The sequence below is a fragment of the Euleptes europaea genome, chromosome 17 (assembly GCF_029931775.1).
Source record: "Euleptes europaea isolate rEulEur1 chromosome 17, rEulEur1.hap1, whole genome shotgun sequence".
Lineage (NCBI taxonomy): Eukaryota > Metazoa > Chordata > Lepidosauria > Squamata > Sphaerodactylidae > Euleptes > Euleptes europaea.
The window spans coordinates 28,890,570-29,002,001 of NC_079328.1; the positions used below are offsets into that span (position 1 = coordinate 28,890,570).

Sequence of the window (111,432 nt, forward strand, 5' to 3'; positions counted from 1 at the left end):
AGAATTCCCGGCGGAGCTAGGGATAGGCATCCCCAACCTTTTGGGGTGAGGGAGCCTGTTGACACCTTTAGAATTTTGAGAAGGGGGTGTGGTGGTGAGCTCCATCCCAAAAAGGCTTCTACTGGAGGCAAAGCAGAACACAATACCTCCTGCCTTGCACTGCAGAAGTATCACCCATGAGGAATGACAGGAAAGGAATGCTCATGGGGAGGGGGAAGCAGGAGACTGGGGATTAAAAAGAAAGGAAAGCCTGAGGGTGGAATGGAGCCACATACTGACAAAGGAAATTCCAGGTGCTTACCAGTGTGATGGAATGGCCTTTTGTTTGAATGAGGACAGCCAGTAACAAGCCTTGCTTTACAATGGCCCTGCCCACTTTCTGAAAAGCTCAGAACAGATGCGGGGGTGGGGGGATATGGGCAGACATTTGGAAATGTATGGGCAATTATCCATGGTACATGATTAGACCTCCACTTTATCTGGGAATCTGCTTGTGAATTGGAAAATTTGAGGGTTCTTTTAGCAGGGTGGACATTGGCAGTTGCCAAGTTTTTATCTCAGTCAACCAAGATAAAAAAAATACTAATGCTTTTATTGTTTATCTACATATCTGTATATATATAGATAGTTCCTTTTTAATTTTGATCTTAGTGTGACAATGTTCAGGGCCGAATTGGCCATGCGAACAGTGTCATTAAAGTAAATAAGGACTCCATTCCCTTGTAGCCTCCCTGTTTCAATTCCTGTGCTTTTCAACAAAAATTTAGTTCTTCCTTCCAGAAACTGGAACCGAATGCTTATGCATGCATGCAAAAGATAACAGTAAGTATCAGAAAGCCACCCTAGAAGGCATTTAGAAAAGGTAAAATGTTAGAAGTCAAAATGCCCCCCAAATCCTAAGAATCCTACTAACCATTAAGGAAGACAGGTGTGAGCTTCCTCCCCTCCCCTTGGGAAACTATGGAATAGATCTGAAAAGCCTATTACAACTAGTTGCCCAGCAACTGCAGAAAAGAAGATGATCACACTGACCTCTATCATCATTTGGAAAGCCAAGTACCACCCTAGGGAATCTGCACCTCTTCCTTCCAAGGGAAAGACAAGACCAGTCCCCAGCCCATTAGCCAGAGACAGAACAGAGTTCCTGCTGACTGTTCAAACTGCAAGCTGGCCTGAGGCTGCGGATGCAACAGGAAGGACAATAAAAGGCTGGTGGCAGAGGGCGTTAAGGCCAGAAAGAGGAGAAAGATTCGAGTAGTACCTTGTTGTACCTTGAGTAGTACAACAAGATTTCCAGAGTACAGATTGAGTATCCCTTATTTGGAATTCTGATATCCAAAATCCAAAACTTTCTGAGCGCCCACACAGGGTAATAAAATGGCATGTGTATGGCAGGTTCTCCACAATGCCCCACATGCACAGAATTATTTTAAAAATTGTATAAAATTATTTTTTATATACACCTTAGTCTGAATGGTAAACTAATTTCATGTTTAGACTTGGGTCCAATCCCCAAGATATCTCGTTATGTATATGCAAATATTCCCAAGTATGGAAAGATCTGAAATACAAATTCTGGTCCCAAGAATATCAGATAAGGGATACTCAACCGATATAAGCATTCAAGAGTCAAAGGTCCCTGTGATGGTCTGATTCAGTATAAGGAAGCTTTGACTGTTGAGAAATCTTGGAAATCTTGTTGGCCTTTACGGTGCTAGTGGACTTCACCTTGCTCTTCTACTGCCGACCAACACAGCTACCCACCTGAAACTATCTACCGGAAAGAACACTAGTAAGGATATTTTGCCAAGGGAATTTAAGTATTCCTACTCCGAATTCTAGTATAGCTACAAATAACAACCAGAAACCTGCCCCTTGTTGTAGATATATATATTTAATCTCTTAACAATTGTACAAATCCACTTATTTTTTGGTACTAGCCTACACACACACAAACACCATCTCTCTCACGTATTTACACATGCATGCATTTTAAAATAAATAAATTATCAGCCCTGTAAATCCAACAGGGATTTTACATCCCAGGTTGTACCACAAACACACACAAGAAAAAGGTTGTTTTCCTTCACAATCTGACATTCTTCATGCTGGGTTTTGTTGCTGCTTTTTTAAAGTAACCCTACGCAGCCCATAATATAATCTGACGGCGTATCTTCTCTTGCGAGCAAGGATGCGATTGCCAAGACCTTTTTAATCCTGGTAAGTTGTAGCTGAGGCATGAGGGTGTCACCCTTCTTCCAGATGTCCTTTGGGAAAGTATTAGCAGGTCCGCCTAGCAAAAGAAGCACAAGGAGGCTCGATCAAAGAACAAAGGCAGGTTTTCAATGGTATTTCAAAGGCTTCTTTCTTGGCATACTTGAGGGATAGCCGATAGGCTGTAGAGTGGGTCAAAGTAGCACAAGCATATTTGACACAGACATGACCGAGTTTAAGGTGATGTAGTGATGCAGCTGATCCATGCTTCTGAGAAAGGGGGCTCTAGGGCAGAGGGAGAACATCTGCTTGGCATACAGAAGGTCCCAAGTTCAATCCCTGGTATCTCTAGTTAAATGGACCAGGTCGTTGGTGATGTGAAAGACTTCCACCTGAGACGCTGGACAGCTGCTGCCAGTCTGAGCAGACAAAACTGACTTGTGACGGTCTGATTCAGAATAAGGCAGCTTCATGTGTTCATATAAAAGACAGTACATCTTCTGGGTTTTAAGAAGGTTCTAGGAATCGTCACTTGCAACAGACTGCTTATTATCCCTCTTTGCTTCCATTTTATTCTTTCCACAGCCTTGTGAGGTAAGTTAGACTGAGAGAGAGAATGACTCTTCCCTGGCAGCTCAGCGGGCACCTGAAGTTGAAATCTCCCTTGACCAACTCTCCCAACAGGAAGGTTTTATTTACTCTTGGTTAAGGATAAACTAGTTCTGGGTAAACGCTACACAAAATTAATGCATTCATTACTTTCCCACACCCCTACTCAGACCAGTAATATGGACAAGCAGATTTACTACACACAGACAAAAAACCAGCCTTTGTAGTGTGCTTGTTTTAGTATAAAAAATAAAAATTCTAAGAAAACACATTTTTCTACCTTGCACTATTATTAAAAACAGGCAAAACTTCTGTCCTATGTAGTGTATCTAGGATAAATTAACGTGATCTTACCAGGTGGCTTTATACAAATAAAGCTCCAACGGAAACTGGTTCTCTAGGAGTAGAATTTGCTGTTACTGACCCTTTTCTCCCGCAATCTGAAAGAGTGCAAAGACCCCCCCAAAAAAAGTCAGATATGCATTTGATATGTTAGCATTCCCCTCATCTCACAGCATTTTTATGTTAATTTAAACAAAACAGTTGCTTATTTTATTTAATTCATTTATACCTGCATTTATTCCCAGTGGGGACCTAAAACAAGCTTACATCATTCTCCTCTCCTCTGTGAGGTAGTTTAAGCTGAAAGTATGTGACTGGCCCCAAATCACCCAGCAAGAACTTAAGAGCTGGATCACATCTTTTGTTTGTTTGTTTCCCCCTGTTCTTAGACCGAGGTCTTGAACAATAAAACCATAAAACTTAAATAAGACCCATCTCTAAAAACACCTCCCTTTGTCTCTTCTCTGCAACTTCCAAAAAACGAGCTACAAAATAAGTACACTGAGGGTCAGAGTCCTCTAAGGGGAACTGAAGCTTTTGCTCTGAAGATGCTTGAGAAAACACGGACCTTTTGTAGTAGTAGTAGTAGTAGGAGGTTTTATATGCTGACTTTCTCTACCACTCAAGGAAGAATCAAACCGGCTTACAATCACCTTCCCTCCCCACAACAGACTCCTTGTGAGGTAGGTGGGGCTGAGAGAGCTGTGACTAGCCCAAGGTCACCCAGCTGGCTTCATGTGGAGTGGGGAAACCAACCCAATTTACCAGATTAGCATCCACCGCTCATGTGGGGGTCTGGGGAATCAAACCCGGTTCTCCAGATCAGAGTCCACAGCTCCAATCCACTGCTCTTAACCACTACACCACGCTCAGCCTCAGCTCCATTAACCAAGCTTTCCCCGCAATACCAACATAGTCAAAGGGCAGAAGGACCGTTTCTCTCTTTTTCACAACAGAGCATCTGTACAAAGAGTTTTGCCATCAACGTACTTCCTGTTGCATGTCTCTTGATACAATTGCAGCTGACCCTCATTCACATTGAACTCTTGCAGCAAAGCGTCTCGGTTAGAATTTCTTAGATTCCGACGTGTGGCGTACAACTGATTGTTCAGTTCGGCTTGGCGTTGCCGCAACTGCCGGAATGACGAATAGATTGCTTCTTCACCTTCCTCCAAGGGGAACAAGAAACAGAAAAACATTCATATAAAATGTTTATAAAAATTAAGCGGGGCATGATCCAACCAAAGCTAAGAATTTCTAAGGCAAATGAAAAGCCCACTGATACTTAGGGTTGGATCCAACACAGCGTTTCTGCAGGTTCAAGAGCTTCCACCCACATAATTTAACTTCCTTGGCTCCCCTGTCTCACAGTCGAAGAGTTTTGTTTACTAACTACGCTAAATCAGATCACACACAAATCGGAGAATTTTCCAATTCACATTCTTCAGGGAAATCTATGTGACTGAGCCTAATATACACAGAATCATAATATACACAGAATCATAGAGTTGGAAGGGGCCATAAAGGCCATGTAGTCCAACCCCCTGCTTAATCCAGGATCAGCCTACAGCATCCCTAACAAGTGTTTGTCCACTCTCTGCTTAAAGACTGCTGTGAGTTACTGATAGCTAAAAAACCCTACCCTGATCTCCTCAAAGGAAGGACCAAGCTGCTTCCACATGGGATTTTTCCCCACATGAAAAGCAGGAAGCCCCTCATAATGTCAGACTCATTCTAGGTATGATCCATGGTGCTCCTAGGGATTTTTAACAGGAGAAACACTGGTTGTTTTTCTCTAGCTTCAAGAGGGAACTGCAGGTGACTGGGTGGAGGGTCCGTCTGGACATCCCACTCCTAGTCAACATAGGGATGGCAGAGGCAAAGCCAAGCTCTAGTTCCAAAACAGTGCAAGGCAGCTTCCCCACTGCACTCCCAGCCCTTTAAGATGATGATGAAGAAGATTTGGTTTTTATATGCTGACTTTCTCTATCACTTAAGGGAGAATCAAACCTGCTCACAATCACCTTCCCTTCCCCTCCCCACAACAGACACCCTGTGAGGTAGGTGAGGCTGAGAGAGTTCTGAGAGAACAGTGACTAGCCCAAGGTTACCCAGCTGGCTTCATGTGTAAGAGCGGGGAAACCAACCCGGTTCACCAGATTAGCATCCGCCACTCATGTGGAGGAGTGGGGAATCAAACCCGGTTCTCCAGATCAGAGTCCACCACTCCAAACCACTGCTCTTAACCACTACACACACACTGGCTCTCAGGGCTTTTAAAGGGCTTTTATTTTATTAATTTTTTTGCTTTCCCTGCCACACCATTACAGCATGGCTCAGCAGGGAAGGGGGGGGCATTCTGGACAACAAAATGTTGCCTGCGCTTCTGTGTAGGTGTGATTGGGCAATGGGGGAGTCAACAGTGAGCAGCACAGGAACGGGTGTATCAAACTATTGCTGCTGTTGCCATGGCAGTGGAGTACTTCCATTGCCCCCACCCACGGATACAAAATCAGCATTCCGGATTCTTCAGAATAAACTGGATTAAGAGAAAGGCCATATCGTCAAACACAAGTGTCCGCTCTAACCGAAGTCACATGTGACTGCGACACTTACCTGCAGTTGCTGCACCTCGCAATACACCAGGAGCGAAGCCAGCTCTATATTCTCGCTGTATCCATTTTTAAGAGGGACTGACCGAAAGCCTGGAAGGGGAGGATCAGAAAGGCCTTCAAGCTTGAAGTTGCTAACCTTTCTCAGAAACACACACCGTGACGGAAGCTCACCTGGTCCAGTCTTGAAAGCAGAAGAGAGTCAGGAGATTTACTAAGAAGCAGCAGCAGGCAGAGCAGGACAGAACAGGGTGCCACGGAGAATCGCAAAGACAGCCACAAGCACCAGAGCTGGAAATAATCAGAAGCTTCCGCAAGGGATCTGCATTTCTGCAAGAGTTCAAAAAGCAAAAGGAGAATCCAAAGCTAGCCAGACTACCTTCAGGAGGGATATATAGGAGAGAACTCATTCCTGCCTCAGAGTGTGCAGCAGTAAGAGGGCTTCCGTCGCAAGGGTAAAAACGAGCAGCCTATAGCAGTACTAATAATGCCAGGAAAAGAAAAGAAAACAGCAGAACTGCTGGTCATTTGACTTTTATCTCTCTGATGACAACATAATTCCCACTCGACATTCAATTATTGCCTTTCCTGCTGGAAAAACATCACATTATACAGCATTTCCTTGGTCATTGTTTTATCGCTGATTCACTACATTCTACAATACAATACCTCTCTGTTTTAAAAAAAATCACAGGGAAAAACCCAGAAACTCATTGAGCATAGTAGCATGATATAATTTCGAGAGAAGAAAATGGAGTATTTTGTTGAGAGAAGATAAAGCAGTTGCTTCTTAGTCTGCCCAAGGATAACAGGCCTCTGACAAGTTCCAAACTAAGCAAAGCCTGAGGAAGGCCTTCAGTAGACCTAAGCTGTGCTTCAAGGAACTGGCTATCCAGGCACTGGGGGGAAGAAGGAGGCGGAGAAGAGTTGGTTTTTATATACTGACTTTCTCCACCACTTAAGGAAGAATCAAACCGACTTACAATCACCTTCCCTTCCCCTCCCCACAACAGACACCCTGTGAGGTAGGGGAGGCTGAGAGAGCTTGACTAGCCCAAGGTCACCCAGCTGGCTTCGGGTGTAGGAGGTGAGGAAACAAATCCAGTTCACCAGATTAGCCTCCGCCGCTCATGTGGAGGAGCGAGGAATCAAACCCGGTTCTCCAGATCAGAATCCACCAAACCGCCACTCTTAACCACTACACCACACTGGCAGTTGCTTCTTAGCCTGCCCAAGGACAACAGGCTTCTGACAAGTTTCAAACTAAGCACAGCCTGAGGAAGGCCTTCAGTAGACATAAGCAGTGCTTCAAGGGACCAGCGATCCAGGCACTGGGTAAAGCACTCCAAAGCAGGCGGCAGAGTATAGATGAGAAAGCTGGAAGAGCCGCATAGATAAATCTTTACAATGCTGAATGAAAAGCCTGCAACTACAAACAGACACTGTGCACTTGGGCCCTGCTCTACTAGGTTGATACCTGCACACATAGTTTATGAGAGACATATACTAACCAGTATTACAACTAGAATCAATCTGACCAGATGTTTGAGTAACTGGTAATAGATTTTACAACCTATACACATGCCTGGTTGGGTTTGAACTGTTTGTATTTGTATTTATTTATTTATTTCTGCAAATGTGTGCAGGCTTAACATGAGTTTTAATTAACCACTGATGAGGGCCCAATAGGCCGAAACGCGTTTGGTATGTGGTTACAGAGATCAACTCTAGGAAATGCCATTGTGCTGTTTTAATGTTTTTAAATATTTTTAAACTTTACTTAGCGCTTCCAATAAATTATATTTTGCGTGTGTATATGTATATGTATATATATTTCCTACCCAACCTTGGGTACACAGCAAGGTGTCACCTGAACAAAAAAAAAATGTAAATGTTTATGAGCGATGCTCAAAAACTGTGCAGCTCTGCACTCTTTTACAGTCTCTCAGTTGACAGAGAATGGGAGACCCTAAATGGGTCTCCTCGGCAGTAAACCCCATTTTATTTTATAGGGCCTGTTCCCAGGAAAGTGGCCTTAGGATGGCAGCCAACGCCTCGATTCTACTTCAGATGTACAGCAGTGTGCCACACTGGGTCCTGAGAGCAAAAGTAACGTGTCAATAATCATCATCGTGGTTGTCCTTGATATTTACCTGATTTTATTCCTTTGAGAGGGAAAGTGGCGTGGGCTAAGAAATTGGGGTCGCTGAACATGTCCTCCTCAAACACCACGAAGCGCAGAAAGGCTAAGCTGGGGTCATAAATCTCAAACTTCACCTGTTCCTGAGACGCCCAAACTGGGTTCAGGCCGTTGTCATCTGTAATGGAAGGGACATTTTGTAATACGCAGCAAACACTCCCCTCCCCCAACCATCAGTGAATTGTCTGGGAATATTCAACCCAGGTCTGTACAGATTGTGGCCAGCCAAGCCAAAGACAGCCTATAAGGTGTGGGCTTGCCAAGCGCTTGACATCCCCTCTGCCGTTTTGCAGATTTCTGTTATTGGTCATTTATCCATGGGTCCTTTCACTCATATTTGCCCCTGGTCTGTCTCGGTTGTTCCTTGGAGTTATGCATGAGTTTTCCATCCACTAGAGATGACTTCGCTGCCAGCCCTCAACAAATCCCAGGAATTTCCGTCTCTCTGTTAACACGATTCTTCCCTCTCCCGAGCTCAGCCTGGATGAAATCCCCAAGTGCGGGACACGCAAGCTGGGTTTCCCTCACAGCCAATTACAAAGCAGCGTGTAAAGAGGTAGGGATTCAAATGCTTCCTGCTTCCTGGGAGCTCTTTCTGAGCAGAAGAAAGGCTTTTTAAAACCGAGGCTTGTATTCCACACACCCCAACTTTCAGATTGCTCCTTTTTTGTTTTACAATGCTTTTTTATGCAGCAATTGGGTTTGGGGGGGATTTTCTCTCACAGTAAGCTCTACAAAGTACGCCAATTCCAAAGCAGCATTGAAAGGGGCAGGGACTTGATTTGAGTTTGGAGACTGCTGGTGCGTAGATTCCCAACAGCAAAGTGTGGGTCCAGCGAGAAACGAACCTCAGGTAAAACTCCCATGCATAAATGACCATTGTTTCCCAATCAAGCCAAACACAGCCCTGGTCTTGCTAAACCCTGAACAGTCTCTGTTTTGCCGACATGCCTTAATCCTATGGCCATTGGTTTTATCACTCCAATTGACCAGGGAGAGGCGGCCACTCCCTTGGGATGGTAGGAGGCAGGCGAGCAAGCATGGAGGGAGCAGACAGAGGATGGAGGACCAAGGGACAGAGCAGTGAGAAACAGTTGGATGTCTTGGTCAACAGGGAGGATTTGGCCAGAGGCAGGCTGCTGTGGGTGGGACTGTTGTGGTGCTAGGAAAAGTAAGCAGGATATTGAGAATTGGAGTTGGGTACTTCAAAGTGCTTAACTTCAGACAGTTTTTCAAGCACATTTTCAAGCAAATGTTCAGAATAGCTCTGTAGACATTAGAAGAAAACATCTCTCTTTAGGTTACTCAAGTTTAGATGCAACGAATTTGATCAATTATACTGCTACAGAATCCATATTTCCATTCAAAAAGTTGAGCACTACTTACTTACAACAGTCGTCTTGAATTTATTGTTGTCATACTCAACCCCACAAATCTCCACTTCTACAAAAGGGCAGGCAATACTCCTACCGGGCTTAGGAAGATGGCGAGCACCAATGACCTATGGCAACACAGCATGGCACGCTACTTGGTAACTGAATATAGTTAATCACTCAGCAGTTAAAGTGAAATAGTGTTATTTTCTTCAGCACAGAGAGAGCAATCCAACCAAAGCCAGGCATGTTCTATTCCTATTGATTTGAACAGGAGAGATTTAAGCACCTTCTTTACTCTCCCACTGAAACAACGAGAAGAAGAACATGCTATCAAGTCACAATCGAATAACAGCAACCCCATTTGTGGGGCGTTTCAGACAAGAGATGAGCAGCAGTGCCTGCCTTGGCGTCTTCTGTGTTGGTCCCCCATCCAAGTACTGACTGTGGCCGACTCGGATGAGCTCCCAAGCTCTGACGAGGCCAAGCTAAGCTAGGTCACTTGGGCTGCTCCATTTAAACAAAAGGACTTAAAGTGTGCTTAACTTTGGCTAAATATTCTCACAGCTCCTATTCGCTTTTTCGCTTCAAGGCTCTAGTGCTACTTTGCACAACATGAGGCTCACAGTGGGAAGGGGAATGGTTTTACCCGCCAATTTTGAATTAGGGCCACCATCTTGAAGTAAGACCATGTAATGCTACTTTCCTATGTCTGTCGATACCCCTGCCCCTGAAAAAACAGAATTCAGAAAAGAATAGTTCTTGTGGTTTTTTTTATAGCAGCTACTGGCCCAGTTCCTTAAAAGTTCTCTGTTCCAGCAATTCTGTGTTAACTATTTTATGGCCAGATAGAAATATCTCTTATATGACAAATACAGGGTAGTAGTAAAGGAAGGAGCCCCGTGGCACAGAATGGTAAGCTGCAGTACTGCAGTCAAAAGCTCTGCTCACGACCTGAGTTCGATCCCAACGGAAGTTGGTTTCAGATAGCCGGCTCAAGGTTGACTAAGCCTTCCATCCTTCCAAGGTCGGTCAAATGAGTACCCAGCTTGCTGGGGGTAAAGGGAAGATGACTCGGGAAGGCACTGGCAAACCACCCCGTAAACAAAGTCTGCCTAGGAAACGTCGGGATGTGACGTCTCCCCATGGGTCAGGAATGACCCGGTGCTTGCACAGGGGACCTTTACCTTACCTTTTAGTTAAGGAAGGACCACAAAGCTGGTCCACGCTGAGTGCCACCAATTTGGCCAGCACCCACATCCACCACGGGACTCAATGCTCAGCTATGGGCACTTGAGCATGGATGGTTAATTCTCGCCTCTGTATGACATTTAACTGATCTAAATCGCATTCAGAGCTGCTATTTGCACCACTGGGGAAAAGATACAAGAACACCCCCCTCCTCCGGCTGTTGTTCATATTCACTCTGGGGACCCATGGGTGCTTTTAAATCATCTTTATGATTTCCAGCTCCAATACCTCTACATATATCTAAGTAATTATGGTGATGCTATCTCTGGGGACAAAACAGCCTGGGAAAACCCTTTAGGAAATGCTCAGGCATTTTTCAACTCCAAACCCTCAGGATCTTGAAGACCAATGTATTATTTACACACACACACACACGTCACATTAACACTGTACCGTTATACCATCTCCAGGATGGGATGTGCCACCAAACTGGAGATGTTGTCAGATAACACCTTGCTACTTCTGAGATAAGTGATAAGAGTTGCCATCGAACAAGCCTGTCCAATATTATTGAAAGCAGGTGTTAGAAGGTTAGAACTGCTCTCACAAACCATATTTTTATTTTGAGAAAAAACGATCTGTGCAGGCCAGGTAGTAAGAAATGGATGGATGGATGGATGGATGGATGGATGGATGGATGGATGGATGGATGGATGGATATATATATATATATATATATATATATATATATATATATATATATATATATATATATATATTCATAATTTAGTTTAACATACAAAGGTTTAATAGAGTGCAGTAGAACAATTGATGTTAGAAGTCTAGAATCGACAAAAACTTGTTATTTCTATAAACTATATTTCGATGTTGGTTAAACTGTCTTGACTTATGTAGGCCATACAGCCATGTAACGTCTATGCATATAAGAAACTCTTTTATTTTTATTTATCTGAATTGTTCTATTTTTCGAATGTCCCTCCTTCCTGTATTTTCCCTACCCCTTTGCTCCATTAAAAAAAATTATAAAAATGAAAGCAGTGGCTCTTAATGATCCTAGTCTGCAAGAGAACATATTAGGGAAAAAAGGGGGAATATTTACCCTCACAGTCAAAATCATCTGTAGTTTCTTCTTGGATTCATTGGGCATTGGGTCATAACCCTCAGTCCTCATGCATTCTGGCTGGAGCACAAAACCGGTCCGACCATTAAGCAAAAACAAGGCGTGATTCATTTGCATATATTTATCTGGAGAGAGGAAACAAAAAAAAAACATGTTAACTGCAAGATCTTCTTTTTGAAAGATTGGGGAAAGGGGATTAGACAAACGTGAGTCAGATAAATCCTACTTAACCCTGTAATAATAAGACAAGATTTAACAGCCTTCATACAGACATACTCACTCTCTTCTCCCGCAATGTGATCTCACACTTCTCAGGATTGTTTATGAGATTAATGTAACCCTTCAGGCAGGTCACATATCGTTAAATTGTGGAACTCCCAGCCCCAGGATGTTGTGATAGCTGCCAACTTGGAAGGCTTTAAGAGGGGAGTGGACATGTGCATGGAGGAGAGGGTTATTCATGGCTACTAGTTAAAATGGATACTAGTCATGATGCATGCCTATAATATTAGGTGCTGTGGGACACAGGCATGATGGTGCTGCTGCAGTCATCTTGTTTGTGGGCTGGCTCCTGGTTGGCCACTGTGTGAACAGACTGCTGGACTTGATGGACCTTGGTCTGATCCAGCCTGGCTTTTCTTAATAATTATGTGGGTCTTCCTTGCATAAAAGGCACCTTCACTCCTGGTAAGTGATTGGGCAGGAAAGACCCCCATGACTACACCCGTTCACACAGCTGTGGCATTCACACCCAGAGCTTAGGCACGTGAGTTTACTTAACAGCTGCCAACCATTTCTTGTGGTGTTGCTTCACTGGCACCCAGCTGGCATGGAGACCAACAATGCCTGCTGAATCACGAGACCTGAACCATCCCCGGGCCATATTTTACACGCTCCTGGTGTAAAGCATCTGAAGATGGAGCCAGTGTAGTCCAAAAATCAGAGTATTTATTTATTAAAACATTTATACCCTGCTTCTCCTCATGGTTCAAGGTGGCTTACAATATAGCATGTTAGCAGGAGACCTGGGCAGATATCCCCGCTTAGCTATAGAGGATGGTCAGCCTTGGTTTTTTATCCATAACATGGAAGTAAACGGAAATGCATAACTCTTTGTAAAATACTTTGCACATTAAACATGTTATAAAAACAATACTTTTAACTAAAGGAGCCCACAAAAAAATGTTGGTTAAGATGACTCTTTGGGTTCCGTTGTTTATCCTGGAACTAACCCTACTCAGTACCTTTCTGGTGCATTTCCCCAAAATATTTCCACCAATTCAGAGATCATTACCATAAAGTTATGAGAAACAAATGGCAAAAGAAAATATTTTTTGGCTTTTAATTATTTTTCTATGTACTATTTATATCAGAGCCCGCGTAGTGTAATGGTTAAGAGCAACAGACTCCAATCTGGAGAGCTGGGTTCGATTCCCCACTCCTCCACATGAAGCCTGCTCGGTGACCTTGGGCCAGTTACAGTTCTCTCAGAACTCTCTCAGTGCATGCAGAGGCAGGCAATGGCAAACCACCTCCCAATGTCTCTTGCCTTGAAAACCCTACAGGGTCGCCATAAATCAGCATTGACTTGATGGCACTTTCCACCACCATTTGTAGTATATTAGTGGTTTATAAATAATGCTCTATTTATAGAACTCTAGTAGTAGTCTACAAATTCCAACAGATACCCACAATAAAAGATTTATGCACAGGGGATCTATGCAAACTGTCTACAACAGGGTTTTTCTTGTTTAAAACTGTTTCAATTTGCTAGTGAAATGGTAAAACAAAAAGGTCCACAAAGTAGACCATAATATGCAAAATAGAAATGTTTAGTCTGCAAAATGCATTGCAACAATTTTTAAAAATCTGCGCCATATAGATTTAAATTTACTAGCTGTAAGCCACAAAACCGCTTTCATTTTCAAGGAATAATCACTTAAATTGATTTGTGCTGAAAGCAGGCCCCCAAAAAAGTGCTCACATTAAGAGTTACGCCATTTAAATTGCACACTTGATTTCTCCTCCTTGTTTTATCTGGCAGCAAGACTACTCAGAAGTGGCACGAAAAGAACAGGAACGAACCAAGCGTATTTCTAGCATGGTGTGGAAAACATCTCAATCTTGCCATATTACACTACAGAAGGATACTGCAAAGGACCAGGGTGGTTATCCATAAAAAGAAAAGATGAGCAAATCACTACCATTAAGAAATTTTTACCTGGTGTCTGGAAGTTAAGAGCCACCATCTGCGAGCCACAAAACCAGAAACGAAAAGGATCGTAATTGGAGGAGTCCACTCTCTGCCCTTTCGGGTATGTCCGCGTCAGGCCCTTCTGGTTGTACTTTAGTAAATCCACAGGCTTCTGCCTGATCATGTTTTCTGCCTTAGTCTCCACAAAGGAACGGATTTCTCTGAAATCAGGATTTTCTACCCAAGTGGGAAAATAAAAAGGTGGGAAGGATTGATGATTAGTGCATATTTCCACTGAGTGCAGAGTCACACCGCGTAGGCAATAAATACTTCTCTCCAGGTAGCTGTCTTGACAGTTGCAACACGAAGCATCACATATGCAGGCTGGGGTACTCTGTGTGATTTTCCCTCTGGTCTAGTACATTTGAGGACAACCAGAAGTGATGTGTGGGTGAAGCGGGCAGGAGTCTAGCCCTCACTAATCTGTAACAAACCTGTGACCCTTCCTGTTCCTGGTCAGGAATGCTACAACTTTGCAGCTGCCTGTGCTACTTGAAGCAAGGGTGCCACAGAGGCATCCATCCATCCATCCATCCATCCATCTAAAACTGCTCATACAGCTATAACCTTGAGCAGAAAATAAAGGAATAAAAATGCCTTACTGACAGCCCATTCCTGAGCTCTGGAGCCAAAAGAGCTCAAGAGGTGCGCAAGTGGCCGTGCTGGTGTCCGGGCTGCTTGCGCCGGCACCAGGGCCACTTGTGCTGCCGAGAGAGGCAGGGATGCTGGCACTGGGACACTCCCGGAGCGTTCCAGGGGACGGAGCTGCCAGTAGGCAGCTTCCTGAGCCCTTTCAGGCTAGGAACGCCCCCTCCGAAACAGCATTGCTGCACCAGGTTTTTTGGAGGCCAGGTTTTTCCTGGCGCAGCCTTGCTGTTTTCAATGGGGCAAAATGCCCCATTTTCATGGGGAAATTTTTTTTAAGGCTTTTTAAATCCTTTTGGCGGCCAGGGAACAGCTTTGGAGGCACCTTGGCTACGCTGCCCCCGGCCACTGAAAGGCTCAGGAATGAGCTGTTAGTTTATTCTTTTGGTATTTAATTATTGCCCCTATAAATTTTGCGACAGAGTAACAGAGTAATTTGTATCTGATAGTAGCCACATCACCTGTGCCCTCATACCGCCAGATGCCTTGTTGGACATTTCCATATTTTAAAATAAAAGGAGTACTTAAATTGGCCCTAACTAAAACATGTAGATAAACAGAGTATTTCCCCCCCCTAAGACAAACTAGAGGACTTTACTAAGGCCAACGTCACAGGGAAGACTAGACTGCAAAAGCAGGCATATTTCTTAGAAATTTCATGGAAAGGCATTAGCAAGAAATAACATCCAGTTTTTATAGCTTGGACAGTTCCCAGGAAAAGGAATTTTGCAGAAAACAGATATTTATACCCAAAAAAATTATTTAAAAAAGGTTTGCAAAAACATGTAACCTATCAGAAGGGCGTGGGGGCAGCCATGGCTTGGTGTTCTATAAAGATTTCTCAAAAGATGTACAGCCCAAAGTTGTCCTACTTTCTGAGTATTGCATTAAATAAGGGATCCTGCAAGAAACCATGGGAGGGAGAACAATTTGAACCCTTCTCAACACCCAACCCCCCCCCCCCCGATTCTCTAAGCTCTCAATAGCTAGAGGAGACAAAGCCACCCTAGCCTGTCCTCGTCCCCCCAAATTGCGACTTAACCTTTCAGCCTGAACTACTTCCTTGGGTCCTTGAGAGTATACATTGGGAAAAGGGAGACATGCACACAACCCCCCAAGATCCTTGGGGAATTAATAAAAAATAAAAAAAATCTTCAAAGAAATAAATGGATGGTCCCTTTATGCAGGAACCAACCTTATCTGAAGCCAGAGTACTTGGGGCTCATGGAAGGGTTTTTTCAGCTACTGCCCACAAATTGTGGAACTGCTTCCTGCAGGTGACAGGATTGGTACTGGCCCTTCAAGCCTTCCAGAGCAATCCAAAACTCCTTTATTCCAGAACACCTTTACACTAGATTAAATTGCTGGGTTGGTGATTGGTGTTTCATTTCCCACAATCTTGTTTTTATCTCTCTTGGGGTTTTAGTCTGTTTTAATCCCAACCTGTTAGCTGCTTAAGGACTCACATCAGAGGAAAGGCAACATATAAATGTACTAAATAATTTTAAAAAGCTTTGGCTCTACATGTGCAATAAAATTCACAAATAATTTAAAACGTACATGCTCACCTATGGTGACAGATTCCCCATCCCGACGAAACGATACTTTGTGCATGTTTAAGCATACTAGCAAACGTTCAAATTCATGATTAAAATGAGATTACCTAAATTGTCCTTAGTTTTGCTTGTTGGTTTGCAGTAGATTACCAAATCAGATAATTCTATGGCAATCAACTGGTTCTTTTCCCAGTATTTTTTCTCATTTTCCTGTTTGAGGATTTAATAAAAAGAAACATTCTTATAGACATTTATTGCTGCAGAACATACACTTAAGAACATGTCAAAGGAACAGGCAGAGCTGGGAAATGCATCAGTATTATTCGGCATAAGACTCCCTGTGGCTACAAACAAATACTGAAAGAGGCAGTGCACCCATTTATTAATTTAACAATATTCCCAAAGTGTGCAATATTATGAATTTCAGGTCAAAAAATGGCACCAGCTTTCACAGGAGACACATTTTGGTGATGTCTTTCAGTCTCCAAATGACAAAAAGACAGACTGCTTAATTGTTTGTTCGTTTAGGGGGATTTCTTCCCTTCCTTTCAACTGAAACATGGACAAAACTGAGCACTACACCTGCACAGAACCATTCTGGAAATCTTCCAGAGCTTGGGGTATCTGTGTCTCTCTCTCTGCTTTTCTTTAAAACACACACACAAGAGAAAACACCTGGTGGGTTGATGAAAAAAACAGAGCTTAGAGAGGGGGAACAAAGTACATCCTTGCAGAGAAAGTTCTCAGAACTGCCCAGGGATGAGCTGGGAATTTAAAACAGTCTGGGAACAAGCCAGGCTCAGTGACTCCTATGAAGCTATGATTAGGGTTGCCAGCTCTGGGTTGGAAAATAACCTAAAGATTTTGGGGGTGGAGCTTGGGGAGAAAAGAGAGCTCAGCAGGGTATAATGCCATAGAGTCCACCCTCCAAAACAGCCATTTTCTCAAGGGGAACTGATCTTGGTTTTCTGGAGATTTACTGAAACAGCCAGAGATTTCCACGTGCCACCTGGAGGTTGGCAACCCTAGCTATGAGCCAGTGTTGCAAGGGCCACTTGGTTCACACCTGGCCAGGGACAGCAATGACAGGTGTCAGCTCACCTGCGGCCTCCTCCTCCTCCATTGCTGCTTTAGTTTCAGCTGAGCAGTTCCCTGCAAGGCTGGCAGAAGCACCAGGGCTTGGCTCCCTTTGCTGCTGGCTTAGAGTGGCCCTCCGGCTCAGTGGCCCACTGGGAACTTCCCGTGTCTATTAAACAGCCATTCTGGACCCATCTGCCCATTAGCACAAGCGAGAACTACATGAGAAGACGCCTCCCCAAACCACCAAAGCAGGCACAGTTCCTTGCTCAATGGGAAGAGTGCTATTGCCTCACCTGTGGCCAAAAAAACCTCTTGAAGATTGCACAATTGCTCTGCCCAAGTGCAGACCCCAATTGCTGGAACTGCACAGGCACCAGGCCGAGTAAGTGATGCATTACGGCTCCCTCCACAATAAGACATCAAACTTCGATTTTGTCACAAAGCTTGTTTGGGGATAAAAATCCCTGCATCCTCTTGCTTTCACTGCATTGTCTTCTACCTTTGTAACCCCCTTTTCTGCACTACAGGATGCCTTAGGGCAGGTTTATTTTTCCTTTGCATCATTTTCCTGTTCTGTAATCCTGGTCACATGAACACATGAAGCTGCCGTATACTGAATCAATCCCTTGTTCCATTGAAGTCGGTACTGTCTGCTCAGACTGGAAGCGGCTCTCCAGGGTCTCAGACAGAGGTCTTTCACATTACCTACTTGCCTGGTTCCTTTAACTGGAGATGCCGGGGATTGAACCTGGGACCTTCTGCATATCAAGCAGATGCTTTACCACTGAGCCACAGCCCTACCGTTCTACTGCATTGTTTCTTGGAAGCCTTTGCTAACTGATTTTGTTTAATATACATTTTGTAATCCACTTAAAATCTCTGCAAGAAAGGTGGGCCATCAATGAAGTGAATAACAATAATTCTTTAAAAAACAGAAGTTGCTGTAAGATATTGCCATGACCTTTCAAGCCCACACTCCGATAAAAGGCTACGATCCTGTTAAATGTTAGCAGCTGACCGGGGCTACAATATTGCCCATATTTGTACCTCTTCCACTGGCCTCCATGTGATTTCTCTAATGCTCTGATACCATTCAAACAGCTCTTCCACTTTGTCCATGGCAAACTCGATAGGAGGATCCTCAGGATTCTTGGGTTCTAGGACGAAGACGTAAGTCTTGCCGTATTTTCCTTGTGGCATTTTTGCTATTGGAAATAAAGCAGACGTTGAAGCAGAAGAAGAGTTGGCTTTTATATGCCAACTTTCTCTACCACTTAAGAGAGAATCAAACCACCTTCCCTTCCCCTCCTCACAACAGATACAGAACGGAGTTCAAAGAGAGCTGTGACTAGCCCAAGATCACCCAGCTGGCTTCACGTGTAGGAGTGGAGAAACCAACCCGGTTCACCAGATTAGCCTCCGCCACTCATGTGGAGGAGTGGGGAATCAAACCTGGTTCTCCAGATAAGAGTCCACCGCCCCAAACCACCGCTCTTAACCACTACACCATGCTGGCTCTCAGACAGCAGACAGATGTACTACTCACTTTTCATTATCTTTCTGTCATATTGCAAATGCCCACCCATAATTTATGCTTGGGGTCTACTGCCATCTTTTGGTTGTTGCTGTTGCTGAACAATAAAACATGCCACTGTTTCTTATCAATTGGGCACTTGCGTCCCTTTTAAGTGGTGCTTCTGCTGGGGCCCTACTGTAACTGTTCGTGTCTGGGAGAAACACTGATTCTTTTTCCAGACAGAACATAGATACAACTGCTGCGTAGATGATGGCTAAAAACATCACAGGCACGCACTGTGTTTATATATGTTCGCGGGTCAAGTCACAGCTGACGTATGGCGACCCTGTAGGGTTTTCAAGGCAAGAGACGTTCGGAGGTGGTTTGCTATTGCCTGCCTCCGTGTGGGCTGAAAGAGTTCTGAGAACTGTGACTGGGCCAAGGTAGCTTCATGTGGAAGAGTGGCGAATTGAATCCAGTTCTCCAGATTAGAGTCCACCACTCTTAACTACTACATCACTCTGGCTCTCGTTTATATATACATACACACACATTATTTATTTATGTTATTTGTAGTCCGCCTTTCTCCCAGAGACTCAAGGCAGATTACACACAATGAGTCAGCACAAACAACAACATAGGACATTAAATAACTAATGCATTAAGATTTTAGAAGTCTGGAGCCGCCAGAAACAACTGAAGCATAACATAAGTATCAACATAATGCATTAAGCGGGATAGGGATTACTTAGTAGGATCCTACTACAATAAGCTACACAAATCAGTTTAGACCACCGTCCCAATCATTTTATCCAGGTAAGTTTGTGAACCGGTTTGTGCAGAGCAACCCTACTACATGTGCAGAAAAGCCCTTTTGAATAGCTCAGTTTTGCATAGTTTACAAAAGGCCAGGACAGTGGGAGCTTTCCTGACCTCCTCTTGCAGGCCATTATATGCAGTACTAATCGAGAGGGCTTTTCTGCGCATGTAATAGGGTTGCATTGCATAAACTGGTTCACAAACTTAGCTGGATAAAATGATTGGGAGGGTGGTCTAAACTGCTACGTCTAGCTTATTGTAGTAGGATCCTACTAAGTAATCTCTTACTGATTTTTATCTTATCTTCTTAAAATGTTTATATCCCACCTTAACTGGTGGCTCAAGAAGAAGAGTTGGTTTTTATTCCCCGCTTTATCTTATCTTCTTAAAATGTTTATATCCCACCTTAACTGGTGGCTCAAGAAGAAGAGTTGGTTTTTATTCCCCGCTTTTCTCTACCTTTAAAGGAGTCTTAAACTGGCTCACAATCACCTTCCCCCCTCACAACAGACACCTTGTGAAGTAGGTGGAGTTGAGAGTTCAAAGAGAACTGTGACTAGCCCAAGGTCGCCCAGCAGGCTGCAGGGGGAGGAGTGGGGAAAGAAATCCGGTTCACCAGAGGAGGAGGAGGAGGAGGAGGAGAGTTGGTTTTTATATGCTGACTTTCTCTACCACTTAAGGCAGACACAAACCAACTTACAATCCTCTTCCCTTCCCCTCCCCACAACAGACACCCTGTGAGGTAGGCCGGGCTGAGAGTGTGTGACTAGCCCAAGGTCACCCAGCTGGCTTCATGTGTAGGAGTGGGGAAACAAATCCAGTTCACCAGATTAGCCTCCAGATTAGAGTCCGCTGCTCACACGGAGGAGTGGGGAATCAAACCTGGTTCTCCAGATTAGAGTCCACCGCTCCAAACCTCCTCCCTTAACTACTACACCACACTGGCTCTCAAGGCAGCTTACTTCCCTTCACACCAAAGGCTGAGTTAAAATAGACAACACATAAGGAGGAAAGGAAGTCAGAGAGCTACTTACCAACATTGTATCTAGTGAGATACAGAATGCCCCGGCACAAAGACCCTAAAGGATTGTCCTCAATTATCTGTAAAGGAAAACATGGGTTTATAGTTGAAATCAGGTCAATTTCTTTATGTGTACCCCACTTTTCTTCCAAATGGGACCCAAAGTGGCTTACGACATTTATTTAATTTTATTTTTTGCACTTTTATCCCACCCTCTCCAGCCCGAAGGCCGGGCTCAGGGCGGCTCACAAACAGAATTACACTAAAAAACAATAAAATATTAAAATACAATTTAAAATACACTTTAAAATAGCCCAAACCATTGCAAGTGCATTTCAAACTGAATCCCAAATTTATGCTATTGTGGATTATTCCCCCACAAGTGAGCCCAATTCAAAGAGAACTCTTTCAATATGCAACTGCTGTGGCCAGAATTTTGTACACTACATACTGGAAAAACTCTAGGATCCCAACAGTGAACGAGTGGACTTACAAACTATTTGGCTTTGCCTTGATGTCGAAATTAACATGTCTGTTAAAAAAAATCATTAGACGACTTCAGGTGTAAATGGCAGCCATTATATGATAAATATGATTCAACAATGAACCTTGCTAACTGGAATTAGTATATTAACTTGATGTATAAAATAAGCAACTGACGTATTTAGACTTAGCCTTTAACAGAGGATGTTTAAATTACTATTACACACGATATTGTCTAATAATTACAGGGTGTATTTTAAGCTAAATTGATTTGAGATTTTTTTTAGGGTATTGATAAAATTTGGAATTTTATCAAGCAAGCAACATATATGAAAAACATGGACTGTTAATTTTGGAAGTAGGGTCGTAATTAAAACTTGGTCTTCTCACCTGGTTTTCGTGTTCGTCAACGTTCTCAGATGACATTTCCTCAACATAATTGGCTGGAAAGTAGTGTTGGACTTTGTCTCCATAATCTCCCTTCCACCTGAATGATTAAGAACTAAAGTGATCTTTTTCAGAACACAAAAAACCAGCAGCTTCAATCAATTATTGCCTGTCAGCAACCTTTTATGCCGCCTTCTCCAAGCTTCCTTTTATAATGTTTTAAGCCCTCGATAGAATCAATAAGTCAGCCTCATCATAATGCTGAAAACAGTATGAGCTGTCTATAAAAGTATCACAAATTCTCCCCAATTGACAAGTTTGTCAGATATGTCAAAGTAAAAACAGGTACAGCAGCCTGAACTACAGCTTTTATCAAAATGATAATTATTGTTTGCCACTACTTGCGTTAAATAGTCAAACAATCAGGTTGATTTCAAAACATGCCTGCTGCATAACCACTACGCTGCAAACACAAGAGATTCTCCATGAAGTTCTTCACAAAAATGGAAAGAAATTTATATGTTCCCCTCAAGTGTATTGTTTATGGCAGTGGTCAAGACAGCGCTGACAAGTTGCAGCTGACTTATGGTGACCTCATAGAGTTTTCAAGGCAAGAGCCATTCAGAAGTGGTTTGCTGTTGCCTTCCTCTGCATAACAATTCTGGATTTCCTTGGTGGTCTCCCATCCAAATACTAACCAGGGCCGACCCTGCTTAGCTTCTGAGATCTGACAAGATCAGGCTAGCTTGGGCTACACAGATCAGGGCATATTGTTCATAGTCCAGAGGATTTACATGTGGTGAATATTTGGGGGGGGGGGGACTTTCTTTCTGAGAATCACCTAAGAGAAGGCAGAAGTCCAACAGACCCCACAATGGATATCAAGCAAACACAACAGTGGATATGTTAAAAATAACTTTTTCAAAGGCTTTTCCATGGAACATTATTATTATTTAGTAATATGGCATTTTGGAACAGACAGTATCATTCTTCAGAAATCTCATTCGTTCAAGTGACTTTTTATTCACCCCCCACAAACATCTTCGAGAAATTCCCTTTCTAAAGAAGAACAACTTGCACAAAGCCATGAGTCTACATTTGAGACAGAGCTTCAACGTAGGACTATACAAAACAATCTAAACAGATGTATCAAAATATCTCCGTTCTTACCAGCCTCCGCTTTCTTTCGAGACGTTATGAATCAAGGCCCCTCTGCAAAATGTCAGCTCATCAGGTCTCTTAGCTTGGTAATCATACAGGGCTTTCACGGTTCTCTGGGGCTTCAAAAGAAAGAGTTACAGGACAAAGTGATTGATGGATGTTAGGAACATGTGGATATATGAAGCTAAGTTACACCGAATCAGTCCAATGGTCTATCTAGAACAATACTGTCCAGTATGAGAGGCAGTAGCTCTCCAGGGGCTCAAGCAGGGAAGGATCTTCCCTAATACAATACAATAAAGTTTACTGCTCGCAGCCAAAGGCCATTTACAATCTGTGATATAAAGCCAAATCATAAATGGTAACATTAAAACAGTCAGGACAAAAAATTCTGGTCATTAAATACATTGCCCTCATTAAATACAGCTGTAGCCAAGAATTTTCTTGGCTGCTAAGGCAAAGAGTATAGAAAATAAATGGATTGACATCTGAGAGAGGAGAATGAGCAGCTTCTCTGAATCTGAAAAGATATTTAAGTCCTTTAAAAGCATTGTAAGTAATTTAGTTCTGGGCTCTGTATAAAGAGGACAGAATTAAATATAGTGCAATAGGTCATCTGGAACTGTGGCTCCACAAATATATAGAAGAGAGACCCATGGTGTTTGGAAGTAACGTCCAGCTAGCAAAGCCGTTGGCATGGTTTGAAACCGGATTGAGGTGAAAGCTATTCTGAGATTGTGGAAAGGGGATACTGACCACATGCGAGGCTCTGACAAGATCCCTTTTAAATAGTTTAACCCATGGGGCGAATTTGGACTGGGAAATTGTTTGCCTGTCTGATGCACCATCACACTTAAACACCCAATCGCAACTGTTGGTACCTGGCCATGGGGACACCCTGGGCGTCAGCCAATATGGAGCAGCAATGCAGGTTGTTATAGCAGGCTAACTGGGCAGCATCATTTTGCATCATCATGTCAAGACATTGTCTGCAGTGTAGACTGGTGACGTCATTGCTTTGCTTTCTCCAAAATCTTAACAAGGCTACTTGTACATGGACCCTAGGTGAGGGCAAGCAGAGCTACTCGAATCAAGGCTGCAGGGGTGCCTCTGGGTAAAGCTAGAGTTCTCTTTAAAAAAATATATTGTGGATAGATTCCAATTTTGTGACCAGTCATTTCAACCCCAAACCTCTACACCATATAAGAGTTGGGGAACTGCCTTTCCCAATACATAAGATCCTTTAACTGGAACCACCAGGGACTGAATCTAGGATCTCCAGTATGCAAGGCCACGAACACATAAATTTGACTTATACCGAATCAGAACTTTGGTCCATCAATGTCAGTACTGTCTACTCAGACTGACAGGGGTTCTCCAGGGTCTTGGGTAGAGGTCTTTCTCATCTCCTGCTGCCTGGTCCTTTTAATTGGAGATGCCAGGGATTGAACCTGGGACCTTCTGCATGCCAAGCAGATGCTCCACCACTGAGCCACTGGATCCACCCACCACCTTCCCTAACGGTAACAAACAGGTACGCAACTATGAGGTACCAGTTAAATTTCTCCTTGACACTTCTCTGATCCTGCCACCGTACAGTTTTTACTCGCAAACATCATTCTCAGTTTTCAGACAAGAAGTTACAAAAGCAGGAGCACTGTTCTGTCAGGTAAACTTTAATCTGAGCAAACATTTGAGAGTAATAGTACCACGGAAGGTGTTATTTCAGTGGGCTCCACATACTTGACGTCATATAACGAACTGGGATCTTTCTCCTAAGATTGAAAAAGAAAAAAACATATTTTAATTTCTTTGCTGGGGAGGGGAGTCATAGATAAGTTTTGGTTGGCATAAAAATGTTACATCGCCCAAATAAAAACAAAAGTTCTTGTGGGTTATCCGGGCTCTGTAACCGTGGTCTTGGTATTTTCTTTCCTGACGTTTTGCCAGCAGCTGTGGCAGGCATCTTCAGAGGAGTAACACTGAAGGACAGAAAAGGAAAGAAAATACCACGGTTACACAGCCCGGATAACCCACAAGAACCAATGAACTCTGACCATGAAAGCCTACGACAAAAACAAAAGTGTTTGGGGAAATTTGCCCACCCAAAAGTATTTTGGCAGAGTTTTCTTTTTTGTACTTCATTTTCCTAAACAAACATGAAAGTTTCACAGTGACTGATAACTTTAGTAATTTGTTCCAAAAGAACTTGTTCATTTATTGTGCAAATCTAGTAAAGAATTTAAATTACTTATGGCGCTGTCTGCTCTATAGAGAGAACTTAAGGAGAATGGTGAAATAGTTCATCATGCATGAACACATGAAGGTGCTTTATACTGAATCAGACCCTGGACCCATTAAGGTCAGCATTGTATATTCAGACTGGCAGCGGGTCTCCAGGGTCTCAGGCTGAGGTCTTTCACATCACCTACTACCTGGTCCTTTTAACTGGAGTTGCTGGGGATTGAACCTGGGGTCTTCTGAATGCCAAGCAGACACTATGCCATTGAGCTGTGGCCCCTCCCCTTATATGAATGATTAAGCTATGACTTAAACATACAGAGCACTATCAGCTCCAATTTTACTACAGTTACCTTCCCTTCCAGAACAAAACCATAGCTTGTAAGAAGCCATCTGGAATCATCATAGAACCATGACAAAGAATAAGAAGTTGGTTTTTATACCCCAATTTTCTCTATCTTTAAGCCAGGGCGGTTGAACTCATTTGTTACGAGAGCCAGTTATGACATAAATGTCACTTGGTTGGGCCAGGCCATGCCTCACTAACCCTGATTGAGACTGGGGGTGGGGGCTAGCTTGTAGGCCAGATAAGAGCTCTCAAGGGGCTGGATCCAGCTCCTGGGTTGTATGTTTGACACCCCTGCTTTAAGGAGTCTCAAACCGGCTTACAATCACCTTCTCTTCCTCTCCCCACAACCTTGTAAGGTAGGTGGGGCTGAGAGAATTCTGAGAAAACCATGACTAGCCCAAGGTCACCCAGCACGCTTCACGTGGAGTGGAGAATCAAACCCGGTTCACCAGATTAGAGTCCACAGCTCATGTGGAGGAGCGGGGAATCAAACCCAGTTCTCCAGGTTAGAGTCCACTGCTCTAAACCACTACACCATGCTGGCAAGAGGCCAAAATACAGTCCTGGAAGGACCATTTAATTACCAGACCTGCCCTTGCCACAACCTGTCAACTATTATAAGGAAAGATTTTGTGCCTTGCATATTTTATCCACTTAAGTCTGGTGCAGACGTACTTGTATTGGGACCCCCTAATCAGTTGGAGAGGGTTTCAGCTCCTCATTCATTAGAATCTACCGTTAGTGATTTCCTTGTTGGGATTTTACTCCCCACTTTTGGCTACTAGCATTCAACAACCTGTGTGGCACTGTGCTCAGAGTGCTGGACTAAGAGACCAAAACTCAAATTGCCACTTAACCTTGAAGCTTGATGGGTGACCTTGGGCCAGTCATTCTTGCAGCCTGAACTACATCCTTGGGTCCTTGAGAGTACACATTAGGGAGAGAAGACATGCTCACAACCCCCAAGATCCTTGGGGAATTAATAATGTACTCGACAGAGAGAAGACAATTTGCCCAGCAACCTTTGGCTGGAGTTAAGACTGATGGGAAAGAGGCAGGCAACGGAAAAATCAGTGCTCTAGAAGCCAGGGCACAGGCATTCCTCTGGCCAGCTTGAAATCTCAGAATAACAGTTAAGGGATCGCCTCTACTATGGCAGAACAAGTTCTGTGTGTTCCTACCTTAGCTCCCAGGAGGAAATCAAAACGGCAACATAAAATGAAACATTAACATGAGACCACAAATGATCTAAATGTAGAACTGGCCCTGTAAGCTGTCAGGAAGGTAAACTGTCCGTATGGAAAGTTCTCTGAGGTTTTTTTGGAAGAAGAACATAGTATAAGGAGGTAATAAATAAATATTCATATTCATAACACTTTCAGCAACCAAGAATTGCTCGGAGGGTGATCTCTTGGAAAAGAATACGCAAGAGCAAAATAAATCCCTGGACACTGTCCAGCTTTCTAGATTTATAAGGGTCTTTAAAAAGTGACACGTACTACGCTGTAGCGGTCCAACAACTCCTCCGTCACAGGGTATCGCAATTTCATTTTCCTGTACAACGGGTGCTTTTCATAGTAGTTCACCAATTCCACCAAACTTTCAAAGTACGCAGATGTGCCCAGGACAAAGAGGCGGCCTTCCTGCATGATTCGGCAGTGCTTGATTTTCCCCTCGGCTCTGTGGAATTAGCAGTCATCCGTTAATTGACATTTGTCTTTTGGTAATGTCAAGTGATCAGAGTTAAAGGGGGTGGAGGGTGTCTAAATTATTTTCCCCTCCCACAATTCCTTGCGGGCTTCCATCTTCTTTTTTTATATTACGTATTTTATATTACAGATTTTACATGGCATGTTACCTTCTGTGTGCGATATCGCCATGGCCACCAATGCGGAAAGGTAGTTTTAAATGCCATTTTGGTTTTTTTTAAAAATCACTATATTTAAATCCCATCCTCCACAAGAAAGTAACTAATTTCTTAATTGATGCTATGGTTATGTTTCAGAATGGAAATATGAGTAGAACACTCACACACAAAAAACTGCATGTTTATATGAAATGTGGCGTATGCATATTCGCTCTCCACTGTTCCTTCCGTAATAGACAGTGGATTGGATCCAGTCCGCATTTTCACAGGCAGCCCGTTCCTGAGCCTTTTGGCAACCAGAGACAGCATGGCCGAGGCGCCGCCGCCGCACCTCCAAAGGCTTAAAAAAGCCTTTTTAAATTTAAAAAGTCAAAAATGGGACATTCCCCCGCCCCCATTGAGAACAGCGAGGCTATGCCAGGAAAAACCTAGCACAGCAACGCTGTTGCTGGAGGGGGCATTCCCGGCCTGGAGGGGCTTTGGGAGCTGACTAATGTAAGCTCCGCCCCTGGGAACGCCCCAGGAACGCTGGGGGAGTGGTGTGCAGCTCTGCGGTGCCCAGGCGCCAAAGGAACTGCCCCCGTCGCCTGTATAAGTGCCTCTTATCCTAGAATATGAATATTACGTTGGCAGCAGGGTCATTCCGCCTCCTAAGCTGCCTCAGCCCTCCACCTCAGGAATGGGCTGTCAGTCTCACCTAATTCCCCTCCTTACTACACCCCCAAATTACTTCTGTCCATGCAGCTCCCTTGATTCCCCATCATGGCCTTTTTTGGTGGTCAAGGGAGAACTTCTCCCTTCTTCACCACTGGAAAAGCTGGTTGGATCCAACCTGGAAAGCTGAAAATTGATACAAAAGCAGTCCAAAGCAGTCGGGTGCTCAGGTTCTCTGGTCAGGATGTGGCATTTATGTTATTACAGCAGCCAGCAATCCATCAGAGAGAAGGCTAAAGAAAGCACATGACTGAACGCAAAGGTGGAAGAATTCACATACTTGAGCCAGTCTCAGATAGTGGGAAGGCAGGACTAGCAGAAGCACCCAGAAATACATCTACGTTTACAGTATACACGCCAGAATTTAAAAAAAAAAAAAAAAGTTCTCTTTCTCCATCTCATCCCTTAGAATCCTCATGATCACATGCATCGAAGAGGTGGTTTTTATGAGGAGCCCCGTGGCGCAGAGTGTTAAGCTGCAGTACTGCAGTCAAAAGCTCTGCTCACGACCTGAGTTCGATCCCGATGGAAGTGGGTTTCAGGTAGCCGGCTCAAGGTCGACTCAGCCTTCCATCCTTCAAAGGTCGGTCAAATGAGTACCCAGCTTGCTGGGGGTAAAGGGAAGATGACTGGGGAAGGCACTGGCAAACCACCCCGCAAACAAAGTCTGCCTAGAAAACGTCGGGATGTGACGTCTCCCCATGGGTCAGGAATGACCCGGTGCTTGCACAGGGGACCTTTACCTTTACCTTTTTTTTCTTTACCTTTCAGGAGTCTCAAAGCAGCTTACAATCACCTTCCCTTCTCCCCCTCTCCACAACAGACACCTTGTGAGGTAGGTGGGGCTGAGAGAGTGACAAGAGAACTGTGACTGTGCCAAGGTCACCCAGCAGGCTTCATGTGGAGGAGTGGGGAATCAAGCCCAGTTCTCCAGATTAGAGTCCGCTGCTCTTAACCACTACACCACACTGGCTCTCAGCGTGGTAGACTTCTGGCCCTTTGCGTCACTGCCATGTTCATAAAGCAAATGTCTCACCTGAAAGTCATGGCGTATGAATTGGATTCATCTCTCTTCCTTATCAGAAAGGCTCCATCCCGAGGAATTCGCATCAGCATATCTTCGGCTTCCCCTCGGCTCAGGTTACTGTAGTACCACCTACCGAACCAGAAAGGCAGATGTAGGCAGATTTTTCAGGTCACGGCCTGCAACACTTGGAAACCTGATTCTACACCTCCAGGAAGACCCACCATGTACTGGCATGACAAAACCTGAAAAATCTCCTTTTTTCCTTCCCCATGTCCCTGTTCCCCAATACCCAGCCAGTTGCAGGCCAGCCCTGAATACGTTGAAAGGCCCTGCTTTTGTTCCAATAATGTTCTGAACTGCTTTGGTACTGGGTGCTGTGGAATTATTACAAAGGTAACTTCTGGTTGCAGTTTAAAAGCAAATAATAAGGAAAGGACTCTGAGTTGAGCACTAAAATCTCTTTTTTTGTATGTTGGGCAGCATCCTCTAGGTTTCCCAGAAGCTGTCCAATTCCACCCTCCATACAGTATATACAGAACCCATACAAAACAACTAAATTTGTAGTTGGTTCATGTTGCTGGGTGGTTGTTTTTTTCTTCTTCTTCCCAAACAAAATTTTCCCCATAATCCACAGTAGCTGTGACCAAAAGTAAACCTCAGCACCAAAAATAGCATTTAACCCCACCCTAGAATTTCCTTTTGGCTGTACATACGGCTTTGATTCATGAGGTATGGGAATAGGAACGGCATCGGTCAGACGCAGCTCGAACTCGGCGCATCGCAAATGTGCTTCCCGGTAATGCTGGACGAGATCATAGATGCTATCAAAGGTGAGGTTGTCAGTCAGAAAATAGTTGACAGCATCTCCGTTGGTTGAGGATCGGATGCGGCAGTGTTGGACTCTACCCGATCTCCTAGCAGAGGGGACCACAGAAAAGAACAAACAAGTTAGCCTTCTAAATCACATCCACACACTTGCCCACAGTTCCCTGTTTGTGGTTCATGCTGTTACAGTGCAATGAACTACACTGCCAGAGAAGGGAGGGAGACAGTGGCAAACTGGTATTTTTCAGCTCAACAGGCGCAACAGTCCTGGAAAACGTGGCATGGTGAAATCTAGGTCATAGTGTGTCAGAAACTGAAATTGTGGTCTACAAAATACATAAAAAACATAAGAGTCAGCAGAAAACAACATGAAAGATGGTTTTGTTTTAAAGCAGTAAAGCCAAACCAACTTACCCACCACCAAAGGCTCTTTGAAAGAAAACCGATTCACATGCCTTCCTGAAAGCAGTGAAAGAGCCCCCTTCTGGTAAACCATTCCAAAGGATTGGTCCTAGCACAGGAAAAGCCTGCAACTTGAAAGTTACCAGATGGACAATCCGCCACAATGAGAACACAGCTGGCAGGTGGGCATACAGCAGATGATGGGGTTCGACAATGGCCCTGGGGCATGAATGTCCCTAAAGGTAATAACCCGCACTTTGAATTGAACTAGGAAACAAACTGATACCAAGTAGGGGTGTGCACCGCTTTTTTCCTGGTATTTTTTGGGTTCGGGTTTATTAAATCTGAAATTTTTTTGAAAAATCCAGATTTAATAAAGCCGAACCTGAAAAATGCCAAAATAAATTCAGTAAGGGGGGGGGGGGTTCCTAGCTCTGCTGACTGTCAGCTTCAAATCCATATTGCAGGCAGACAGCGGGACTAGTAGGAAGCCCCATCTGGCATACAGCTTGGAGAAGGAAGCGGGAGTGTTCCTAGCCCTGCTACCTGCCAGCTCTGTGGAGTTGGAGCTGGCAGGCAGCAGAGCTAGAAACGGCCCCACCTTGCTGAATTTCCCCCCCGGCATTTTTCAGGTTCGGGTTAATTAAACCTCATTTAAAAAAAAAAAATCTGGGTTTTCCGGATTTTTCAAAAAATTTCAGGTTTAATAAACTTGAACCTGAAAAATACCAGGAAAAAAATCAGTGTGCACCCCTAGTTGTTATAAATTTGTTACCAGTGGAGTTGGAGCCAGCAGGCAGCGGGGCAGAAACAGCCCAAATAATGCCGAATGAATTCAGCACTATTTGGTGCTGAAATTCAGCCGCCATTTTTCAGCCGCCATTTTTTTGGGCTGCCATTTTTGCCAAATTAAAAAAAAATACCAAAAAGGTATTTTCGGGAGGAGGCATATCAATATGCACAGCCCTAGTATATCGATATGCCCTAACATATCGATAGGCATATCGATATGCACAGCCCTGGTAACCAGAGCAGTCGATACAGAACAGATGGAATATGCAGCAACCAGCTGACCAAGACATGAATTTTGCTGCCATATTCTATACCAAATGAAGCTTCTGAGACGCCTTCCAATTCACATGGCAGATTGGGAGGGGGGCGGGAGCCCAGAAACTCACATTACACTCTTGACCTAACATGGTTACAGGGATAGGGAATGCTACATCTGCGCTGGCCAGCATGTGATATACGTGTGAAACGAAGCACGCAGAAGACACATTTCCCTCTTTTAAAAGGTTTCCGTAAAGATCCCTACATTGATTAAAACAAAACTGCCCATTCTTGAGAACAAACTCAGGAAAACAGCGAACAAAGTTCAAGAATGAGTCACACCACTTGGGGACACTCTTTTTTTCACTTGTAAGAGAGTGCTATGGTAATACAGCATCAGAACAATGGGGGAAAATATTAAAGCACTGTTCGGATGTATCGTTAATGGTATCAAGCCAGACCCAGATACAATGGATTCAGTCACAGCGTGGAGCGTTTTTATTATTACAGTAATTTTTTTGTATCAGATGATTTCACTGAATATAGTTGCAGGGTGGGTAGCCATGTTGATCTGCAGTAGAACAGCTAGATTCGAGTCCAGTTGCATCTTAGAAGCCAACAAGGAGAAGAACAGTTGGATTTTATATCCCACTTTTCTCTACCTTTAAGGCGCCTCAAAGGGGCTTACAATCTCCTTACTGTTGTGCGGAGGGAAAGGGAAGGCAAGTGGGGCTGGGAGAGTTTGGAGAGAACTGTGACTGGCCCAAGGTCACCCAGCAGGTTTTATGTGTAGGAGCGGGGGAATCAAACCCGGTTCTCCAGATTAGATCCACTGCTCTTAACCCACTACACCAAGCTGGCTTAAGGGTATAAGCTTTCAAGAGCTAAAGCTCCCTTTGTCAGATACGAGTTGGAACGGAGACCTCCAAGTCCTTATATCCAGGTTAGAAGGTGGGAGCAGTGTTGCAAAGAAGGAACTCAGCATGCAAAGGTATGATGCAAAATACAAACCACTTGATTAGACCAGGAGGGAAATGCTTAGGGGCAGAAAATTAGCATGTGGAAGTGAGATCACTGAAGATAGCTTTCCTCAATACCCAATTCGTTGTGCTGCTGCGTACATCAAAATGTTTTTTCCAACAGAAGAACAAAAAACAGATACATCCTAAAGTAAAAGGAAAAAAATCCATCCACTTCGTATTACCAGAATGACAGAGTGTACTCATTAGGGAAAGTTTCGCTCTCCCGAACCAAGAAAGTTCCATCCTTGCCACCCATTTCAGCACAATACTCCTGCAACAGCTTCTCAGCAGCAGTTCTTCCTTCCTTCATTTTCCCATGAAACCATTTCTCATGGCAGTGGAGATCTGTACGCTTCACCTCCTAGATCACAAAAGGAAAAATAAGTTCAGGGTCAAGGCCTATTTCGCCATAAGCATTTATCTTTCCAATTAAAAAATAATATTACTATAAGCTGGAGACAACCCCTATAGCATTAATCTATTGCTCTGACATTTCTGCTTCCCACTAAACTGGGGAAAAGGCAAAACACCTTTGAAGATCAATGTAAAATTTTATTTCTTGGTAACTGCCCGGAGAAAACGCAAAAGGGTTTCAATTTTTAGAATAGCAGCTAGGAGATTGAAATAGAAACCAACAGTGAAATCCTGAAGGGGGGGTTGTTACGGCAGGCTCGGGGACAGAACAGCCGCCCCACCTCCTGAGTGGTTTGGTGGCCCAACGCAGAAGGGGTAAATGAATTTTCCTACCGAAACCCGGTGTAAGAGTCTCATTGTATTACACGGGGCTGCACCTTCCCTTTTGGAAGTGCAAATTCACAGGGCGTTCCCAGAGCAAGATGGCTTAGGAAGCTGACTGAAGTCAGCCCCGCCCCCAGGAACACCGCCCCCATTTGGCACCAGCAGGAGCCCCTGCACTGGAGAAACACTGCAGGCGAGGCTCCACCAGCGCCCCTGCCTCACACTTCCCCGCCTCTCCCTGGCGCCGGAGAGGATTGCTCTGTCCATCTTCCCTGATTCAAACCTCAGGATTACCGAGGGCCGATTCACAAATTACAAAGTTCATATGGTAGACAAGCAGCCCCCATGGAATCACTGGATAAGATGTGCACCTGGAGTTCGGTGCTAAAAACTTAATTCCAAGGTGTACAGGGGCCTGGTTTGGATCGGGACTACAGAGCAAGGGGAGCAGGGTCTAAATCCTTCTCATCCTGCTCTACTCTTGACCTAAAATGGCCCTGGGGAGCTGCTATTTGTCCCTTCGGGGATACATACATATACTGCATGAAAATGTAGGCACACATCTGTTGACAGTCCACTTACAGGACTTGTAACATTTAAATCGGACATGAGAATATACGTGAAGTGTTCTGAACACTGAACGTAAAATAAATGCCTATTCTTCATATTATGGCACCCATATCCTACGTATTTGCCTCATTATATTTTCCTGAACTAACAGGTCACTTTCAGGAGCATTTACCCTAACATTAATAGCAAGGAAAAGCAAACAAAAATACAAAAAGAAGTCAAGTAACTATTAAAGTTCTGTACCTTTAATGGTTCTTCTTCAGCATTCTGCTCTAAATCATCACTGAATGAAAGTATTTCATTCGCTATGGCACAATAATGACGGGTCCATTTCTGGAATGCAGAACAACAGTCGGAAGAAAGTAGACGACAAAAATCACAACCAGAAAAACGGAACATGGTAATGACATCCTCCCAGCATCTCTTCCCTCTTCAGAAGAAATTCATTACTCTCAACCATACTGGGTTTTAGTAACTTACTCAAAATATTTACTTTCTGCCTCCAAGGCTACTAACAATCAAATTAGAACAATATTAAAAACCAAATCACAGTACAGTATAAACAGAAACCAGTGAACCAAAATCACTGTAACCAGTAATCTAACCAGCACAGCTGAACAGGAGCATCAGAGGAAGAGATTAGAATCAACACATCCAGAAGTCTTCATACACAGCCATGCAGTCACCACTAAATAAAAGTTTGTTAAAATTGCCAGAAGGCAGGCTACCCCGGGAGGACATTATGTAACTGTGGGGCCACAGCTAAAAAGGCCCTGTTTTACACCTCAACCTGTCACACTTTAGAATGCAAAGGAGCACACAGCAAGGTCTCAGAAGTTGCCATAGTACTTCAGGTGTCCTGGTCCTAAACATTCAGGACTGCATTCACACAAAGCCAAAATTTGCTATGTTGAACCCTTTCCAGAATGTTCCCCACATTACTTTCCAGAATGTTCCCCAAGTTCCTCACCCTCCCTTTTTGTGCAGATTGTGATTAGGAATTCGGGGTATGAAAAAACTCTAGTTCGCTGTGATGTCCGAGTGCAGGCGGCTCAGATGATGTCTGGAATTTTAAGCTGAGTACCCAAGGTTGGGTGAAAAGAAAATATATATAAGTCTATGTATAAATACTGAAAGTATAATTTATTGGAAGCGCTATGTAAGTTAAAATTATTTAAAAGCATTAAAATAGCACAATGGCATTTCCTGAGGTTGACAACTGTAACCACATACCAGTGGAATTTTATGTCAGGAATGAACAGTGGTTTAGAGCAGTGGTTCTCAATCTGGGCCCCCAGGATATTCTAAGGGGGCCACAGGTGAAAACTGCATAAATGGGGGGCCACGGCATGAGACTAGGGGGCAACAGAGGGAAGTGAGAAGTGAAGAAAACAGAAACACATGAAAACCTAACACATGACTTGCTTCACTGCACTTCTATGCATCGTTCGCAACTGTGGAATTTGTATCGCTGTAATCTTGTGCAATGGTGGTAGAGGCTTTGTACTTCCATGTATGTGAACATTGTTGTTTATTAGTGTGTTGTATTTCCTTTTTGTGGGGTATTTTTTGTAAATTTCAGTTTCCCAATAAGAACTGCATGTGTGCATTTTGTGTGGCTGTTTATACTTCTTTGTTCCTTGACTATTTATAAACAAAACATTTAAATAGCTAGGTAGGACAGAGGGGCCACAGGAAGGAAACAAGGTCCGAAGGGGGCCATGGTCAGAAAAAGGTTGAGAACCACTGGTTTAGAGTACCAGTTTGTGGGGAGTAAATAAATTCCAATTCACCTGGGAACCAACACAGGGAACCAAATTTCGTTTTGCAGCAGGAATCCTTAGTGAGCATGGAGAGGGACGAGAGAGGGGAGAAATCAGACACGAGAAACAAAAAGTGTTGATCATGAGCATGATGCCAGCCCAATACTAGCACTCTGAATTGGTCCAGCAGCCAATTAAACTGGTACGATATCAGAGTTTTGTTTTGCAGCCAAAATTCTGTATTAAGTGCCATTTCCAAACATTGTTCCAAGTAATAGAGCACAGTGACAATCCAATCTGGATGTCACCGGAGGGAGCACAAACAACCAGAGTTTGGTTACCCTTGTGCCAAACAACGGAAGACAAAAAGTGTTTACCTGATCTATGGCGTCCCACATGTAGAGTTCTCCTTGTTGCTTTTTTTCCTCTTTCTTGTCTTCTGTGTTCACATCTACGTCACCTTTGGGCCCCAATTTTTTATGCTAATAACATAACATTAACAACACAGTCATTAAAACAACAACAACACAGGTGATTTCTCAGCTATCTCTGCACTGAGCTTGATTTAGGAATGCTGTTCTTAGAGAACAATCCTAAGAAAGTCTAGTCAGAATCCTGTGTGTATGTGTTAAGTGCCGTCAAGTCGCTTCCGACTCATGGCGACCCTATGAATGAAAGTCCTCCAAAATGTCCTATCTTTGACAGCCTTGCTCAGATCTTGCAAATTGAAGGCTGTGGCTTCCTTTATTGAGTCAGTCCATCTCTTGTTGGGTCTTCCTCTTTTCCTGCTACCCTCAACTTTTCCTAGCATGACTGTCTTTTCCAGTGACTCTTGTCGTCTCATGACGAGACCAAAATACGATAGCCGCATTTAGTCATTTTAGCTTCTAGGGTCAGTTCAGGCTTAATTTGATCTATAACCCACTGATTTATTTTTTTGGCAGTCCGCAGAATCCTACTCATTTCTATTTTTCATGGCTTGTGTGTGTGTTAAGTGCCGTCAAGTTGCTTCCAACCCATGACGACCCTATGAATCAATGTCCTCCTAAGTGTCCTATCATTAGCAGCCTTGCTCAGGTCTTACTTGGCAAGATTCTTAGAACTGCACTGTTAATCTTGGAACAGCACGCCCATACAAACTAATAGTGCTTTCCCAGTGTACTAAAACTAAAACCGATCAAGGCTTAAAAAGCAACACAGACTACCTAACATGCTTGTAAAAGATATATCCTATGGCAATTGTGAGCACAGTAACCAAGAATGTTTGATCCAACAGCTATCAAGGCAGCCGCCATGCCAAATGCTACAGCTAGGCTGAACAATAATTATGGGGGGAGTACTAAATGTGCAGCCCTGACCTGGATGGCCCAGGCTAGCCTGATCTCGTCAGATCTCAGCAGCTAAGCAGGGTCAGCCCTGGTTAGTATCTGGATGGGAGACCACCAAGGAATACCAGGGTTGCTGTGCAGAGGAAGGCACTGGCAAACTACCTCTGTTAGTCTCTTGCCATGAAAACCCCAAAAAGGGGGCGCCATAAGTTGGCTGCAACTTGACAGCATTTTACACACACACACACACACACACACACTAAATGTGCAAGACAAACAATATATCAACTGGTACCCAACCTTTGGTATAGAATTATACTGAAGACTCACAATGGATTCATGAATATTAATATATTCATAAATGTATTTGTATACACATGAATATCAATTCAATAGTAACAAAGGTACATATTACATTTGTAATACAAGTCTTATAAATTAACACCTTTTAATACAGACTAAATACAAAATAAATGGAGACTATCGCTTTTTCTTTCTTTTATACAACGCTTCTTAGAGTATTATGTGTAGCAGGTTGCCTCCTTTGTGTAGAGTGCTACAGCTACACAGATGCAGAACTGTTCATTTTGAATTGCCACCAGACTCCTCTTGGGAGATAACGACCCAAGCAGCCAAATTTTGTCTTTGGTCTTGTGGGATTCATAAATGGCTGACTGAAAATCTCACCCCATAGATGATTTTTTTCCTCCCCCTTTACAAACCATTTTTCCCAGAATCATCAACATTTTTTATTATTTTAACTTTTTAATTTTTATTCAAAGCTGATCTTGTATCAAAATAAAGATTTGAATTGCCACCAAATCCTTCATGTGATCAAAACAAGGGCTCGGATGGATAAAACAGAACAAAGGCATTTTGAACAAGGTAAGTTTGAATAGCTGTATCAGTTTTTGGTGAAGTTCTCTTGTCTCCTTGAGTATAACTGATATTCCTGGTTATTACAGAATGGCTGCAGCCTGAGTAGCCCGAACTTGACAAAGCTTAAAAGCTTGAAAGCTAAGCTGGGTCAGCCATGGTTAGCACTTGGCTGGGAGACCACCAAGGAAGACGAAAGTTGCCAGTGCAGAAAAAGGCAAATTGCAAACCACTTCTGCTCATCTCTTGCCTTGAAAACCCCATGATGGGGTCACCGTGAGTCAGGCTGCTTAATGAAAGGGTCCTAAAAAGGTAAAGGTAGTCCCCTGTGCAAGCACTGGGTCATAACTAACCCATGGGGTGACGTCACATCACGACATTTACTAGGCAGAATATGTGTATGGGGTCGTTTGCCATTGCTTTCCTACACTTTATGTAGTATGGGTACTCATTTTACTGACCTCGGAAGGATGGAAGGCTGAGTCAACCTTGAGCCAGCTACCTGAAACTGACTTCCGTCAGGATCGAACTCAGGTCGTGAGCAGAACTTTTGACTGCAGTGCTGAAGCTTACCACTCTGCGCCATGGGACCTGCTTGCTAATTAATAAACTTCAGTCTTGCCATTAGAACCTATCCCTACACACACACACACACACACACACACACTACATCAGTGTAAAATTTTCTGATGAATCAAGGCCTCTGGCTGAAAACTAAGAAAATCATTTGTGATTGGAAGCATTTGATTTGTTTTTGCCATTCGCAGTCACTATGACCTTAAGGATAAAGGCAATCTAGGTTGGTTGCAACTGCAGTGTTTGACTCACACTTTTCCCTACACAGGGGCTCTATTTATTAAAGCAAAGCAACTCACGCCTAAAAGGGCACATTTAAGAAGCAGAGTCTCTTTCATGCCTTCCAGATAAACACCCTGACATTTCCAGGGTTTGTTCAGCCCCGTGTTCCTGTCAATAAGTACACCAGCTGTTTTGATTGGAACCATTTAACACAGACAAACTGTTCACAGTAGCAGTATAAAACGCTCTTCCTAACAGACGTTCATTCTTGCTGCTCTGGCCAAATGCAATTTTCTGTATTTCCTAAAGTTTTAAGTAGCGGCATTACGTCTGCATAGTCCAACAGGATGTGCTGGACACTGATAATTTAAAAGGACAGTTCTGTGCTTAAAATGGATTTTTTAATAAAGGCCCTGCAGGATGCTGCAATCCTGGCTGGCCCCTACCAATTCACGTAACTATCAAGAACCATTGTATCATTATTTATTCTTCAGATATTTCACACAAATAAGTCTAAAACCCATGGATCTATTCCACTGGCACAGACATTTTGCTACAGCAGAAGAAGCCTTTCTTGGATGCAGAGAAGTTCAGACTCCTGCATTAGGGGAAGGGTCCTTCCATCACAACTAAGGGCGTCTGCTAGCAGAATGGATCCATGGGTTGGATCCAGGCTCAGCTTTTACTAACAGAAGGGAAGGTGTAATCCTCCCCTCTTTTACAGATCCATCCCCAACCTCTTGGCAGTCTTGAGGGTCCCCTGTCTCCCAGAAGCAGCATTTCAGGGAGATGGATGGGATGCAGTGGCAGGGGGAGGCAGGAAAGTCCTGTTCTTCTGAGGAAAATGTCTTCTGTTACAGGAATGTTTAGCCTGGATCCAACCCTATATGTGTACCATGACAAGTGTAGGCGTAGACTGGGATTGGAGGCTGCCAACCCACATCAAAACCCAACAAATGGTCCATTCACCTATACTGAAGAAGAGTTGGTTTTTATACATTGTATTATTCACATGACGACAGCCCATGTCGTATACCTGTATGAAGTTGCTCTGTATTGAGGCAGGTCACTCTCTAGTCTTATGGCAAAACCATGTCCCAGAGTATGCCACAGAGACATGGCACCATTTTAAAGTGGTTTTTTATTTTTCAAAATGCCACAAGGGCATTTTGCCCTGTTGTAATCCGCCTTGAGACTCAGCGAGAAAGGTGGAAGAAGACGACAATGAAGACGAGTTGGTTTTTATATGCAGACTTTCTCTACCACTTAAGGCAGAATCAAATTGGCTTACAATCACCTTCCCTTCCCCTCCCCACGACAGGCATCTTGTGAAGGAGGTGGGGCTGAGAGCGCTGGGAATAGCCCAAGGTCACCCAGCTGGCTTCATGTGTAGGAGTGGGGAAACCAACCTGGTTTACCAGATTAGCCTCCACTGCTCATGTGGAGGAATGGGGAATCAAACCCGGTTCTCCAGATCAGAGTCCACCATTCTTAACCAATACACCCCAAAAAGACACTGTTTCAATCCCCCTCAAAAGACAGGGGGAGTGTCCAGAATGGACAGTGCCTTCGAAGTGGCTAGCTCCTCCCAGCATGCCCTGGCTTGGGAGGTGGAAATGCCTGTCCAGACACTTCCTAAGTTCCTTATTGAGTACTATGGAGCCCAGCCAGAAGTGCAGAATGCCACCACCTCAACTTGCCCCGAGAGGAGAAAGAAAAGGCACAGACGAGGAATTCTAAAACCTGAAAAGTCGAATATACCTTGATGATGAACTTTTCTTTCAATTGAGTCGGGGATGGTAGCTGATCAGCGCTAGCTTCGATGGGCTTGGTGAGAAGCTGGTCCCCGAACACCTCCTTGAACACTTTGGACATGTAGCGCTGCTGCTCTACGCTGCAATGCTCCTCGATTGACAAAATCACTGGGAACCTTAGACAAAGGAAAACAAAGCGAACAAAAAGGTACATTGTTTACTCACCGAGAAGGTCCTTTCCGCTCTGAAGTAGAAGGTCATCTTGTAAGCATTGGGTGTTTCTCGTTCCCATTGCTTGGAGAGGCAGGACGAAGTTTAAATTAACTTCCTGTCTTGGGGCGAGGAACGCCCACAGCTCCAGTTTTCTACTAAGAGCTCACGAGAGACAATCAACAGGTAACAGATAAACAAAGAACAGGAAAAAACACAACACTGACTGTATGATGCCTACTGAATGCAATAAACTTCTATAAATTTCTATAAACCCGTAAGTGTGAATGTATACTGATGTGATATAGTTGGCTAACCAGGAGATAGCCACCCGTGGAAGATGAGTTACATCTCCGGGTGGGCAAGATGACCTTCTACTTCAGAGCGGAAAGGACCTTCTCGGTGAGTAAACAATGTATCTTTCCCGCTCTGAAGGAAGGTCATCTTGTAAGCATTGGGATGTCCAAGAGCCCTTATTTTGGGTGGGAACCTGAGTCCTTATCTTCCACTACGTGTTGTAGAATGCGCCTACCAAATGCCGCCTCTGCGGAAGCTAATGTGTTTATACGGTAGTGTCTAATGAACGTGGAAGGGTTGGACCTCGTGGCGGCCCTGCAAATCTCTTCAGTTGATGCCTGTTTGAATAAGGCGGCTGAGGTGGCGGTACTGCGTAAGGAATGAGCCGTGATACCATGAGGAACCGGAATGCCACTTGCTAAGTAGGCTTCCTTGATACAGTCTCTGAGGGTTGAACTGATTGATTGGCGAGTCATAGGGAGGCCCTTGTTGGGAGCATTGAGGCAGATGAAGAGATATTCGGTTTTTCTAAATGAGGTGGTTCTGGAGATGTATACGTGTAATGCCCATCGCAGGTCCAGTGTATGCCAGGCTGCTTCTCTGGGATTGGAAGGGTTGGGGCAGAAAGAAGGAAGATTAATGTCCTGTGTTCGATGAAATCTTGATTGAACTTTTGGGGTAAAGGAAGGGTCAGTCCGGAGAACGACTCTGTCTTTGTGGAAAATGCATAAGTCACTGCGAACGGAGAGGGCTTTCAGCTCCGAGACCCGTCTGGCAGAGGTGATGGCTGTTAAGAATAGGGTCTTCATTCTAAGGAATTTTAGAGGAACTTCTTTCAGTGGTTCAAAGGGTTTGGAAGTCAGAGCCGATAGGACCGTATTGAGTCTCCAGGTGGGAAAGCGATGTGCCACTGGAGGAGTAGACTGTTCCACTCCCTTTATGAAGGCCTTGATCTGGGGATGTGATGAAAGAGGAATCCCATCAATAGAGGGACAAACTGATGCGATGGCTGCAATTTGTTTGCGAAGAGTGGCGGCCCTGAGTTTTTGGTGGACGCCATCCTGTAGAAATTGGAGAAGCTGCGGTAGGGAGGGGGAGGTAGGGTCAGTGTGTTTGCGAATGCACCATCTAGCAAAGGTTTTCCACGTGTAGTTGTAAATTCTGTTGGTGGAAGGGCGCCTAGCCTGTAGGATGGTAGATATAACTTCTTGAGATAGGCCGAGGGCTAAAAGCCTGTTCCTTTCAATCTCCAAGCGGTTAATTGAAACCAACTTGGATCCGGATGGCAAATGGGACCCTGCCTGAGAAGAGTGTGTGATGTTGGTAGATGCCATGGAGGATGGAGTGACATTTCCATCAGAGCCGGAAACCAAGGTCGGCGTGGCCAGTTGGGAGCTATTAGGATGATCTCCGCCCTCTCTTGTCGAATTTTCCGAATCACTTTTGGGAGGATGGGAAGAGGTGGGAAGCCGTAGAGGAGGCCCTTTGGCCATGGGGACAGCAGGGCATCCACTTGCTCCGCTTCCCTGTGGAAGAATCTGGAGAAAAAGCGAGGGACCTGGCGGTTCTGGGCTGTGGCAAACAGGTCTAGGACTGGGGATCAGAAATGTTCCGTTACTTGCCGGAAGATCTGGGGATCCAAGGACCATTCTCCCTCGATGATCGGTTGACGACTCAGCCAATCTGCCTTGAGGTTGTGTGAACCCTGAATGTGTTCCGCTTTTAATGAAAGAAGATGCTTCTCCGCCCAAGAAAGGATGGCGATGGCTTCCTTGTTCAGTGCCTTGGATCTCGAGCTGCCCTGCCTGTTGATATGGGCCTTGGAGGCCACGTTGTCTGTCCTGATGAGGACATGCTGATGGTGCAGAATGGACTGGAACTTTAGGAAGGCCAGGTGGATTGCCCTCAGCTCTAGAAGATTGATGTGTTTTCTGGACTCCGAGGGGGACCAGATGCCCTGGGTGAAGGTGCCCAAGACGGTTGCTCCCCAGCCCACGAGGCTGGCGTCTGTGAATACCTGGATTGGTGGTGGATGAAGATACTGTTGTCCGCCTGTGAGGTTGTTGGTGTTGGACCACCAATTTAGGCTCTTTCTGGCATCTGTGGTGAGGTTTATCTGCTTGTCTATCTTGTGGGCGATAAGGAGCTGGAAGGGCTGAAGAGCGTTCTGCAGGGGTCTGGAATGGAAGCGGATCCATGGTTCCAAGTCGATGCAGGAAATCATCGAACCAAGGAATTTTGCGAGCGTCATGAGACGATGATGCGGGGCTCTGGCCAACGCTCTTGCAGTCAAGGCCAATTTGGTCGCCTTGTCCTGGGGAAGAAATACCTTGTTAAGGCTGGAGTCAATGACAGCTCCTAGGTGTCGGATGCGTTGAGACGGGATGAGAGCGCTTTTGGATTTGTTGATGATGAACCCGTGTAGTTGAAGTGATTGGACTACTCGATTTGTATGGTCTGATGCTAAAGTGGCAGAAGGGGCACAAATTAAGATGTCATCGAGATATGGATGCAATTGAATCCCTTCTCTTCGAAGTGAGGCTATGATGGTGATTAAGATTTTGGAAAAAACACGTGGTGCGGAAGCCAAACCAAAAGGTAAAGCCCTAAACTGAAGGTGTAAGTCCATATAATTGAATCGGAGGAATCTCCTATGAGAAAGGTGAATAGGTATGTGAAGGTATGCTTCGGTTAAATCTACAGAAGACATGTAGGAGCCAGGGCGAAGGGCCTCGAGGATGGACCAGAGGGTTTCCATACGGAATTTTTTCTTTTGGACAAAGCGGTTTAGGTATTTGAGGTCAAGAATCGCCCGCCAGTCACCGTTCTTCTTAGGGACAGTAAAAAATATAGAATATACTCCCGTAGACCTTTCCGGAAGGGGAACCTCTTCAATTGCCCCTATGGATAGGAGGTGTGAGATGGCGCTCAAGGTAATTCTATGTTTGTCTGTTTTTTTGTAAACTGGGGAAGTTTGGAACCTATCTCTGGGTGGAGACCGAAATTCTATAAGGTAGCCAGATTGAATGGATTGAAGTACCCAGGCATCAGCCTGAGAGGTGATCCACTGTGGGAGGAAATCCTGAATCCTGCCTCCCACCACGGAATGTTTACTGTTTGTTGGTTCTGGGGAACTTGTCAAATTTGTCGAATTTGTCCCCTTTGAATGGCTGGGAGGGAGGAGGTCTTCCGAATCGATTGAATCTGCGAAAGGATCCACGCTGGGAGGACCAGGAGGAGCGTCTTTGGTCCTGTCTAAACCTTGAAAGGGTATGGGAAGAACGAAAAGTTTGAGGGTAATGAGTGGGTCTGGAATCCTTTCGCTGGTACTTTAACATGTACCTATTCTTATCTTTAGTGTCGACTAACATTTTGTCCAGCCTTTCTCCAAAAAGCTTGCCTCCCTTGAAGGGGTGAGCTAAGAGAATGGCTTTGGATCGATAATCAACCTGCCAAGGTCTGAGCCATAGAGCACGACGTAAAGCAGTGTTAGAAGCTATTGCTCTGGAGGCAAGGATGAGTGCATCCAGGGATGCATCCGCCATGAAGGCGGAAGCCTGCAAAACTCTAGACAAGCCCTCGGCTACTCTTTTATCTGCAGAAGGAAGAAGTTTAATTAGTTTCTTAGTCCAAGCATTGGTTGCGCGAGCTATCAGGGCGGTGGTGGTGTTGGCCTGTATAGCGAGGGCGGATGCTTCATGGACTCTCCTAGAAAGAGAATCCATCTTTCTGTCTAGCATGTCCTTGATAAACCTGCCCCCATCCTCTGAAGAAATCTGAGGTTTGGAGCGCAGTTACTGCAGCGTCCACCACAGGGAGCTCTAACAATTCCATAGCATATGGAGCCAGGTCATACAGTTTCTTAGCAGAGCCTGAAAACTGTTTGTTGTGTAGTGGTTTATCCCATTCTGCTCTTATAAGATTTTCAAAATGTACAGGAAGGGGAACCTTAATTACATGAGAGTCTCCCTGGGGAAAATAGTCCTTGCACCCCCTGAGTTTAACCTTAGATTGAGGTTCTTCTGAGGTTTCAGGCTCGCTCAGGAGGTCTAGGGCAAATAATGCCTTGGCCAGAAGAGACTGATAGTCCTCATGGTGGAAAAGCCTGGGCTGCTGCTCTTGGGTGGAGGGGAGCTCTTCATCTGAAATGAATTCTCCTTCCTCCAAATCCCCAGCTATAATTTCCCGGCTGGTCACAGAATCGTCATCCCTAATGGGCAGTTCAGGCCTCCTGGGATTGGCTTTAAGGGCAGCCTTAGTTAACCACTGAGTGTTGTTTTGGCTGCAGCCTGGTTCCTCTTGTGAGGGGGAGGAGGCTGAAGATGAATGAGAGGATGAATGGGAGGGTGATTCCAAAACATGAGGATCCCCCTGCTGGGTGCCAACCCCTCCCTTCTGGGCCGTCAGGATAAGATTCTGTAGTCTGAGGAAATGGTCCTCAAAGGTATTTTTAATCAGTGTCTGGACCCGATCCTCGGTCAAAGGGACATTAGCAGGGGCCCCACCCTCAGCCGAGGGGGGGGTACTTTACCCTTAGAAGAATCTGCCCGCTTGTTGGAGGAGGAGCCGGCATGGACCTTAGAGGTCGAGGCGGCACTCCTCTTAAGATGGCGGCGGCGGGTCGTCTTTTTCCCGCTTTTTTTCCTTCTCCTTCCCGGCCGCGCCAGCAGCAGCGCCACTCTTTTCGGGCTTGGGGGGGGCCGGAGCGTCTTCCCCTGATTCCCGAGCCGCGAGTCCGCCCAGGCGGCTGGCGGTGGGAATCGTTTTGAGGGCTGCGTCCCGATCGGTGTCGGAAAGAAGCTCGACTTCTTCCGAATGGGCCGCGGAGGCGGCCATCTTGGCTTCTCTCCCCTGCCTGCTCTGCCCTACCACCGGAGCAATGCAGCCGTAGCCACTAGGGTCCGGGCGGGCACGAAAAAACAGACGGGGGAAACGCGGACAAGGAGACGACAGAGGGAGGAAGGGAGGGGAAAGAACAAAGTTGGAGGAACAAAGGGGTAAGAAAATCTCAAATTCCAGCAATGCTAGTTCCCAGCTAAGGCTGGGACGTCCTCTCTCTGCAAAGGCAGGAGAAAAACTGGAGCTGTGGGCGTTCCTCGCCCCGAGACAGGAAGTTAATTTAAACTTCGTCCTGCCTCTCCAAGCAATGGGAACGAGAAACACCCAATGCTTACAAGATGACCTTCCTTCAGAGCGGGAAACATATTGCAATTTTCTTTTCCCAGGTAAAAAAGAGAGTCTAAGGCTGTATGCATACGTGCAAGTGCGTGTGTAAGAGCACCACTTAGATGACCTCTGGATGAGCTACACTGTTTTGCTTTGTATCATTAGGGCTATTAAGGTCTAAAACCCATGGATCTATTCCACTTCCACAGACATTTTGCTACAGCAGAAGAAGCCTTTCCTGGATGCAGAGAAGTTCAGACTTCTGCATCAGGGGAAGGGTCCTTCCATCACAACCAAGGGCTGCTGCTAGCAGAATGGGTCTAAAGGGTTGGATCTAGACTCAGCTTCAGCTAACAGAAGGGAAGGTGCAATCCCCCCCTCTTTTGCAGATCCATCCCCAATGTGCCCCTCTTGGCATTCTTGAGGGTCCCGTCTCCCAGAAGCAGCATTTCAGGGAGATCGATGGGATGCGGTAGGAGGGGGAGGCAGGAAAGTTCTGTTCCGCTGAGGAAAATGTCTTCTGTTACAGGAAAATTTAGCCTGAATCCAACCCTATATGTGTACCATGACCAGTGTAAGCGTAGACTGGGATTGGAGGCTGCCAACCCACATCAAAACCCAACAAATGGTCCATTCACCTATACTGAAGAAGAGGAAGAGTTGGTTTTTATACCCCACTTTTCTCTACCTTTAAAGAGTCTCAAAGCAGTTTATAATCTCCTTCCTCTCCCCACAACAGACACCTTCTAAGGTAGGTGGGGCTGAGAGAGTTTTGAGACAACTGTGACTGGCCCAAGATCACTCAGCAGGTTTCGTGTGCAGGAGTGGGGAATCAAACCCGGTTCTCCAGATCAGAGTTCGCCACTCATGTGGAGTGGGGAATCAAACCAGGTTCTCCAGATCAGAGTCCGCCACTCTTTACCACTACATCACGTTGGCTCATCTAACTTAAAGCTTTATATGCCCACATCTTTCTTTTCAAATTCCCTCTCCCCCCTCCAGCACTGTCCAATACATAAAGCATTTCTAATCAGCAACATAACCATACTCAACATGAGCTCATATAAAAGTTCCAGCAGGATCCTTATGGGAAAAGGCAACATGGTATAATTGTCCTTATAGCAGAAAACCATACATTTTGTTTTATTCACAGGGGGAATGTCCTCATTAAAAAATATACCGAATACCTACTCAGATGTTACAAATGCATGCTCCTTGATTGCCTGCACAACATCATCAAATTTAATTTTCGTGGTCCGGGTCCATCCATGATAAATTATGGGCTTCCCGTCAGGACCGTCCCAGCAGTCCACTAGTGCAGGCAATGGAGGAAAGAGAAGTGCAATATTTAAGTCACAACATATCGTTTCCAATGCTTCAAGACTGCTTGAGCTAAAACCAACAGGAGCATTTCTAGGCCTGTATGGCCCAGGCTAGCCTAATCTCGTCAGATCTCAGGAGCTAAGCAGGGTCAGCCCTGGTTAGTTCTTGGATGGGAGACCACCGAGGAATTCTTGGGTTACCCTGCACGGGCAGGCAATGGCCAACCACCTCTGAACATTCTCTTCCCTGGAAAACCCTGCAGGGTCACCATAAGTCAGCTGCAGCTTGAAAGCAAAAAAAAAAAAAGTGTAAGGCCTACTATAAATGTTTCTCTTCTGCCTCTATGTACCACAAATATATTGTGCTAAGAAATGTGTTGGTACTTGCGGATGTAGTGCTTTGGAAACCATTTTTAGAATTGGCGGGGGGGGGGGGGGAGACCGATTTCTCATTAGGCAAAATGAGGAACATCACAGAAACTTTCCTGGTATACCGGGAGAAAGGCCAGCACTGCTACTTGGACATTTATGCTCACCCTCTTTGCATGCTCAGAGTTTATTGAGAAAGATGAAACAAGAGGGTACAAGGAGAAGAAGGAAGTCACCAGCCCACAATATGTACAGTATAGCCCCAATTCTCCAAGCCATGTCTGGATGAATGGAAACCATTAGGTCCAAACCAACAGACCATCTCATGAGGCATTCTCCAGTGACAGCACTGAATACCAAAGCCCCTAGAAAAGTTCCACTAAAATAACTAGGAAAATGAAAAGTGAAATTGGAGAGGGTCCCTGGCTCAGTAGCAGAGAATCTGCCTTGTTTGCAGAATGTTCCAGGTTCGAACTCCAGTTAAAAGGATCAGGGAGTATGTCATGTGAAAGACCTTGACCTGAGACCCTTGGAGAGCTGCTGCCAGTCTGAGTAGACAATACTGACCTTGATGGGCAAATGGCAGATTCATGCGCGTTCATGCAATTAAACTATGTTGCAAAAAGTCTAACTAGTAAGTAGTTTCATTTCTTCTCACAACTATAGTACAAATGCTTATACTATATGGACATTCACAAACAAACAGGTAACTCACACTCAATACACCGGCATCCCATTCGAAGGCACCTGATATAAGCTTCTGGTGAAGATTCACTACGAAGCTGGTCTCCCGTGAGGTACCTAAACCATGAAGTAAAGCATTAGAAGGAAGAAGGCAGCCCTGCAATTTATTCAGGGAAGGAGATTTCTAGCAACTTACGTATTATGTGAAGAAGAAATCCAGTAGTGAGACAAAGGGTTATTCATATCCTGAGGATCTATTGAATCATACTTATCATCCCAGATACTGTTTTCTTTTGAAAAAAGGTAAGTAAGAAACTGAAATTCAAAGAGAGAGAGATGTAAATACATTTTGATTTTTTTTAAAAGACAAAGAAAAAACACCAGACTTTCACAACTGAAATTATAACATCGCAAAACAAAAATATTCTAAGTGGTTATAAAAAGCCTTCTTATCTTACCTCATCAACATAAAGAAAAGGTTCATCCGTTTCTCTCATAGTGTCATCTATAAATTTAGACATCCGTTCTCTTACTTTATTTAGATCTCGTGCCCAAGTTTCCTAAAATATTTCAAAAAAATGAAATTGATATCATTTTTATTTTTCTTTAAAACTCATGCCCCCATGTTTCCAATGGTGATAAAATGCAATAACATTTTGCAACACCCCCCCAAGTTTGCTTTTAACAAGACTTCATTGTATACTCTCATTATAGAGATTCATTTGCTCCTTCAAATTTAAAAAACACAGGCCATAACTTTGGACGACCTCATGAGTAAATAGGAGAGAAGAAGTCCAACATGAAACAATGCGTTCTAAAAGCTTTCATGATCACTGAGATCAGTGGTTCCCAAAGTGGACAGTACCATCCCCTGGGGGGCGGTGGGATTACCTAGGGAGGCACTAAGAAGCAAGGGGGCAGAAGGGGGGGCACTAGAGGTGGGCCCCTTCAACTGTGTTGCTGGATAGGGTAGGAGGTGCTGGGGTTGAGTTTGTGGAACCAAGGGGGCGGGGCCCCAAAAAGTTTGGGAACCACTGACCTAGAGCAGGGGTCGGCAAACTCATTAGTCAAAAGAGCCAAATATCAACAGTACAACGATTGAGATTTCTTTTGAGAGCCAAATTTCTTAAACTTAAACTATATAGGTAGGTACACTGTTTATTAACTTAATAAACTTTAATTAAAGTTTTAAGTCTTAATTAAACTATAGGGGCACTGAATAAAACTTGATATCATACTGAATAGTGATCTTATTTATTGCTAAAAATTAAATTGTAAGTCCCTGCCATTTCCCCCTCCCCATCCGGAGTCCTCGTCTGGAGGCCTGGTCTACCGCCATAAAAGCCTATTGGTAGACTTGGCCTCCGGCTGAGTCCCATTGGGAGGCCAGGTCTACCCACTGGCTTTCTTGGCAGTAGATTTGGCCTCCGGAGGCCCATAGAAGCCAATTGGTAGACCTGGTCTCTGAAGGGGGACTTTTCCCCCTCTTCGGAGTCCAGGTGTACTGCCAAGAAAGCCAGTGGGTAGACATGGCCTCCTAATGGGACTCAGCCGGAGGCCAGGTCTACCAAAGGAAGCCAGCCCCGCCCAACAGCTGATAGGCGGGGGGGGCAGGAACCGCCGAGCCGCCCGCCCAGCAATCGCACGGCTAGAGGGGAGGGGAGGCTTTAGCCTCCAAACCATTGAGGGAAAGGGAAAGGGGGACCCGGCCATTCTCCACGGTGTGTGGGGGAGGAGACAGCACACCCGCTCTCTCTCTCAGGCGTGCCGGCTCCGCAGCCCGGCTGCCGGCACAAGCGGGCGTGAAAGCAGGGGCTCCGAACCAAGTTCGGAGAGCCGCACTCAACGGGCCAAAGAGCCGCATGTGGCTCTGGAGCTGCAGTTTTGAGACCCCTGACCTAGAGGAAGGGACATGCTGCTTTTCCATTTAAAGACATTTTACTTATTCAACTGGGCAATCTGCTGCAGTAAAACCTTACAAAATCCCCTGTGTACATTTCCCCAAAGTGCATCATGCATATGACTGTCCAGGCCTGCAGTGACTGTGGTTTAATGGATTCAAAATGAAACAAAAGTCAAAAGCAACATTTAACAGAAGACACCATCTTCATGTCATACAACAATTGTTTTCTAATTCTGTAATCCTAAACCCATTGCATTGTTCCTTGGATGTCCTATGCTGTCTGATTGAATTGGTATTTATATTTTTTAATCTTCCTTGATTTTCAGCAAGAGAGACAGGCTATAAATGATGTAAACAAATAAATGATTCACCCTGAACTGATAACACTAATAGGACCACAGATGATTTTCAACAGGTCTGTTAAGCCAGACATGCAAACCTAACATTTAACAGCACCTTCTGAACAACATAAAATATGACTGATACAAGAAAGGTATTCAACATCTATCAGAGCAGTATTCAACATCTATCTAAGCCCTTCCTCAGATTATGGAAAATGAATTAAATACAAAATATATAAAGAATTATTTTTAAACCCCCAATGCCATCAATGAATTCCTCTCTTATCCAAAATTGAAAGATAAATAGAAAAATGTGTTAAATACTAAGCCCTCTGTCAATAATTTGATTCAACTTTATGTATTTTTTGTGTGTGTTTGTTATATTGTTTCTATGTTTGAAATTTTAAAGGATTCTTTTGTTATTGTTGTTTGTTCGGGTGGTGTTGTTTGAAAAGTTTAATTTACAAAAAAAAAACTAATAGGAACACAGAAGATTTTCAACAAGTCTATTAAACCAGACATGCAAACCTAATGTTCAAGAGCACCTTTTGAACATAAAATATGACCGATACAAGAAGTTGGTCTAATGCTTAATTTAGGATCAAGTCATAAAGGTATGAGGTCTGAACTTCAAACTATGCTTCCTACATAATATACAACAGCAGCAACTAGAGAAGGTTCGCATAAATCCAGCACCTTCTTACGTACACAAGCGGGGGGAACATTCTTCAGGCAAAGTTATTGCACTGTATCATACATACAGTGAGCTGTGGTGAACACAAGTTCCACAATCATTTTACCTGCTGCTCATGTAGCAAAAATCTCTGGAAGTCATGCAAATGTACTGCAGAAGCATCAGGGCGATCTGTGTTTCTACAACAGAAAGGAGAATACTGTTAAAACAACATCAGTGAAACAACCCACAAAGAAATCAGTACACATTATGGTTAATTCTATTATAGTTTTGTTATTCTGGAAAAATACAACGAAAAAGAGTATTTTGGTACTTCTCAGAGTGGGGGGGCTAGAGCAAGCATAAAATTCCCTTAGTTATTGGAAATACAGCTTTCCCAAGGTGTCTTGTATTGCTTTGAGAGTTGTGTAATTTGTCTTGACCTATTGGGGGATGGCCGGATAAAAATAAATGAATAAGAAGTTGAAAATCCCTGTGGAAATTCTTCCTCCCCTTTCTTTTCACCATTACCGTATTTTTCGCTCCATAACACGCACCTGACCATAAGACGCACCTAGTTTTTAGAGGAGGAAAACAAGAAAAAATCTGAGTCGCTCTCCTCCTCCGTGGAAGCCAGGGTCTCTCACTCTGACTGATGTCAGCTAGAGGACTCCTGACCGCGCTCCTCCTCAGCCTCCGCTCTGTTGTTCCGGCGCGCCCAGCCGGCTCTGTGCGGCCCCACCCGCCTCCCAGCTGGCCATCTGGGCGGGGAATGCCTGCTCGCGTTGTTCCGGAGCGCCCAGCCAGCTTTGTGTGGCCCCGCCCACCTCCCAGCTGGCCGTCGGGGCGGAGAACGCCTGCTCCCGTCATTCCGGCATGCTCAGCCAGCTCTGTGAGGCCCCGCCAGCCTCCCAGCTGGCCGTCGGGGCAGGGAACGCCTGCTCGCATCGTTCCGGTGCGCCCAGCCGGTTGGTCTTCCCCAGCTTCTGCGGGCCGTCCAGGCTGCTCAGCTCCTGCCCCGGATGGACCAGGCTAGGGTCCGTCTCGGGACACGCATTCACTCCATAAGAAGCACAGACATTTCCCCTCACTTTTGAGGAGGAAAAAAGTGCGTCTTATGGAGCGAAAAATATGGTAACTAGGCCATTTTATTACAACTGCATGCTAACCATGGTGGTTGTTTTTTTCATCTAACTTTATATGCTTACTTCTAACCATGGCTAGAAGCAAACAATGACTACATGTAAACCACAGTCCACATATCATGTTATAAAATCCAGAAAGAGGAAGGCAGGGGAAAATGCACACTGTGGTTAAGATATCAGAAAGCATTACCCTTGTACTGGGACAGCATCAAATGAGAAAGTTACAAAGTCTCTGTGATCTGATCTAAGATTTTGTACCTGAAGACTGGAAGCTGCAGATTCAATAATCTAGAAGGCCAAATGACCCAGAATGACAAATACTAGAGGTGAAAAGCAGACAGGCTGAAGATCACGCATCTCTCTCCATCTGAAGAAGGAAAACTGCAGGCTGTCCTGCAGCCTCAGTTTGCCTCAGGACATGTGCAGAACAAAGTGGATTCTCCACTTTGTTATTAGTGTTTGAAAGGGGAAAATACACATTTTAAAAGACATGTATTTTTTCCTTTACAATATTAGATGGCAATTTTTTTCCATGTCTGCTTTTACAAAAAGTTAAAGGCAGTCCCCAGTGCAAGCAACAGGTTATTAATAACCTATGGAGTGATGTCACATCCCAACGTTTACTTGGCAGACTATCAGTGCATTCCTAAGGAGAGTTACTCCAGTCTAAGCCCATTCGTTTCAATGGGCTTAGACTGGAGTAACTCTCCTTAGGAATGAACTGTATGTTTTACAGGGTGGTTTGCCATTGCCTTCCCCAGTCATCTACACTTTACCCCCAGCAAGCTGGGTAATCATTTTACCAAACTTGGAAGGATAAAAGGGATGAGTCAACCTTGAGCAGGCTGCCTGAAACCGACTTCCATTGGGGTCGAACGCAAGTCACGAGCAAAGTTGTGACTGCAGTAGTGCAGCTTACCACTCTGTGCCACGCGGCTCCTTTTGGAGTATTTAAGAACAAAACACCAAGTCAGTTGTTTAAGACTGAGGGTTACCGCACTTGTATTCCCAGCGATGTATTAACAGTTTGAAAATGTTATAAAAAATACTGTTCACGTTTTGTTTGGCTCTTTAGCTGTGAAGACGTCTTCCAACCATTTATTAGCCGTATAGTATCCAAAAACCCTTTTATAACATTTTCAAACTCTTAATACATCGCTGGGAATACAAAGTGTGGTAACCCCCACTGTGTTCTAACAGATGTATGGAAACATGTACACCCCATCAAAAAATGAGAATATTTTTAAAAGATTGCTAGGAAATGTTTCCCTATGTTACATGCAACTGAACTCTAGCTGCTAATGGTCACAAACTCCTGTTTTCACAGAATATCTCCAAATGAAATCAAAATGTCGAACTCTGCCCAGGAGATATTCTTCCATTTGCCAGCTGGGTAAACATTCATGTTCCTGATCATAAGTTGTGTGTCATAAGATACAACCCCACACCACCACACAAATCTTGCCTCACTCGTCAGTGTAGGCAAACAACAGGGTTCCAGAAGATCACATCTCAAAAAGCTTCGCATTCAATAAAATTCAAAAACTGAAATGGGTATAAAATTGTATGTTGTCTCACCCTAGAAGGAACATCGTGGAATCCTTCTTGAATTCATCAAGAATCTGGGAAACGACAAATAAAACTTGTCAGTGTTGAGCTGCAGAGGAAAGTATGATGTAAGGCCAATTCACAGTAAAAACTCTCTTATTCCAGCCCTTCCTTATTCTGTGAATACACTCAACCTTTCCTATTCCTTCAAAGTATTGCAGATATTTCATAACAGAGATATTCATTCTTCTGAACCTTCAAAAATGAAAGAAGGAACTAAACCCATGCTTGTATGCAACACAGGGTGGAAGGCTTGCATTCCAGGAAAATGCTGCATTATTTTAAAGTACCTAACGCTCACATTACGATGTCACCTGCCCTCAAAAATGTGGGAAAAAGAGTTCCATATTTACCATTTTCTGTTGCTCAAACATAATCTTCTTATAGAACAGATGAAACTGCTCAAAGCTAAGTTCTTCTTTCACAGCCTTTAGTTCCTGTGAAAATACAGTATTTCTTTAGATATTTTATACCCTGCTTTTCTCCCCAACGGGGACCCAAAGTGGCTTACAACAACATTCTTCCCTCCTCCATTTTATCCTCACAACACCCCTGCGAGGTAGGTGTTGCTTCCTCGCCCCAGGACTCAGCATCCCCTTCACAGAAGGTTAGGCCAAGAGACAGTGACTGGCCCAGTGAACTTTCATGGCAGAGAGGGGATTCAAACTTAATTCACCCAGATCTTTATCCAAATTTCAATTTCAAATTTCAAATACCTTTATTGGCATAGTACAATCTGCAGTATATAAAAGGATAAAAGTTAGAGTAAAATAAAATTAAAATAAATAATTCCTTAATGTTGTGATTCTACTTCTGACTAGGTTCCCATCGGTTGACTACTATTGTCAAACATTTTGCCACGTTTTTGGTTATCTCAGGATCCTTATCAGCTAATAGTCTGTAAAGTATTTTCGTATTATTTGGTGAGAAGTTCAAAACTATGGGTTTTATTAGGTTTCCTCTTGGGGAATCATAAAGATGGCAGTCCAAAAGAATATGAGACAGGTAGTCAGGACATCCTGCACCACATCCGCAGAACCTTTCAGCATAACGCGTTTTCAGGAATCTGCCACGAAGGATCGCTGAAGGCAATGAATTAGTCCTAGCCTGCATAAAGACTTTCCTGAGCTTAGGATTGTTAAGACGGTCCAGGTAGTTTAAATGGAAATTAGGTGGAAGTCCAAGGTATTGAGGTGAGCAAATTGGCGGTGTGAGCAAATTATCTTCCCTTCCCCACAACAGACAGCCTGTGAGGTAGGTGAGGCTGAGTGTGACTAGCCCAAGGTCACCCAGCTGGCTTCATGTGGGAATCAAACCCAGTTCTCCAGATCAGAGTCCACCGCTCCAAACTACAGCTCTTAACCACTACACCACACAGGCCCTTTTTCTAATTTGAGTTCAAATTACCTCGAAAAGATGTAACTATATAAGCCTTTTTAGAAAACAAAACGCTGTTTTAAACTGATTTGATTGCCACAGCTTTCAACATGAGAAACCAACACTGCAATTCCATGCAGAGTTACTCCGGTCTAAATTCAGCTGATTTCAGTGGGCTTTGACTGGAGTAACTCAGCACAGGAATTCACTGCAAGGGACTTAGAACCATACAGAAGTTTTGAGACTCCCCTTACAAGTCTATCAGAAAGTCTGTATTACACCAGTCCGATGCAACAGTCGGAGCATCAGGCTAAAACCAGGGAGACTGAGTTCAAATTCCCCATACAGCTACAGGGCATGATGAAAGGCCTTGGGCCAGTCACTCTCTCTTAGTCACAGTAACACCCACCCCCCCATACCACTTCCAAATCCACAGTGGGAAGGGTGCAGGTGTGAATATGCACACTTCTCTCATTGTCACTGGGGAGGACCCTTAGCACCAGAAAACAATCTACAGATGCTAGCTCTCATCCGCTGGGGTATGGAAGCAAGCATTGATGGTGCTGGAAAGTACAGTCGAGTCACAGCCAGTTTATGGCAACCCTGTAGGGTTTTCAAGGCAAGAGACCTTCAGAGGTGGTTTGCCATGGCCTGCCTCTGCGTAACAACCCTGGACTTCTTAGGTGGTCTCCCATGCAAGTACTAACCGGGTCCAACCCTACGTAGCTTCCAAGGTCTCACAAGATCGAACAAGCCTGGGCCATCCAAGTCAGGGCATGAAAGCAATGGAGGAAGAGAAATTTGCATTCTGAGGACAATGAAACCCAGGTAGATGGCCTCAAAGCACAATTTTCCTGCAAATGTTCCTTTTAGAGGTGGGCTTGAAGACTGCCAAAAAGTAATATCCCTGGTCTCCCCATTTGTATTCTATACACTGCAATATGAAGGAATGTTAGTTTGCGAGAAGTCATCTATATGCAGCATTACTAATGAGGACAATTAAATTTATCTTAGCCAAATGACTTCATCTGCTATTTTAATCTTGAGATGTTGCCACACGTTAAAATTCTTTTGGAGTCATGTCATTTCTAAGACAGTTGGTGACACTGCACAAATCAGAGCCTAAGATGTGGTCAACACATACTTACTGTACACTTATCCTTCAAGAACTTTACACTGCTCACTTTGAAGTTTACTAAGGGAAGGACAGTCTTCAGTTCCCTAAGGCTGATGCTGAAAACAGGAGAATAAGGAGAAGGATGAACAGCAAAAAGTTGTTCCAGCAACACAATAAAGCAGCATGGATCAGCATCGATCACGCTTCACAAGAAGATGTGGCAAACACCAGATGAGTCCAGTACTTCTCAATATACATATGGGGAGACTGGACAAGAAATGCCATCACTTAATTGCAGAATGACTGTTTTGGGTGCACAAAACCCCAGGCTGAATCTTTGGTACCTCCAGCTAAAATGATGATAGGTGGACTTTGGAGAGCAGCTGCCATTCAGAGCAGACAATACTGAGCTATATGGTCCAATTGCTTGACTCAACAGAATGGATCTGTCTCCGGGAAAAAAAACTAGACAAAGACACAAGAAAGGCACAGCCTCTCAACAGATGGTTTTTCAATGAAAAGTCACAGTGTGGGAGGTAAGGGGACAGCAAAACTGAGTGGAATACCAGCGGTGCATGCATACGCTTTACTTGTTCCTTTTTCTGACCTGAATGCACCCTCCTAGCTGTTTTCCCATCTACAGAAGTATAAAGATACCATTCCGTCTTTTGAGCGGGAAAGCAACTGGGGGAGGAAGCCTCTGACAAGACAGCCCCCAGAAAATAAAGATAAAGCATTCATAGGAGCCGCAGCAGCCACACCAATCAACTTTGCATTCCCCTTATTATCCATTCAATAAAAGCAAAACAAACAAAAACCTCTTCCCCTCAGAAAACTATTCTCACACCTCCTCTGGTTTTGGCCCATAGATTGGGACAGCTCTCTCTCTCTCTCAAAGAAAGGAAAGGTGACGAACTAAAGGCGTAGGCCTCATGTTCAAAGGTCAGGCTGAACTGCTATAGTTTTAATACCCTATGTGTTGATGTAAACTGCCTAGAATTCACACTGCTAAAACTGTAGCAGAGTTTAGCACACACACTAATAGACACCCAATCAAGAAAAGTGTTCTCCACTCCCTTACCAATCTCTCTCTGCCAGCAGTCCTCCCGTTCTTATGCCAGGTTTTAACCAACATTCATTCCTTCTTTCCAACTCTGGACATCCTGGAGATGCAGCTTTAAGCCAACTGCCTTCCCAAGTCTCCATGATATAAAACACTTACAGAATACTCGAGGCACCAGGCTAACGCCCAAAATGATCAGTGTCATAGCGAGAGTACCAAAAGGTACTATGACACCCACCTTGCCAAGTACACCTAAAACAGGACAAAATCAGACCATACCCAGTTTAGCCTCTTTACCCATTTTTCCACTGATGTAGGAGGCCCCTATCCTATAATGTAAGCACATGGAATGTTCGTCAGTGTTGGTTAGTTAGTTAAAAGAATTGGCTACTAGTTTTCATGACTGCAGAGAAAAGTTTTCGCTGCATCTCAGAAACACAATCTTCCCAGCCATTACCACAGTGGGCATTCCTACACCATAGCTATCGGCATAATTCTAGTAGCACTACGGTTTAACTTCTCTTCAGCTCCACTTTCAGATGGTCTCCTGCAATTTAGCCTGTTAGGTGAGACTGGGTGGTGGAAAGCGCAATCAAGTTGCAGCCGACTTATGGCGACCCCTTAGGGTTTTCAAGGCAAGAGTCAAGAAGAAATGGCTTTGCCATTGCCTGCCTCTGCGTAGCAATCCTTGGACTTCCTTGCTGGTCTCCCATCCAAATACTAACCAGGGCCAACCCTGCTTAGCTTCCAAGGTTCAATGAGATTAGGCTAACCTGAGCCATACAGGTCAGGGCAGCTGAGCTCTAACACACATTAAATCTAGACAGACTACATCTCAAATGCTAGGAGTGGCCCTTTTCCCTTATAGAAACTGCCAATCTGCCAGGGCTCCACTGACCCAGTCACCTTCACCTGACAACACTTAATCTCCTGCCAAGTTGACTAATGGAAATCAAACACCACTCTGCCTTACAAGCACATGAAGCCTGAACAGCCAAAATAATCTGGAGGAATCAAGCTACTGTATCACTTACGCATACATACGCATAACTGAGGCTATCTTGATTTTATTATTACAGCGATAGCCAGATAAACTACAAACTTTATCAATTAAAATCGATTACAAATTTAAATAGTTAAATTAAATTAAAACCTCTCAACTGAGGCTATCATATTTTGGTCACGTCATGAGACGACAAGAGTCACTGGAAAAGACAGTCATGCTAGGAAAAGTTGAGGGCAGCAGGAAAAGAGGAAGACCCAACAAGAGATGGATTGACTCAATAAAGGAAGCCACAGCCTTCAATTTGCAAGATCTGAGCAAGGCTGTCAAAGATAGGACATTTTGGAGGACTTTCATTCATAGGGTCGCCATGAGTCGGAAGCGACTTGACGGCACTTAACGCACACATACATACGCATACATACGCAAACGTACTTACGATGGGTCAGACTATTGGCCTATGTAGCCCCCTACCATCTACTCTGAGCAGCATCAAATCTCCCAAACTGAGAGGTTTCAGGACTCTACTAGATGACAGGTGATGACCCCTGATTCCACTCACGCAACACATAAGATCAGGGAACTAACATGTGCAAGTGCCACAGGACCGGATTCGGCTCACAAGTACAGAGTTAGGAGGGGCTTCAGCCTTCCCTCCCATGCCATCTCCTTGATCCAAAATGGCTGTGTGCGTGGGAGCCTGTTTGCCCCACCGTGGGACTCCGCGTGCGCTGGCTATAGCACACGGAGCCCTAGAGCAGGCCTCACAGAGCCCTCCTCGCAGTGATTCTGGATGAGGAAAACGGCACAGGAACACTGTTAGTAGACAGTTACATCGAATAGCATTGTTGATACAACTATCTAATTAACTGTTTGGCGGGCTTTTAAAACAAACTTTAAAAACTGTGCCACCATCTCCAATATTTGAAGTGAACAGTTGTTCAATAAATAGGTGACATTAAAAGACTCCAGGACATTCTGTCTCTCAATCAACAAGGGGCTTAATAATTCATTGCGATATTCTGTATAGTAACTACAATAAAATAGGACATGAGCAACTGTTTCAAGGTATATGATACGGCAAGAGACCTGTGGATCAGGTTGGGAGTTTTAAAATTTAAAAGCAGCTGGGTTATTGAATCAAGGAATCAGCACCAGGGGACATAGTGATGGTAACCCTTTCCCTCCCCAATAACATTTCTTGATCCATTCCACCCACACCCACCTCTTTGCCATGCAGGGGGGAAACATGAAGACCTATAAATCAAGAAAATGGTATGGGGAATTTTTTTAAAAAAACAAACACAATCCAGTGCCAACTTTATCCTCCCATTTAAAAAATGCAGGGGATCCTGATCAAAGATGTTCCACGTCACTCCTATTTTGGCATGCTCTTTCGCAGCCATGATAACTGTGACCCTTTTAACTGGAACTATCGGGAGCAGAACCCAGAACATACTGCCCGCAAAGCACGAGTTATCAGGATTTTGTGCATTTACAAAAGTCACACTCTTCTTCCTGGTTCTACTTGGAAAGCAAGCGGGGCCTGCCTCAATTTTAACTTCCCTAATCTTGGGGTTATATCAGCTGTGCTGCTGTTTGGTGGTGCAAACACAACACAGCAAAAATTATTACGGTCAGATAAGGCACACTTTATGGCAGCTGCAAAGGCTTTTCTGTCCCACGGATCCCCCATGCGTCACAACTGTTCTTTGTTGTGCTGTTTCTTATCTAAACACAGATGCAAGCGCAGAGGTGTGTGGTGCCATAAACTAAAAACGTGCTAAAACTGGCACTTTGCCATTCCTTCCCGTCTGTGAAAAACTCACTTGGTTAAACAAAATCTCTTGCTTCAGAGCCTGAAACTAAGTCCTGAATCAATGTCTCCCTAGCTAGCGACACAACCAAATGCCCAGAACTAGGGATTGTTTGAAGAGTTGTGTTGTTTCCTGCAAAAGAAATAAAACCTCTGCCACAATAAGACCGTGTTTTCTGCCTTCCCTAGGAAACAGATAAATTAGAGGAAATGCTTGCTATTATATGCTCTGAACCAAAGCAACAAGGATTAAAACTGATATAAAGAATAGATGAAAATGCTCTACAAGGGCTAAAGTTTCCATATGAAGCAGCATCCTGCTCCCTTGCATTCTATGAAGAAATCTAAAAATGGATCTTTGTGGGAATACAGTAGCACCCAAATAGTTCAATTCTAAACAGAGTTACACCCTTCTTGGAAGAAGAATGGTCTTAGAATGGTGTACATTGTTTAGCGTTGTTCTGAAAACTGATGCAGTAGGTCAGGAGTCCCCAACTTTTCTGAGCCTGAGGGCACATTTGGAATTTTGACCTGGCATGGTGGCCGCAGCAACAAAATGACTGCCACAGGAGGCGGAACCAGGCACAAGATTGCCACTGCTTAATTTCAGTAACACAGTATAGATCCTTGTGCTGTGGTGGCAGTTGCTGCCAAAGCAACATTTTTTAAAAAAAATCTGCACAGCCAATCAAATCTCCAATAGTCAATCAGAAGCCTTGCTGGGCAAAAGCCCTTCCTGGCCCCATCCACTTCCTAAAAGCACCTGGCGGGCTCCAGAAAAGGTGTGAGGGGTTGCCATGATGCCCATAGGCACCATGGCTGTAGGTGAACCAGTGAAGACATTATTCCTGAGATGGTGTAAATATCATAACTGCATATATTGCAGTTTTATTGCGCATAAAGGTTGAATACTAGATGCAGCATCAACCTAAGATTTTTTGTTCAAGTGCAAAATACAGCCCTACACAGGCTAGATTTCCAGAAGTGTTTCCCCCCCCCCCAAGCTCTGTCTAACAAAATTAAAGTAAGAGCCAAGACAGAGCATGCACGTCTAATAGAGGTACTGGACAGAAGACAGCATCTTTACCTGTTTCTTCTTGACTGGTCGACAGAGTATATCTGCTTCCTCAGCCAGCTTTAAAGAACAAACATAGCAATGATAAATTTTGTGAAGAACTGACCCAACTCCCACAGATATTTCAACCAATGCTGTTATAAAGCAGCAGAAAGGGTTCTACTTCCATTTGAAATCAGTTCTCATTAAAAGAGAGAGGGGCCAACTAGCAGTTTAAAATACCAAATGGTCTTTCCTCGTTTCCACAGCTCTTCGGTCTTCTTCTTTTTGTCCGATGGTTTTATAAATAAGAGGTGGTAATGCGGCTGGCTAACTCATCACATAAAGCAGCAGCAGAATGGTAAATATTTACACACAGAATGAATGGGAAGCTTGATTCAAATCAACATAAATCTATTATGCGAGCTTTAACTGTAGGCAAGGTCTCCTATTCCAAATGTGTTTAAGGCTGAAGGCGGTGTGGGGGGGGAAGCATTCAGTAAAGCATATCTTAAGGAGATGACCCTGTATAGTGTACTTGGAAGACTGAATGGGTAATGCCAGCCAAAAAATAAAGTAAAAGGAATTCTAATTATTTCAGTGGTTCCTCAGTGGAACAGGCTTCCTCGGGAAGTGGTAAGCTCTCCTTCCCTGGAGGTTTTTAAGCAGAGGCTAGATGGCCATCTGTCAGCAATGCTGATTCTATGACCTTAAGCGGAAGATGAGAGGGAGGGCATCTTGGCCATCTTCTGGGCATGGAGTAGGGGTCACTGGGGGTGTGGGGGGAGGTACTTGTGCATTTCCTGCATTGTGCAGGGGGTTGGACTAGGTGACCCTGGTGGTCCCTTCCAACTCTGATTCTATGAATGTAACAACTCTTAATGTGAAAAATACATGTTTGCAGACCCCAAACTTATACAAATACATTCTTCAAGCAGCAGTGACTGGGTGCAGCTACCTACTGAGAGTACCATTGGTGGAAAACCCAAGTTTACATTTGCATAGTGTGTGAAATGGCATTCTCCACTTAACGTTTGCCACAAGAACCAAGCCATTCCCACTGTTCAGCATGTGCATTCAAAGGTTGTGTGTGTAAAGTGCCATCAAGTCCCAGCCGACTTATGGCAACCCAGTAGGGTTTTCAAGGCAAGAGACATTCAGAGGTGGTTTGCCATTGCCTTCCTCTGCAACACAACCCTGGACTTCCTTGGCGGTCTCCCATCCAAATACTAACCAGGGCCAACCCTGCTTAACTGCCGAGATCTGATGAGATCGGGCTAGCCTGGGCCATCCATGTTAGGGTATCCACAGGTTAGAGTTATTAAAATATAGCAATAGCAACGTAAACAGTCTTATTTTACTGAGTGCTGCACGCTTGGGTAGAGCAAAAATCTGAAGGAAGCATCCTCTTTTTTTTACGGTACAGCATGCATTAACCTTACATAGTAAACAGTATATTTTTTCACCCACATGAATCCCAAAACTCTTAAGATGTCTCTCGTCAGAAAAAGGTTATGAATTCTTCAACATACCTTTCTGTAATGGCAAGGGTGGAAGCATTCATAGCTTCTTCGTGCAAGATATGCAAGCCACACAGCCATTTGTCAGCATCATCCTCTGAATCGGCTGCAAAAATTAAATGCAATGAGAAAAGGAGTGCCTTAAATTGAAGGACTCCTTACCTGCAGCATTAATCAAGGAAGACGAGTTAAAAGTTCTTCAATAGTCTTTTACACCACTTAACAATCCCAGTCATCATGTTGAAAGAAATTGTATGTATTGGAAAGTTATCCGAAAGACTCTGCCTAAAAATTATGCCTAAAGGCTATTCCTTTTTAAATTGTGGCTACTGAAAATACAGTTATTCCAAAGCTTTAGGAGTAGTGATGAAGACAACTTTTCATGAATTTGAAGATCTGCATAAAAAGTCCCCCCCCCATGTAGTCAAGTATAGTGTGCGCGCACATAATCTATACATCATATAGCTCATGTTCGATTCCACCAAAGCACTGATCAGTCTGTAATTTACAGGGCCAACCAAAACAGAGTTTGGTGGTGATGTCATGTCACAGCTGATTTATGGCGACTTCGTAAAGTTTTCAAGGCAAGAGGCGTTCAGAGGTAGCTTGCTATGGCCTGCCTCCACGTGGGCTGAGCGAGTTCTGAGAGAACTGTGACTGGCCCAAGGTCACTCAGCAGGCTTCATGTGAAGGAGTGGGGAATCGAACCCGACTCTCGAGATTTAGAGTCCACCGCTCTTAATCACTGCACAACTCTTCTAAACCCATTGACTTCAGTGGGTTTACAAGGATTGCAATGATACAAAATTGTTCCTCATTTTTGTAGTCACAGACTTAACTTGGCACCACCTCTGGAATTCTCAGCTTGGAACAGTAAGGCTACTGCATCTTTGCTTTCTCCTTCCAGGATATTTTACATATTCCCTCTAAAGAACACTTTGCAAGAAGAGAGTATGCAGAGTACATGTTCTTATAACATGGCATGGTTCAAATGCAACAAGCCTTTCATGAACAAGACTGGACAGTCCTTGCGTCCACAACCTGCTCCCTCCCCACTATGTAAACCATACTTGTGACTGTCCTCCAAACCGAAATTTGGAAATCCATTTCATGCCGAGGTTTCCAATTCTGGTTTCAAGGCAAACTGTAATTTGCTGGTTTGGAAATCTTGGCAAACTACAAGTAAACTGAAAGGTGCATGTGAGGGGGGAGAAGCCTACTCCTTCAAAGCATGGTTTAGACTGGATGATTTAACCCAAGTCTAGCCTTCCCTCCACAACCTACCCATATCTTGAAAAGTATATGTTCTTGACAGCAACTTAAGCCAGACGGCCAACTATGACCAAAAAAACACAGAAGTCCAAGGACCAACTTTACTATTTTTGAACCTATCTTACACTGACCAAAACATGTTCCGTACTTATCACTATGTAACTTTGTGATAAAGAATACATTTGGTGTACCAACTTGGAAGGCTTTAAGAGGGGAGTGGACATGCTCATGGAGGATAGGGTTATCCTACTAGTCAAAATGAATATTAGTCATGAAGCATACCTATTCTCTACAGGATCAGAGGAGCATGCCCATTATATTAGGTGCTTTGGTACACCGGCAGGATAATGCTGCTGCAGTTGTCTTGTTTGGGGGCTTCCTAGAGGCACCTAGTTGGCCACTGTGGGAACAGACTGCTGGACTTGATGGGCCTTGGTCTGATCCAGCAGGGCTTTTTCTTACATTCTGATATTTCTTTTCCTAACAGCCACTAGCTTTTAATTCAGCCTTGCAGTTAATCATAGCTTTTTTTTTTTCTGGGCTGGAAACTTGTCAGAGTTCCTACTCCTGTGGCCCATTTGTACACCCAGACAGGAGATCTTTTTCTGGGTTATAAGACTTTTGTAATCCACAAGGCTGTTTTCATCATCTATTGCTACGTTTTCATGAGAAAGAGACAGCACAGCACATCAGAGAGCTAAAATTAGGCACAATGCTACCGATCACCAGTGAAAGCATCTTTCTTCTTCCAAACTTTAGCTGATTTTTTCTTCTCTCTTCTTCCTCCTTGAAGTGACCTTTGGATATTAACTTTCCTTGGAATGATTTTAAGACCAGTTTTTACTGAGTTTATGGAGTTATAGCTCCCCTCCCCGCCGCTTGGCTACCCATTTGATGATGCATTTTGTTTTTGAATACAAGATTTGTTAGTTTTAATTAAAAACTGGAAGACAGTTTAGGTGTGTCTACTTTTGGGAGTGCAAGATATTCAGTAAAACACAGCTGGATTATATTTATTTGTTTATAATCCAGCTGTGTTTTACTGAAATCAGTGAATGGCTCCATATGTTTAAGCTGTGGTTTATAGCCTCAGGACAAGAAAAAAGGGAGAAATTAAAACAAAACACAGTACCTGCTAAGCTTAAGGTGTTGAGAACAAACTGAGTACCATAGAATACAGTGAAACAAACATCATCTTTCTGTCGAGATGCTTTTCCCCGTTCAAAATCCTTTGAATTTTTCCCTGGTCGGATTTCTTTTATTTCCATCAAATCCACTGTAAGGAAAAAGGGAAAAAAATAGAAATGCCTATTGAATATAAACTCATTGCTAGAAGCTGAATAAGTTACCTTACTCAATTAAACAGGTACATAAAATGTCAAAGACCACAACCGCAAGCATATTCAATGACTTTAATATATATTTTTCTATACTGTTCCCCCACAGAAAATGGGCTCAAAGCAATTTACATAGAAAAAGGACCACATTATAATAGACTGCAGACACATTATTAAAAACACAAAATACACATTAAAACAGCTAATAAACATTTTTTTAAAAAAATCTAAAATATACAACCAGTAATCTAAACCAGGATTACAGCTGAACATCAAGAAAAAAGTAATGACTACAGAGGAACTACACATTTTTAAGGTTTACAATGAAGAAATTGAAATTGTTAAAGATTTTCTGTTCCTTAGCTTAATCATCAACCAAAAGGAAGGCTGCAACCAAGAAATCACAAGGAGATTGAGACTTTGGAAGGGCAGCCATGAAGGAACTAGAAAATATCCTTAAGTGAAAAGGTCGCTGGAGACCAAAATAATTCATATAGTGGTATTCCCTATTACTATGTATGGATGCTAAAGTTGGACAGTGAAGAAAGCTGATGGGAAGAAAATTGATTCATTTGAATTGTGGTGTTGGAGGAGATTTCTAGGATACCACAGACCGCCAACACAGACAAATCCAAGTCTGAATCCTCCGAAGAAGCTAAAATAACTAAACTGAGACTATGGTACTTCAGCCATATCATGAGAAGACAAGACATTGGAAAAGACAATCATGCTAGTAAAAGTTGAAGGCAGTAGAAGTGGAAGACCCAACCCAACAATAGATGAATTGACTCAATAAAGGCAGCCACAGCCTTCAGTCTGCAAGACCTGAGCAAGGCTGTCAACAATAGGACCGTTTTTGGAGATAATTCATAGGGTCGCCAGAAGTCAGAAGCGACTTGACATCATATAACACAGACTAAAACCAACATCAGCTAAGCTAACTAAAAAAATCTTCTGAACTAGATTGTCCCACAGAAGACACGAAGGAAGGGTGAGATTCAAACTTCAGGTTGCAGCCTGTTCCAGAGCAACTACCGAGAAAGCCCTGGATCAGGCCCACTACGATCCTAACCCCCCCATAAGAAGGGACAAAGAGGAAGAACTGACTCAATGAGTACAGCTTTTGCACAAGTTCATACTGGAAAAGCTTGTCCTCTATTACAATTTAGTTTCCTTTTAAATTATTGTGAGATTCTCTTCCTACTACATTGAAGCAGTTTTGAAAGCTGTTCATCATAACCATGAGACAGAAACTTATTTCCTTAGTGAAAGTTGACATGACATCCCTCCCTCCCTATGAGTTCACCATATCTGCCGAAAGATTCTACCCACATAAATGGTGCATATGACTGGGGACCCTGTCCTTTGAAGAGTCCCCAATCATGTAGATGATTTGTACATGTGGAGGCACTTTCACAACTTATGCTCAACTTGTATAGGTGGAAACGTTAGGCCAGGGAGCACATCTCGGCTCCCTCCATATATGACTCTGGTATGCACACAGGATAAAAGGAGCCCCGTGGCACAGAGTGGTAAGCTGCAGAACTGAAGTCCAAGCTCTGCTCATGACCTGAGTTCGATCCTAACGGAAGTTGGTTTCAAGTAGCTGGCTCAAGGTTGACTCAGCCTTCCAACCTTCCAAGATGGGTAAAATGAGTACCCAGCTTGCTGGGAGTAAAGAAGATGACTGGGGAAGGCACTGGCAATCCACTCCGTAAAAGAAGTCTGCCTGGAAAACGTCGGGATGTGACATTACCCCATGGGTCAGGAATGATCCAGTGCTTGCACAGGGGACCTTTACCTTTTTATGCACACAGGATACATATTCTTACATCTTCATTAAGGTTCCCGAAAATATTCAGAATGCCTGTAAAATTTAGAGAATTGGTGTTCCTGGCCCAACCATTTTCCAGACTTCTTAAAGGTGTTTTTGTTTTAAAGATTGGGTTTTTTTTAAAAAAAAAATTATCTTCCAGTAAGACCCAACTGTTCATCAAATTCTGACAGAGCAACCTTTCCTTCTCACCAAACATGATCAGAGCAAACATGCAAGGATACGTTTCCTTAGGCTCTGGTTTTGCTTACCAAACAATGTGGACTGCATCAAGGGAAAAAATGGTTCCTAAACTGTTGAAACACACAAGTAATGTGCATTCTTCTGATAAAACACTTATTCGAGAACTAAGGAAGTGGTTTTGCTCTAATGTGCAGAGTGGATGCAAGAACAAATAGCTCTTCCTACTTTTTGATGGGTCAAGGGTTATGATGAAATTTACAGTGTGGTCAGCAAAGAAGAAAAACGATGTGGCTGTTTCTCAAATGTGTTGATTAGATAACCAATAATACAGTTTCATAGTACAAACTGAATGAACAAAGTTGTTAATGACTTCCACAATGACTTCCAGATACAAATACTTGTTTAATTTCTCCTCTGTACTACAGAGTACTTCTTTTTGCAGCTAGAACCCTGGCATCTATGTATTTAAAAAGGAGAGATTTTGCCTTGGGGACTAAATCAAATGCATTTCAGAATGCGCCCAACTACAAAGGGGAGTCAGATGGTTAAACGTCTCTCTGGTTACACCATTTTCTTCTGGGAACAAATAACTGAAAAGTTAAATATTAAGCCAAAAAATCTGAAGGTAGGTAGGCATAGTCAGCACAGGATTGAAAGCTACCCATCAGCTATTTCCTAATTTTCAAGAAACTGGCCTAAACAATCTCTTTTCGTGTAGCAATCTGGATGCTTATAACTTGGTCATAAACTAGTATCTAAAATAAAGTAAAGACTTGCCAAGAGAGGTAAAAGAATTAGTCCATAAGCAACCCTTGAAGAAATTTGGCAAAGTATAAGCCACATCCACTGACTAAACTACTACTAAAATGCATAGACTGAGATAATATGAACAGATTTGGGTTATGTGAGGAAGAAGGTTTGAAACTGCTTTATCATTTATTCAGATTTTACTGAACCTCTGTCAAAATTATGTACTTGTGGTTCACAGGAGCATGGTAACATCTCATTGTGTACAAGGGAAAAAATCACTTCTGCACATGCCAGCATACAGCCAAAGTTGGCACACATCTGCTCAACTTTCAATTGACTATGAAAGTCTGGTTGAGAGAATCAGTCCCACCCAGAGAGGTAATTCTATGCATATAACAGAAAAAGGCAAACGGCTCTTAGGCTTAGATCTTATGACTCTTTTTAGTAAAGTCTCCATTCAAGGGAGCAGGAGGAAGAAGAGTTGGGTTTTACATGCCAGCTTTCTCTACCTTATAAGGAGAATCAAATTGGCTTACAATATCCTTTCTTTCCTCTCCCCACAACAGACACCATGTGAAGTAGGTGAGGCTGAGAGAGTCCTGAGAGAACTCTGACTAGCCCAAGGTCACCCAGCTGGCTTCATGTAGGAGTGGGGAATCAAACCCAGTTCTCCAGATTAGAGACCACTGCTTTTAACCACTACGATGGATAATTTGTCCGATGGAGAAAGGCTTTCTCTGATGGGGGAAAGTCTTTCTTTGCTGAAAGAAGACTCTTTTGGGTTGGAAGAAGACTTCATGAAAGGGAGTCATAGCCAAAGGATACAACCCCTATAGATGTAAACTGAAGTGTTCAGACACCTACTGGGAGAAATCACTTTAAATTCTCCCCGTATTTAAAAAGCACCCAGCAAATGTAAAGCTAGCACAATAAGGAATGCGCTGGAGCACCACATTTCTCTGTTGAACTAATCTTTTACTCACAGGAACTTCTTGCTTGTTTTTTTTTTAATGAACTGGCGCACCCTAAAAACAGTACCCTATAACTGCCCTTTGCAGTGGCATAAACCATTCTACCGCCTCAGTATTCAAGCATCTAATACAGCTGCATGTGGAGGATGGGCCACAGTAACAACACTGAAGATGGAAGAGAGTGTTAAAAGAAGGTAAGCAAGGAACAGAGAACATCATGAGAGTTATACCAGCACAATTAGAAAGGCGTCAAGCTAGAATATTAGAGCCAGCGTGGTGTAGTGGTTAAGAGCAGTGGACTCTAATCTGGAGAATCAGGTTCGATTCCCCACTCCTCCACATGAAGCCTGCTGGGTGACCTTGGGCCAGTCACAGTTCTCTCAGAACTCTCTCAGCCAGCATGGTGTAGTGGTTAAGAGAGCCAGCGTGGTGTGATTGGTTAAGAGCGGTGGTTTGGAGCAGTGGACTCTGATCTGGAGAACTAGGTTTGATTTCCCCACTCCTCCACATGAGCAGCGGAGGCTGAATCTGGTGAACTGGATTTGTTTCCCCACTCCTACACATGAAGCCAGCTGGGTGACCTCGGGCTAGTCATACTCCCTCAGCCCCACCTACCTCACAAGGTGTCTGTTGTGGGGAGGGGAAGGGAAGGTGATTGTAAGCTGGTTTGATTCTTCCTTAAGTGGTAGAGGAAGACGGCATATAAAAACCAACTCCTCTTCTTCTCAGCCCACACAGATGCAGGCAATGGCAAACCACCTACGAACATCTACCTCAGGCAGCTCCTTCCATCTAGGGTTGCCAATTTGTAGGTGGGGCCTGGTGTCTACCTGGAATAACAACTGATCTTCAGCCTACAAAGATCAGGAAATGGCAGATTTGGAGGGTGGACTCTGTGGCACCACAAACCTGCTAAGCTCCACTGGAAATTCCCAACCTAGAATTGGGAAATTCCTAACCTCCAGGAAATTCCCTATCTGGAGTTGGCAATCCTACTTGCATCTCACACTAAGAGCCATCAAAGTGCCCCAGCCTTCAAGAACCTGCCAAAACAGCACGGTAAGAGGTAGCCACAGCTGAGCCCGCGTGGTGTGAGAGCCAGCATGGTGTAGTGGTTAAGAGTGGTGGACTCAAACCGGGTTTGATTCCCCACCCCTCCGTATGAAGCCTGTTGGGTCACCTTGGGCCAGTCATGGTTTTCTCAGAACTCTCTCACCCCCACCTACTTCACAGGGTGCCTCTTGTAGGGCGGGGAAGGGAAGGTGATTGTAAGCCACTTTGAGACTCTTTAAAGGTAGAGGAAACCGGGATATAAAAACCAACTCTTGTTCTTCTGTTAGTAGAAGCAAGCAAACTAACTAAAACTGGGAAACTCTGGTTCTAACAAACACAAACACCTGTCCCCCAATAGTACTGCAGGCTCCATCAGAATCCCAGTATTGAAAGCACTAACACAAGATGTGTTCACAGTTTACACTGCAGATATTCTAAAGAATGGAGGTTTTTGTTTTTTCAAAGGGTCAACCTGATCATTATTTCCATTAGTCAACCCTTAAAACACTGGAAAGCGTGCAAACCAGAAGCACAAGATTAAGAATCCATTGTTCCCTGTTGCAAATGTGCTTCACTGTCCTTAGATAGAAGGGGGTGGGAAGACAATAGCCTTATTCTTGCATCATCCTAATCAGTATTTGAATATCAAATATCTCTCCAAGATTGAAAACCTGTGGTGTTATCTTTGAAACAGCCTAGAGATCATAGAATCATAGAGTTGGAAGGGACCACCAGGGTCATCTAGTCCAACCCCCTGCACAAATGCAGGAAATTCACAAATACCTTCCCCCATACACCCTAGTGACCCCCTACTTTACGCCCAGAAGATGGCCAAGATGCTCTCCCTCTCATCATCTGCCTAAAGTCATAGAATCAGCATTGCTGACAGATGGCCATCTAGCCTCTGCTTAAAAACCTCCAGGGAAGGAGAGCTTACCACCTCCTGAAGAAGCCTCTTCCACTGAGGATAAGCTCTGTTAGAAAATTCTTCCTAATGTGGACATGGGATGTGGGCTTCAATGGTGGAGTGCAATTATCGTCTTCAGAGATCAAAATACTCTCCTCAGCACAGCAAATTAAAAACCATTCTCTTCCCCCCCCCCCCCCAGGGAACACATTTTTAAAAAAGATTTAATTGCCAGAGCTTCAAATGAAGATTGATAGCGTAACCAGAAGGCTACATGTCCAAGTACATTTGGCTGGTAAACCTGCAAGAAAAGCCACAGAGCTCAGAAAAATCTAAACCCCACGTCTATAAATGCTTCTAGCCACAGCTACCCTTTAGAATTGAAAGCTTCTTGGTCTACATTTTTAAATTGAAAACTTCTTGTCTTACTGTGATCGTCAGCACAGAATCTTTCTGACCAAAATCCAGCAGAACTGCTAAAGCAAAACTACATTCCCATTCCCAACTTCACCTGAAATAGGAACCTGCTTTCCTTCTCTCCTCCCCACCCCCCATCAAAAAAAGTAATCAACTGCTGCAGGCAAAGCAGTTCATTTCTACAATTCTACTCTGAACAGAGGCTGGTTATCTGTTACAGAAACCTCAGAAGCTCAGCTATCAATATAGTCACCTATCGCATGTTGGCCACAGTTAATGCAACCAAGATATAGGCTGGGCTATGAAGATGGAGAGAGAGCCAACGTGGTGTGGTGGTTAAGAGCGGAGTCCAACAAGCGTCCAATATGATGTATGTTCCTCCTGAATTACCTCCAGCCATTCGACCCCATTTATATAGGCAGATTACCAACTCATTCAGGCTATTTCTGTCAGATATAAAACTTCGCTGTTATCGCACTTCCTGTAAAGACTACGATATCTGGTTCAGCTTAAAGCACGCATACAAAGCAACTTTAAGTCCATGTTTCATGAACATTATGCATTTGCTTAAGTTATTTTGAACGCACAGTTTGGATTTCCCTAGCACCAAATGTGGTACTAATTGCAAGACTTTTACTATATAAGCTGATTCTGTTTTCCCTTTGTTGTCTTTCCACGGTTTCTTCATGCTGTCTCAGACTGGATCAAAAGTGATTTAAGAAAGCCCAGAGAAAAAAGGAGAAAACAGAAAGACAATGAAGGGAAAATGAGGACACTGAGAAACTCAGAGAAAATTTGCAACAGGTCGGCATCCAAATTGCAGGAAACCCTCCATGTGAAAAGGCACTCAGTTAAGCGACTGGGAACAGGCAGTGGAATCAGTACGCTTTCTTTCCTCTCCCTTACCCTTTCAAGTTCAGATTCTCCCATGGTCTTGACCTAATCATGTTAAGGACTACTGGCTTTCAACTGCTGATCAAGAGAAGAAACCTACATTAGCACTAAGGTCATCACAGACATGAACCTTAACCACAGAATTAGAGCCACCAAGCAAAGGGTAGGGGGGAAATTTCCCTAGAGAGGAAGGAGGGGGTAAACCTTCAGCCTTTTGCCCATCTCTTAACCCCAGCTAAGTGAGCCATTTTCTGGGCATTGGGTAGGGGTCACCAGGGATGGGAGGGGAGGTAGTTGTGAATTTCCTGCATTGTGCAGGGGGTTGGGCTAGATGACCCTGGTGATCCCTTCCAACTCTATGATTCTACGATCCTCAGTGGAATCCTAAGTCAACCGACTTAGAAGAGTGTCACTCTGCTTAGAATTGCATTGCAAGTCCCGGCCCCACAAAGTATGTGAAATAAAAAAAAATACAAGAGCAGTGTAAATTTTCATTTTGGGAAAATGAAACAAGTCAAAAGAAGACATGGCTGCTGGGAACGTGTCAGGAGAAAGAGCCTTGGTTCACTTACTGTGAAGGCTTCTTCTGCTCGTAGGTACGAAGGGCGTCTTCAATCTGGGTTATTTTCCTTCATTTGCTAGGGAAGGCAGGATTCAACAAAAATGTAGGCCTTCCGGTTCCCCGGGGGAAATGACCCCCTCCCTTCGGAAAGCCTCAGTAGTTGAAAAGCTTAGATACCAAAACTCTTATAATTTAACTTTGTAAACAACATTTTTCCCCGATAGACAACGTAACAAAAGGAACAAACAGGTGGTAGTGTAAACACCTTGAAGATAACATGAACAATTTCACTCAAGACACCCTCCCCGTTTTTTTGTGTGTGTGTGTGTGTGTGTGTGTGTGTGTGTGCTTCTGGCAGGAAGTAGGGAGGGGAAGACGCCCTTCTTACCTACGAGCAGAAGAAGCCTTCACGGTAAGTGAACCAAGGCTCTTTCTCGCTCTAGGTAAGAAGGGCGTCTTCAATCTGGGACTTACCAGAGCTGCTAAAGAAATAGGGTGGGGAGCTAGTCCTCGTGCACTGCCTGAAGCACACCCAGGCCAAAGGCAGAGGAATCTCTGGAGAAAGTATCCATCTTATAATGTCTAGTAAAGGTCGACAAGGAAGACCAAGTAGCAGCATTGCATATTTGCTCCAGCGACACCTGTTAAAGGCAGCAGTGGTGGCTGCACTCCTCACAGAATGCGCCGTAATACTTGACGGGATCCCTATACCGGAATTTTTATAGGCTAGGGAAATGCAGGCCTTTATGGTACTGCTAATAGCAGCCCGTGACATAGCCCCACCCTTGTTAGGTGCTGTCAAGGAAATAAAAAGGCGCTCTGACTTCCTAAACTGTTGAGTTCTTCTGATGTAAATGCGTAGTGCTCGTTTAACATCCAGCGAGTGCCAATCCCTTTCCCTTTGGTTAGAAGGGTGTGGGAAAAAGGTGGGGAGAACAATCTCTTGTTCGAGGTGAAAACGTGTGTGGATCTTTGGGATGAAAGAAGGATCTGTCCGAAGAACCACTCTGTTTTTATGAAAAACGCAAAGCTCCGGTCTAACTGAAAGAGCCCCTAGCTCTGACACCCTCCTGGCTGAGGTCACTGCGGTAAGGAAAAGAGCCTTCATGCGGACCCACTTGAGGTCAACCGTTCTGAGGGGCTCAAACGGTGACTTGGTTAAGGCTAGCAATACAGTGCGCAAATTCCAGGAGGGGAATCTATGAACCACTGCCGGCGAGGACAGTTTAACCCCTCTCAGAAAAGCTCTGATGTGAGGGTGTTTGGACAAAGGGTACTTGGCTACTCAAGGTACCAAGGTGGCTATAGCAGCCAATTGACGTCTCATGGTGGAAACTTTAAGGCCAAGCTTTCTTCCCTCTTGGAGAAAGGCTAAAATGTCCCTCACTCTGGGTTTCAGGGGATTTTTGGAGTTACGGTGGCACCACGTGGCAAAAACCTTCCAAGTGGCTCCGTATATACGTTGAGTGGCCGGTTTTCTAGAGGCTAAGATAGTATTGACAATGTCAGAATTGTAACCCTGATCTAATAGGTTTCTCCTCTCAAGAGCCATACGGTTAGTCGATACCACCCGGGGTCCGGGTGGCAAATTGGTCCTTGGATTAAGAGGTCTTGTCTGGGAGGAAGACGCCAGGGAGGTTGGATGGACATCTGTTGTAAGGCCGGATACCATGGCCGTCTTGGCCAGTCTGGAGTTACTAATAGTACCGTGGCCTGGAGAGCCCGTATTCGTCTGATCACCCTGGGAATAAGAGGAAGAGGAGGAAATGCGTATAATAGGCCGGTCGGCCATGGGGATAAGAGGGCATCTGTTCTTTCCGCCCCTATTTGGTGATACCTGGAGTAGAACCTCTTGAGCTGGGAGTTGGCTGGAGTGGCAAACAGATCCACCTGCGGGTTCCCGAATCTGATGGTGATCTGATGGAAGACCTCCGGGTGTAGGGACCACTCGGCCTTGTCGAGGTGTTGTCTGCTGAGCCAGTCGGCCTGAGTGTTCTGAACTCCCTGGATGTGTTCGGCAGATATTGATGCTAGATGTACTTCCGCCCACTCCAATATCTTGGAGGCCTGCTTGTGTAGTGAGGACGACTTGGAGCCCCCCTGCTTGTTTATATGCGCCTTCGCGGAGATGTTGTCTGTCCTGATGAGAAGGTGCATCCCCTCTAACTGAGGGGCAAAATGCAGGAGGGCCTTCCATATAGCAGTAATCTCTAGGAAGTTGATGCTTTTCTTGAGATGTTCGGGTTCCCAGAGACCCTGGGCTGGTTGATCGAGTAGGGTCGCACCCCATCCCTCCAGGCTGGTGTCCGTGAATAATTGGACAGGTGCCTCGTGAATGTACTGCAGTCCCCGAGCTAGATTCTCGTGAACCGTCCACCAGGATAGACTCGATCTGGCAGAGACCGAGAGGCTGAGTAGTTTGTGTCGTTTCTTGGCAATGTCCTTCTGGAACGGGCGAAGGAACCATTGCAATGGTCTTGCCCGAAAACGAGCCCATGGTACCGACGGGATGCACGAGATCATGTGGCCCTGTAGCTTGGCCAGTGCCATAAGTTGAAAAGTTGGGGCGGATGCTGCCTGATTGGCCAGAGAGGAAATGGACTTCACTTTCTCGTCCGTGAGAATGAAGGAGTTCGTCGTGGTGTCGATGACTACACCCAGATGAGTCAGTCTCTGTGAAGGTGTCAGTTGACTTTTGCTCCAATTGATCATGAAGCCATGATCCTGTAAGATCTTGAGTACAATGTTGGTGTGAACCCGACTGAGCTCCTGCGAGGGAGAGCATATGAGTATGTCGTCCAGGTACGGGTGTACCTGGACCCCTTGCTTGCGGGCCTCTACCATGAGGGTCACCAGAATCTTGGTGAAGACCCTCGGCGCAGATGTTAAGCCGAATGGCAGGGCCCAGAACTGATAATGCTCGTTCTGACAGGTAAATCGCAGGAATCTCCTGTGACTCTGGTGGATGGGGACATGGAGATATGCTTCGGTGAGGTCCACCGAGGTCAGGTAGGCTTGAGGTGTTAAGGACTCTGAGATGGACTTCAGGGTTTCCATCCTGAACCTTTTGTAGATGACGAACTTGTTCACCCACTTGAGGTTCAGGATGGCTCTCCAGTCCCCGTTTTTCTTTGGAACCGTGAAAAACACGGAATACACTCCCAAGCATCGCTCTGAGAACTCGACGGGCTCTATGGCTTGTATGTCTAATAGATGACGTATAGCCTCTTGAGTGCGGAGCAACTTTTCTTGGCCTAGAGGCTGAATTTTGGAGATGAATCTCGAAGGTGGGGTTTTTCGAAACTCTATCAAGTATCCGTGATTGATGATGGAGGACACCCAGTGATCCGTGTGGGATAACTGCCATGCTTCCGCAAAGCGGGTGAGACGGCCCCCCACCGGGCCGACGGAGGAGTCATTGTTTAGACTGCTGAGATCCGTAGCCAGCTCTGTCTGAGGGCTGGGTGGAACGTGGGGGTCTTGCATAGCGGCCTCCTCTTCGAAAGGAACCCTTAAATGAGTTCCAAGAGCCTCTTCGCTGGTCACCACGAAATCTTTGGAGAGTGTGGGAAGAGCGAAAGGAGCGGGAGTAGGTTTTTTGATCCCGCTTGTAGCTCTTTGGAAGTGCCTTTTTCTTGTCCCTAGTCTCAACTAAGATAGGGTCCAGCTGATCTCCAAAGAGTCTCCTTCCCTGGTATGGAAATCCCATTAGATCTGCCTTAGAATGGTGGTCCACTTGCCAAGGTCTAATCCACAGAGCTCTCCTCGAAACTAGTTGAGTGGCAATGGCAATGGCTGAAAAGGAAAGGGTATCCAAGGAAGAGTCGGCCAAAAAGGTGACCGCCCTTAAAATCCTCGACACCCCCTCCTGGGCTTTCTTATTTCGTTCAGGAATAAGTTGACGCAACTTGCATGCCCAGACTATAGCTGCCCTGGACACCAAAGCCGATGTAACTGAGGCGCTAATAGCTAAGGAAGATGCTTCATGGGCCCATTTGAGGGAGACTTCCACTTTCCTGTCAAGAGGATCTCTAATAGACCCCATGCCATCCCTGGCTACCACATCATTGGAATGTAATGCACAGACAGGAGCTTCCACCACTGGGGGCTGAAGCAACTGAGCCGAAGCAGGAGCTAGGTCATAGAATTTTTTAGCTATAGCCGGTACCTGCCTACCTGCCAATGGTTTGTCCCACTCTGCCGTAATCAGAGAAGTGAAATAGTCTGGGACTGGGATGGCTCGAGAAGGGTTAGTATGTCTGTGGAAAAATTCCTTTGAACCCTTAAGATTGACAGAGGCTTGGGGGTCCTGTGGCTCAGACAAGTCCAAAGCCTCTAGGGTCTTAGCCAGGAGGGAAGGGAAATCCTCCTGAGGAAACAGTCTAAGCTGCTTATCCTCTGGTTTTGGAGGGTCCTCCTATGTGGAGGAGACCTCCTCTTCCTCCTCCCCTTCGTCTTCAGAGGAACCTGGGGAGGATTGGGGCTGCATAACAACTGGCCGTCTGGATTGACCAGAGGACTGGCCAACAGTAGTCTTTTCACTTCCAGGCCTCTTGGGTCTATGGAGTGTACTGGGGCCCTCTAAAGGATCCTGATAATCCTCTGAGCCTCTAATGGAGGGAGTAGGGGACGCTTGAGCCACCTTCAGGCCATCCACGAAAACGCTCCTAATGAGCTCAGTAAGCTCCGCTCTTAAAGCGGCCAGCCCCCCGCTATCCGAAGCCCCCGCGAGCGATGGTACAGTACCAGGTGCTGGAACGTGGCTAGGAGCCTCAGCAGCCGCAAGGGGTCCAGCCGCCTCCAAGGTACCCGCGGAGCATTCTGCAGCCTCCAAATCTTCTGGCGTCCGGCTAGCATCCGCGCCAGCCGCCCGGCCCGCGGCCGCGACAGCCTCTGAGTCCTTTGGCGTCCGGCTAGGAGCCGCGCCCAGCATTCGTCCAGAAGCTCCAAGCTTCACCCGCTCCGCCACGGACGTAGCAGTGGGTGTAGACGGCGTCCGGCTAGCAGCCGCGCCTGCGCCGTCCTTCTTCATCCCGGAGGGACGAATTTTCCTTTTTACCCCTTCTTTAGGGTCCAGTTTCCTCTTTCTTTTGGGATTGTCCCCTTTGGAGGGGTTAGAGGAATCCCCGCGGCTTGGCGCAGCCGCTACCAGGAGACCCGGGTCTAAATCCACGGGTGAGGTAAAATCGTCCTGGTTGGACTCCGCCATCTTTTTTAGGCGGGAAAGGAACCCCAACCCTCTGGGCCCCAACACAGACACAACAAGGGACAAACAAGGGAACAGACGATACAGGAGGTAAAGGGGGTAACCGGGAAAGGCAACCGGGTGGGGAAAAATGGGAACTATAACTAACTACACTAAGTCTTGCAAGAAATATAATCGAAAAAATGGCGGAGCACCGCCACAAACCTGCTTCCCTGACAAAGGCAGGAAACAAAACTGAGGCTTTCCGAAGGGAGGGGGTCATTTCCCCTGGGGAACCGGAAGGCCTACATTTTTGTTGAATCCTGCCTTCCCTAGCAAATGAAGGAAAATAACCCAGATTGAAGACGCCCTTCTTACCTAGAGCGAGAAAGCCTCAGAGCAGAGCACATTTTACAATTATAAGCTCAATTCACTCCATCCTCCCTCCACCGACTGGCCATAACAGGAAGTCTGGCCTAGGTAGGTTAGCATTACATGCAGAGGAAATGAACAGCTGAACTGGAGAACAGACCTCCGAGCAGCTCTGCGGCCACACATGTTGATCCTCTTGCGTGACCACAGAAACCAAACTCTAAATACCCAGCTGAAGAGACACACCATGGCGCACCTAAGTCGTCCCATGGGTCAGAACTGAAACAGTTCTATTTTAGAACCTCCCTCCAGAAAGTGTACTCTTTGCAAGGTTATTCAAATTAACCTTCTCAAAGAGTGTAGCTGTCACTGAGCATGCCTGAACATGAGATTCTAGTGCAGGGATCCACAACTTTGTCGAGCCAGTGGGCAGTTTGGAAATTAAGAGACGAGGGCAACGCAACGAAATGGCTGCCATCAGGGCTGGGTCCAATCACAACACTGAGAACTTCCACAAAATGTTAGGAGGTTGAAAGAATGGCGTCCTGCTATGGTGAAGGCAACTGCTTCTGAATAGGTGGTCCCCATAGACCCAAAGATCTCTTAGGCTTTTCTGAGATACTGTCTGTCGGCTCCATTAAGATGAAGGAAAGCCAGAACTGATTCTTTATTTTAGGAAAGATGCTAGTGAGCGATAGGTAGCATATCAGTAGGCTCCATGGCACCCTCAAACCCCACATTGGGGATCGTTGTTCCAGTGACTTAAGGTTGCCAGGTGACTCCAGGAGGCCAGAGTGAACATGTTATGCCACACCCTGTTTTGGTACAGCTGAGCTTCTGCGTCTTGGCAAACAGTTTATCGATAAAATGCATGAGAATAGGGGCTATAGGAGAACTTAGAACCTCAGTAACAAAATTGTATGGTCGCAATAGGTGGACAGCGGTAGTGGGAAAGTGAAAAAAACTATCTGGAAAAAAATAACATAAAATATTTTATTTTGTGGCCAAGAGATCACCCAGCCTTTTGGCTAAACATCACACAGGATTTCCACCCTTTCTCTCTCAATGAATGCTGGGTGAATATCTTCTCAGTTTTTTAAAAAAGTAATTTTATTGTGTTTAATAAGATATCATAAGCCACCTTGTGGATCTGCCTTGACAGAAAGGCAAGCTAAAAACTTCGTAATACAATAATGTTCGTAATTCAACAGTCTCAGCCACCTATTGCCCTCCTTAAAATAGGCTTGGTTCTGCCAGGTCAGATTTCTTTAACTTGTCAGATAAACTAAAAAGGACAGTGGCAGTTCCAGCAAGACCTACAGTGGAAATGTAGAAGGAAAAGAGGCAGAACCCACATTTGAAAGCAGATAGGCTGCACAGGTGAGGTTAGTTCACAACTTTGACCAGCCAGCTGTTTGTTGAACATAGGCTTTTCAAATCACACACACTCCCGTTTCAATATGATCGAGAAAGTTTCATGTTTAACCCTTTGTCCAGCTGCGAAGATGCAAAATATAGTTTCAAGAGCACATGGACTCATGAAGCTGCCTTATACTGAATCAGACCCTTGGTCCATCAAAGTCAGTATTGTCTACTCAGACCAGCAGCGGCTCTCCAGGGTCTCAGGCAGAGGTCTTTCATATCACCTACTTGCCTAGTCCCTTTATCTGGAGATGCCCTAGTTCCTAGTTGCCTAGACCCTTTAACTGGAGATGCCAGGGATTGAACCTGGGACCTTCTGAATGCCAAGTTAATGCTCTATCACTGAGCCACAGCCCCTCCCCAAGAGGGGCAGGATTTGATCCGGCCAGCGTTTTACTCAATCACAGCCAGTTCTTCTCCTTACTATAGCCCTCATTCTCCATGGCTTTTACCCATATGGACCCCATGATCCTTTCTGATGGTCAAAGGGGAACCTGCCCCCATCTCCTCCACTGTTCACCAGGAGAAAAGCTGGCTGAATCCAACCCTGGGTCTATTTGCAGGATGCACTTTGTATGGGATTTAACAGATATAGGCACATGAATTAATATCCCAGGATGGCTTGCCTACTCTTTGAGCAACCTGTGCTCCATGCCCATCAGGAAGGGTGGGGAAGGGTACAACTGGAATCAAAAGCACTCCTTAGGTAGTATTGTGCATGTAGGCCAACTGTAGTTTGTTAGAGTAATGGCATGCCAATAATCCAAGAAGTCTGGCCAATGACCCAGCTTTCTCCCAGGTAACTGGGAACCTACAAATGGACCTTGAGCTTGTTTGGAGGTTCTAGCAAGGGAGCGCAGCTATCGTATACCCTTGACCGAAGATTGGTGCACTCCCTCTATCTGGGATGGTCATCTTCCACTGAGCACGCAACTTCGGGAGGGACGCCCATGGAGTGGTGAGGGAGGTAGGGGACACCCACCTAGCCAGCCAGATCAGCCGAATAAACCCTAGCGATCAATGGGGTGACAGATGTCACAACCAGATTGCCCTCACATCCTAACTGGGAACCAAGGTAGTTAGCAACAATCAAATGAATGTGTTGTAAGTAATTTCTCCCCAAAAAAACATTAAAGTAGCCAGCTATTATTTTTTTTCAGGTTCCAAGCAGTGGTTTCTCAAAGCCAGTGTGTTAAAGCCACTCATCTTATGATCCAAAAGCCCTTCTAAAAAGTTCAGTCTTACATCCCTTCAAAAGTGCAGAAAGGATGCAGATCTAACTTCCTCTGAAAGACCGCTCCACAACACAGGAGAGGCTACCCAAAAAGCCTGCAATGGCCTGTCGTTGTTCATACTCACACAGGGTTGGAACCCCTAGCAGGCACTGCTGTGCTAAGTGAAGAAATACACAAGTTCATACAGAGAGGCACAATCCTTTAAATGTGTGAGAAGGACTTTTTAAAGGTAAGCACCAGCACACTGAATTGTACAAGGAAACGAACAGGGCAGGCATGTCATCATCCTTGCAGCCAGCCCCAACAACCAGCAGGTAGCTGTATTTCGCACTAATTGCAGTTTCCTAATCAAAGTGAGCTAGAAAAGATGCTGAAGTGTAAGGATGTGTCACTGGCCACCAAGATTAGATTAATTCATGCCATTGTATTCCCTGTTACTAGGTATGGGTGTGAAAGCTGGACACTGAAGAAAGCTGATAGGAAGAAAATAGATTCCTTTGAAATGTGGTGTTGGAGGAGAGTGTTATGGATACCGTGGACTGCCAAAAAAACAAATCAGTGGGTTCTAGATCAAATCAAGCCTGAACTGACCCTAGAAGCTAAAATGACTAAACTGAGGCTATCGTATTTTGGTCACATCATGAGACGACAAGAGTCACTGGAAAAGACAGTCATGCTAGGAAAAGTTGAGGGCAGCAGGAAAAGAAGAAGACCCAACAAGAGATGGATGGACTCAATAAAGGAAGCCAGAGCCCTCAATTTGCAAGATCTGAACAAGGCTGTCAAAGATGGGATGTTTTGGAGGACTTTCATTCATAGGGCCGCCATGAGTCGGAAGCGACTTGACAGCACTTAACACACACAATCAAAGTGAACGTGGGCAATTACACACCCACTTAAAGTATGGTTTGGAAAGTGGGAGTGTTTGACTCACAATGACCACACGGAAAATTAGACCACTTATAATGTCCACATTGTCAGCAAAGAAAGAGTAAAGATCAGAGTCTGGGAGGCGATACCTCTAGCGAGTGGCAGGAGTTGAGAAACAGCCTGGGACATGTTTTGCATTTCTAAATTTGGAAAATGTGGGAGAACTGCAAGTTTTGTTCTAAAGCTGTTTGCAACTGGAGTGCAGCCTTATGTTGGGGGGGGGCGGGGAGCTGCCCACCTTGCTTTCTGGAAACCTGACGCAGGATTAATGGTTGTGCTGCCTTGCTGCAGGAAGGTCAATTTATTTCCAATATGCTCTGCCTGTACATTTGGAAATAAAACAAGTATTACAAAAAGACTAGAAATCTCTAGCACTCTCTCTTGTTCAAAGATATACTACAATGCAATCCTAAACAGAGTTACACCCTTCTAAACCCAGTGACTTCATTGGATTTAGAAGTGTGTAGCTTGGTTAGGACTGCACTGTTGAACAGTGTTGTCCTGAACCCTGAAACTTTACACCGCGTGGAGAAGTCTGTGGCAGCGTTTTATGAATGGAAGAGTAGGACTGTAATTTCTGGGCCAGACTCATGAGCACAAAATACTCAACTGTCCAGGAGTAGAACTCCACCATGAGAAGATAGCAATGATGCCATAAATAAGGGACTTAGCAGGGGGTGGGGGGGAATGTTAAAGAGCTACAGACACTAAAATTGCTCTAAGCTTTCCTTTGCTCTGGATTAAAGGGAGAATTTGGATCATAGGGTGAGAGAAATCCTCTGCTTGAAGACAATGGAGCAGTCCAGTACACTTTCATTGGCTTTCCCTTTCACGGGAAGGCGTTAATAGCAGGCTGCAAGTTTGTCCCCAGAGAGTAACATCTGAATAAGGCCTAAATTAGTCCATTTGGTTGGTTCTAATAAAAGGTATCACATGGATTTCGTTGTTTTTAATTAGATGGTCAGGGACCGACAAATTATTGGTGAAGCTGGGTTCCATCAGCATGAGAATCAGGTGACCTTGTAGACGCACCTGAGACCTGGTGCTGCATCATGCAAAACAAACATGCAAATGTTCATCTCTTTTTCCATAAGGTTTAAAGTAATTAATTTTAGTCTTTAGCAGCCAAGAGGTGGAGACAGAAACAAGAGTTTGCAACAACACAGCAACTCAACTTTTCCTCTGAAAGTTGAAGAGTTTGCAAGATTTGCAAACTGCAGTTAACAAAAAAAACTGAACGCTTGCTGAGATAAATTACTAAAGCCACAATCACATGCACACTTATTTGAGATTACTCAAATCATACAGAAGCACGGCTGAAATTATTTGCACACTTATTATTTGCAAGTCTCAATGAAGTCAGCAAGACTTACTTCGGGGTAAACAGGACAAGGATTGTTCATAAGTCCAAGCTGCTAGAAATGCCAACAAGATTTATAAATTGGGACAATGTTTGTTATGTCACCATTGCCTTAGAACATCTCATGTATTATAAACATGACCCCCTAATCCTGTTACAGAACAGGTGCCACAGACATGGAAGGAATGTGCAGCAGCCTGAAAGCTGGCTGGAATTTGGCACTGCACTGCCTTATTATTAGTGACAAATCTTCACTACTACTAGCAAAAGAGGGAGCAGAAACCCTGGTACATTTGTGGAGCAAAAGAAAGAGGAAATGGTTGCTTTGTTCTGTATTAAAACCAGCACACAATTCAATGCAATACAAAACAACTATATTAAAAGTGTAAAGTGCATTGTGAATACTTATCTAAACACACAACAAAATATACAATATGTACAGTTGCAAATCCAAGATGTCATATGATGAATGAAAAGGGTTCTTCTATTAAGGTAAGTATTCTTAAGGTTCTTATAAATGTCTTAATGTCTTCAAAAGTATTGCAGAGAGTGGAATGGTCCACATATAAGACAGCCTAAGAAGATATGCACGGACGTGTCGTCTAGATCATCATCCACGTTTCGCCAGAGGCTTCATCAGCCATAGGAATGAAGTCACAATTAACACGGGATGAACTCCTCCAGATAATAATTTCTAAAGGCCAGTTGGCTCTTGCTCAAATCAAAAAGTTCATGATTTTTCTCAAGGGCAGGGAACTGGGGCTGAGGGTAGTGGTTTACCAGCCTCCAGCAGGCAAATGGAAAACCTACCTATCCCAAACGCTCTTGGCAAATACCTTTTACCGTATATACCCGTGTATAAGCCGACCCGCGTATAAGCCGAGGTGCCTAATTTCCCCCCCAAAATGGGGAAAATTAGGCACCCGCCTATAAGCCGAGGGTCGGCTTATAACCCCTCCCCCCCCCGCAGGCTTACCTGGGCTCCCGGCGCAGGAGCAAGCGGCGCGGTCCTGGCGGCGGCGGCGGCACGACCGGGCGAGGGCCGGGGCAGCCTCCCTGGAGCTGCAGAAGGCCGCCCCAGGCCGCCCTCGGCCGGCAGAAGCGGCAGCGCGGCCGGGCGAGGGCCGGGGCCGCCACCCCAGGCTGCCCTCGGCCAGCAGAAGCGGCGGCGCGGCCGGGCGAGGGCCGGGGACGCCGCCCCAGGCCGCCCTCGGCCGGCAGAAGCGGTGGCGCGGCCGGGCAAGGGCCGGGGCCGCCGCCCCAGGCCGCCCCAGGCCGCCCCAGGCCGCCCTCGGCCGGCAGAAGCGGCGGCGCGGCCGGGCGAGAGCCGGGGCCACCGCCCCAGGCCGCCCTCGGCCGGCAGAAGCGGCGGCGCGGCCGGGCGAGGGCCGGGGCCGCTGCCCCAGGCCGCCCTCGGCCGGCAGAAGCGGCGGCGTGGCCGGGCGAGGGCCGGGGCCGCCGCCCCAGGCCGCCCTCAACCGGCAGAAGCGGCGGTGCGGCCGGGCGAGGGCCGGGGCCGCCGCCCCAGGCCGCCCTCGGCCGGCAGAAGCGGCGGCGCGGCCGGGCGAGGGCCGGGGCAGCCTCCCTGCAGCTGCAGGAGGCTGCCCCAGGCCGCTCTTGGCACCAGGAAGCGGCGTGGGCCCGGCGGCGGCGGCAGTAAATTCCCCCTCCCTCCTCCCCCCTCCCCTACCCTACCGTATTGACCCGCGTATAAGCCGAGTTCGGCTTTTTCAGCCCTTTTTGGGGGCTGAAAAACTTGGCTTATACGCGAGTATATACGGTATATGAAAAAGATGAGCTATATTCCTAAACTATTTATTCTAAAATGGAGCTAGCATGTGGTGTAGTGGTTAAGAGTGGTGGTTGGGAGTGGTGGACTCCAATCTGGAAAACCAGGTTTGATTCCCCACTCCTCCACATGAGCGGCAGAGGCTAATCTGCTGAACTGGATTTGTTTTCCCACTCCTACACATGAAGCCAGCTGGGTGACCTTGGGCCAGTCACAGCTCTCTTAGGGCTCTCTCAGCCCCACCTACCTCACAGGGTGTCTGTTGTGGGGAGGGGAAGGGAAGGTGATTGTAAGCCAGTGTGATTCTAGAGAATATTGGCATATCTCTTCTTCTTCTTCTTAAGCACTTTTAAATTTAAAAGCCACTGCTGTGATTTAAAAAATGGTACCTCCCCCAGACTAATCTATCGAAAAAGGTTTTACTGAATAGATCGATCACCTAGGGGAGGCAGCCCTGATTCTAACAGAATGGATAAAAGGACTTTGTGTAACAAAAACACTGTTTTCCATGTCCTGGGCAGAAGCACCAGTGAATCAAACAAATGCAAGTTTGCACTGTCATGAATCATCCATTAAGGCAGAAGTAAAGAAATGACAGTTCAGGAAAAACAAAAACACCACCAGAAAAAAAAAATGGCTGGAAGGTTTTCTCCCTCTTTTCAATTATTTAATTGATAAAATTAACTATGATAGTTTATGCAATTTGAAGAAGCAATTTGAGAAGGTGCAGAGAAGAGTAACCAAAATGATCTGGGGGCTAGAGCAACTGCACTAGGAAGAGCAGTTGAAACACTTAGGGCTGTTTAGCTCGGAAAGAAGGCGGTTAAGGGGAGATATGATAGCGTAAAATGATGCATATACCAGGGAGAGAGTGGACAGGAAGACGCTTTTCTCCCTCTCTCATAATACTAGAACTTGGGTCATCTGCTGAAGCTGGAGGGTGAGAGATTCAAAACTGTTAAAAGGAAGTATTTCTTCACACATCGCATAGTTAAATTGAGGAACTCCCTGCCCCAGGATGTAGTGATGGCTGCCAACCTGGAAGGCTTTAAGAGGGAAGTGGACATGTTCGCTGGAGGATAGGGCTGTTCATGGCTACTAGTCAAAATGAATACTTTCCTTTATCCCTTAGAAGCTCCATGATCCATTGATCTTGAGCAGCATAAATCTAATGTTTGAGGGATATAAGGACTGAAATAAATCTTGCCACTGACAATGTAGCCTTGGGATCCCTGTCACTTAATAAAAAAAAGCATTATGTCAGAGATAGAGCATTAGATTTATATGTTAAAAGGGGAGAGATATAACGTGATCAAAGTTCCTCATAAAAGCGGCATTCCAAGAGGGCATGAGCTAATGAATCAATAGAGCCAGAAGAGCAAGGACAGGTCTAGCTAAACAGAAGGCTCTAGAAAGACGAGGTGTTGTCAGATAGTAAGTATAAGTGGGCTAAAATGAATACTAGTCATGATGCATACCAATTCTCTCCAGTATCAGAGGAGCATGCCCATTACATTAGGTGCTGGGGGACACAGGCAGGATAATGCTGCTGCAGTCGTCTTGTTTGTGGGCTTCCTAGAAGCACTTGGTTGGCCACTATAAGAACAGACTGTTGGACTTGATGGGGCTTAGTCTGATCCAGCATGGCTTTTCTTATGTTCTTATTAATTTCAGGCCACATTCGCTGCAGCACAAACAGGTGTGAGCTTACTGTCAGCTGCCTGGCAGCAATGCCTCTTTTCCTTCTGTTATAGAGACGCATATAGCAGTAAGATTCTAAATGTGTATTGTAATATATGCAGCTTCTCCCCCCACCCTTTTTTTTGGTTGTTGAGTAAAATGAGAGAAAGGCAGTATAAGGAACTTCTCCAGTGAGGCTCCTTTGCACGGTCCATTCACATATCAGATGCAAGAAATTAAAAAAGGAAAAGGAAACAAATGTAAAATGTAAGATCCCTCAAGGATCTGTGTTGGGACCGGTGCTTTTCAACCTGTTCATCAGTGACCTAGAGTTGGGACTGAACAGTGAAGTAGCCAAGTTTGCAGATGACACCAAATTATTTAGGGTGGTAAAACAAAATTGGACTGTGAAGAGCTCCAAAAGGATCTCTACAAACTGGAAGAATGGGCATTAAAATGGCAAATGAGATTCAATGCGAGCCAGTGTAAAGTGATGCATATTGGGGCAAAAAATCCCAACTTCACATATACACTGATGGGATCTGTGCTGGCAGCGACAGACCAAGAAAAGGATCTTAGTGTGGTAATGGATAGCTCGATAAAGATGTCAACCCAGTGTGCGGCTGCTGTAAAAAAGGCAAATTCCATGCTGGCCATAATTAGACGAGGAACTGAGAATAAAACTGCTGATATCATACTGCCTTTGTACAAATCTATGGTGAGACCACACTTGGAATACTGTGTACAGTTCTGGTCACTACATCTAAAAAAAGGATATTACCGAGCTTGAGAAGGTGCAGAAAAGAGCAACCAAAATGATTAGGGGACTACAGCAACTGCCCTATGAGGAGCGGTTAAAACGCTTAGGGCTGTTTAGCTTGGAAAGAAGGCGGCTGAGGGGAGACATGATAGAGGTCTATAAAATTATGCATGGTTTGGAGAGAGTGGACAGGGAGAAGTTTTTCTCCCTCTCCCATAATACTAGAACGCAGGGTCATCTGCTGAAGCTGGAGGGTGAGAGATTCAAAACAGATAAAAGTATTTTTTCACACATCGCATAGTTAAATTGTGGAACTCCCTGCCCCAAAATATAGTGATGGCTGCCAACTTGGAAGGCTTTAAGAGGGGAGTAGACATGTTCATGGAGGAAAGGCATATTCAGGGCTACTAGTTAAAATGGATACTAGCCATGATGCATACCTATTCTCTCAGGATCAGAGGAGCATGCCTATTATCTTGGGTGCTGTGGAACAAAGGCAGGATGGTGCTGCTGAAGTCGTCTTGTTTGGGGGCTTCCTAGAGGCACCTGGTTGGCCACTGTGTGAACAGACCGCTGGACTTCATGGGCCTTGGTCTGATCCAGCAGGGCTTTTCTTATGTTCTTAATATATCTTTCATTCTCTTGACAGTTCCTGATTAAGCTGCATGTCCTATAACCACACTGTAGAAATGTGGAATTTGAGCCCGGTTGCAGAATTTGACCTCTGAGAATATCAGTTCTCTTTTATGATAGACAGAGGATGGACAGATGGATAAAGGTGGTAGCTTTTAATGAAAACGTACCGCTTCCCAGACTAACCAGGGTGGTTTTATTACAAGGCACCCCCACATTTAGGCTCTACAGGGAAGATTTTGTTCTTCCTTGAACAAACAAGCATTATTCCTTCAAGACCGAAGGAACAGCCAATCTTCCTCTGCTGTGGCAATATACAGAACACAAAGCTAAAGTTAGTTCCACTGAAGTCAAGAAAATTGTAGTGATTTACTTAATACAGAACGTGGTCTAGTGATCTTGTGTTTACACATCAACATTTAATTTTTTTCATATAAATAGAAGAAGCTATGAACAACTCGGATTCAAAGTAAAAGTGGAAAGTACTTTTCCAGATACTTTGAGTAGAGAGGGGGGGGGAAATCCTTCCTTGTGTAAACAATTTAAACTTTAGTTCAGATTCAAGAGAAATGTGTGTCCAAGTCATGGGGGAAAGGCCTGAAATGGAAAGTCCATTTCTATTTATTTACTAGCTCCTTTGACCAAAGGTCTTGAGCTTAACCATAACAATAATACAAATGGAAAGAGTGTGAAATGGAGAATTATTTAGCTTTTGCACTCCCATCTGGTTCATCTGCAAGAAAACGTTTATATCAAAGAGCCATGAAATAAATACTACAAAGACAAACTCTGTATTTCGAAGTTGCTCCATTAAAATAGCTTCAATGAGCTACCAAGATTTTGGAAGTAGGCTCCGAGCGTCTACAAAACTGCCTAACCAAGTGTCAGTTTCCCGAAGGTGTAAAAATCAAAAGTAAAACAGAGAAGTCACAGTATACATAGGTATTGCACGTCTCTCTGAGCAAATGTGTAAGCTGGTCACCCAAGCTTAAAACTCATATGTAAAGCCAAACTGTAAAAAAAAAAAAGAAAGAAAGAAAGAAACCTGCAAATAACCACCGAGTGTGTAGCACACTAAATTCTAAACCAAACATTTTTTTTTAAATGGAAAGGCAGCATGCAAACATATCAAATAAAATAAACAAATATGAAAGGATTACAAAGCAGTAGCAATTTACTATTAGCCAGCCTGAAAGGAAGCCAGGCCATACATAAATCTAAGAGAAAAATGATAATGATTTCCACAGGCTTATTTTGAGTTGCCCAAGTCGAGCAACCGTCTACAGCAATTGTGGCTATTCTAATTCATTTGTGTCGTCATCTCCCATCACAAGCAGCGGCTGCTTTGCAAAAGCAAATGTGTTAACTGTAACCGGCATTTTTGTCCTGGCTGGGGGGAGGGGAGGGACGTAAGGTAAAATTTGCACTGAAATGTCTGGCTGCATAAAAACTGCAGGATTCAACCTAGTAGTTGTGGCAGGAAGGGGACCCACACACATAAACTCTATACCTGAAACAGCACACAAGCAGCACATTTTTTCACTGCAAGACAACCAGACTGCTGGTCAACTACAGATCACTTCTGTGAACATTCTAACATGATTCAATAAAATACTTTGGCGGGTGATTAACCATGAAGGAGCTTCAGTGTCTGCAGCCGGATTCACCTACTTGGGCCCAAGATTATTTCACAAACTGAGGGGAGGGGCTGTGGCTCAGTGATAAAGCATCTGATTGGCATGCAGAAGGTCCCAGGTTCAATCCCTGGCATCTCCAGTTAAAAGGACTAGGCAAGTAGGTGATGTGAAAGACCCCTGCCTGAGACCCTGGAGAGCCACTGCCTGTCTGAGTAGACAATACTGACTTTGATGGACCAAGGGTCTGATTCAGTATAAGGCAGATTCATGTGTTCATGTGAGGTTGAAGGATCACTATGGCCCATGCGGATACACCAGAGGGTCTCTGGGTCCTTTGGAGTGACAGAGGGTGAGCATCTCTCATGCTAGCCAGCCCATGTGAAAACACAGCCCACTCAGTTCTCTAATAGGAGAAGACACTCTCCTCCTCAGAAGAAGGAGAATTGGATTCCCCCTCTTTCAAAGGGTAGGAGCTCAGAGTTTGCCAGAAACCACACAGTGCAATCCTATGTAGGGTTACACCCTCCTAAACCCATTGACTGTAACTCTGCTTAGGTTGCCACAAAAAGTCACCTAAATTGGAGATCTCCTTAGGAGGATGTGCAGAAAATGCACTGATTGGTCACTGGGGACCAACAAAACTAACACTAAGTGGTAGAGTGGCACTGAGGAGATACATTCCCTAATGTGGTCATAGTTACTTCCAGTATAAAACTAAACTGGATTTCACTCTGTTTTTCAATGCAAAGGATTTCAGCTTAGAGACTGGGGGTGGGGGGGTCTCGCTGTCCACAGATTATAATAGCAAATGGCAGTTCTCAACTGAAGATTGATTCAGCAGGGTAGCCATGTTGGTTTGCAGTAGAAGAGCTAGATTCGGGTCCAGTAGCACCTTAGAGACCACCGAGATTTTTGGCATATAAGCTTTCAAGAGTCAGAGCTTTGACTCTCTAAAGCAGGGCTGTCGAACTCAATTGTTACGAGGGTTTGATATGGCATAAGTGTCACTTGGTCGGGCTGGGCCATGCCTCGCTGGCCCAGATTGAGAACGGGGGGCGGAGGAGAGAGGTTGCTGCCTCAGCTGGATCGCAGGCCGGATAAGAGCTCCCACGGGGCCGGATCTGGCCCTCGGGCCTTATGTTTGACACTCCTGCTCTAAAGCTTATACTCCCAAAATCTTGTTGGCCTCTAAGGTGCTAATAGGCTCAAATCTAGTTGAAGAAGACTGAAGCTTTACATTTTGTGTAATGTTGGTCTTCTTCTTTAAGCAACTCTGAACCTTTTTCCAGGCCCCTTCCCACCGATATTCAGCCGACCTCTAGCTAGCAGTTATTATTGAATAAGGAAGTTTCCGGCTATCTCTGATGCAAAATCCCTTCCAATCAAGAGGTGTCACTGATTAAAAGTGGGCCAGGAGTTCTGACATGTGGCACTACACAATCAGCTCCAAGAACTGACAATAAAAACACTTTTCTTAAAGAGGGAAGGGCTTGGGGGTCCACCGAAAATATTTTCTAATAGGGGACCCTAGGTTGCTAGACTTTGAGATGTTCTAGCATCCAACTATGAAACTAACAGTTAGTTTGGGGGTACTTCCATGCAAATGCTGAATTGTGTGTGTTTTAAGTGCCATAAAGTCGCTTCTTATGGCAACCCTATGACTTAATGACCTCCAAAATGTCCTATGGTTAACAGCTTTGCTCAGGTTTTGCAAACTGAGGGCTGTGGCTTCCTTCATTGAGTCACTCCATTTCATGTTGGGTCTTCCTCTTTTCCTGCTGCCTTCAGTGTTCCCTAGCATGGTTGTCTTTTCTAGTGACTCTTGTCTTCTCAAAACGCTGAATTATGAAGGCCAAATCCACTTTCCCCCACATGCCTCTGTTCAACCATGTTTTGACAAGCTCACACACTGGACAGCTATACAACCTAAGCCTTTCAAACTTGGTTTCTTGCAAAATGTGTTAAGTCCATGCTGTTTTCACAACGAATGTTGCAATAGCTTAGAAACAGAAAGCTTTCAAACTAAAACATCTACTTTTAAAATGGTAGTTGGACTCTTCATTTCTCATGACTTAGAGAGCAATCCTGGGGTGGGGGGGAATCGGCATAGGAATCGGCATCCGCATAAGTACCCATTTATCTCAGGATAAGGGGCACTTACGCCAGCACGGGGGGGGGGGATCCACGCCCCAGGACACCACGCCACTGTGTGGGGCTGTGCTGCCGGCGCTGCCTCTTGGCAGCGTTCTAGCAGTGCAAATCCCTGTGCCAGCGTCCTGGGAGGCATTCCTGGGGTGTTCCAGGGGGCGGAACTGCCTGTAGGCAGCATCCTAATCCCTTTCACCCCGGGAACACCCGGACAACTTGCAGTGTTGCTATGCCACCATTTTTGGTGGTGTAGCCTCACTGTTTTCTATGGGGGCATTTTCCCCATTTTACATTTTAAATTGTTTTTATTTTACTTTCGACGGCTGAGAAGCCTCTGTGGAGGCGCCACGGCTGCATCACTCCTGGTCAACGCACATCCATTCCCCCTTCAGAAAAGGGCTGTTGGAGTGGGGGACAGATATAAACTGAAAGGGTATGTGGAAAAAATCTATGGATTTAGTGCAAGCCTAACTTGATAAAAATAGAATAATGCCACAGAAATAACGACTAAATCTTTCAGCAACCAAACATTCAGCAAGTTTTGCTAAGTCTGATTCATCTCACATGCACAGAAAGTCAGCATAGAAAATGCACAATAAAACATTTCAAAGGCAACAAAGACATTTATCAGACAATGTGAACAATAACCCTAGTATCAAGGTAGCAATTAGCATAAAAAGAAAGCTCACATTTTAAAACGTTCATTAAACAACATTTTTATCAGCATTTTATTTTTAATAGTCTATTTTAATCTGCTGCTGAACAGACTGAACCTAAAGCAAGAAATTTCCCCTTTAGTATTTGTTGCTACAAAAGCTCAACCTTATCATACTTTGGGGGGGATCTGATTCAACTAGCAATGTTTTCTGCAGGATCCACACATGGAAGTGGATGCTGTCTGTTTTCTCAGAACTGAAAACTACTCTCAAAAACCTGTAACTCGTACAATTCTTCAGTCATCAATTTAACAAAGACACACTTTCCAAAGTCTCTGTTGGGATTTTGTCTGAAACAACTTTTAATTTTCTATGTCTATTGGGACCTCTTGTAGGGACATTTAAGGAAGCTTGACAGTGTTACACAAATCAACATGCATGTCATTTTGCAAACTAACATGCACAAGATAACAAGTTCCTGTCCTAAGGAGCTAACAGTAAATGTGGATAGCCAAATAAGATAACAGAGAGAGGGGAGGGGAGAATCAAGGCTAAGAGCAATCAGAAAGCATACATACAGTTAATTATGTACATATGAACACATACACATGAAGCTGCCTTGTACTGAACCAGACCCTTGGTCCATCAAACTCAGTATTGTCTACTCAGACCGGCAGCGGCTCTCCAGGGTCTCAGGCAGAGAAAGGTCTTTCACATCACCTACTTGCCTAGTCCCTTTAACCGGAGATGCCGGGGATTGAACCTGGGAATGCCAAGCAGATGCTCTACAAACTGAGCCACAGCCCCTCCCCTATGTAAAGGGGACCCTCCCCTATGTAAAGCTGAGTTGTCCCCTTTGCATAGCCCCTCCCCTATGTAAAGCCCCTCCCCTATGTAAAGCTGAGTTGTGCCCTTTGCAGCAAAATATAACAGATTAAGCCAGAGGGCTTCACTATACAGACTCTAGAGTCTATCTTCATACTAATAGTGCAACCACATTCAACTAAAAGGACTGAATTAACACAGCCCCCGAATGAATGTGGAAAACTTGAGAGAGGAACAAAATTGGGTAGAAGGAACCTTAACCACCTTCCTGTGAGTTTTTCCTACAAAATTCACTTCCCAATTCATACATTTATTCCATTCTAGAACTTTCTCCATAGACAGAAAAAAGATGACTATGTCAGAAACAGTCGTGGGTAACTCCTTTTCAATAAAGGGATCAATTGGTTATTCAAATTAACAGACCTAATTAGATGAAAAGGTTTTTTAACGCTCATAAGCTTAAATAAATGTGTATCTTCTGTAAAAAAGGAACTGTCACTTTTTAAACAGTTAATTTCTTCTTCTGAAAGAGAAACACTGCTAGCTAAGGAAAGATTTAATTCAGTAAGATGTACTCAGAGACAGAGAAAGTCAACATTTTGCAATAATGCCTCTAAGCAAATACTCACAGAATCCTTCTATCTTGTCAGCCGTCTTACTCCAGGCCACCTGCCTGGTTTCCATTATGACTTGGATTGTCCTTCTCTCTGGACTACTCTTCTTCAGGCTGAAAATGGTCATGACGGTGCCCAGCTCCAGGGTCCTTTTGATTTGACTCTTCTCATATTCAGGCAGCGCTCCATAGTCGTTGCTTTTCTTGGACATTTTGAACGCAAGCAACAAGCGTTCAGCAGGCTGGAAGAACAGAAAAGAGAGAGATGGAGACAACAGAAGAATGAATCATTTCAATCAAAAGTTTTGTCAGAAGAGAAAAAAAGTGTTTCCTTTAAAAAAACACACACACAGAATTACAAGAAGTGAAATTAAGCTGCCATGAGCAAAATTTGAGTCCTGTAACACCTTAAAGACCAACAAGATTTCCACGGTATTGATCTTTAAGGTACTACTGGCCTCGAATCTTGCTCCTCTACTGCAGACTAATGCAGCCACCCATCTGAAACTAAGCTGGCATGAATAACCAGTCCTGAGGTTAAGGTATGCAGACCTTCATTCATATCTGGTAGACTATCACAAATATCTTAACTAGATTGGTGGTGGAAAGTGCCGTCAAATCACAGCTGACTTATGGTGACCCTGTAGGGTTTTCAAGGCAAGAGATGTTTGGAGGTGGTTTGCCATTGCCTGCCTCCGCATGTGCTGAGAGAGTTCTGAGAGAACTGTGACTGGCCCAAGGACACCCAGCAGGCTTCCTGTGAGGAGTGGGGAATCGAACCCGGTTCTCCAGATTGGAGTCCCCCACTCCTAACCACTACTCTCTAACTCAGTGGTTCCCAACCTTTTTTTGCCCAGGGACCACTAGGACTTTTTTGTTCGGTGCAGGGACCCCAAGGTTCAAAATAAAAATTCCGAGAATTTGAAAATAAACTTTAATCATAACTTGTTAGTTAAACATTAAACTTAGAATAATATTTGAATATATTTTTATAATAGAGAACTTTTAATTGAAAATATTAATTTATTATGGGTTTATAACTTTGTTTCGCGGACTTTAATTTAGTTCTCGCAGAGAATATTTAGTTCTCTGCCAGGGAAACACTACCAGCGAGGCTGCGCTGGCGCCCATGGCTTGTACTGCGGCGCTACTCTCCAGAGACAACGTAAATGTCTCTGCGGCGGCTTAAGTTCCAGTTTCGCCAGCGCAAGTGGCACTTAAGCCGCAGCAGGGGTCACGCCAGCTCGTAAGAGTGTTTGCCCCTCCCCCCCTTCAGGATTGCTTTGCCCATCTGTGCTTTTTAAAAAATTCCTTATGTTTTTATCTGTGCAATTTTAAAATCTTGTTAATTACACTGTTATGTTTTGTGTCCTTGCAAGCAACCTGGTGTTGCAACTGTTAGCTGCCTTGATTCTGAAGAGGTAAGGCAGGATAGAAGTGTTTTAAATAAACAAAAACAAACCAACGTGCTCTGTACACTCATAAGCATTACCTAATGGCTTATTATCCTTATGCAAATCCAAGTTTCCTTTCACCCACCTCACACAGAACCACTCATCAATTTCAATCCCTACATCTCTTATATAAAATTATAGACTCGATTTCTGCTTTCAAAATTGCTGCTCTTCTTCGCTACCACACTCAGTGAGGGGAGCACAATGTAAGCAAAGCAGGGTCCCAAGCAGACCCAGAAAACACCTTCTGATTGTGAAAAGTAAGCACGGCTAGCCACCCTACAGGGGACCTTCCTAAAGTTACAAAACTTGCAAAGGCACAGTCAGATACAATTGTTTCTTTTTAAAGCATCTGTGGTTCTCATAGCTGTGGAGAGAGTTTTGAACACATAACTAACTTTCTACAAGTCCAGTCCCACCCCCACCCCCCAGTAATCTCATAAAACGGGAAGACCTCACTATTTTTTGTAATGCTTCTACTTACCAGTAATAATTATTCCCAACCATACACTTTCGCCTGCCCCAAGGGGGTCATGCAACTCAAGCAAACTTCACAAGGGAAATTTTTGTTACATGTCATTAATATGTGTTGGGGAATGTACATGATGAACTCTTTTTTTCTCATGTGTGGGAGAGAATTCACTTGCCTCCATAGAACATTATATTAGCTTTTCAATAAAATCTTAATGAATTACTCTTATAACAGAATAAGTATACATATAACAGGTTTCAATTAACTTAGTAGGGCGTAATTCTACTTAGGACTGCCCTGTCAAACTGTTTCAGCTCAATCAACAAATTTCAACAGTGCGATTAGTTTTTTGAGCAAATCTCTTTCAGCAAAAGAAGATAAACACAAGTACTTTGCCTAGCAATCCATGGGCAGGATCATAGCCTTCATCCATAGCTAAATAACAATAATTGTGTGCTGTCAAGTCACAAATGGACTCATTGCAACCCCAGGACCCTGGGGTTTTTAAAGCAAGAGACTAACAGAGATGGTTTGCCATTGCCTTCCTCTGCATAGAAGCTCCAAGGCATCTTGGTGGTCTCCCATCCAAGCACTAAACAGGGCCGGCCCTGCTTAGCTTCCCAGACTCTAAAAAGAGAGGGCTAGTCAAGGTTAGTTGGACCACTCCAACCAAAACTACATCCTGTCAATAGTTTTCTTCAATAGGAAAGAGACAGGCTGCAGAGCATACCTGCAACTGAAATACATGAAGAAAATGTGAAGAGGCTTTTACTACGATAACCTGCTGACCAACTAGTTAATCCAGAAGATTTAGGGGTTATTACTCTGAATCAAGCTGGATCGGACCGCTGGGCAAGAGGGGAGATCAGTTTAAAGCAGAGCTTCATCGCATTACTGATTTGTGGGTAAGACTATAAATATGAAAGATCGCTGAAAGGAATATTATAATAAATATTAGACTGCTTCTTTACAGTGAGGGGGGAAAGTATTTGATCCCCTGCTAAATTTGCCCATTTGCCCTCTGACAAAGAAATGACCAGTCCATAATTTTAATGGTAGGTTTATTGTAGCTGTGAGAGACAGAACAACAACAGGAAACCCCCCAGAAACCCAGAAGACAAAAGTCAGAAATTAATGTGCATTATAATGAGTGAAATAAGTATTTGATCCCCTATCAACCAGCCAGGTTAGGGTTAGGGTTCTGCTGTCGACAGAAGCAATCCATCCATCAGATTCCAAACTAGCCACCATGACCAAGACCAAAGAGCTGTCCAAGGATGTCAGGGACAAGATTGTAGACCTGGACAAGGCTGGACTGGGCTACAAGACTATTGCCAAGCAGCTTGGTAAGAAGGTGACAACCCTAACCCTAACTGTCAACCTCCCTCGGTCTGGGGCTCCATGCAAGATCTCATCTCGTGGAGTTGAAATGATCATGAGAACAGTGATGAAGCAGCCCAGAACTACCCAGGGGGAACTTGTCAATGATCTCAGGGCAGCTGGGACCATAGTCACCATGAAAACAGTTGGTAACACACTACGCCGTGAAGGACAGAGATCTTGCAGAGCCCGCAAGGTCCCCTTGCTCAAGACAGCACATGTACAGGCCCGTCTGCAGGCCCGACAGCACATGTACAGGCCCGTTTGCCAATGCACATCTGAATGACCCAGAGAAGAACTGGGTGAAAGTGTTGTGGTCAGATGAGACCAAAATCGAGCTCTTTGGCATCAACTCAATTCGCCGTGTTTGGAGGAGGAGGAATGCTGCCTACGACCCCAAGAACACCATCCCCACCGTCAAACATAGAGGGGGACATATTATGCTTTGGGGGTGTTTTTCTGCTAAGGGGACAGGAAACCTTCACCGCATCGAAGGGACGAGGGACAGGACCATGTATCGCCAAATCTTGGGTGAGCACCTCCTTCCCTCAGCCAGGGCATTGAAAATGGGTTGAGGATGGGTATTCCAGCATGACAATGACCCAAAACACACGGCCAAGGCAACAAAGGAGTGGCTCAAGAAGAAGCACATTAAGGTCCTGGAGTGGCCTAGCCAGTCTCCAGACCTTAATCCCATCGAAAATATGTGGAGGGAGCTGAAGGTTCAAGTAGCTATACATCAGCCTCGAAATCTTACTGATTTGGAAAGGGTCTGCAAAGAGGAGTGGGACAAAATACCTCCTGAGATGTGTGCAAACCTGGTGGCCAACTACAAGAAACGTCTGACCTTTGTAACTGCCAACAAGGGTTTTGCCACCAAGTACTAAGTCATCTTTTGCAAAGGGATCAAATACTTATTTCACTCATTATAATGCACATCAATCTCTGACTTTTGTCTTCTGGGTTTCTGGGGGTTTTCCTGTTGTTATTCTCTCTCACAGCTACAATAAACCTACCATTAAAATTATGGACTGGTCATTTCTTCGTCAGAGGGCAAACGGGCAAATTCAGCAGGGGATCAAATACTTTTCCCCCTCACTGTATTAGTTCCTAAAGCTTCAAACACTGAAAACCACTCTCTTCTCTTCTTTTTTTTTTGTTCAGCTGTGCACTTTAACCAAGGGGGAGTTGTTGTTTTTTTTAAGAGGAATGATAGTGTAATATTGAAACAAGCCATTTGTGAAACAACAACCCTGAGAGGTTTTTTTAATATAATGAGAAACTGAGCAGCAATGTGACATTTCATGGCTGAACTGGTCTAACCTTACACTTCAACCTGGCTTCTGATTAAAAGAGTATATTTTTAGAATATACTCATGTCCACGTTAACATCCTGAAGATGCATCACACTCTAGCAAGGTGTTTATGGAACAGATAGCTCAAAAAAAAAATCTGAGCTCAACAACGCTAGTAGTTTTAGTTGGCAGTATCATTTAATTTGACATGTTCAACAGACGCTGCAAAATGCTGGACAGTCAGCACACTTCACAACCTGCTTTACAACATATGTCAAAATTCACTGGTTTTCAAAAACTTATTTATTGTACCACACAACACACACCAGCGAGGATCAACATCAAATGTCAAGCCTTACAAACTTTTCTTTCCCTTAAGTCAGTTCTACATCCCTAGACATGAAACTGCCCTATGTCAAGTCAGTAAGATTTATCAGGTCAGACCACAAGACCAGCATGGCCTTCTCTGATTAGCAGGGGCTCTCCAAGGTTTCAAGCACAGGTCTTTCCTAGCCCTGGGACCTTTCTGTTTTGTACAAAAGCTGCTGCTGTGATTTAAGGAGCAAGACTAAACAGGGGGAAAGGGGAGTGATTTAACCCTTGGCACTTTCATGCTGAAAATTAGCCTCATCAAGATGGTTTTGGCCCTGCTGGAAAAATCCTTACAAGGACCCACAAAGTTTTCCTAAACAGGAGGTAAAAGCACTTTGCGAGGGTTGAAAATGGAGACAGGGTTAAACGGTCCTCTCCCACCATACCCGTCTGCCCCAGTTGCAGCAGCAGGATAGTATAAACAAACAAGCAGAACTAAAAGGATCATAAAACTACAAATAACAGGTAGTTTGGTCTAAGCTATGGCATTTCCCCCACATCTTCCAGTTGGCTCTCATACAGCACATGATCACTCATGAAAAAGGTAACAGGAAGAAGTCATTATTGTCTACTGGAATCCTCCCCCTCCACTTAACATGACAGGTGAGCAGAAATAACTGGAAGAAGTCAAATGTTACTCCAACCACAAACTGCAGCTTCTCCCTTCCTTCTTCTCTTCATCCTTTCTTGCCCACTATCTTCATTATCAGCAACTCCTTTCAGTTCCCTTGTTAAGAACCTGACTCCCATGTCACTCCTTTCTTTTCCATAACCCTCTTTTTCAGCCTAATTCCCACCCCCATTTCTGTGGTTAACACAATTGGCCAGATATTTAAAGACATTTTGGAAATATATCGTTTTCTTGGAAATATTTTGGTATTTGAATTCCCACCTTCCTGTCTGGTGTGCAGCTTAGCAATAGGAATCATGAATGAAACCACAACCCTGCTCTCTGCAGCCATAATTCTATATTACCAGTAAGAATGTCTATAATACTGCATTCCCAAAATGCGAAGGGCATAACTATATGTTTTCCTTGATTCATTCCAAGGTCCTTCATGAGGACTTTCCATCAGACAGGTTTTGCAAGTTCTACACTCAGAACTGAACTCTCAAGAGTTCAAGAGCCCAATTTGGATTGGGACCATGGTGAATGAGGAGAAGAGGCTTCAGTTTTCATTCTAACACCGTTTTCTCAACCCGAAACAGCCCCAGGGAACCCATATTTGCCCTGTTGAGGAAACTTACACATATTAATGCAAATTTCCCCGAAGGGGCAATCAGTTCTCCCAGGCTGTTTAAGATATGGAAAACAGGCATGGGGGAAAGGAATCAAGCCTCCTCTCCCAGTACACCATGGTCCCAATCCAAATAAGGGGGTTACCGCACTTTGTATTCCCAGCGATGTTTTTCACAACATTTTCAAACTCTTAATACATCGCTTTAAAAGGGTTTTTGGATACCACGGCTTATAAATGGTTGGAAGACATCTTCACAGCTAAAGGGGCCAAACAAAGTGCGAACAGTATTTTTTATAACATTTTCAAACTCTTAATACATCACTGGGAATACAAGTGCAGTAACCCCCCCCCCCAAGTCTCCTGTGCACCAGGGAACAAAGCCCTGTTAACTGAACTCGCAAGCCAAGATCAAAAGTCATTGTGGTAAACCCAGACAGGACACAAGGATAATGCAACTTGCAGTGAGGCCCTGAAGCAGACATCATCATAACACAAATCAAGACTGCAACAGAAGTATCAGCCTGGTGGGCCAAAATGTACATATTCTTTTCCATACAAGCTTACTACACAGTAAATGCTACCCTTCAAAGTTGCAGCTTTCACGTCATCTTGTTTGAATGTTACACCCAAAAAATCTACCCAACACATGAGGGGAGTGATGACTATGCTCTAGACCAGTGTTTCCCAACCTGGGGTACGTGTACGAATCAGGACATTTAGGGATACATGAAAAAAACTGAATAATGGCGGGGAAAGGCACATACATCAACAGTGTAAGACAAGATACAAGTCAAAAGTTGTGAAATTAAATGAACGTTATGACGAGTGGCAGAGCAAGTTTTCTTCATTATTTAACCTTGAGGAAAAACCCCATTCCCTCGCTTTGTTATTTTGGCCAATGGTGGGGAGTCCCTCCCTAAACAATGTGTTGTGAACACGCCAATACAGCGCACATACTCGACGGCACACCCCTCACAGGCTCAGCTTTCATTCTCCTCCGCTTCACAAATATTTGAGTTCTGTCACACTGGTACCAGTGTATATATAAGCATTTTGGTAATATGAAGGGTACGATTTATGCGAATGGGCAGCCAAGGGGTACACAAGTGAAAAAAGATTGGGAACCTCTGCTCTAGACAGCAGACTCAGAATAAACATAACGGCAGAAGAGAGAATCTGGCATAAACCAATAGTCCAAACAGCCGCTGGAATAGAGGCAGCAACACGAAGGAATAGAGCTTGAAAGAGAGGAGCTATAAGGCTTCCAAACCACGAGAGAAGCACAGTGCTCAGTTAGGATAGAAGAAGAGTTGGTTTTTATATGCTGACTTTCTCTACCACTTAAGGGAGACTCAAAACGGCTTACAATCACCTTCCCTTCCCCTCCCCACAACAGACACCATGTGAGGTAGGTGGGGCTGAGAGAGCTCTGAGAGAGCTGTAACTTGCCCAAGGTCACCCAGCTGGCTTCATGTGTAGGAGTGGGGAAACAAATCCAGTTCACCAGATTAGCCTTCGCCGCTCATTTGGAGGAGTGGGGAATCAAACCTGGTTCTCCAGATCAGAGTCCATTGCTGCAAACCACCGCTCTTAACCACTACACCACGCTGGTTCTGAATAGGACAGAGGCAGAAGAAAAACAGGCAAGAAGCCCGCTACTTGTGTACCTCTGATGACCTGGCCAATATTGCCTCTCTCCCACTTCTTCAAAACCCTTCACTGTTTAGTACAAAGGTGGCAAATCGAATGGGAACTAATCTAATGGGCCCAGACTTGGCACAGCACCGGTTTTGACTACTACACCCCACTGATTTGCATTGGAACCTGGAAAGACAGGGATACCAGAGAGAGCATTGCCTAGATAATGACAGAAAGGGTTTTGAGAAACCATCGACTGAGTCATCCAACCATCTCTTTTGCCCTAGTCTGTCAAAGTTAACAAAACAGCTTTCATACGTGTGCCTGCTTACACACAGAGGAAGATGGTTTAGCTGAACACATGATAAATATTCAAAGCATGGATAAATTTAGCTCAGACAAATAAAAAGGGTGAAGTTCTTTAGCGCAGGTTTTTTTAATGTTTTTGGAGGGAAGCCACGGTGTAACATGCAGTTCCTACAGACAAAAAAAACAAACAAAAACAACTTGAGATAAAAGAATCTCTCAGGTCATGTTGCCCAACACAGAACACTGTGAGATGCTGCCCAGCCTGCCTCTTAATAAGCATCCACTCAAAGAGTGCCAAACTTTTATGCCAATTTCAAGGCCCAGGTATTCTAGTTGCTCCAGGTCAGGATTCCATCACAAGCCCACAAGGTACAGTAAATGCATGTACGATCTGTTGATAGTTCTTTGCATGTGCATTGAGTAGTTCTCACGATACAGTCAATAAGCGTACAGCTGAAATGTGTTACAAACCCCACACTTATTCTGGTATTCGTCCCCAGCTTCATTCATAAAGTGACACGCATTGGCTGTTTCCAGATGTACACACATACAGGCAGTGTGTATGTGCGTTCACTCTAACATGAAAACGGGGCTAGTGCTTAGAAAGGGGATCCTGTGGGACAACTCCCTCTTCCAAGCAGACCTCTTCCTCCCTGCAACATTCCCTAAATGCTTCTGCTTAATGCAATGGTGATGAATTAAATTATCTCAGAAGTTCCCAAACTGTGCCCTAAGGAGCACTTAGTGCTCCGCGAAATATCTACTAGTGCTCCATGAAGACATTGGAAAGAAAAATACTACTGTCATTCGGTTTAGTATATAGGTGCTAGGTGAAAATTAGTGCTCCGTGACGAATTTCTCTCCTGAGAAGTGCTCCATGATTCAAAAAGTTTGGGAAACTCTGATCTATCTTATATACAAGAGGAACTAATCTAATAGGCTTTGAACCGCCATGGTAATACTGCGCTGGCTTTTATTATGGCACCATGCTAATTTGCATTGGAATCTGGAAATACAAGGATAGTTGGGAAGTTATTACTTATATAACGTCTTGTACAAAGAAGATATATATGAAGTCAAAGGAAACAATTTATATCCCCGTGGTCTATGTATATCCCTGTGGTCCTCTGACAGTTTTGATTCAATTCGAGAGTGGGGGCTCTTATAAAATCAGGCCTTGATGAATGGCCTAGAAAATCGAGGAACACACGGATTTTGTAATGGATAGGTTACTTAAACAGTAAAACAAACATACAAAGAAGAGATCTCAGCCAGAGAAGTTCATCCTCAAAAGGTTTCATTTAAAGCTACAACTTAAGGCCCTCTCCAAATTACAAATGAAAAAGATACAAACTTCATCACTTTGGGTCATCTCCCTGTCCTTTACATTCAATAAGACACTTTTGGTCAACAAAAGTGGTTTCCAGCCATACTGGTCCAAAATCAAAATCCAAAAACAAATCACAACCAACAAAATCCCTTTACTGGGTCCAGCTATGATACAAAATTGTCTGTGTCCAAGCATCTAGCCCAAGCAAGAGTTCTGGCAATCTCAAAAGCGAGCACACATTTTTGAGTCATTGTAGCTGGCCTGATAAAGGTATTAAATGGATTGCAGTTTGTTTTAGAGATCTTGGCTGTCATACATTTACATTTATTGTTCCGGCCATTAGCCAGCACAGTTTGTTATCATAATGTGTCCTTTCTAGTCAATATATTCAATAGCAAACAAAAAGGTTTTATGAATAAGCTACCTTTTATTTGTAAACTGAACAGTATGTATAACCAAAACAAAACAAGAGCCCAGTAGCATCTTAAAGACTAACCAAATTTATTCCAGCTAAGATTTGTTAGTCTTCAAAGTGAAACTGGACTCTTACTTTGTTGCAACAGATCAACGTGGCTACTGATTGAGTTACAGAAAACTCCAGTTTTACTTTAATTTGGAATTAGGTAACTGCTCTGCACAATAAAATTCTACATGTTTGTAAACACAGATGATCCCAAAACATGATGTGATCTATTTACCTGATCTGCTAATCAATCCTGACCATGAATTAGTCGCAGTGTGACCCACAATCTTATAAAAAGTATCAATTATAAAATACACATACCGTTTTAACTTTAAAAACGTACATACAGGTAAGATTTTTGCTTAAGCCTAGCTACTAAATATGCGTCCAAATGTTTTTAGGACGTCTTTCAGCATCTTCAGCAAACCAGACTCATAAGCCTGGTGTAATGGTTAAGAGCGGTGGTTTGGAGCAGTGGACTCTGATCTGGAGATCCAGGTTTGATTCCCTACTCCTCTACATGAGCGGCGGAGGCTAATCTGGTGAACTGGATTTGTTTCCCCACCCCTACACACGAAGCCAGCTGGGTGACCTCAGGCAAGTTACAGCTCTGTTAGAGCTCTCTCAGCCCCACCTACCTCTCAGGGTGTCTGTTGTGGGGAGGGGAAGGGAAAGCGACTGTAAGCTGGTTTGAGCCTCTCTTAAGTGGTAGCGAAAGTCGGCATATAAAAACCAACTCTTCTTCTTAACAGGAAGGGAATTCCCAAACTGGGGAGCACCCAGCAAGAATACTAAAAAAATTTCAAAAAATTGGAACACAGATGGTAAAAATGGACATCCTTAGCTAGCCAGAACTATCACAGCAGGATAGAATGTGCACAAGCTTTAGAAAGTTTTATTGCTCACTACTGCAACAGAACAGAACTAGGGAATCTCAACCTGTCAGAAAACGGGAAACTGGTCTTGCATCAAAGCATGCACATGCAGAACAACTGCAGCTGCTCCACACAGAGCTGGAAATATTTCTGAGTAGCAGCGCCACATTCTCAGCAGCTCAGGTCAGACAGCTGGGATTTGAAGAACTATGCAGCTTTTCTTCACAAAACAAATATGGCAATTACTGTAAACATTTGTGACCATTCCTTAATGTTTTCACCCAGGATCACTTCTGTAAAGATGACCAAATACTGGACAGGATGGCCTACAAACAAACAATACACAATCTCTTAACTGCGACAGCATTCTACTGTATAAGATTTTCATTGCTTCACAGAACGAGTCTTCTCCAAAACACACTCAAAAGCATCAAAAGAAGTTCCAACCGAGACAATATGTGCATGAATATGGCTTTTTGTCGTACCCATTTATTTACTTCATATATGCCCCTCCTTTCTCCTCAACTAGTATAAAGTATCTTACAACATCTTCCATTTTATCCTCCAACAACCCTGTGAAGTAAATTAGGCTAGGAGTGTGGTCCAAGGTCCCCCAGCAAGCTTCCATGGCAGAGTGGGGATTTGTACCGGGGACTCTCAGATCCTAGTCCAACATTAACCCCTACACCATGCTGGCTCTCATGCACGTGCCTCCCCTCCCTTCTCAGAGAAGAAGAAGAGCTGGTTTTTATATGCTAACTTTCTCTACCACTTAAGGGAGAATCAAACCGGCTTACAATCACCTTCCTTTCCCTCCCCACAACAGCCACGCTGTGAGGCAGGTGGGGCTGAGAGACCTCTAAGTGAGCTGTGACTAGGGCAAGGTCACCCAGCTGGCTTCCTGTGGAGGAGTGGGGAATTGAACCTGGTTCTCCAGATTAAAGTCCACTGCTCCAAACCACCGCTCTTAACCACTACACCAAGCTGGCTCTCAGAGCATGTTTCAAAGCAAACTGCAGCTTCCCAGGAAGTCTGAATAGAGGTGCTCAGTTTCATCATTGCAAACCGTGTTTTAATCCAAGTACTTAATCCCCGGTTTGTTTAAAAACAAAAAAAAACTAATGCAGCTGAATGCCTGCCTTTGTAGCTAATGGGCAACAACAGTCTGTTTCAGCCCAACAATTCTTCATTGTGCACCACATGAGGAAGGGAGGAGCAAGGTATGTACATGGCAGCCAGCTATTTTCATGCACATCACCGCTTAACTGGACTTCTGAATGAAACCAGAGAGTTTGGTCGGCTGGCACCCCTCATTTATGAGAGCTACCCAGACAGCCTAAGTTAGCCTGAGAAACTGGTAATACAGAGAAAATATTCATATACTAGAACACTGCAATTGTCTGTCTTGCACAAACACGGTTTTTACCGCTCACTAGAGAAAGGGCCAGCTTCTGTGTTCACACCATTCCACTTTTCCCTCCTTCACTCCTACATTTGCACTGTTAAAAGCCACCCCCACCCTACTGATGAAAAGGCTTAGGGGAAGATAGGGGCCGGCAGCCGGTTTCCTTCCCTCTTTTTCACAGCTACCAGCAGAGCACAGAGAAAGCCTTCGTCATTCTGCAAGGTCCAACAGGAGGCTTACAGGGAAGATTTATTTATTTGAAAACATATTTAGTGCCTTGCTGTTGAAGTACCCTGGAGGCAATTTACAACACGTTCAAACATTTAGAAATTGAAAATAACTAAGTTAAGTAGCAGCAAGATTCAAGTACTTGACTAAATAAAAAGTTTTGATCTAAGCAATGAGCTTGCTTGAAATGTAGAAGCAAGGTGGGCCTCCCTAGGAAAGCTATGGACTACACTGTGCTACCCCTAAAAGTGAAGGCACCTAAAAACAAGGCTGTATCAGATCGGTTGGGAGAGACTTGGGCTACTAGAAACTGGGGGACCCAGGTTCAAATCCCCACTCTGCATGCTGGGTGACCTTGGGCTGGCCAGTCAGTCAGTCTCTCTCTCAATGTAACATGCTTCGCAGGGTTGTTGTGACGACAGAAAGGAGGAAAAAAGGATGGTATAAGCTTTGGGTCCCCACTAGGAAGGAAAACGGGATATACATGTCTACTCATAAATAAGATCTCAAGGATTTTGTAATACAGAGATCATAGGCAAAGTGTTCATCTCCCTCGACCCCTTAGTAATCCATTTTCGGTTTTGGGAAGAAAATGGAGGGCGCTTCCATGCGTGTTAAAATGAGGACCTTTTTTCAAAAAAGTTAACTCACTATTGGGAAGGGAAGAAGGGAGCGAGAAAATAAGATGATTTGAAGCAACCACAATTTGCTTAGGGACGGATGGAGACATTAAAAAAGAATGCCCACAGAACACGTACTGAGCTGCAATTTCCTACATCCAAGAGATCATTAACTTCCCCCTAGGTAGGGAGAAGGGAAAAGATTTGCTCTCTGGCATTTTTTACAAACAACAACATTACTGTTGTAACTGGCAAAAGGAGCTTAGACTCTTGAAAGCTGAAAATCTTGCTGGTCTCTAAGGGGCTTCTGGACTCATATCTAAGCAACAGAAAAAGAACAAGATGTGATGTATTCACAATCTGCTTTTGGGATAAGGGGTTCCTTCTGTCCCTGACTGGGATTTGGTCCACGGGGAGGGATTTCCAGCCCCAATATCTTTTCTATTTAACTTAAACTCACTGACTACTGGGGCAAGTTGTAAAAAAGAGCAACAGTCATAACCACCTCTCTGGGAACGCAAGAGAAAGCAGAGAGGAGGCAGAGGGTATTATTTATTTACGGAAAAGCTCTGTGCTGCCAATCCAGGGAACCTGCCCGAGGCGGTTTCCAAAGTAAGACATCATAAAGACATAAAACATCAAAGTGATTAAAATGCAGCATTCAAAAACACAGCAAAGCATAAAACAATGACACAGAACACCAAGAAGTTTCAAATGGGTGTTAATCATTTCTCAGGGTAAAAAACGACTCTAAAATTATGTTTAAATTATCAGATTTTTTACTAACAAAAAAAAACCCTGGGTAACCAGAAACATTTTAGTCCCGTCCCCCACCCTGCACATTCCCCAAGGCAGGTCAACCAGATTCCTTAGCAGGTACAGGGCAGGGGGGTGGCACTTCCAGAAAAAAATTAACCTAGCACTTTGGTTTAGGTGTTTTTTAAAAAATGAGTTCTTGGATGTGCATCTGGAGGGAAACTATGGTGCCATATTAAAAAAGAGCACTTAGCCATGACAATTTGCTGAGAAAGACAGGAGTATTAAAATGTGCTCCAGAACACAGGCTCAATGACCATTTCTCCCTCTCCCTGAATGAAATGGGGGGGGGAGCAAAATCCAATCTCCACCCCCCTTTAAGAAATGAGTATCTTGGGGGGGGGAGATATTCGAAAAGAGCAACCGGCCAGTGTCATTCTACTGGGGTTGCACTAGAACGCGCTCCAGAGCATGTGCAGAGTGGCCACTCCCTCTCTCCCTAGCTCGAACCGGGGAGGAAGGATGCCACTCAGGAGATACCTGTTCCCCAGAAATTTCCCACCTACCCTTCTTCCCTGGGGGGTTTTAAGCAGAGGCTAGATGGCCATCTGTCAGCAATGCTGATTCTATGACCTTAGGCAGATGATGAGAGGGAGGGCATCTTGGCCAACCTCTGGGCGTAGAATAGGGGTCACTGGGGGCGTGGGGAGGGGAGGTAGTTGTGAATGTCCTGCATTTGTGCAGGGGACTAGATGACCCTGGCGGTCCCTTCTGCATTTGTCCTGCATTTGTACAGGGGACTAGATGACCCTGGTGGTCCCTTCCAACTCTATGAGTGCGTTCACACATGCTGAATAATCCACTTTCAATGCATTTTAAAGATTGCTTGCAAGTGGGTTTTGCCATTTTACACAGTAAAATCCACCGGCAAAGTGCTTTGAAAGTGGCTTGAAAGCACATTATTGGGCATGTGTGAAAGCGCCCTATGACTCCACCCCCTTCAGTTATGCCTCGGATGTGCAATCGGAGGGGAAAAGAAGACGCATTATTAGGAAAGGGGCAACGGGCCACCGATAGGGTTGCCAGGTCCCTCTTCGCCACCGGCAGGAGGTTTTGGGGGCGGAGCCAGAGGAGGGCGGGGTTTGGGGAGGGGAGGGGTTTCAACGCCCTGGAGTCCCGTTGCCCTTTTCTCCCGGGGAACCGATCTCTATCGGCTGGAGATCAGTGGTAACAGCAGGAGATCTCCAGCTCCAACTTGGAGGTAGGTGGAAGAAGAAAATACCTATGCTGGAAATAGTAGAAACTATAATAAATGGCAGCACGTGGCTTCAAAGATAATATAATGTGAAATCGACCAACTGGAAAAAAAAACAATATTATAGAATATAACAATTCTATTTTTTTGGAAAATCCAAAACACAACATATATTCATAAACTCTGGATTGAAAGCCACACAGAAACCTCACTGGGTCTGAAATAACAAAAAATGTTAAGGCCACAGAAATAATTGTTGAATTTATTCACAGTGGGTCACTGTGTTAGTCTGTCTGCAGTAGAGGAAAAGGGCAAGAGTCCAGTAGCACCCTAAAGACTAACAAAAATATGTTCTGGTAGGGTGTGAGCTTTCTTGAATTTATGTTGTTCATGTTTTGTTGTTAAAAGCAATCTGTATATATACATTTTTTGTTAAAAAATGTTAAGGCCACAGAAATAATATCTTGAATTTATGTTGTTCGTGTTTCGTTGTTAAAAACAATCTGTATAGATACATTTTTTGTTATTTCAGACCCAGTGAGGTTTCTGTGTGGCTTTCAACACAGCGCTTATGAATAGATGTTGTTTGGTTCTCGTAGGTTATCCGGGCTGTGTAACCGTGGTCTTGGTATTTTCTTTCCTGACATTTCGCCAGCAGCTGTGGCCGGCATCTTCAGAGGAGTGACACTGAAGGACAGTGTCTCTCAGTGTCAAGTGTGTAGGAAGAGTAATATATAGTCAGAAAGGGGTTGGGTTTGAGCTGAATCATTGTCCTGCAAAAAGTAACAAAGGTAATGTGCTAATCATTGTCCTGTAAGTATCAAGATAATGTGCTAATGAGGGTGTGTTAAGTTGATATGGAACCATTGTATCCTGAAGTGATCTGTTAATGTGTGAAATCCATATCAACATACCACACCCTCATTAGCACATTAGCTTGATACTTACAGGACAATGGTTAGCACATTACCTTTGTTACTTTTTGCAGAACAATGATTCAGTTCAAACCCAACCCCTTTCTGACTGTATATTACTCTTCCTACACACTTGACACTGAGAGACACTGTCCTTCAGTGTCACTCCTCTGAAGATGCCTGCCACAGCTGCTGGCGAAACGTCAGGAAAGAAAACACCAAGACCACGGTCACACAGCCCGGATCACCTACAAGAACCAATGAACTCTGACCGTGAAAGCCTTCGACAAAATAGATGCTGTGTTTTGGATTTTCCCAAAAAAAACTGAATTATTATATTCCACAATATTGTTTTCTTCTCCAGTGGGTATATTCCACATTAGATTCTCTTGGAAGCCGCGCGCTGCCGTTTATGACAGTTCCAACCGGGAGGTTGGCAACCCTAGCCCCCGACCGCCCGCAGGGGGCAAGCGCGGCGTTCACGGGGAGCCTCCAGAGCACGTGCAGAGGGCAGCGGCGCCCGCCCCCCGCCGCCGGCGCCACTTCCAAGCCCCTTTAAAGGAAGAATAGAGACTCGCCCTTGGGGAGGGGGGAGGTGAAGGGAGACCCGCCGGCCTCAAGGAAGGCGGCGGGGGGCTCCTGGGACCCCCCCCCCTCCGCGCCTCACGCCAGCCCTGCAGGGTCGGCCGCGCCCCCGCCTCACCTGCCGCGGCTGGGGTCTTGAAGGGTTGCGGCCTGCTCCTCTCCCGGCCCCGGGGGCGCCCACCCGACCCCTCCGTCCGCTCGCCTCAGGCAGCCGCCCGCTTCTGCTTCTCCAGCCCCGGCGGGGAGGCGAGGCGGGCCGGCCGGCGAGCCACGTGACGCGGCCCAGCCAACCGGCGGGCGGGAGGCCCGGCGGCGGGCGAGAGCGAGGCGCTGCTTCCCCCTGGCGCCTCCACGTGGTCGCTATGAAGGGTGAGCGTGGCCGGCGGAACTCGCGGCTGCGGGATGTGGACGGGGACGCCTGCCTTCTACCGAATCGGACCCCGGGTCCATCGAGGTGGGTATTGCCTGCTCAGACTGGCCGCAGCCCTCCGGGGTCTCAGGCGGAAGGAAACTAATCCCTTTTGCTTCAGACCAGAGTGCTTTCCAAAGGCCGCAGTATTACTGTGGAGTAAAAACGGGCACTACCCTGACCTGGATGGCCCAGGCTAGCCTGGTCTCGTCCGATCTCAGAAGCTAAGCAGGGTCAGCCCTGGTTAGTATTTGGATGGGAAACCACCAAGGGAGTCCAGGGTTGCTGTGCAGAGGAAGACACTGGCAAACCACCTCTGCTAGTCTCTTGCCATGAAAACCCCAAAATGGGGTCGCCATAAGTCGGCTGCGACTTGACGGCACTTTACACACATACAAAAACATGCGCTT

The 111,432-nt window shown here is 44.6% G+C and overlaps 1 protein-coding gene across 1 annotated transcript; it reads right to left on the reverse strand.

Moving 5' to 3' along the window:
• Window positions 1–3,176: 3,176 nt before the first annotated feature.
• On the reverse strand, window positions 3,177–94,241 carry PLCG2 (phospholipase C gamma 2). Its single transcript, XM_056862255.1, has 32 exons — window positions 94,038–94,241; window positions 65,001–65,144; window positions 62,609–62,702; window positions 61,110–61,157; window positions 56,172–56,256; window positions 54,000–54,083; window positions 53,617–53,660; window positions 51,021–51,093; window positions 48,435–48,536; window positions 48,173–48,291; window positions 48,008–48,093; window positions 46,793–46,913; window positions 39,936–40,104; window positions 35,550–35,654; window positions 33,653–33,742; window positions 32,284–32,462; window positions 29,516–29,716; window positions 28,812–28,931; window positions 26,694–26,874; window positions 24,314–24,379; window positions 22,614–22,723; window positions 21,447–21,543; window positions 20,587–20,653; window positions 18,265–18,422; window positions 16,245–16,347; window positions 13,904–14,113; window positions 11,662–11,807; window positions 9,364–9,478; window positions 7,931–8,095; window positions 5,782–5,870; window positions 4,156–4,334; window positions 3,177–3,263 (listed from the first exon to the last, which is right to left on the reverse strand). The coding sequence occupies exons 1-32, from the start codon at window positions 94,231–94,233 to the stop codon at window positions 3,221–3,223; spliced, it is 3,789 nt and encodes a 1,262-aa protein (XP_056718233.1). The 5' UTR covers window positions 94,234–94,241; the 3' UTR covers window positions 3,177–3,220.
• Window positions 94,242–111,432: the final 17,191 nt, after the last annotated feature.

What these genes read in the sequence shown, in the direction of transcription:
- PLCG2 (XM_056862255.1), bottom strand. Translation starts at nt 94,233, where the DNA reads ATGTCCAAGAAAAGCAACGACTATGGAGCGCTGCCTGAATATGAGAAG. An exon ending in GGGATGCCGGTGTATTGAGT is followed by an intron (nt 46,914 to 48,007) that starts GTGAGTTACCTG and finishes TGCCTGCACTAG; the next exon opens with TGGACTGCTGGGACGGTCCT. An exon ending in TCTTAACTTCCAGACACCAG is followed by an intron (nt 11,808 to 13,903) that starts GTAAAAATTTCT and finishes TCCTCTCTCCAG; the next exon opens with ATAAATATATGCAAATGAAT.